The 144,179-nt window shown below is 34.6% G+C and overlaps 13 protein-coding genes, 1 long non-coding RNA gene and 1 pseudogene across 19 annotated transcripts; 6 read left to right on the forward strand and 9 right to left on the reverse strand.

Annotated features, from left to right (window-relative positions):
- Positions 1-7,806: 7,806 nt before the first annotated feature.
- LOC112326530 (uncharacterized) lies at positions 7,807-9,295 on the forward strand. The gene is made up of 2 exons (XR_002980213.2): positions 7,807-8,088; positions 8,593-9,295. It is a non-coding gene; the product is annotated as an uncharacterized LOC112326530 (long non-coding RNA).
- A 3,562-nt stretch (positions 9,296-12,857) lies between these two features.
- Positions 12,858-15,980, reverse strand: LOC112328229 (cactin). 3 transcript variants are annotated; one of them, XM_052451218.1, is made up of 4 exons: positions 14,941-15,979; positions 14,010-14,134; positions 13,715-13,908; positions 12,858-13,608 (listed from the first exon to the last, which is right to left on the reverse strand). In XM_052451218.1, exons 1-2 carry the CDS (start codon positions 15,876-15,878, stop codon positions 14,128-14,130), a joined length of 945 nt encoding a protein of 314 aa, XP_052307178.1. In that variant the 5' UTR covers positions 15,879-15,979; the 3' UTR covers positions 12,858-13,608; positions 13,715-13,908; positions 14,010-14,127. The 3 variants fall into 3 exon arrangements, with proteins under 3 accessions (XP_052307178.1, XP_024461444.1, XP_024461448.1); XM_024605676.2 differs by lacking the exon at positions 14,010-14,134 and having other exon boundaries at positions 14,941-15,980; XM_024605680.2 differs by having other exon boundaries at positions 13,715-14,134.
- LOC7485694 (small polypeptide DEVIL 13) lies at positions 13,136-13,717 on the forward strand. The gene has a single exon (XM_024605684.2). It carries the CDS (start codon positions 13,136-13,138, stop codon positions 13,409-13,411), a length of 276 nt encoding a protein of 91 aa, XP_024461452.1. The 3' UTR covers positions 13,412-13,717.
- A 6,616-nt stretch (positions 15,981-22,596) lies between the features above and the next one.
- On the reverse strand, positions 22,597-25,558 carry LOC7485692 (increased DNA methylation 3). The gene is made up of 3 exons (XM_002298309.3): positions 25,410-25,558; positions 23,326-23,511; positions 22,597-23,128 (listed from the first exon to the last, which is right to left on the reverse strand). The coding sequence occupies exons 2-3, from the start codon at positions 23,492-23,494 to the stop codon at positions 22,854-22,856; spliced, it is 444 nt and encodes a 147-aa protein (XP_002298345.1). The 5' UTR covers positions 23,495-23,511; positions 25,410-25,558; the 3' UTR covers positions 22,597-22,853.
- Positions 25,559-26,718: 1,160 nt separating this feature from the next.
- Positions 26,719-29,477, reverse strand: LOC18095047 (laccase-2-like; annotated as a pseudogene).
- A 20,923-nt stretch (positions 29,478-50,400) lies between these two features.
- On the reverse strand, positions 50,401-51,255 carry LOC18095048 (uncharacterized). Its single transcript, XM_024611612.1, has 2 exons — positions 51,199-51,255; positions 50,401-51,030 (listed from the first exon to the last, which is right to left on the reverse strand). The coding sequence occupies exons 1-2, from the start codon at positions 51,253-51,255 to the stop codon at positions 50,401-50,403; spliced, it is 687 nt and encodes a 228-aa protein (XP_024467380.1).
- A 6,833-nt stretch (positions 51,256-58,088) lies between these two features.
- Positions 58,089-59,708, reverse strand: LOC7485690 (E3 ubiquitin-protein ligase RDUF1). Its single transcript, XM_024597483.2, has one exon. It carries the CDS (start codon positions 59,554-59,556, stop codon positions 58,462-58,464), a length of 1,095 nt encoding a protein of 364 aa, XP_024453251.1. The 5' UTR covers positions 59,557-59,708; the 3' UTR covers positions 58,089-58,461.
- Positions 59,709-72,562: 12,854 nt separating this feature from the next.
- LOC7485689 (pumilio homolog 2) lies at positions 72,563-80,069 on the forward strand. Its single transcript, XM_002299823.4, has 9 exons — positions 72,563-73,899; positions 74,559-76,141; positions 76,230-76,371; positions 76,462-76,569; positions 77,007-77,219; positions 77,307-77,417; positions 78,312-78,506; positions 78,701-78,875; positions 79,618-80,069. The coding sequence occupies exons 1-9, from the start codon at positions 73,267-73,269 to the stop codon at positions 79,653-79,655; spliced, it is 3,198 nt and encodes a 1,065-aa protein (XP_002299859.3). The 5' UTR covers positions 72,563-73,266; the 3' UTR covers positions 79,656-80,069.
- Positions 80,070-80,983: 914 nt separating this feature from the next.
- On the reverse strand, positions 80,984-82,036 carry LOC7465097 (uncharacterized). The gene is made up of 2 exons (XM_002298306.4): positions 81,511-82,036; positions 80,984-81,260 (listed from the first exon to the last, which is right to left on the reverse strand). The coding sequence occupies exons 1-2, from the start codon at positions 81,871-81,873 to the stop codon at positions 81,090-81,092; spliced, it is 534 nt and encodes a 177-aa protein (XP_002298342.2). The 5' UTR covers positions 81,874-82,036; the 3' UTR covers positions 80,984-81,089.
- A 10,354-nt stretch (positions 82,037-92,390) lies between these two features.
- LOC7465095 (transcription factor BOA) lies at positions 92,391-95,982 on the forward strand. Of its 2 annotated transcripts, none has more exons than XR_002980302.2 (2): positions 92,391-95,309; positions 95,662-95,982. XR_002980302.2 is itself a non-coding variant. In XM_024595097.2 (2 exons), exon 1 carries the CDS (start codon positions 92,581-92,583, stop codon positions 93,751-93,753), a length of 1,173 nt encoding a protein of 390 aa, XP_024450865.1. In that variant the 5' UTR covers positions 92,391-92,580; the 3' UTR covers positions 93,754-93,796; positions 95,662-95,982. The 2 variants fall into 2 exon arrangements, 1 of the variants encoding a protein (XP_024450865.1); XM_024595097.2 differs by having other exon boundaries at positions 92,391-93,796.
- Positions 95,983-105,721: 9,739 nt separating this feature from the next.
- LOC7465094 (pentatricopeptide repeat-containing protein At5g59600) lies at positions 105,722-107,714 on the reverse strand. Its single transcript, XM_002298305.4, has one exon. The coding sequence runs from the start codon at positions 107,566-107,568 to the stop codon at positions 105,895-105,897; it is 1,674 nt and encodes a 557-aa protein (XP_002298341.2). The 5' UTR covers positions 107,569-107,714; the 3' UTR covers positions 105,722-105,894.
- A 532-nt stretch (positions 107,715-108,246) lies between these two features.
- LOC7465092 (uncharacterized) lies at positions 108,247-112,350 on the forward strand. Its single transcript, XM_002299818.4, has 5 exons — positions 108,247-109,280; positions 109,379-109,640; positions 109,963-110,208; positions 110,340-111,260; positions 111,819-112,350. Exons 2-5 carry the CDS (start codon positions 109,529-109,531, stop codon positions 111,869-111,871), a joined length of 1,332 nt encoding a protein of 443 aa, XP_002299854.4. The 5' UTR covers positions 108,247-109,280; positions 109,379-109,528; the 3' UTR covers positions 111,872-112,350.
- Positions 112,351-112,860: 510 nt separating this feature from the next.
- On the forward strand, positions 112,861-115,397 carry LOC7485687 (L-type lectin-domain containing receptor kinase IV.1). Its single transcript, XM_052448384.1, has one exon. The coding sequence runs from the start codon at positions 113,261-113,263 to the stop codon at positions 115,277-115,279; it is 2,019 nt and encodes a 672-aa protein (XP_052304344.1). The 5' UTR covers positions 112,861-113,260; the 3' UTR covers positions 115,280-115,397.
- An 8,276-nt stretch (positions 115,398-123,673) lies between these two features.
- On the reverse strand, positions 123,674-127,453 carry LOC7495801 (D-xylose-proton symporter-like 3, chloroplastic). Of its 2 annotated transcripts, none has more exons than XM_024593990.2 (14): positions 127,125-127,453; positions 126,968-127,050; positions 126,584-126,662; positions 126,387-126,446; positions 126,190-126,256; positions 125,977-126,101; positions 125,784-125,885; positions 125,326-125,703; positions 125,155-125,202; positions 124,991-125,053; positions 124,784-124,864; positions 124,574-124,672; positions 124,166-124,303; positions 123,674-124,027 (listed from the first exon to the last, which is right to left on the reverse strand). In XM_024593990.2, the coding sequence occupies exons 1-14, from the start codon at positions 127,338-127,340 to the stop codon at positions 123,893-123,895; spliced, it is 1,674 nt and encodes a 557-aa protein (XP_024449758.1). In that variant the 5' UTR covers positions 127,341-127,453; the 3' UTR covers positions 123,674-123,892. The 2 variants fall into 2 exon arrangements, with proteins under 2 accessions (XP_024449758.1, XP_002300123.3); XM_002300087.4 differs by having other exon boundaries at positions 126,968-127,056; positions 127,125-127,452.
- A 9,679-nt stretch (positions 127,454-137,132) lies between these two features.
- On the reverse strand, positions 137,133-143,850 carry LOC7465090 (transcription initiation factor IIA large subunit). 2 transcript variants are annotated; one of them, XM_052455529.1, is made up of 11 exons: positions 143,537-143,850; positions 143,160-143,330; positions 142,598-142,828; positions 142,322-142,373; positions 142,180-142,238; positions 141,893-142,000; positions 139,318-139,470; positions 138,090-138,153; positions 137,808-137,971; positions 137,588-137,671; positions 137,133-137,471 (listed from the first exon to the last, which is right to left on the reverse strand). In XM_052455529.1, the coding sequence occupies exons 1-11, from the start codon at positions 143,657-143,659 to the stop codon at positions 137,448-137,450; spliced, it is 1,233 nt and encodes a 410-aa protein (XP_052311489.1). In that variant the 5' UTR covers positions 143,660-143,850; the 3' UTR covers positions 137,133-137,447. The 2 variants fall into 2 exon arrangements, with proteins under 2 accessions (XP_052311489.1, XP_052311487.1); XM_052455527.1 differs by having other exon boundaries at positions 141,884-142,000; positions 143,537-143,849.
- Between the last annotated feature and the right edge of the window lie 329 nt (positions 143,851-144,179).

The following is a 144,179-nucleotide window of genomic DNA, read 5'->3' on the forward strand; positions in this document are numbered from 1 at the left end:
ACTACTTGCAGCTAGCTTTGTGACAATATCCCTCTTGTATATACTATCAACAATAATATTTAAGACTAATTAGCGATACTTACATCAACACTATCATAATTCTATTTCAAATATCATTGTATTATTTTAAATTCAATTACCTTTTCTCTAATGTAACAATATATTTGTTAGAATATAGAGAAACGATTAATTGTTTCAAATTCATGTCTTTTGTTATAAGATTTAAGATCCAATGACTTGAGAAAAAAGTTGATGTGGTATAAGAGAAAAAATAAGAGAAGAAAAGAAAGAAAGAATAGGTTATTGGAGATACATTGAGGTCTTATTTTTTATACACCTAGTACTGTTAAAAAGATTTCAATGAGATGATTCTAACCATATATTGAAAGACCATCAAATGAGATCGTAATTGGTTTGGGGTTTGGCTTGGGGTTAATATAGATCAATCACGACTTCGTTTGGTGATCTTTCAATGTGCAGTTAGAATCGTCTCGTCAAGATTTTTCTAATGGTACTGAGTGTGTCAAAAACAAATCTCCAGTATGTTCTCGTTGACTTATTTTTTCTTTTTATTTTTTTCTTTTCCTGCCACATCATCTTATCTTACTCTTCTTTCTTACCTATTAGATATTACATTTTATCTTTTGACCATTAAATCTTCAAAAAATCTTGAGTGGATTTTGTTAAGGTTAATTAAATAGTAAAAGACATGCTATTTAAAATATAACTAAATGAGTGATATTTAAAAATATTAATTATATATAAATTTGATATTCAAAAATATAATTATATTTAAATTATATTATTTCCCAAATATTTTTTCAATAAATTTTAACCGAATTAAAAAAAAAATCGGAATATAGAACACATTAAGTGACGGGGTGATGATAGAATCTTTTCGATTTAAAAAAAAGTAGAATTTTTTTCACGAAGTTGACGTGTTTCGGTGTTTGCTTGGCAGAAGCTAACCACACGTGTGGTGGCGCAGGCCAAAAGAGGTACCGACCAGTTCACGTGGTTACACCGGCCTTGATGAGCATATCCTTAATCCACGTGCCCGCTTCCTCTCCTCTGTAATTTTCTCCCTCCCCACTAATGCTAGCCACCTATACACTCCAAGCTTGGACCTCGGAAAGAGCTCTTCCCTTGCTAGTATCTGGCCTTTCCTTTTCGACTTGCAATCTTCTTTCTCCGTGGAACCAGAAGCAGGCACCGTAAACGTGGCGATCACTTGCACTAAAAGAGCCCACAGATGATTGAATGTTCCGTCTATGATATTTATATATGCCTTTTGTATTATAAGTATTAAATTAAACGGTGACGTGCCGCATCGGATCATGAATTGATTTACTCCAATGCAGCAACATGGGTCCGATCGATGCATACAAGATAGACTTTGGTTTGCAATTGATGGAGAAAATATAAGAGAAGACTATTCGAATGACACATGTCAAACTGGGGAGTTTGCAGGACCTTCGTATCTTGCTCATTGTCGATCAACAGAGATTGTCGTCCATTATATATGATTAATATTCAACGAGGACGTCTGTGCTCTCATATTTGAGTCCTGTAATTGCTCATATGATAGTTATTGGAGGCCTATATGATCGTTAATTTTAAGATCTGTGGGATTAGTCGAGGTGCGCGCAAACTGACCCGGACACCCACGTTAAACTAAAAAATTAAACTAAAAAAAATATTCAACGATGATCTTGAAGATATATATTTGCTTTTAATTATCTGACATAAATTATTAATTAAAATTTAGTGGATTCCTAATTTCGCACTGAGAAAATCACATGCATGTGTTGTATTCATGAACAATATGATTATGCACCTCAACCTGCATTCAAAGCATAGTTTGTCAATTAATTATTTTTTTTATAACTTAATTAGATATTTAACTTCGTACGTATAGCATGGAAATGTGAATGAGAGTGACTGCAGGTGCATGGTTGATCTAGCCGAATCTTCTCAAGTGCAGTAAAATATGGATTAGCTGGGCAAGAAATTGCACTACAAGAAAACGTGAAAAAATTAAGTATCTTAGAAATTATTTCTTGTGGGTTTTTTTTATTGAATTCATTGCCATTTTTTTGTTTATTTGATTAAAGTTTTAGGTTTATTTACATTGCCATTTTCGTTCATCTAGCTTTAATTAGTGTTAGAAATTATCAAGTAAATGAATACTGAAATATAAGATTTGCAAGGGGTCTCAGAGTCTTCGACCACCTATAGAATTTTATTTTCTGGTGTTCCTTTTCTTAGGGTTCCTGCTATCCATGCATCATCTTCAACTTAACAGAGAAAGCCCGGGAACGTGTTCCAGGCATGGAAAAAGCCCACAACTCCTGCCAGCCAACTTACAGCATCAGTGCCATTCCCATCAACCCAAGACCAGGAACCTAAAGACCAGCAATTAAGTAATTTACCATCATAGTTTTTTATACGCAAAATGTCAAATTATATAAGTAACGTTGTTTTGTTGGGTAAGATTATGGAATAAATTAATGAGCATGTATGAAAATACTTTCGAGGAATATCTGATCCTGGACGAAATATTTTTAGCTTAATCATATATTTTAACTAAATTGACAGTTAATTTGACTATATATTGCACGGTTACGGTTCTTTTCTAGAAAAACCTTGAATCAACAAAACAATTTAGTTTATAAAGTTATTAAATTGATAGTTTAACAAATTAATTATTATTAACTAAATACGTTAATCAGCCCATTTAATTGCAAAAGAATTTAATTAATTTTTAGCTTTACCAGATAACAATTAATGTTGAGGTGTAAAGTTTGGACAAATATAAAATCCTTCCAAACAGCCCTGATTAATTCCATCCTAAAAAATGGATTCTAAGTCTTTCTGAGCTTATGATTCAAACATGATTTAGTAATATAAACGAAGTGATTATCGAGAATTATACTCTTCTTTTTCGTAAAAATATTAGACTCAACATGAAAACAGTTCGTAAAATATCCCACTAATTAATTTTATCCGTAAGAATTATTACAGCTCCAGATATAATGAATAATATTTACACCATATGTTAAAAGCATCCTTTATGAGAATTTGAGCACACGAACCATGATGGAGTAGTGTCTCGTCCAACCACAACGTTTCCCCCCCCGCCGCTACAAAATTGAACTTACCGATAAACTACCATTTACATGATCGAGCAACGATCGAGTGAACTTTTAAAGCTGAAAAAGAATAAAAAAATCTTCATCCAAATAACTAATAATTCAAGACGTGTTCCCATATAAATATTTGAATTGGATATATGCTTGCAACTAAGGAGAGGATGAGTGCAAGCAAATCATTGGATGCTTGCATCTTTAAAGCTGAAAACGCTAACAGGCGGCGCAACCGTGCCTTATTAAGATATATAACCATCATTAACAAAACCCTAAGTGCGTCAGTGGTATTTTTTACGTATAGAATATGTACAAATTGCTATTTAACTAGTATACACATGCATGTCACTAAAACCGAAGGAAGCACCATTATAATTGACATAACAGTCCCAGGCTATCGATATGACGAAGCTGATGCCCTCCCATTACGCCGGCTAAGCTGATTCCTCCCCGCTAAGATATTCATTATACAAGCAAAAGCATCCATGGCGTTTGTCTTTGCCTTTACACGTAGTGCATACGCTTCGTTACCTATAATTAGCAGCAAGGTTACCATGTCAACAATGTCACTTTTCCTCGTATGAAAGAAAGGCGCTTCCTTGAATATTGATACCTTTCTGATCTACAGACGCACCTTACCATTTTTCTGCAAAGATTTTTATGAATTCATACATCTTAATTCTTGTAAACAGTTCTGTGGTCCAAAAGGTCTGTCATAATAACCGGAGACTGAGGTCAGAATTCAAGATTGGTTAAATAAAAAGGGTCAATGAAGGGGGATCCAAGTCACATGGCATGGAGGGAAGAAATCGAACATTATCACCGGAAGAAAAAAAAATTCTTATAGCAGAGTTGATTATAACTTAATACTTCTAGTTTATAAAAAAATAATTAATTAAATTTGATTTTAAAGGTCGGTCCATGATTAATAAAATATGTTCTATTTTTTAATGTTTAAGTTCAAACCATTAAGATAAACTTATTAAATTCTTCTAATTAAAAACACTAAGCCGGTGTGTGAAGTGAGCTCTTAAAATCGCTTAAAGAGAAGACTTAATCTAAATTAATAACGTGCAGGTTGATACGAGAGTATCCTGTCGAATAAAAAAGCTCTTGTAGCATAAAAAAATAAAAAAGTAAAAATTATTAATTATTTAATTAGTGTTGACTATCCTTGATTTTGTAATTGTTTGTTCCAAAAAAATTCTTTCATTGTCAAATTTTCCCATTTTACTAATTTTTTTCTTTATTCTATTTCTCTAAGATTGGAAAAATAAATAAATTGAGTACTTGGCCAAAGGCAAAATTAATCATATTACCATAAAAATTATTAAATTTATGACCATAACAATTATTAAATTATTTTTTTCAAGAATGAAAAACAGAATGTTTGAGAACGCGGTTTTCCTAAAAATTTATTTATTTTTACTAAAATTTAATTTAATTTTTTATTTTAGATCGTTTTGATACGCTAATCTCAAAAATAATTTTTAAAAAATGAAAAAAAATATCATTTTAATGCATTTCGATGCAAAAAGCACTTTAAAAAACAACCACAGCCACACTTTCAAATCAGCAACCACTGTGAAATTGAGAAGATATTTTAGCCTAATCTTAATATGAGTAATTATAATTTTCCAGGATGAACTCACAGACTCTTATATGGTGGCATGAATGAGCCCCTCATTGTGATCATAGGAAGAACAGAGGTAAGCCCAAGCTCTGGCGATGCCACATTCAAATGAAATGATTAAATTGTTAATGTCTTTTTTCTTAACCTACACTCCAGTTATTTATTCTCGTACGTATAAATACTCAACAATGTATTATTTTTAATTGTGTAAATTCATACTGTTTATTGTCTTAAAAATACTCAACAACATATTAGTTTTAATTGTGTAAATCCATACTGCTAACTCTCAAGTGCTTCCCTTTTTATAATACTCTTATCTTCTTGCATTGTATCTATTTATTCTGATCAGTACAACAGAACCAGTTATGTTGGCAAAACTTTCTTTTTATTATTTTTATTTCAGGGTATCAGAGCCTTTCAAAGCTAACACTATAATTTTTACTTCGACACATTTCTCCATAATACCATCGTCATCTTCTTTCAATGATTTTGAAAGCCCTCTTCCACTCAATATTTCTTATAACTCTCTAATAGCATATTTGGAATTAAAGTGTTTTTTTAATTTAGAAATGGATCAAAATGATGTTTTTTTATTTTTTTAAAATCAGTACATCAAAATGATCTGAAAACATATAAAAATAATTTTTAGCAAAACAAATATTCAAAATTTAAAGAAACATGGTTTAGACTGTGCTTCCAAACGAACCCTAAATCATTCCTCCATGCCAACTTCTTTTAAACTTGATGGCCCAAATTACTAGTATGGTTGTCATAATTTCAGTCATTCCTTATTAAAAATGACCTCTTAGGATTCGTGGAAAAATTTAACCCAGTTCCTTAGAGATTTAACCCTGATAATTCTCTCAATCCTCTTTATACAAAGTGGTATTTATAAGAAAAATAAAGTTATATTAAGAATTATCTTATCATCCATCATCAATCCTGTCCATCATCAATTCAAATCAATCCAAATTTTATGGCTTCTGTATGTGGTTTAAACACTTCTACACAAATGTGGAATGCTCTTAAAACACGGTTTTCCAACTAAACTTGTTCTCTCATTGCTTATATAAAGTGCTAAGCATATCATTACTCAAGGGTCTCAAACTTGTTTTGCCTTATTAGACAGTGCAAAAACCATTGTTAATCAACTAGTTACTACAAGGAAACTTGTTGATGATCAGAAATTGATATCTTATTTTTTTTGGTGGTCTGAATCAGGAGTTTAATCCCTTCATTATATCTTATAACTTTGCTTTCAAGGATAATGACTTCACCATAGAAGATTTTCCCTTTGAGTTGTTGAGTCATGAAGCTCTCCTTAAGAGTCAGCGTAGCATAATAGTTTATAATACCACTTTTTTTTTTCTGCTTGTAAAAAATCATTGCCTCAAACACATTTTCCACAACTTAAAGGATTCCATTTATTATGATTTGCTTTACACTTCATTTTTCATTGTTTTAAATGCATTATGTGATTCTGACTGGACAGAAAGCCCTGATAATTACAAGTCAACTAGTGATTATTGGATGTTTATCCGCTAAAATCTTGTCTTACAGAGTGCAAAGAAAGAAGTTGTGGTATCCAAATCCAGTACCGAAGCAGAATATCATTTTATAGCATTGGCAACATCAAAATTGTACAAGATATGAATGTTATTTCATGACCTTGGTATCTTTGTACCTTCTCCTCCTACTCTATGGTATGTCAATGTTAATGTGATTGTTGTTGCCTTAAATCCAACTTTTCATACTCACACTAAGCATGTTAAAATTGATTATCATTTTATCACGTAAGTTGATTCAACGAAGATATTTTGGTTTGTCGTATATCAACTAAAGATCTAACCTCACTATGGCTTCACCGGGGGGGTGGGGGGCTCTAGCACCTGCCATTTAATCGTGTAAATCCATATTGCTAATCCTCAAGTGTTTCATTCCTTCTAATACTCTTATCTTGTTACATTGTATCTATTTATGATCTGATCAATACAACATAACCAATTGGCAAAACTTTCTTCTTCTTTTATTCTGATCAATACAACATAACCAATATGATTAGATTCATGTTTGAGGAGAAATGAGATATTCACTTGTGAGTGACATGTAATAAAAAATGAGGCATGTACATAAAAAAATGGATTCATGATTCATATATAGTTAAGATTTTAACTTAAATTAAATAATGTTCACCAATGTATATAAATTATCACGGTAAGCTAGTAAGAAAAAATAACAAGGCTTGGAAAAGAAGAAGAAGAAAAGGATGTAGCTTATATGTGGAATTGAAGTGCCATTGAACTTAAGATTCTTCAAATTCGAACCTTTTTATTTAAAAAAAAAAACAATTATGTCGTCAAGCACGTCTATTCATCTTTAAATGATCTTGCTAGGTCCACAATAAATTTAAAGTGATTGGGTCTAAATTGAAAAGCTAAAGCATTTGAAAAGCCAAGTACTGTGATAAGCAAGAATCCAAAAAATCATTGAAGGAAGCAACATTTGATATCTGGGGTCTGATCCCTCTGTGTTCGCCTCCAATCCACACACAACGCCTGTCTAATCCTGCGTGTCTTCGTATAAAGTATTTGCTCATCCTTAAACCCAGGGCATGTCGGCTTGTTCTTATTACCAATCCTGAAAGCCACCACTCCAGCATAACTTTTTTTTTATGCGTGTGTTTAATAATAATATTATGCATGATGTTTTTTAAAAATAATTTTTAATTAAAAATACAAGTATATAGGGAGAACAAACAGGTACAAGACTTCTGGCGGTCAGTTTGTGAGTTTTGCCTTTCATTCTTGCTTTTCCCCCCTCGGTTTAACCTATAGCCAGTGGGACTCTCCTATATAGCTTCACAATGATTTATTCCAGTGGGTATTTGCTTTAATTACTATGTCATTAATCATATTCGTTCCTTTTCCTTACTTTTGCTTCATACGTTATAATTTTCGCATAGGGTCAGGGTCGGTCCATTAATACTCATGGAAAGGTCGATCTGATCAAGACCATCAGTCTGCATTGGCGGATGCGGCATCATCAAGATTCACAAGCTTTAAGGCTTGAGTGAGAGGGGTGGCATACGGTCACCTCCTTTAGCAAGCTTTAAGGCTTGAGTGAGAGGGGTGGCATACGGTCACCTCCTTTAGTCCAAAGGGTCCTTTTTTATGGGAATCTTGATGATGCTGCATCGGCAAATACGTGACTATTAATCTTCTCTACTGTTGCATGCCAAATATGTCCAGCAAGCTCTTCGATTTGATCAAAGTTGGAGTGTAAGTTAATTTTCAAGCAAAAACCATCAAGGTAATATATATTTCCTTAACATATCTCAAGCTGCTTGTTGAATGAATAAATTGTGTAGATTTATCATGCCCTTAAGTGATTTTCACCTGCACAACCTGCTTGCTTATCGTTGCCATCTAAGCGAGACTTCATAAGCTGGTTTTGCTAGAGAAAAAAATTATTTTGGAACTGATGAAAGATAAAAAACATCATCAGAGCCAGGTCTCTTTCTTCAATTTCTTGGCATGGTTTACACTTTTAATTAGTTCTCAGAGAAATATCACTGAATATATAGAGATCATATGATTATCCAAAACTCTTGTAATGTTTAATGTTTTAATAGAATGATTACTCTCCACTTTTCTGGCATCAAAACTGCACCCAGAAACGTTATGTAGAAGGTTATCGAAAGACTTGATTTCGTGCTTATAATAAGCTCTTTCTTTCTTTCTTTCTTGGATTCAGAGGAGAGCGTATAGCTAGCTCGATGATCATTTTTTTTTCTTGTTAAAATATTGTTTTCAGGTTATGATTATCCAATCTAGTTTTTGCTCTGTTCTCATCTCCCATAATTTGGTGATTTACTCGAGTGTTTATCTGCTGCATTTCAACGGAAGTGTGCTGGTTCTCGTTCTTTGGCTGCTGGTCTGGGATTGTTCGGTGGTCTATCAGCTTCATTTGGCTGTGGCAACATTTTTTCAGTTTATTGTTCGTATCAGTATAGTGAAGAACAGAGGGGTGTAGCTTAATTGGTTAGATTTTAAATTTGTTTTCTAGAGGTCATCAGTTCGAGTCTCACAAACCTCGGGGTCATTGGAGGCTTACATGATCGTTAATTTCAGGATCTATGAGATTAATCAAGGTACGCGCAAGCTAGACCGGACATCCACATTAATAAAAAAAAATTTGAGTGACTGTCTTCTTAAACATAAAATTAAGAATAAAAGTAAGCATACAGGGAGGTAAGGATGTTTCCAATTCACTCCAATTAATGCAAACTGTGGACATTCCAACGCTAGTTGAACACATACAAGGAGCTTAATCAATATTGTTCACAAAAATGGAGGTGTTTATCGGATACAGTAAGGCCTGTCAATCCTGCATCAAATTCGGTGTAATAGAACTGCCAGGAAATTTTGCTTGACCTCATGTTTTGGGCTCATGCTGATATGAAAGCTGTACTCGCTAGAAGTATCAACGAGCCCATGTTGCGTGCCAAGTTTATTTATACCAATGATCAAGCACTTGATATGGAATCGTGCTCTAAGTTTTTATTTTAAAAAAAAAATTAGCTAAAAAAAATAGTGAAATAATACATTTTGAATTTTTTCTTACTTTTAAAACGCAAGATTTAAATAATATCAAAATTTAAATTGATATCGATAATAAAATTTTAATTAATATTATAGTATCAATTATATTTTGTGCATAGGTGTGTGTAAAATTTTCTTTTACACATATACGAGCCAAGACAGTTAAAACAGGGATGAACTAGAATTAAACTTGCTTGCTATTGTTATCCATAGATGAAGGGTTAATTGGTAGCTCTTCAAAACTTCTGATCATCCTTGATGGCAAGCATGGCGAGGATTGCAAAGTGACCAATTCACTATCAACTAGGTAAGTAATGGAACTTTGCTTCTCCTGCACTCTGCACTCTTCACTCCCTTGTAAAATCTAACATATCTACAATTACATGCAAGTAACATAGTTTAGCATATGATCAATAAGAGACACAAATCCTTCGATTACTTTTCACCTATTTTTATTCCCATAGAACATGAATTACCTGCTAAGAATCCCAGAATCATCAGCCAGGGCTCCAATCATCCAGTATATCTGCTAAATCAATTAAAATTTTGTCAGCTCCAGGGGCACCACCCATTTGTCTTGGTGCATCCATGGTATAAAGATTCACGACCCTATTCAAGTTCTAGTAATGAATTGGATAGGTTAAATCAAATCAAATTTTGAATTTTTAAAATAAGTAAAATGGTTTTGTTTTGAAAAAAATAAAAATCAAAATTTAACCAAGTTTTTTCCAAGTTATGAGTTAATTCTACGGATTATTTGGGTCAAATCAGATCAATTTTTAAAACTTTTTTTAAAACCCAACTCAAATCAAAAGTTTAATTAATCAGATTCTAAGTTGTTTTCTTTGGTTTAATAAATGCAGCACTCCCACCAGGTTGGTTTTTATAGGCAGGGGGTAAATTTCACAAGTTGACCCTTGCAAGTACTATATATGGTAAAGAGCTGTGTAGTATATTTTACCAGCCATTGATGACCTGCACAGTCAGTAAACTGTAGTTAACAAGAGATGAGCCAAGTTCAAGCGTCATCTTTCACTTTTGTGTTTCGATATATGAGGTAATTACGTAAATGGAGCCAACAAGATGAACTGTAAAGAGTCTCTCTGATGCTTTCGTTTAAAATAAATCAGTGGACCATTTGTAGACACAAAATTATGGAAAGTTTGACCTGCTGTTCTTATGGAGTGTAGCAGAGAGGGATCCATGGTTTCACAAGTCTTACCTTCCCCGTCCTGAGCCTGACCATCCCTTGTGCAGCTCACATGTCTCCATGTGGGTCTCCCAATACGTGCATATACTCAAGCCCCCATGATTCACCTAAGAATTTGCTAAGCCCAAAGAGTCTTAGAAGAAAAAAAAAATCAAACAAGATTAAAAAAAGAGATGCGTTGTGTACCCAGTCGAACATACCATGTGGCTAGATTTTGACTCCTCTGTTCAATCACTCTGACCAATATGGTGCCGAGTTTGAAATTGTAATATAAAATAATATTTTTTAAATAATTATTTTTGATATCAATACATTAAAATGATTTAAAAACATTAAAAATACATTAATTTCAAGTAAAAAAAATTAAAAAAATTTAAATTTTTTCTAAAATTATTTTAAAATACAAAAACAAACAAGAATTAATAGTGAAAATTAAATACACAACAAACAAGAATAGCCACTATATTTGTTCCTTGCAGTGAAACTGTAGGTTTGATTTCACATTGTGCAAAGAAATGTGCCATGGAGATTTATAGGTTTTTATAGCTTAGTTTATTTTTTGGAGTTGATTCGGTGACTTTGCATCAGAATAAACTATTCTTGACAGACATGTAACCTAATAATTTAAATTTTTAGAATAATATCACGCTCCAACAATTACATATTTTTTCTTTTTTCTTCTTGATCATTAAATGTGTGTAAAAGAAATATTTTTCTATTAAAAATATATTAATTTTTTTTTATTTTTAATATGAGAAAATCAAAATCTTTGAAAAGTATTAAAAAAACAACTTTTTTTAAATGAAACAAACTTAGAAGATACATAATTTATCACGAAGTTAATGAAACCAAAAGGTAATGAAGACCGCAACTCAATTTAAGTACAATGAATAAAGTGGAATATTTGACCGTTGTTTTGAGAGACTTTTATTAGTTTATAATTTCACATAGAATTTTTTCTAAGTACCATTTGATTATTGATTAAGAAAGCTTGAGATCATGGGCTGGTCTGGCTTTAAATAATCTCGAAAGTACACCACTTTTTTTTGTTTTTTGAAGTTTGTTGTCCAGCAACGGATGACGCAGAGCACAGACCAATTTCATCACATGGTGAGTTTCAGAAGAGCACCATTCAAGAACGTTGAGCTTCATTTCTACTGACCCAAAGGGTTGCAGTACAATCTCTTGTATTATTTAATGGTTAGGGGGTGACCTAGCTAGGACATTCAGGACGAAAGACACGATACATACATACATATATATATATATATATATATATATATAGCTTTGGTGATTCACGGATATCAAGCTAGCCTAATATGGCATCCTTCACAGGCACCGTAACTCTCTGCTCTAATGCAACCAAGAATCCCAGGAGAAGAAGAAGAAGAAGAAGAAGAAAGGAAGAAGTTTGAGCATCCAAGGCATTTTCCGAGACAACTTCCTTCTTCTTTTTCGAAGTGATTTTTCTATATATTTTTGCAACAAGTGTGTTTAAACAGAAGATTAAAACCATCATATGGGAATTATTAATTTTTTTTTAAAAAATTAAAACAATATCATTTTAATTTTCTTTTTAAAAATATCTTGAAGCGATGCTCCCGAGTCAGTTTAGATTAACTTACTCTATCCATGAATCATGTTTAGCCATATCATAAACCAGATTAAATTTAATTGAGATAAACTATCCACCACAGGAGTGCTTGAGAGTATAGAAAATGTTGTTTTTTAAAATGTTTAATTTGAAAATGAATTAAAATAATATTTTTTAATTTTTTAAAATTTATTTTTAATATCAACACATCAAAATAATATAAAAACAATAAAAAATTTAATTTAAAACAAATAAAATTTTTAAATTTTAATAAAAAAAAAACAGGTTGAAACTTGAAACTGCCAAAATATGACCTTAACTTTTACAAGCGAAGGAAGGAGCCCAACTTCGTCGCATATTGAACGTGCTCCAAGGCCAGGAGCAGTAAACGTTTCAATTATTAGACGGACCCCTGTCCTTCGTGGAACAATGAGCACAACCCTCTTCACATAACCAGCTCATACCTGTCGACTGAGTACGAACCTCTCTGTATGGTGACCCTTTTTTAAAAATAATAAAAAAAATTAACCATAACGGAGCACTGTACGGCAGCAGTGTCTACAAATTAAATGATGGATCTCCGAGAGGGAGGAAGGAGTTTCAAGAATCAGGAAGTCACACGGTAAGAATACAGGACCTTGAGACCTCAGAACCAGCCAATATCATGATGATGCCATGAGAGGTAAAAAAAAAAAACAAGCAAAGAATTTCAGCACCAAATGAAATACTGGTTCGCATCTTGAAACCCGAATCGCCATTACAATATATAATAAAAAGCCCACTCACTGAGCGAGTCCCATCCTTGATCTTATCTCCCTCTCTCTCTCTCCCTCTCTCACACACACACACACACCAACTCTTTCGCACTCTCACACGTATATAGTACATACAGAGAAGAATCATATCACTTGCTGTTACTAGCTAGTCACTTGTAGCTTCTAAGGTTCGTAGATGGATGAGAAGTGGAAGTTATCAAAGAAAGAAGGTTCATCTTCTTTCACAAGAAGTTTCTCGACTAAGAGTTCATCTTCCAAGGCTCCTCTCTTGAGGACCTCGTCCCTTAAGAGCTCTTCTCCAAAGTGCCCTCTTCCAAGGAGTTTCTCTCAAAAAAACTCTTCTATTTCACATAAATGTAGTAGCTTAGCCAAGGAACAGAAGGCAAGGTTTTATATCATGAGGCGCTGTGTTGCCATGCTTGTTTGTTGGCACAAACATGGTGATTCTTGAAGGAACATGCAAAGAGATCGAGTAAGGGATCAAGTGTACCTTCTTGGTTGTTTCTTCTTGCTTTTTTTTCTCCTCCCCTCCCCTTTCTTAAAGATGGATGCTGGGTTTGATTGAACTCGTAAATTTTCTGCCATCTGACCAAGAAGAGATTGGTATCATAGAGTTTTATTGTCTTTCCTCCATTTTTAGAATCAGCTCTGTAATTACAATTTGAAGAGAGCTAGAATCATGTACTTTGTAACAAGAGATCATCACATATCAATTATAATCCAATAAAATCTCAAATTAACTAGCTACATTTACTTTGATGATTCTTCTTTTTTTTCAATGTTCTGGGTAGATAGATTTTAGTCCCCTATTGGATCTCAACACTAGCAAGACTTGTTTTGCTCTATTATTGGAGTTGTCATAGCAGTCTTATCTCTTCTCTTTTCAGTTTCCGTTTTCCTCTCTGTTTTGTCTTTTGATGGAAGAGAGATTCCTTTTAGATGGTGGAACTGGCAGTAAGGTAGGGGACATTATTAGCAATTGGATCTGCATTGGGAGTGCCACTCATCTCTCTACCATTGATAAAAATGAGTTCTGTAAAAGGTAATACCAGCAAAACTGATGCTACTATAAATGACAACTTGCATACAGTTTGATTCTACAGTAGGAATCTGGATTCTTTCCAAGCATCTCTCCTCTTATCAGCACAAAACGTCTAATTTTGTCATTTAAGCACTGAAAAATATCAGAATCATCAAATGACACGACATGTCGTGTCGTGTCCCGCTTATTTCATCAACTGTAGGATAAGAACTTGTCATAAAATAAGGTACGGGAGTTTTTAGCTTCTCGATTTTCGTCAAATCTTTCAGCAGTCTCACTCTAGTTAGGAGGTATCAATACATCTCCATCTATAATCCTATCAAAAAAAAAAAAAAAAACCCCACATGTACAACTAGATGCGTCAATAAAACACCAGCCCCCCCGCCCTTGTGTCGAATGAAACATGTGATGCTTTACTCAACTACTTCCAAGCAAGAACGTGAATACAACAAGATTAGAGAAATCATCATGGTAATAGTGTCTTGTTAGAATCCATAATTGAACTGCATAATTGAATCATTGCATAAATGTGATAATGTGATAGACAACTGTATAAATGTGATAGACCCGTAGATATATACTATTAGTCACTGGTGAATCTGCTATAATTCTTTGTTTCCGTAGCAGAACACTGATACTTGGGGCAAAAAAAGGAAGGACGGATGTTGTTATAACTTTCCAAAGTCAGTGACAGTAAACACAAGAAAATGTATAGCAGCTTTTAAATCTGGCCAGAATCAATCATTACAATCCTTTCTGTAATTTGGTCTGATAATTAAAAGATAATGTTATAGTGATTTATTTACTGCAATTCGCAGGATTGAAATAGCATAAGATCAGGCATAACATGGAAAAGGACACTTCATGATCAAAATGTCATTAATCAACAGATACAAAATATTTTTTATAATTCCACCACAAGGTTGTTTACATGTCACCTGCGATAGGAGTGACGTCTGAAGTTGAAATGAAGCCGCAAAATTACCCCATCAAACGTGCTTTTGAATCCTTTTTTATGGCTCACATCCCAATCTTTCTTCACAATTCGGAATGCAATGTCCTCATAAGGTGGTCCTGCATGAAATCTTATAATGCAAGTCTCGCTATCATCCTCGCATGTATAAGTTGGAGTCTCTGTCCTGTTTATCATGTCTGGGTAGAAGATATTAAACTTGTATCCTCGCACAATCTTTGGAGGGGGATTTTCATGATCGTAGTGAGTCCTGTTATATTTGTTCCATTCATATCCAGTGTGAAAAGTATTGACATACTTAGGCTTTCTCGGTTGGTACTTGTCACACCACCATTCTACCTGTGAATCCAGGTTCACTTCAGCGACAGAGCCAATTACTCCATCACCTTCCTTCATAGCTCCCATAGCTTTATTCAGATTGAACTTCTCCAATAATGTAGGCGGTTCTGGTTCCACAGGTTCTTGAATCTGATTTTTTCGTTCATCATCATTAGCAACAAATTGTGGAATAGCACAATCCTCTTTCTTCTGCCAATCCTGAAACTCAGCACGGGCACGTTCTCTAGCTAACAACTCCCTTTCTTCCTCGTGCTGTCGTTTCTCAAATGCCCTTTGCTCTCTTCTTTTCTTAACCTTTTCAATATCTTCCATTCTCTCTCTCTGTCTCCTTCTTTCGGTTTTAAGAGAAAAGAAAGTCAGCCCTTGCGCAATATCACGCTCAATCTTTTTGCGCCACACAAATTTCTCATCGAGATTGGAATCACCAAAGGGATTGGACTGATTAGAATAAAAGGACGAGAATGATGATGATGATCTCGACGTCAACTTGTTTGCTTTTTTGATCGCCTTCTTCACCAAATACTCTTCTATATCTTCTTCACTTACCTTCCTGTTCACGTCCATGTTTAATTCTTTATCAGCAAACAATTCTCGCTGCCCTCCTCTGCCTCCGCCCCTTTTGCTTTAGGGTAAATAAATCATCTAAAAGAAACCTAATTATATAGGGAAAGTAAGAAACCCTGGAACCGACCTTCATTTTTTTTTTCCTTTAAAAAGGAGAACCGACCTTCAACCGACCTTTATTGTGAATGTATATATAACATAACATTTTTTTTATATAACAAAAAGGTTATTTTTTATTTTAGGATATATGACATAAATTAATTTATGTTAGAAAGATTTTTATTATTTTTCAGCTTGTCACGTGAATTTTAGAATAACTAAAATGCATATATCTTAAACCCATTGAGCTAAATTGCTTACAGGCACGTGAAAATCAATATGTAATTTTATTCATATTAATTATATGCTTGATGAACAGAACAGGCAAGTTAATCCGAATGGATACCTGGAAGGATCTCCATGAGCAGCCAACCAAGGCTTGACCATGGAAGCATCGAAGCTATAGAAAATGTGGCTTTGAGCATCTACTATTCCACAAGCAGCCAAATTAGACTGTTTTGCTAACCAATTCAAAACCTTGAACCCATCTTCAAAAGCCCCCGGATTCCTGGTCTCCGGTGCCAATCTATACCCAACAACCACGACAATAATATCATGACACTGTTAATCATCTAGTAGGTAGTTCAATGGTAAGAATTTAGGACTAAAAAATTTATTTTTTATGTGATCTCAAGTTTGAGCCATGTAGTTGTTAATATGATGATTACTAGAAACTTACATGGTCGTTAACTTCAGGGCCCGTAGGATTAGTCGAGGTGCCCGTAAGCTGACCCGGACACCCACGTTAATAAAAAAAAATATCATCACATTGTTTCGTGATTATCCTGCAAAACGCGTCGTTCCCTACCGATTCATTGCTGCCTTTCACAAACCCGCCACCGTGAAACTGCAGCATCACCCGTGAAAGTTACTTGGGGGAGGCATATAGCCGCCGTGATCATGGGTTGAAGGGAAACGAGGAGGTGACAGCTGTGTCAGGTAGGCAAACGCGGAGAGAAAGAGAAGAGGAGTCAACATGGATGTTCTTGGTGGCTACACCCAAGGTTTTCGAAAACCTCTTCTTCTTTTTTTACTTGTCACGAAATACAATATAAATTTAGATTGTAAACTCGAATAATAAAATTATAAGTAATGTTTTTAACTAATTATATATTGATAATTCTAGTTAAGAAATTAATTTACATTAAAATCTGATAAAATGAGTTAATAATATTATAATCAATGAGTGATGTAAATAAAATGAGAGAGATAGATAGTATGAATCAATAAATTAATGACATGGAGAAATAAAAAGTTTCAGAACAAAATTTTTCAATATAGAGGAATCATTGAAAGGTAGGAAGCACACATAAACTTAGTGACAATCTGGTTGTTCCCGTCACAATAAATCTTGATAGACCTCTTTTGGGTTGCAAGCTAATGAGTTTAAATTAGTAATTAACTAACATAAATTTAATAATGAAATAAACCCCTAAACAATGTATAATGCGCTAGAAAAAATTCAAATTAAAATTAATTAAATAAAATTAATTAAATAAATAAAATAGAATAATAAAAAAAGTCTTCATGTTAAAATTCCTCCATGTAGCCTGAATCTCCAATTTTTGTATATTCTTGGCAGATTTGAGTCCTGATTTCAAACATGTCGTTCTCTCTTGTTTGGATGAATTATTAGACCTACGATATATAATTGGAAAGTTTTAAATGTCTAGTTTTTATTCCAACTTTAATCGAAGCAAAATTTCACCAGTAGCTCTAAACATGTCCCAAACAGTACACGAATGTCTTGTTTGATATATTTGACAGTATTAATTTACTAACTTTAACCCTCTAAAATATTATGTTCCCTAACTCCATTTGACCTGAAAATTTATCACAATATATTTTTATATATCTAATATACTACTTTTTGTAATGGATCTTATACCTTGCATGTTAAGGTAATGGTTTCTTACACAATTTAATGTGTTTAAGATGTGTTATTGAACATGAGTTCGAACCTTGGGATGTTCAAAGAAGAAAAAAATTAATTTCGATAGATTCATAAGGAAACAAATTAGTGATGGTATTATAAAAAACTACAAGGAGGTTAAAAAAAACATGTTCGAAATAAATTATTTTAATACCAAGTTATATTGTATAGAAAAATCTTGACAACAACATAAATATTGAAAATTCTTTCAAATAATCGATGTCTACATTTAGACTGCAAACTAAACTTCCTGAAATTATCATCCTTATTAAGATCTGACAACTAATCAAAATACTACGAGGAAACATTGTTAAAAAAAAAATCCCAACGTGAAAAGAAGCCAACTTAAAAAAAAAAAATAAAAAATAAAAACTCAATAGAAGGGAAACCGAACAAAAACATCTCTTAGGGCATCTTCAAGAGAAAAAAAAAATATTCATTTGGCTTTTTAATCATGGCTGGGAATGCTAAAGAAAATGTTAAAATATCTTTTTTTTTTTTATAAAAAATTATTCTTACAAATCTTGTAAAAATAACAAAATTTTATAAAATACTATTTATTGCAGTAGTGTTTTCTTTTCATTAGTTTTTTTTCTCTTTGATTTTTATTTTATTTTATATGAGATGATAATGGTCTCATGACCTACGTTATGATTTTGCAAGTTCACCCGAGTTGAATCAAATTATTTTTTTTTATTATTTTAATTGATTTTTTTTAATTTTATCATTTAATATTGAGTTGATTATGAATTGTTTTAGTTGTTTTTAGACCTGCCAAATCAACCAGATCATATTAAATTTTTAAAATAATTGTTTATTAAATATATTAAAAATACAATTGACTATTCTAAAACGCATTTTACCATTGGAATGTACATAAAAAAAACATATATTTATACTATTTAAAAAATCATATTATTGAATTATTAAAAAATCTTAAGAGGGTGGTGAATTCATTCTTCACCTATACACATTTCATTAAGGACGGAACAGTAAAATTACTATTTTACCCATAAAAAAGTGTAGGGTAATTGTTAGACGTGGGATCGTCTTTGCAATAGGATTATTTTTTTGGTATTTTGAAATTGATTAGGGACAAGACATAAATTTTACTTTCTTTTTGCACAATAAAATTATTTTGATGCTCTCAAAAGAAAGAATATGTTTGTTTGCTATAAAAGAGTATTTTTGTCCTTTATTTTATTGTGCACGGTAAAATTATTATTTTACCTTTAGAATTAGGAAAAATTTGAATTGTCAATGGGGGCTTCTTTTGTCTTTTTATTTTTTAAGCACAATTAAAAGATCTACTTGCCTTTAGATTTTATTTTTTTAAGCCTAGGGCCAGGGAGTATTTTAGTCATTGTGCAACAAATCTTTTTGTTGTTATTGGGATGTGGTAGGGGTAGTTCAGTCTTTAAAAAAAAAGAAGATATATAAAAAAAATTCTCTGTGTTAGTGCATCAATCTCTCTACCGTTTTTCAAACAACATGCATGGCTGATTCCAGCGGCCAAAAAGATCATTCCAGGGTGGCGTCAACTTCATTTTAGTGTCTCCTGCATATGATATGTGGCGCGCGCACCTAGAATACTTTGTTTTGGCATTGACATTTGTTTTTTCTTCTTCTTTCTTTCCTTTTTTTTCTTGGTGTTTGCGCTCTTCTCGATTTTTCAAGTAAGCCCCTAAACTTTTTTTTTTATTTATTTAGTCCATGTTCTTTTGGTTATGATTTTTTTTTTGAAATAATTCATTGAATTAGATTTTGGTTTCAATTTCATCCTCATTTATTTTTTTTTGTTTTGTCAAATATGGTCCTCATTTTTTTAATTGATATTTTTTGTAATCTAAGATCATTTTTAGAGTTGTATTTTTTTTTTCGATTCCACCCTCCATAAATTTATTTCCTTTTAGATTCCATCTTCATTTTTTTTATTGTTTTTTTTTTTTGCTTTGCAAGTTTTTCAAAACTGGTATATTTTTACTCGATGTTATTCTTTGATATTTAATTGGTTTGGATTTGAGTTTATTGGTTAAGCTCGCGTTTAAGATTTTATGGGTTGCAAGCTTTGAAAATTAACCCAACTTCTTGAGGCTTGTCCAGGATTGCTTTTTTTTTTTTTTAAGCTAATGTTTTTTTTATTTCATCCTTCAATATTTATTTAATTGGAGATTGAGTCTTTTTTTTTCTCATCCTTTCTATGACCTTGCTTTTATCATTCTTTTTTTATTTAATTGGGTTATTTCAAGTCCTTTTAATTGTTGTTTTTTCTTAAATTTATTTTTTAAAATAAATTTTATTCTTGAATTAAATAAAATTGATTTATTGAATATAATCGAATGCTCACTTCATTTTGTTTTGTTCGGTTTCCTTTTTCGAGATGTTACTCTAGCGATCCATGCAACTTCTTCTAATATCGCCGTCTAGACTTTTACAATCAGGTTTGAACTATTTCAATAAACTCCTTTTGTAATTGACAATATCCATAACATGGGTGACAATGAATTTTCAAAAAAAAATAAATTCCGGGTATGATATTGATAACTCATTTATTTTAATTGATTATTACCATATATTTTTTTACAATTTTTTTATTATCATTATTTTATAATTTAAATCATATTATTAAATTATCCAATTTAGCCGAGTTAATTAATAGAGTATAAAGGGTTTTTTTTTTTTCTTCTTTTCAATTACTTTCGTCATCTAAGCATTCTTTTATGTATTCAAATTTTTTTGACCCCCGGCTACAAAGCGCGGGTCACGAACAACCTCTTCTAAAAAGCATTTGTCCCTTGGAGATGCTTCTAGAATCCCTTTCTCCAATTTCTCTCACTGATCAGAAATCTACCAACTCATTTGGGGTAACTTCTCGACCCCACGAATCCATTGCCGCTAACAATCCTTCTTTTACTGACGGTGCAGTCAAGTTGTTAAAATTGCAAGTTATCTCGTAAAATTTTATAATTTTACGAGTGAACATGTATCTAACGTTCTAAATCAGACTAAAAACTTTAAATAGTAAAATCAGACTTAATTTGTTCAAAATCAGTAAACTCGTTCTGATTTTACGAGTTTACTAAATTTATGATATGAACCAAATCAGGTCCAAATTTAGCTTTAAAATGTCTGCTGACTAGTTTTTCAAAATTGACCATATCTTTCAAACCATATATTGGATGAAGCTGAAATTTTACCGGGAAATATTAGATATATGAAAATATATTGTGATAAATTTTCAGGTCAAATGGAGTTAGAGAACATAATATTTCAGAGGATCAAAGTTAATAAACTAATATTGTCAAATATATTAAACAAGACCTCCGTGTACTGTTTGGGACATATCTAGAGCTACCGGTGGAATTTGGCTTTGATTAAAGTTGGGATAGAAACTAGACATTTGAAACTTTCCAACTATATATCGTAGTAGGCCTAATAATTCATCCAAACGAGAGAGAACAACATGTTTGAAATCAGGACTCAAATCTGTCAAGAATATGCAAAAATTGAAGATTCAGGCTACATGGAGAAATTTTAACATGAAGACTTTTTTTATTATTCTATTTTATTTATTTATTTAATTTTTAATTTGAATTTTTTCTAGCGCATTAGACATTGTTTAGGGGTTTATTTCATTATTGAATTTATGTTAGTTCATTACTAATTTAAACTCATTAGCTTGCAACCCAAAAGAGATCTATCAAGACTTATTGTGACGGGAACAACCAGATTGTCATTAAGTTTATGTGTGCTTCCTACCTTTCAGTGATTTCTCTATATTGAGAAATTTTGTTCTGAAAGTTTTTATTTCTCCATGTCATTAATTTATTGATTCATACTATTTATCTCTCTCATTTTATTATTTTATTTACATCACTAATATTATTGACTCATTTTATCAGATTTTAATGTAATTTAATTTCGACTAAAATTATCAAAAATTACTTACAATTTTACAATTCAAGTTTATATTGTATTTTCATGTCACATCATAATCATTTTCATTTCAAGTTTTTAAGGTGTTTGATTTTGTTTTTCATTCATAAATACATTAAAATAATATATATATATTTTTTAAAAATATTTTTAATATCAAAATAATCTAAAAACACTAAAAAAAAAAATTCATAACAAAAATAATTAAATTTTAATAAAAAACAAATTGAGTCTCAATGTCAAACACCCCCTCGTACAAACACCACAAGTCTGCTATGGAAACCAAAAGGACCACTGGTGTCATATTTTATGCTAATATGGTTTATTATTAGTCAGAATGGCTACAAAACAGGACTACAGCCATTCAAGTTTGCCCAGCTCAACCTGAGCGAGGCTGGATGAGAAACAAATCTGAATTTGAAGTTATAAATCCAATATACTGGTATATTACCCAGCAGATAACAGCAAATCAACTGAAATTAACTCATCACTAGTCAATGCATTTCTACTAGCTTTTCTTCTGAGGAATTCTTTATATAACAGGAAATGTCAACTGAAAGCTTGCATGTGCTAGCAGTGATGCATTGACTGGTGATGAGTTAACTATCTATAATGAAGTTATAAATCGATAATGCCCTTTCGGGAGAAAAAAAATCTGACGTAGATTGAGGTTAATTAACTATACATAAAAAAAAAAAAAACCCATAATCAAAACACGCAAACAATGGTAGAGCCCAAAGATAAGATGTGTTGAAAGAAAAGAAAGAACTAATTTCGGCCATCAATGAAAATGTAATGATCTGTTCAATAAATATAAACAATACAAAAACTTCGTCAGATTAGCCATGCATTCTGCAGAAAATCTGGCAGGACATGCGAAGATGTCCCCACTTCAGGATGGTTTTCTCTTTTAGTTTTCAGTTAGTCTACTGTTTACAGCATGCTTTGTATGTTTCTGTGTTCAGAAATAACACAATTAAGCTCCTGAATAAAAAAAATAAAAAAACTCACAAAGGCGGAACCCCATTTGTTGGAGCACTTGGTGGTCTGTATTTCATTACCGCCACTTCCAGGACACCATCATTCCGGAAATTAGGACAGAAGAGTCGAGGGTCAACAGGACCAGGCAATTTAAAAGAAATGGTGAATGGTCCAGGAGGGCAGAGTTGCTGGACCCTCATCTGGAAGACACTAGATGAATCTTTCAGCATCCCAGCATCAACGGTTACCACACCTTTTATGTGAACAGTCCCATTATGCTGGATATCACATTTTAAATTACCTGGAAAAAAAAAGGTGGAATACGTAATTTCCTATATCACAAAACAACATGCCACCGCCATTCCTCAAAGCTTCGGCCTTAGAATTTAATACTGCTTACTGCATTGCTAAATTCTTTTTAATGGACTAAATGTGGCTTAAGGAGCATGATGCTCAGCATAAGCCACCGCAATTTAACATTTGAGGTAAGAAGCTTACTTTCATTTCTCCGAATGCCAGGCAGTGCAACACGGAAAAGATATGCATTTTCACTGACGCCAATGTCAACAAGACCAATTGGTGGTCCTGCACTACCTTCCTTTGCAGTTCCACTTAAAATCACTAATGGTTTCAATTTTGGTTGGTTAGCAGAATCACAAGCATCCATGCTACCCCCCTAGATTCCTGTGACGCTCAAGTTCTCAGTATCCACATATTAACTCCACAATCATGGTGAACAGTGATGAAGGAGGAGTGCAAATTCCAATTGTGCATGCAGTTGTTTTCTATTCAGACAGATAAATGTACAATAAAAACACCCATTGAAAATTTAAAGAACTTGCATTGTTTAGATGTAACTGATAGTACTTTTGGTAGCATCTAATAACAGGCCAAGTAACTTATAATGAAGCTAAAATTTGTTGCAACTTTTGCTTAAAGGGGGAGCGATAAAGGCAAAGGATCAGCAAAACAATTCAATTCGCAAGTGTTGCCAAGACTCAAAAAAACAGAGCATAGGGATCCAAAAAAGGAAATTCAGAAATGTGCGAGGATATACTTGTCTGAAATTTCTGAGTTAAGAAAATTAGTGAAAGATAAACAACAAATAGGTAAAAAGATTTACAATTCAGTCTCTAAAGGAAACCTTAAATCCATAAGAGTAATCTAGCTCCAGAATGGCTGTTCCCAATCTGGACAGCTAGCACGCCAACCTTTACTTATTAAGACTAAAATATAAACCACTGGAACAAATATGCAAAGACACAGTATAGAGTAATTAAGTATTTTCATTTTTCAAAAGATAGCCAAACAATATTTCCAAGTTTCATGCTAAAAGAGGAATGGCAAGGGCCCAGACTCTGCATCATAATGGTTCAGCTAGTGCTGTCTAACGATGCAACTTGGAACAAGCATGAAATAAAAGACACTAGTATGAAAGCATGGCTGATCGGGGCATCTCATAAACCAAAGTAATAATATTTTCAAATCCATTTGTTGTTCTATGAGAGTATGGTATTCAGATGACAATATCATTGAAGATGACCAACGGAGAGCTTGCCATAGACACTCAATGACAATCACCAGATCACCAGAAAGCTTTAGGCCTGAAGATTACAATGAAGCTTGCAGAAATGTACATGACACAGGTTGCTTATGTTTCCTACAGGCCACCTAAGAGATATTGATTTCCGAGAAAGAATGGAAGAGAAGATAAAAGACTCCTCCCCTAAAAACAATCCAATTTCAAAACTATATCTGAAATATCTTACCCATGTCAATGACACCTAGAACAAGAATCCTTTATTCATGTTGCGTAGGTAATGGATTTTCAATTGATAGCTCATTTTGATAAAATAATCCGTGTTGCTTCTCAGTCATGCTTCCAATAAACACAAAGAATGAATAGAGACAGGAAAAAAAAAAACATGTTCGTTAAAGAATCTTAATTTAGATGGCATCTGAATAAGTAACCCTAACATCTTAATTTCGAAGTGCCAGTAATTTAAAGAACCAAAAAGACTAAGCTGACATGCAGCATCTTTAAGAAGAGACACAAAAATAGCAGTTATTTTTTTATGGTTAGGTGAAAGAACAAAACTGAAAACCCAAGATAAAACGCGAAAGAAACCCTAATTTGATTCGGAAGAGACATAATTAAGAAATGGATAACCACATGAGTTCCATTTCTTTCTTCCATTAATCACGTTCTAGAAAACTAAAGCTTAAATTTCATGGAACTAACTAAGCAATAATTCCACTTCTAAACAAACTACTTCATAATCACAAATTCACTCTTTTTCTGAATATATTCTTTTCATGTTCTAATTTTATCCATTGATTAGAACAAACCCTCATACCAATAAGACCGCGGCGCTTCACACCCATCATATCTTCTTCTAGATCAATCGAGCCAAGAAAAATAAGCACAAACCCATTCAGCTTATATAAATAAAAAGCTTCAATGCACTTATTATACTACAAGATAAACACAAATGATTGTGCAACACGGAAAATTTCATGCGTGCGTGTCTGTGAAAATGGAAGATCTAGATGTATTCGTTGTTATAGCCGGGAGACTTTACCGTTAATACTCCGGTAGGTCGTCGACGGCGGTGGACAGCAGAGCTTTCTCTGTGACTATTGAGTTGGTGCGGTCACTGTGCAGCTAGGAGTATTTTGGTCGTCTTCTTCAATTCCAACATGGCATCAACTATATATGGCCCAGAACCGATTAGAGGGTGCCGCGTCGAAATGTGGGCTCCACTGTGTATATATGTACTTGTTTCCAATACGTTTTTAGAAATTTTTGATTTTTTGATTACTTTGAATTAATTTTTTTATATATTTTTATATTAATGATGTTAAAAATAAAATAAAAAATTTAATAAATTTTTAAATAAAACATATTTTAAAAAATAATCATTACCAGTCTACCATGATATCATGTCAAGGATGAAAGCACTTCTAAGATTGATTTTGGTATAATTTAGAAATGTAGTTGTGTTGTATTTTTAAAATTTTTTAATAATTTTAAAATAATTTTTTTATATTTTTAACTATTAATATAAAAAATAAAAAATATTATTTTGATGTTTTTTAAAATAAAAATTATTTTAAAAAATAACATATAAAACACTTTTTATATTATTATTTTCAAAAGAAAATAGAATCAGGTTACATAATTATGAGATTAATCTACATGTTGAATAATAATGATAAAATGGAGGTTTATCACATCACAAGTATTGTATAATGTACAAGACTCAATAAACAAAATAAAAATTAAAGAGACTAAATAAAAATTTAGAAGAGGATAGCAAGGAATTATGGATAAAACCCTTTTTAAATTCATACAAAAAGAAAATGCATTAAATACATGTCCTCTATACGGGCCCGAGGCCTTGTACAATTGAGTGAGGTGAGGCCTGCGAGCAAATGGACTTCTTCGAAAAGAGAAATCTGCCCTGATGCAAGCCCGTCACACTTTGATGAGTTCATCTAGCAAATCTTCAGCTGTTTAATTTACAATCGTAAATACAGAGAAAGAGAGAGAGAGAGAGTTACATTATGAAATGAATTGGAGAAAAAGCTGTAAGGAAAGCAACAACTCAAGCAAAAAAATGCTGCAGTTGTTGAGAAAATGTGGACAGCAGCAGAGATGCTCGGGGACATGATCTGCATTCTGCTTCTTAGCGAATAATATGGTAGCTAATCTTTGCACGCAGGCATGTCCTGAGAACAGAACGAGCTTCCTTGTAGTTGGTTGCTCAAAAACATAGATGGGACAAATTAGCAGACCACTGATTTGAGGGGCAACACCGCAACAGAAAGACATACAAAAATACTTCTGCACACCAGGAAGAGAAACTTCGAAAAAATATGCACCTTTTCTCAATGCCTATGTCGAAAATTCCGATTGGCGGTCAAAGTGTCTTCCGGCCCTGCTTGCGCTGGCCAGTCAATAGTCATAATGACAGATTCATCTGTGATAGGAAATTCCACATGAGGCAACGGCCTCATCCAATTTGCAGCTCCTCCCGATTCCAGAGATGCCTTCTTGATTGTGTTCTTTTGAATTACAAACACCATAGGAAAATCCTGGCACTGGCAGGTCGCAAAGGCGACGCCTCCTTCTGTATGTCTGTCCAACCATTGCTGATGAGGGATGGTTTCTCATTTCTAGAAGAATTAGTTCCAGCAGTTTTTTCATAGCTATTTAGCAATGCCAATTTGCACGGTTTCTTCTCCATACTGCTGCTGATCTGCAGAGATGAATGTTCATGGATATAATTCTCAATTATGATTGTTACAGATATTTTGTTTATCTGATCCAAGTACATTGTTGTAGTAGTCATCATCATCAATATTTTTTATTTATTCGATTTGAATTTTTTCATTAGCCCTTTTATTAAAACAAAATTTTCTAGTTATCCTATGTTAAATTTCAAACATGTGGACATGTGCATCAACCGCACTCCTGCATCACACATTACAATATAATATCCACTTTAAATCTAATATTCTACTACAAATAGTTTGAATAAATGAAATGAATTGAGTTAATTAATCCCGTCAAAAAATATTTTTCTCCGATTTACTTAAATTATTTCAACCACTGAATTTATGGGAGTCACAAGTAAAATCTACTCTAGAATCAGTGAAAAATGTTCAAATAACAGCATGGAAAAGGAAAATGTGTGCTATGTTAAATATTATTAAGAACCTGGATTGTCTGCACGAAATCGAATTGCCACCCAACCACCAGAAGGCACACACACCAACAGTGTTCCTCTCAACAGGATCAACAAGGTTAAAATTTTTGGGATCATTCTTAGGATTAAAATTTCCAAACCCTTCTCCAACAACAAAGAAATTGAGGCCATGAAGATGGAGAGTGTGACTCTCAGTACCCAAAATGCTAGTGTTCTGCATCACTACCTATGCACTTATGTTAAATGAATGGATGGAGAGGAAAGCTTGGAAAATCAGTGGTGAAAACCCCATTTGATTTTTTGAAAAAATAGGATTGGAGGCGTGCTGCTGAAGGGAGAGCCATGGAGATATTGTTAACAGACGCTGCAAATTTTGTGCCATTAGGCCCGTGACATGTCTGATTTTTTGTGCATGGGCTATTTCTTAGACCAACTGTGAAGAAGGATTTCTTGTCTGCTTTTGTTTGAGGCACATCAACTGGGAATTGAGAATTAGCCGAACTGCGAAATTTTCTTGTGAAATTCGCAACGACATTTGTAGCGTTAATAAGAGGCAGGATTGGTTTAATGCTGTCGACTTTGAAGAACTTTCATACTCAAGTATCCCTGCAACAGTCGTGTTATCAAACGTGCCTTGCCAGTAAAATATGGTCTTGCTAACATTTAGAATGATGCATTGGGGGCAATGGGTTCGGTCTTCAGAAGAATATTCGTGGTCTGTCCTGGTGTGATAGCCAAAAGGTTAGTCTCAAAAGGCTTCACATAAGTTGCATCCGCTTCAACAGCGTTGAATATGTGGTTCGCAATGCTGAAAAAGAGCTCATCGTTGAGTGCAGCATTGATCAATCAGAGAAGATATGTCTTTCCACACTCCGGAACACGTTTTAAAGGTGTAAGCTTCGGAGTTATTTGGCCACCCTCCAGTCTGTAAAGCTTGGTTAATCACTGCCTCAGGATCAGCACTAAACCACTCTCCCGTGGTTTATTCAATCAGATTGTTTTATTCTTAATTAGCTTGTTTAACGAAGATACAAATTAAAAAGGTCACAGGAAGATTAAATAGAAAAAGGAGGTCATGGGTGGCTAATTAGCTACCCAACATGATGGTCACTTCCTTGCAGGGTTCGGCAAATCGTTAAGAAACATTTTGCTTAGGGAAGATGATGAGGGGTCCATAGACAGTAGCTCTAAGCCATGAAAAGTGAGTATGCCAGAAGAGAGTTCCTCTTTTTCCTGTAATAGTGAAGTTGTACACATATGTCTGGTTTGTTTGAATAGGGCATTGTGTGATGCATGATGGCCCATCTGCCCATCCACTTTGAAGCTGTCGAATTCCATGCCTGTTTCCAATAATTTCATCACCAAAAACACGTCAACCATGAAGACCAATCACGTAGATATGATTTAACCACTTGTCATTGTTAATTAATCGATAAATACAGTACCATAAGACAAAAACTTAGTAAAAGAAACAATCATATATAATAGAAGTACATGATCGATACATACAGAGTTCAATTCATACCGATGGATGCTGATATTATTTGGAACATGATTGACCACCTACACCACTAGACGGTCACCTTCTCTAGCAACTACGCGGGGCCCCGGGAACATCCCATTAACTGTCTCCATGCTCTTGGTGTGGCACAACTGGGTCACATTTTTCAGTTTTATCAGAAAGAAGATGAAAACAAATGTCCATTATATTAATTATAAGCAAGTTAGCCAGACAAAAGCATATAGTTAAAAGTGCCACAAGTTTAGATAAGTGTAAAATGCAAAGTATATATATGTACGTACTTACGTTGAACTTGTAGTGCCTCGTAATGCCTGCATGCTTTGCACTGGCAACCTCAGGAAAGGCCCAGAGGCAGCTTATAGCAAAGAGTAATATTGCAGAAGAATTGTTGGTGATGCAGAAGCTGAAGCACCCATGCTTTACGTGCCAACCAAATTAAACTAAAATATTCTACTTGGTAAGAAATCAAAGGAGATAGGAGTTATAGGTACTTTTGGTGAAACTTAAACTTTGCTTCTCATGTGCATATCATTAAACTCAGTTGGGAGTGTTAAGTTATACAGGCAAATAGTTTATAGATAGAGTATTACTGGCTGGTTGATTAGGTAATCAGAGGTTTCAGACATGACGGAAGGAAGAGAATTACCTACTGCATGCGATCCATGTTTGATTTTGCAGTGTAATCATCAAAGTCAATTGATTAGTTAATTTTATTTGTGCTTTAGCTTTTGGTTTGAATATGCTTATCTCGTCCTCCTAATTACATAGACAAGTAGCATTATTTCGAAAGAAATGTCAGCATGCTAATTTCAATATCCCTTCCTCATAAGTTACCCCTTTCATTGAAAATTCTTCTCTCGTAGAATCAATTTTTTCCTTGAAAAACAAGTAACATGTTTGTAAGGAAATTTGACTTGATATTCCTAATTAAAGTAATGAAAGGTATCTTCCACCAAACAGGTTGGAGAATATCAAGGATAGAGAAATATCAGTCATGCCAAAATCTATGTTCCATGATAGCGCGAGTGACTCCTTGAGGGACTTGGTGAGCGAGGCAAAATATGTTTCTAAATATCATTCTTTCTATACTCCTCAAAGCAATGCACTACACTATTAAACAGTTTTACCGACAGATTAATTTTATTGGTGTAAGGCATGAAATCTGTCGGTAATAATGTTACCAACGACCTCAGTCCGTCGAAATACGGATCGTCGGTACTTCCCCATTTCATCGCTGATTCTGTCAGAAATAAAAAAAACCAACCACCGACGGTCTTACAAGCGGCAACGCGTGGCAAAATTTTTTTTTTCCCGCGAGAACATTACCAACGGAATCCATCCGTCTGCATTTTCAATGGTAATCACCGGCGGACTATCCGTCGGTGATGGTGGCATGACGGTAAATGTTTCAGAACTCTATCAAATACCGACAGATATATTTCGTCGGTAATAGTAATGGTAAACATCGACGGAATATGTCCGTCGGTAATTGTGGCATGGGTGGTAATTGTTTGGCAACTCTCGGTAAAATACCAACGGCCGGTTTCTATCTGGAAAGCCGTCGGTATGTATTTAAAATATATAAAAAAAATAATTTATTAATAGTTAAAAAGCTTAATAAACAAATAAAATTGTATTAAACATTAAAAATATAAAAATAATGTTAAATAATATTCATCCAAATATTCATTACAAATTCAATGTGTTTAAAAAACAAAATTAAACTAGAATAGTGGCGGAGCTGGAGGAGGAGGAGGAGGATGGTTGTTCCCGGGACCGTACGGCCAAAAAGGAGCTGCACATGTATCATCAGCCATCCTTGATCTAATCTCCATGACCATTTGACAGAGCTGATCATAATTCGTCGAGAGTTGTTCATATTGTTGTTTCAAGGCCATGAACTCCTCAGATTGTGTGCTCGATACTGATGGAGAGCTCTCAATGGTTGAGACACTACGAGCCGACCACAAGTTTTCGGCCATAGTGTTGGAGAGCCCGTAGACCCGATTTTTTTTAGGTCCACCAGACGATCCCACCTCCATTCACAAATCCGAATCGAAATCCGGATGGATCGAAGGATCGTTCTTATATCTCTCCCTCAACCGGCTATTATAGGTCTTCTGAAATTTTTTTTAAAAAATTCTCATATTCAATTTAAGAAAATAATAACTTACAAAATAAAATGATTGAACAAACATACCATGAAATGCTGAGCACGGTTGTCCACGAACTGCTGCACTCTTTTTTTGCGGTCTTGACTCCACACATGCGTCTCTACAAACAACTCCATTGGACTCGGCTCGCGTCCAAGAGACGCAGCCTGTAAGGAAAAAAAGGTTGTAAGTTAAATATATTTATAAGCAACAACAAATTAATTAATGATAAATTTCATTAAAATTAATCTTACCATCCGCTTTGCATGTACGCTGAACGGGACGGAGCCGCCGGTGTGCGTGGTCACCGAACCATGAATTTGCTGGTTCTGGTCGTCGGCGCCGAACTGTGAGCGCCGTGAGAACCACTCTAAGGTCACGTGCTCAATATATGTCGTCCATATATCTCCCGAGATGAATGGCGGTTTGAATTCCTGCTAAATCGCCACCTCATTCCATCCTTCAAGACCATTATCCCTTACATGTCTTTTTGATTTGTTTTGGGTGTCATACCAAAAATCACACAACCTACTTCCATAGTAACAAATTAGAATTTAGAACATAAAATTATAAAACAAAAATAAATATTATTTTCGATGTTACCTAGTTGCCGCGTGATTCTCCCATACCCTCCTCACAACATTGTTGTTTGCGCTATCCCACTCAAATTTATGCTGTGTATATAAATAATTCATTTAAAATAAAAAATAGTACAAGATATAAAATTATAAAAATAATTTATTAAAAATAAGATGGAAATTAAAAGTTAACACTAACCTGAAATCGCTGAAACCATGCATTGATATTAGGTCTCCACTCAGGATGTCAGGAAACCTGACTCTATTGAAACAATGGAATCTCCATCAACGATTTAAACGCTGATGTTATTGTCCTGGCAGCCTCAATGTTCGTGAACCTGAAATTAAATAAAATTAATAAAATATTAATTAGTTGTTCATAAATTATGTTATAAGTATATATAAAAAAAACTAAAACTTAAACAAACTTACATTGAGAGGTCATCCTTCCATTGTGCCTGGTACTTGTGAGTCAATTGACCCCGCTGTGAAGGCACACCGTCTCTGCGCTGTGAAACCGCGTTAGAAGAGGTAGCATCACAAGTTGGCGTAGATGCTTCGCAGTGATCAGCACCTAAGGATACATTCTCCTCACTACTAGAAGAACTAGCTGCAACCGTCTGTTGACGACGTGCCGTAGATTTCATTCTACGCATCTACACAAATTTATACGAATAATTACATAATTAACTTCGATTATTTTAAAAAAAATTGGTAGCACCTCCCCTATACTGGAGACTACCCACAGTTTTCAAACCTGCAAATCTTTACAATAGCCACAAACCAATTGACTCCATTGGAATATCTTATATACAACCTAACATCTATAGAAATTCAACATCTATATATTTTCAACTAACATCTATAAAAATGCATAAATGACAATTAAAATTGATGGAAATAATAAAAAACATAACAATCAATAATAGAATAAAATTGAGATAAAATAATGAAATTTAATTCTTCATTTCCAATTATCATTTCAATGGAAAATTCAACAATAAAATTATATTAGAGACTACATCTACACAAATAAAAAGACTAAATTATCAAATAATTATTACAATACAAAAAATAAAATAATTAAATTTCCATTCAATATATCTACACAAATTTATACGAATAATAAAATAATTAAATTCAATTATTTAAAAAAATTTGCCAACACATCTCCTATATGAGAGACTACCCACAGTTTTCATACCAACAAATATTGATAATTACACAAATATTGCAAAATCAACTCTATACAACCTAACATCTATAGAAATTCAACATCTATATATTTTCAACTAACATCAATATAAATTCATAAATAACAATTAAAATTAATCAAAATAATAAAAAACATCACAAACAATAATATCATAAAATTAAGATAAACTAATTAAATATAATTCTATATTTCAATTAACATTTTAAAGGTAAATTCAATAATAACAATTCAAATTTAACAAAATTTTCAAGATATTATGGCAATACAAACAATCAAATAAATTTAACAAATTAAAAGAAAAAACTAAAGAACACTACACAAAACAAACAATACACAAAATTAAAGAACAATACATAAATTCAAAATAAATTTATGAATGAAAAATGTTACCTTAATAGTATTTGATTTCAAGATTTTATCTATAAACAATACACAAAACAAAGAAAACCACACAAATAACCATAATTAAAGAAAGAAAAATGCATAACTTTTAATATGTTGAAAACTATCAACACAACAATAAAAACTCTTGCAAAAACTTAATACAAAAGGAGAGGAGAAGAGGAGATGAAATGAGGAGCGGAGCAAAAATGAATCACGGAGGGGGGGTTTATACAACAATTTTTCCGACGGAAAATATAATAATAATTTTTTAGGCGATAGTATTAAAGCCCATCAGTAATTTTTGTCAGTATTTAATTGATTCTTGCACCAAAATTTTTGAAAATCCCTCCATATTTTTCGAAGTCCATCGGCAAATTCGTCGGAAATTGTGCTCCAAAGCACACACGTATTGGTTTTGCCATGTCCGTCGGCAAATCCATCGGTAACTTCTGACAGGCGTGCACTTTGGAATGTGTGCCATCCGTTGGTGAACGCGTTGGTATATACGTCGATAATTATGGCAGGTCTGTCGGTAATTGTGGCAAAATACCGTAATTGTTTTGCAACTCTCTGTGAAATACCGAAGGGTATACGGCCGCCGGTATACCTGTCGGTAATTGTGGCAAAATGCCGTAATTTTTTTGCAACTCTCTGTGAAATACCGACGGGTATAAGTCCGTTGGTAAAACTGGCAATCTTTTTGCAAGTGTTGTTTGTATTGCGTGTCTATCCTCCTGCACAAAAGCTTGAGTTGCAAACTCACAGCACGCACAACACAATAACAAGAGCTGACAATTATAAAATAAATATTTCATGTTTCAAAATATCATCTTTAATATTACATTATAAAAATAAGGCTTTACAACATATTTAGTCAGAATTTTCATCTTCGTCCTCAATTGAATTGTTATCAGCTTCATCGCACTCTTTAATGTGGTTATCATCTTCTTCATCAACATTCTCTAGTCCACTAGAGCTCAAAACAACATTCAACTCCTCTGCGTCAACATCATCAAGACTATCATCGAAAAAGCATGAAAATTCGAATTTTGTTTTAAGTCAATCGAAGGAGCAACTCGGTATGGTTCAACAACCTCACTAGCTTGAAAGACTTCATCTATCACACTTGTGTCTTCGTTCTCATGCTGATCAACCTCGACATGACCCCTTGGTTTGGTTTTTAAAACGGATAACCAATGAACTCTTGATCGGTTCTTTCTAAAGGAAGGAGTGTATGTGTAATAAACTTGTTGGCATTGCTTTGCGAAAACAAAGACATCATTTATGTTGCGGTGTCTAGCTTTTGAGTTGATTTCAACGAGACCATAGTGAGGATCTACTCTGATTCCTTTGTCAGGTGTGTCATACCAATAGCATTTGAATAAAAACACTCTATTCTATTCGCTATGATATTGTAATTTGATGACCTCTTTTAATCTATCGTAGTAGTCAACTTCAAACTCACTAGAAGTCGATCCCTTAATACAAACACCGTTGTTGTATGTCTTTCTTCCATGCCCGTATTCTTCAGCATGAAAGACATATCCATTGACAAAATACCCGTTATAACACTTGACTTTTCTTTCAAGGCCCAGGCTTAGTAAAGACAGTGAAATAACAACACTACCTCCCATTTGATAAACCTTGTATATCAAATACAACAATAATCAATAAACAAATATTCTGTAATATTGACGTACAGTTAATTACATTGCAAGAGATAATGAGTTTGTGATAGGACTTACATGTGTTCTAAACCACGTGGCAATTTGTTCATCTTGTAATTGAAAGATCTAGGATTTGGTCAGCTGTGAGTTATTGGACAGTAAGTATCGTCGATGTTGCCTGCAAGGTTGTTCTAAATTATATGAGTTTATGGTATCACAATATATAAATAGTACACTGTTGACAAAGTTTAAGTCGAACATCTACTTACTTAATAAAAGGTCTCAGCTCATCGCAGTTAAATATGACATAATTGTGTGCTTGTATGAACTCTATTTCAGACAAATATCTTCCCCTCACGATATTTTTAGGTGTGGGTCGTCCAGGATTGGAGAATATTGACAAGTTCCCACTTGAAGGCACTTCACCACCATCATCATGCCGTGGAACATGGTTAATCCTCGTTCTAAAATGAGGTTCGAAATAGTATGAGATAAATATTGAGATCTCCTAAAAAATATAGGCCTCACATATTGACGCCTCAACATGCGCCTTGTTCTTAACCTTTTTTTAAGATTGAACAAGTACCTGTATAAATAGAATTAATAAAAAATTATCAATTAAAAAAATTAAGAAACGTTTAATTATGAATTACATAGCAACTGTAATATCTAACCTCTCGAATGGATACATCCATCTGTACTGGACCGATCCTCCAACTTTTACCTCAAACGGTAAATGTACATGTAGATGCTCCATTGAGTCAAAAAATGATGGAGGGAATATCATCTCAAGTTTGCATATTGTCTCCACGATATTTATTTCAAACCTTTCAATGTGATCAACATTCAACTTGCCGGAGCATATATCTCTGAAGAAATGACTGATCTCTGTGAGTTCATCCCATATCCCCTTTGGCAACAAATCACGAAAGCTAATAGGATGAGTGTTTGCATAAACACATGGAAGTCATGACTCTTCATTCCAAATAATCTGCATTCCTCCGTATTAACCAGCCTTAATATGTTCGAGGCATGTCTATCGGGGAAACGCAGACTCTTAAGCCATTTGTAAACTAGTATTTGTGCGTTTTTCTCTAACATGAAGCTTGCTCTTGGTTTTGCGACCCGTGACCATCACAAACCAACTCCATATTTTTACGGTTACAGAACAATGCTACATCCAATCTAGCCTTGATGTTGTCCTTTGTCTTCCCCTTCACATCCATGATGGTGTTGAAAATGTTCTCAAACACGTTCTTTTCAATGTGCATAAAGTCAAGGTTATGGCGGAGAAGATTGATCTTCCAATAAGGAAGCTCCCAAAAAATACTTCGCTTCACCCAATTATGGGTCAAACCATAACCAGGAAACTTATGCTTACCTGATTGGAGACCAAACACAATGTCACCGTACTTTGACACAACATCATGCAATTCTTCACCAGAATGACGCGGGGGTGCAACATCCTTTTCAACTCTGCCAACAAAGAAATCCTTTTTGTTCTTTCTGTACCTGTGATTCGGTGGCACGAAACGACGATGATAGTAAAAAAAAGAAGCTTTACCCCCGTTTGTTTTCGTGAATGCCTTGTTGTTGTCCATACAGTATGGACATGCTAGTTTTCCATGCATGCTCCAATCAAAAACCATTCCATAAGCTGAAAAATCATTGATAGTCCACATCAAAGCCGCTCTCATAACAAAATTCTGTTTCCTCGAGATATCATAAGTCAAAGCTCCAGAGGACCACAGCTGCGTCAACTCATCAATCAACAGTCAAAGACAAACATCTATAATCCGCCCCGGACTGCTCGGACCTAGTATGACCATAGATAAAAACATGAACTCTGGCCTTATACATATCCCCGAATGGGTTGAATCCGTATGTACACAACCCAAGACACACGTTCTTTGATTCAGCTGAAAAGTGAGGATGCACACTATTAAAGTGTTTCCATGCTTCGTCGTCAGAAGGATGCACCATCACTCCATCAACCGCATGATGTGATTGGTGTCATGTCATGTGCTCAGCGGTCTTTGGTGACATGAATACCTTTATAGTCTAGGTGTGATTGGGAAGTATCTAAGTTTTTTATATGCCACGAGAGTCTTTCCTCTGCCAGTTCTGGGTTTATAACGGGAATGCCCACATGTTATGCACTTGGCCAACTCAACATTTTTAAGGTAATATAACATGCAGAAGTTAGGGCACATGTTAATTTTCTGGTATCCTAATCCGAGGGGTTTCATCATGGACTTGGCAGCATAGAAGTTTTCTTTCAGCTTGATCCCTTCAGGTAAAATGCTTCTTGCCCATTCAATAATCTGTCATAACCGGCCTCACTCAACCCGTGATCTGACTTGATGGTGAACACCTGTGCAACGGCCGATAATTTACTGTGGTTCGTGCAGCAATCACATAATAGTTCGTCAGAATCTTTCAATAGATCAAAAAACCTTGCTGCATTTGCATTAGGTTCTTCTTCTACGATTGGACATTCACTGACATTACCTTCACTCATTCTCATTGCATCTATAACCATATTCCTATAAGGATTACTGTTCTCATTTCTAACTTCATGCATGTTGCTAGCACTAGAAATTGACCTAACCACCCTTTCTATCATGCTCTCATTAGGAACAAATAGTTCTCCGTGTGCATACCAACACAGGTAATCCTCCATGAACCCTTTGGTTAGAAGATGCATCGTTATAACATCTTGATACAAAAACTGTAAATTTTTACACTTCCTGCATGGACACCTAATACCGCCATCAATAAAATTCATCGAGATAGATGTTGCAAAATTAATAAAACCCTGAACCCCGTTACAATAATCCATCCTCCGCAATCCTTGGGGAGAGTCCCGATACATCCATGAACGATCATCCATGACTTCTATCGAACCTCTATAAAATTATGACGACAACATGTATTAATTAACTACGTTACATAAATAAACATAACAAAAATATTAGTTTTTCCCGACATTATCCAACAAACTAAAAAAATACTTATGTTAAATATTCATTATCAATTATCAACTGTCAACGTCCATATAAATTTATACATATATAAATTTACGAAAATCACAACTTCGCAATAGAATTGAAAACAATTAAAACGAACTCGTTAAACAAGCTATTATTTATTTCATCACAACACATCTAATTCGGTGTAATTCAAATAAAGTTTCAACAATTTACAAACAAATATAATTTGACAAAATCTAAAACAAACTATAACAACTATAAAATTATACATTCATACTACAAGTTTCTTTAACAAATAACAATCAAATAAGTACATACGTTAACAAAATACATATACTAAAAAACAATAAAATTCTCATTTAAATGTTAAAACTAAAAAGGATAGATTTACTTACAAAAAATGATAAAATCCACGAAAACGGATGTTGTGACCATGTACAAAGGTATAAGAAACTTGAGTGCTTGTGTTGAGAAGAGGGGAGAGTTGGGATGGGTGGTTGGTTGTAATTTGAGAGGGGAAAGGTGGGATGGGGAAGAAAAAGGAGAAATAGAGGAAGAGAGTGTTGGCAGAGTGGGTATATAATGGCTTTTACCGATGGAATCATCGACGAAACGTTTTTATCGGTATACCCGTAGGTAATTCCACCGATGAAAGTGCCACATCACTGTACAGATATCCTGGTTTGAATCCCTCGGTCATTCTGTCGGTAAAATCGTCTGAAAAAAATCCATGTCATCACACCGTTGCAACTTTCCAAACAAACTGTATAGTCCGTCAGCGATACGGTCAGTATATACTGACGGATGTATTTCATCGGTATATACCAACTGTATTGCCGACGGATGTTCTCTGTCGGTATATTCTGACAAATTTTGAGACAGAATTATTTTCATCGGTAAAAATTACCAACAAAAAAATTTTATCGGTAAGTCCGTTGGTTTTCGCTGATTTTCTGGTAATGATGCAATTTGCTGCTGGCATTGGGAGTAGCTGTTTGGTGATGGCGTTGGAGTGTTGTGTGTTGCTAAAGGTCTTAAAACTTGTTGGGGTGGCAATGTGTTGCACTTAAGTCCATGATGGCAGTAAAGGCTAGATCTGTCACACGTCCTAGCCTAAGTGTCTTAATTTTTTGTCATGAAATGACCTGAAAATATCAAAAATAAGTTTTTAGAAAGAAACTGATGTTTTTATATTAGTTTCCTATAGACAACATCAATTGATAATGTTTCAAAATCCAAGACATTTAGGAATAAGGCTTAACTAGTTAGATAAAAGGTCAATCACTTAGTTCTTGCAATCTAATTCATTCTATTTAGCCATGATAGGTGGTAGCTTAATGTGGTAAACCAATGTGCATGGTAGCTTGATGTGGGAAGAAAAGTACTTGCAAAAGGTTCATTTAGATAGATGTGAGGATTCTCATATGCTTCAGTAAATGTATTTGTAGAGAGAGTATAATAATATTATAGATAGAGGTGCTCTGAAAATATGTATCCAAATATATAGAGAATAAAGATATTATGAACCTTTTACTTAGGTGATTCATGGGGTATTTATAGCTCATGAATCTTGTTCTTTTATTTAGATGGAGGGGATGAAGAGTAATTTCATCCTTATAAATTATTATTGTTAGTCATGAGTTGTATTCCACCAAAATGTATTAATGAGATGGAGAGGTGGTAGGTCATAAGAGATTTTTGTACATCTAGGGTTGAATGAGAGTTAGATCCAAAATAAAATGCATTGGGTCAGTAAAAATCTTGAAGGACTCATGTGGGGTCTAAAAAATGAGGTTTAGAGGGTTAGGCTCAGGTCGTCTGGTTGAAGGATAGGCACTCAAATGGGCTTTTATGTGCTGTTTAGGCCTATGGAAGTTAGGCTCAAGCATGACACCTGAGCCCATGGGCATTAGGCACTGGGCTTTGTCTTCATGCTAAGCCCATGGGAAATTAGGCCCGAGCAGTTTTTTTAGTCTTTAAGGTTTTTGGGCTCGTAAATAAAAATAATTATCTTGAAAACTATTAATAAATCTCGATCCATCACTTGTAGAGGCTAACATGAATATGAAGGGGTACTTTTTAGTAGTGAGATCATTAAAACTCTCGTTCCATTGATAGAAGTATGGAGATACACCATATGTGAAGGTTACTAGTAATATGATCAAACATCATGTTTTCACCTAAATCAAATTTCTCGAAGACAAAGGTATGTTATCCTCGTTGGTGTTGCTTCTGTCATTTATGATCATAAACACCGTGGTCGTTGATTAAAATGAAATGCAGGATTAATAGAGACATTAATAAAGAGGTTGACTTGAGAGTTTTCACACAAACATGTAATTAGCCATGAATTAAATGTACTATGGATATATGTCATCAAGTTTTTTTATTTCTGGTTTTGATTAGTTGCATTTTTCTCCTATAAATAATATATTACATAGCCCTTTTTTCATAAATTAAGTGAAAAATATCATATGTTAATGTTATGCTAGTTGTGTATATACACTACACAATGAGATTGAATATATAAAATGGAGTGATTAAATACAAGCCGACAGAGCATTCTGTTGTCTCTGCTCCTTCATTTTGTATTACAACTTTGACATTACAAGATTATATTAAGGTTGTACTACACACCAAATAAATCAAAGGCTACATCGTAGTATTAGTACATCTAATCTCAAATATTTATGTGTGTATGTCTATGGTCCATCATTTTTTATTAGAATTTAAGGCATGTATGATATGTCATGACTTAGTTACCAACAACAAATAATGTTAATTATTTTTAATTAGTACTTAGTTATAATGAATTGGATGATAGATGCAATTGTTAGGTTTTTTGTCATTAATATGAATACATCGGCTCACATATGCAATAACCATGAATGGACGACATCGTCCATTGATAAAGATATTGTAGCACTGTCCATAGTCAAGAGGTTGGCAAGTTTGACAACTATTAATGTTAAGAATGAGCTGGAGTTGATGGCTATTAAATCTTATAAATAGACTCAAGCAAGGAGAGTAAAGTATAAGCTTGTAGACAGCCAAATGTAAGGAAATAGAGAGATTGAGTGAACCGGCAAGGGTAGTAGTGATGACATCCATTACAGTACTACTAAGATAGAGAAAGAGTGAGACTGAGAGTTGAGTAGAGTGAATGATTCCTCCTCCTTCATTGTTGTGGTTTTATTGTTCTCTTTTTAAATAATAAGATTAGCTTTTCTGTGGACGTAAACAAGTTGTCAAACCATGTTAAATTTTGTGTGTGTTTTGCCTTTAAAGAGCAATGATTAGAACATTTATAGTCCTAACAAGTGGTATCAAAGCTTTGGTGAAGAATAATGGTGTTTGATCTTTGTCTAAAAATAAAGTGCTTAAAATATATTTTTGGATATACCACCGTAAATAGGAGGCTAAGAGGATCACAACGATGAAAATAACGTGCAAATCAGAGCCAAAACAAAGTTCCACAGGCTAGTCAACGTTTGCACAGAAAAGTCAGTGTGCCACGTCAGCATACATTGACATCAAGTCAATGTCTAGTCATCTGTCACATCATTAAATAGGTCTCATAAAACGCATAAGCAAGCTACAAATCGAGTTGAGTGAACTGAGCAAGCTAAGTTGGATCAAGCCGCAAACTGGAGAATACGATCCAGTGTAGTTGATCCTATGTGCAACTAGATTTGTTGATTGAATCTAGGCCATCCATCAAGCTAGAATTGTTTTGATCAAATCTTAACTATCTCAAATGTGATTTGGATGATTTTAGACTTGTTTCCAGCTAATAATATTTGTTTTGAATGCAATGGTACAATTCAATTATTGAGATTTGGACAAAAAGTGGTGATGGTGATTTAATAATACATGTTGCCCAATAAAGGGTTATTTGAAGGTCATTGTGGTGGTCGATGAAGATGTTGAAGAAGAAGAAAAAGATATACACGTTAGCCAAATTACATGTGCTGAATTGCTAAGTGGGGAATTCAGAAGCCTTTAAGTAAAGATAAAATTGGGTACTATGGACACCCGATCACGTGGAATGCAAAAGATGAGGGTATAAAGTGAAAAAAAATATGAATCTTGAAATTTTTTTTACACTAGTAGTCTCGCTAAATGTTAAGAAATCAAGTAGATAACCAAGATATTCCATATCACTTATAAAAAATATCTGCAACATAACTAGCATACAATGAAATATACAAAAGACATTATAGTGAATTGATACAAACCTAAGAAGTTATTGAATAGATACAAACCTAAGAAGTTATATCTAACGAGGTTGGATTTTAAGTAGGATTGTTGTAACCCCTCCAATATTTCCTAGGAAATTGCTTAGTAGAAGTATTATTCACACGATACTTTTCTCATACATGAGTAAATTGACAACTTAAAAGAACAATTGGGTTCTACATGTTCAAGGATCTAATAAAGAGGTGATTTCTCCAAATTGTTAGATTCGCTGACTGTGATTTATTAAAGGTATAACTGAGAAAGTTCCTGATGAAGGAAGAGAAATACAACAAAAGGAAAAAGATTAACATCCTATTTTAACTCGCACAAGCGTTATGACAGGATGAGCTATTGTCAAACATAAGTGAAGAATAGGAAAATTTGGTGAACAAAAATTGCATGAGAGCATATGGATATTATACATGAGTACCTGTAAAACCTAATGAGGTACTAAAATACATTAAAATGCAATGACAGGATATGTTCCCAGATGAAGCATAGAGAAGAGATTATAATATGGATATGTACAACAAAAGGTCTTTTATGCTTTTATTAAAGACAATAGCATATGCATTTCCAATGCATGCAATAATGAAAAAAGAAGTTATTACATAAGCACCTAATTGAGGGGTTTGATCACCTGTGATAAAAGACAATCGCCTATAACAAAAGGCGAAGACAACTTGGTTTGAAGGTGTGGATGGAGTATTGAGCATCCTAGGTGAGAGGGTGTAAAAGCTATATCAGAATATGCATAAACTCTATGTGATTAGTGGCAGTAATTTCTCTTATAATGCACACGGTGGTAGAGAGTGTTGGGGCCCCTTCAAGACATCCTAAAAAGAGGATATGATCGCCCTATGACAACAAGCAAAAACACCTTAGAGAGAAGGTGTGAAGGTCAAGGTATAAGCCCAAGTTAAGATCACCCTAGAGTCGATATTACAACTAGATATAAGTGAGCAGATGTATGGATAACCAATGGAATGGCTAAGATGAGTATTGAGACAATTATCGAATTGACTTTCATAGATATTTTCCTCATGGTAAAGATCAATGAGTTAGAAAAACATTTACTTTTGCAATAGGTGGATGGCTTATAAAGCATTAAGATAAGATTGTTAGGTATGAGTAAGTAAAGGGAATGCGTAGGCTCCCATAATGAATTGACTTTTGTTAGGGTGGTGAGCTCAGTTATGGAATTGTAACATTCAGAGTATAAAGACAAATATGGATCAACCTTTAATAGGCCACCCTCATGGTTAAAGGTGGAGAGCTAATTGGACTCTTATACTAAAGAGCGTGAGACTCGTGGAGAAGTAAGACGTGGTTCCTAGGGTTGAACAGAGAGCAGGTGCACCTCTTGGATAAGTAGACTCTTGAAAGAGTAGTGAGCTCGTGATAGCGTTATAACACTCAGTTAATGATTGTTGCACTCAAAAATAAATATTTTCGCTTGAAAGGGCTATTGAAAGCCTTAGTGGAAGGCTTGGTAAATCATTTTGGACCAAGCATGGTTAAGAAACTTGATAGGGGAATGTAGTGTATGTCAAAGACTAGCGTTGACACCCTTCGAATGTAGCTTGATATGTCATCTGGTTATAGTGATTCTTTGGTGTGAGTAAAGATATGCTTTGGTGACTCTAATGATTGAAAGGTTTGGCAAGTACTTGTAAACTTGGACGAGACGCTCGTAGAATAGGCTAAATCAGATAAGAAGGTGATGACCCCTATATAATGGTGAATGGGGTGATTATTAGGTTTGTTGTTATTAATATGAATACATCAGCCTAATGTACAACAACCAAGAATAGACAACATCATCCATTCACAAAAAAATCACAACATTGTTCATGGTCAAGAGGTTAACAAGTTTGCTAGCCTCTAATGTTGAAGATGAGCTGGAGTTGGTGGTCATTGAAACCTATAAATAGACCCAAGTAAGGAGACCAAAGTAGAAGCTTGAAGAAAGCCAAAATGTAAGGAAAGAGAGAAAGTAAGTGAGCCGCCAAGGGTATTAGTAGCGGCTTCCATTGTAGCACTACTAAAAGAGAAAAAGAGTGAGATTAGGAGTTGATTAGAGTGGATGATTCTTCCTCCAAGTTTTCTTGTTCTCTCCTTAAATAATAAGATTGGTTTCTCTATGTACGTTGACAAGTTACCAAACAACATTAAATTTTATGTGTGCTCCACCTTCAAAAAGCAACGATTAGAACACCCGCAGTTATAACGATGAAACACTCCACGAGGGATATGATAGCATCCGACGAAAGAAACCATTGCGTTGATAAATAACGTAACGACCATCTCTTATTTCAATTGATGGAAGGTTAATCGTTGGATATACCACTCCCTTTTCTTTTTCTTTGATTATTTTTATCCAATTTCCTTTCAGATCAATCCATAATATGCAAAGCTAAGATTGGTTTAAGGTTAGATAAAAGCCCATCCTAGAAATTATTTACATATATAATGTACAGTGGATTTGTTTTCATGCAATCACAAAATGTGACATGAGAAATATTTCTTGCACGGATGTCTGACCCGGCTGATTCACTCTCTCTCTCTCTACTTTCCTGCCATCCAGAAGCAATCAGAAATTTACACACAGGGCATGTGCCTTGCTGCCGCAACCATAGATCTATACAGTTCGTATGAAACTGCAAACGAAGAATCACCAACATAGATTTTTTGTCTTCAATACAACATATAAATTAAATGTAATGCTTGTTAATGACTTAATATGCCAAGCATTTATCACCAAAAAGACATTTAAAATAGCTGATTCAAGACTAGTAAACCATCCAGCAAGCACAAAAGTTAAAATTTGAGACTAGGTGAGAGAATACAAGTCAAATTGTCCATTAAAAGTAGTCATTTGATTTTCACTGTGGTCCATTTGATTATTTATGATGTTGATCCAGAGACCAAGATAGCTTATCATAATTTTAGATCAAGTTCTTTTAGAAATTCTTATATTCTCTGCTGAAAAGCAAATTTAATGTGGTAGTCATGATTTAGTTTCCAACCATTAAACCTCGGTGACTAATTCGTCATCCCACCATGTCAACATATAACTAGCATTTAGAGATAAAATTATTTTCTTTTATATGAACCATTTGTCCTTACAAGATTGAATATTGGTAAAATAGTCTTTAAATCTTTTATTTACACAATTTAATATCTAAAATACTCTTAAAAATTTTAAAAAAATTAACTCTTTAGACAAGGGCATTTTTTTGTTTTTAAACTTTCTTAACACAATGTAATTACTAAGGCACCCTTAGAATAAAAAAAACAATAGCTTAGATCAAGGGGCTTTTTGGTCCTTTTGTTATGGTGTTTCAATTAATATCATGTGGGGTCAAGGGCGTTTAGGTCTTTTATAAATTAAATAAAAAGAAAAGAAGAAACGTTAGGTGGCAGTGCCTCATGACGGTTAAAAAAGACAATCGTCATCTCTGTCGATGATTCGCTTAGAGGTGCATATACGGGGGCGGCACGTGTAATGCTTCTCTCAGTGGTTAGGTGGTGGTTAGATTTTTTTTTCTCCCCCTCCTTTTCTCTCTCTTCCCCTTAGAAAACATGTAAGCCTAGCCAAAATTAAAAGTTGTCCCCTATTTTCTTTTTATTTCAATTATGGTCCTTATTCTTTTTATTGTTCTTTATTTGTTTTGAATCCTTTTTTATTAATTATTTTTTCAATTCTATCCCTTAGCATTTTACCCTTTTTGAATTTATACCAAATTTGGTCCCCATTATTTTATTGATATTTTTTTAAATTTGTTTTTCAATTACATCCCTTATTGTTTGATTAATTTTTATGTCAGATTTTACCCTTATGTTTTTAATAATTATTTTTTTTGCCTCGGTTCCTTTCCTTTTTTGAAATTAGTTTTCTTTTTTCAATTTCATCCTTTAATATTTGTTTTATTTAGAATTGGGCTTCATTAATTTTTTCGATGAAGTGATCCTGGTCTCAAGACACAGGTCATGAGTATGAAATTTTAACCCGGATCGATATTGAACTTTTTTTATCATATTTTCACCGATTGTTTTTTAATTTCATCATTAAACTTTGAGTTTATTGAATATTAAACATTTTTATTTTTTTGTTTTGCTTTCTATAACGATAACCCAGCCTCGTGGCCTAGGTCATACATTTGTCATGCTAGCCCAGATTGACTCAGAATTTTTACATCATTTTATTCTTATATCGAATTTGTTCTTCATTCTTTTAATTTTTTTTTGTTCTTTTTCAAAATTAATTTTTATTTATTTTCAACCTTCATCATTGGGTTGTTGAGAATTGGGATTCGTTATTTTTTTATATGGTCTGCCTTGTCTTATGACCAGGATCACATGTATAAGATGTTAACTCGGGTTAACATCAGTCTTTTTTAATCTTTTTTACACCTATTTTTTTCTAGATTTCAGCCTTCGACTACAAGTTTATTAAATATTTAGTTTCTTTATTTTTTTTTTCTATGAGAATGTTTTAGCCCCACAATCCAGGTCATAAACTTGTCATGCTAACTCGGATTGGGCCGGAGATTTTTTTTTTCATTTTTCAATTTCTTTTCGTCTTCAACCTTTAGCATTAGGATCTATAACTCAATCATAAATTTCTTTTTCATTTTAAAACACATTTGCATTGTTATCTTAGGTTATGAAAGAAATCAACTCGACCAACAAAACAAAGGAGACCCCTCCGGTGATCATTCTATAACACAATGCTCAATAAAGCATAATGTCGGACGATCTAAGAAAAAGCCAGGTCCACAATGCCCATTTGTGTTGCTCAATTGGGTGTGTTTGGTATTGTAGTAGCTGTTGTGGTTGTGGTTTGAAAAAAGTTGTTTTATAAAAAGCACTTTTAGTTGAGGTTGATTTGGAAAAATATATGTTTGGTTAAAACTGTAGTTGAAATTAAGGTTGAACAAAAGGTTGTTTAATGTGTTTGGTAACCATTTGGGAACGCGGTGCAAACCGTGTTCCTAAAAATTTTAAAATGTTTTTTCCTAAAAATAATTTTTTATGTTTTTATATCGTTTTCGTGTCCGATGTCAAAATAATATTTTTTTTCAAAATGAAAAAATATTATTTTGATGCATTTCTAAGTGAAAATCACTATGAACCACAATCGCTACCATAATCCCAAACAGGCAAGCTTTTCAAATTGAGATAATAAAATAACTAGAAAAGACATATATTAATATTGATAGTTTTTAATTGAAATATTGTAGATTTAACAACTGCTATTACATCATGAAACAAACAATACTTTATATAAAGTATTTTTTATTGTTCCATTAAACTATCTATAATTCCATCACGTATGAAATTCATCCTGCCTTGACTACAGTTTCCATTGATTTCAGAGTGTGCAACAACATCAGGTAAAATCTCATCAGGAACATAATTGGGATTGCGATCAAATTCTGCAAATGCAACATCATCATGCGATCTACTTCTAATGTAATTATGTAGTGCCATTGATGCCACTACAATTTCAACTTGCGTTTTGTATGGATAAGCAAGCCTATTTTGTAAAATCCTCCACCTTTGTTTCCATACTCCAAAAGAACGTTCTATGACATTACGTAGTGATGAGTGTGCTCGATTAAAAACTTTTTTCCAATTTATTGGTTGCCCACAACACCTAAAATCTTATAAGTGATATCTCTCACCTTTATATGGACCTAAATAACCATACTCATTAGGATATCCAACATCAACCAAATAGTATTTACCTATAATTACAAACAACATTCAAATTTGTCATGTAATTAGTAAATAATAAACAAATTATTACATAACAAGTTCTATTGTATAACTACCTTCTGGTGGTTTAGAAAATTTTATATTTCTATTCTCAATAGCCTAAAAAAAAATACGTGTATTGTGGGCACTGTTTTCCCATCCTACCCACACAAACATGAACTGCATGTCAAAACTACAAGCAGCCATTATGTTTTGAGTTAGTACACATTTTTCTTCCGATAAATGGAATTTGATTTTCAGTTGATATGCAAGCTCGCACAAGTGTTCCATCAATTGCACCAATACAATTCTACATGAAAACCATTGATAATACAATGTCATTACTTACTAACATGCATAAAACAATTTAATGTTGAATACTGACAACACTAACAAACATTTTTCTTACCTTGAAATGAGGCATATATCTTGGATTCATTGCAATTTCTCGTGGAGTGTTTGTAAAATTCAGGTCCTCTGGTTTTATGACATCTACTGCAAACAAACATACTGTTGCGAGGACTTCTTTAATGCATCTACTAACAGTTTCACCCGAATGTTAAAATCGCTCTTGAACCTCCCTATTTGATGCTCATAGTGCTATTGTATATAGAAATATAGCCACTTTTTCAATCACACTCATCCTTCTCGAAGGCTTTAACCCATACTTTGTTTCTAAATCACTGCACAGGCTCAACAAAGTTGATGTGTCCATTCTAAACATGTTGACACATCGTTTCCAATATCCTCGTAAAACTTCAGTTAACCAACACATGCATGTATGAAACCATGCACGATTCTTTATGCATACAATTAATATAATACATGTTTATTGCCCCAGCTGTGCACACAACTAACTTTTTCATATCAGAATCTCGCTTCCAAAATGATTCATCATCCTCATCACTATCATTGTCGTCGTCGTCATCATTTTCCCCATCATCATCATCCCCTCCCGAGCCACCGTTGTGATCATTACCACAGTAATTAATGTGATCAACAACACGATCCATTATGCTTTTATAATCATCATCAAGATCTTCATTGAATATTGCATTAAAACGAGCATCTTCCATACGTATAATGCTAAATAAATAATTTAAACATTAGTTTTTGAAATAAAACACAATATCTGAAGGTATATTTTATCGTTTAATTTTACATCACACAAATATTAAAGTCTACGTCTCCACACTAGAAAAAATATTAGAAAACAATGTTTTTGGAAAGTATTTTTTACGATAATTTTTTTGATTTTTTTTTACTGGGCTGGACCCGGTAAAAAATGTTGGTTTGGATCGGGAACAATGGAGACGCACTCCACTGTTCACATGCAACGTGAACAGTGGAGTCGGGCAAATGAAACAGAAGAAGGAGAAGGAGAAAGGGAAGAGCAGGCTACCCTGTGCGGCGGCGAAGTTTGGTTGGCGGAGGCCGCTGGTGAACTGAGGTACGGTTTTCCTTTGTTTCTGCTCTTCTTCCTTCTTTTTGTCTCTGCTATGATCTTTTACTGTTTCGGACTGTTTTCTCCCCGCTAATGGTGGTGCTGCTGTTGTCGACAATGACTCCAGACGGTTGTTGTGGCGGCGACGAGGAAGGTAGGCGGTGGTGGCCCTATTTTTTCCCGTGGTTGCCTCTATTTTTTTCTGTTTCTGCTCTTCTTCCTTCTCTTTGTCCTTGCTACGTTCTTTTTCTATTTCGGATAGTTTTCTCCCTGCTGATGGTGGTGGTGCTGTTGTCGACAATGACACCAGACAGTTGTTGTGGCGGCGACGAGGAAGGTAGGCGGTGGTGGCCTTGTTTTTTTTTCCCGTATTTGCCTCTTTTTTTTTCCTGTTTTTGCTCTTCTTCCTTCTCTTTGTCTCTGCCACTTTCCTTTTCTGTTTCGGACTTCTCCCCACCTTACTCTCTGTTTTTATGATCAAACTCTTTTTTTTTACTTCTTTTTTTCCCATCCTTTTGGTTCGTCTCTTTTCTCTACCCGTATGTTTTTTATTCTATAAGGTTGTAACCCATGTGAAATCTAAAAGCATTGTCCACATCATATGTTATTATTATTACATAGTATTTTCTCATATCACAATTCATAATACTCGGTAATTATCGAATAACACTACAACTTTTAACTACATTAATATACAATCCATAACATGAATATAATAAAGATTAATGCTAACATAAATGAATTTATTACTCCATATCATCTTGAGATATCTGCAAATTTAAATAAATGACAAGAAATTTAAAAACATGTTAAATAACAGTTTAAATAATAATATTACCAACGAATAAATGAAAGCATGCATTTGGGATCAATAAATACCTCTCGGTCTAAGGTGTTTTATGTCATGTATACACTCTCTGCAACCATTTCATCTTGTTTTCAAGATTACCCATAGTTGACCACATTTCTCTATTCCTTCTCAAACCTAAAAACTCAGTAGCAAACCCATGAAAATCATCACCGATACGAACTCCTTCAATTGAGTAAAGCTCGGTCATAACCTCAGGAATACTACACCCTTTCCTATCTCTACTGATAGATGTTGAATCACTATTGTTTGACATGCTGTCAACCATTTGATCCCACCGTGACAATAGTTGCAACCCAATTCCAGAACTTCTTTTTTTTTTCCCATCTTGAACCTCAGAATGTTCTCTTTCTTTTCTCTTCCCACTGCTGCGTGTGTTGCTAATGTTGGACATATTAACCTCTCTAACCATGTTGCAAACATCATCGGTGAAATTTAGAATTTCATCCTCTTCTGAATCACCACTTCCTTCTTCCAAATCAGGTTGTTCCTCATTGGCATTTGGATCCTCATCAACACCAACATTATCATCACAGAGGACTCCAGACGATGGTGCCCATACATACTCTCCAGTAGCAATAATGTTCGAGAACATTCTGTCGAACTTCATACGTAAAGATGGTTCGATACCAGCTTGCCTAAACTTTTTTGCTCCTCTTATTTCCTACACAGAACAAATAAAATTATTTAATGCAACTTCAAATAATTTAGTAATTACTAAACTGAGATTTAAACAAATTAAAGATTAAGGATCATGACAAATAACCTAAATTTTTTCTTTCCACCACTCATCACTTGCAGAAATTGTTCCTAATTTATTACTCCAGCCTACACTAGTTTCGGAATGAGCTTCGTCTATATCCTCCAATCCTTTTTGCAACCATCCCATTTGTTCTTCAGTTGTGTCTTGGTGAATGCATGACCAGTTTGTTCTTTGAAAATTGTCAACAAATATTTCCAACCAGCTTTGTCAAAATGAGTATTCTGTCTCATTCCCATGTCGATGGCCTTGATACAAAGATCACAAAAGACATGCAACCTTTCTTTATTCTAAACAGCTTTTTCCATAGTTTAAGGACCTTCCATTCCTAGTTAGATAACATATTTGAAAGCAAACATAATGAATTATAACATGCTAATGATTTGACTAATCTTGGATGGAAGTGTAGTTAACATACAAGTATGTAAAACAACCAACAACATACACACCATTAAAATTCAAAGCGGAAGACTTGTAGTCCCAAAAATAAACTTAAACCATCAATATATATATATATATATATATAGTAGTTAGATCAAACATGTTAATGCAATATATAATGACATCAGCTAAAATTAATTACCATTCTATCAAAATTCTAGCCTTTTTATAAAACATGTTTGTGTGGCAAAAACATTACACATCAATTCTATAAATCTTCATGAAAAATTGGTACAAAAATAAGAGACAAAGCATACTATGTATAATTGTTGATAAAAAAAAAAGGCACTAGTCTTATGGAAAGATTAGAATTTTAATCTAATATAACATGAGGTAATTGAAGTGGTCCTTCACTAAGGTAATTAAAAAAAAATAAACAGACAGCTCAGTTTCTTCATCCAAAATCCTTCATAGACCAAATATCGAACAACTAATAAGAGACAAAGCATACTATGTATAATTGTTGATAAAAAAAAAGGCACTAGTCTTATGGAAAGATTAGAATTTTAATCTAATATAACATGAGGTAATTGAAGTGGTCCTTCACTAAGGTAATTAAAAAAAAATAAACAGACAGCTCAGTTTCTTCATCCAAAATCCTTCATAGACCAAATATCGAACAACTTGACTATAATTACTCTTTCAGACCAAGAAAATGTGGATTGTTTCTCATAAACATTCGCCTCCCAATTCTCAAATCTCAAAAGAAACCAATAATTAGAGCATTGTACAGCATCAAGTCCTAAAATAAATATAAAATGAAGCAGCACAATTTTGAACTAAAATGGCAACAGCAAAATCCGACTTAACATAACAATGAAAAAAGTTTCAGTATTGTCGAGACAGAAATGCAAATGACCAAAAAATACAGATGGTTAATTAACCTAATTCATAACACCCATTTTTTTTCATATCAGCATTCGAGCAAGAAATGGTTGTGGTTAATTAACTTACCTCACAACACCATATATTCAGAATATTGTAACCCAGAATAATACACAACACCTAAACATTAATTCATGTATTATTAAAAACAAGTAATTAGTTAAATATTTTTAAAAACAGAAACACATACTTAATTTTACAGCACCTTCTCTTTTTGTTCCCAAATAATTTCTCAGGATCTCCTTGTTCTTTTGCCTCTAACACCAACTCAGATCTACAAATAAATTCATCAGATCTACAAGATCAAGAGCTTGGAAAGGCGTATCGGGCAGAAAAAAGAAAGGGAAATTATTTTTAACAGTAGAGGAGAGAATAGTCGCAGGAGACAAAGATCTCAAATTTTTTTGTAAGAGAGAGGAGGGATCTGCTAGGTGAAGAAACGATTAAAATGTATTTTTGCTGTGATTTTTTAAGGTGAATCGTTGAGTTGGGAAGTTTGATATTCCAACGGCTTTTTCTTTCTCTCAGTCTAGATTAGCTTTGTCACACCCGGACATCGTGGCGACCGATTAAAAAACATAATCTCAATTAGAACAGGAACATATATCTGGAATCTTGTTCTTTTAGGGGAAAAAGTCTTGTTTAAGGAGTCGCCACCTAGTATTATGGTCACTAGGAACCCTAACTGGTCAACAGAGATTCTATGGTACGGGACTGGTTACGTAAAAGGGAAGATGCTATCACCCCTTAAGTGTCCTACCTAAGGCAGGCTACATTGCTGGTTTTGTTTAAAATTGCTAAGAATTCGTTCTCCTTTTTCCCTTTTTGTATTCTTCCCTTCATGTTCCTGACTCTGGCGTCAGTGAACAATTCCTACGAATATTTCCAACTCTGGCATTGGTAAATATCACACAAATCCAAAAAATACGATACTCCTGACTATGGCGTCAGTGAATATTTTCGCAAAAAATGAATTTGAAGAATAAATTTTCTATGCCATTTTTTTTGTTGTTTATCCTTTATTATTATTTGCCCTTTTTAAATGGAAGTAAAAAAAAAAATTGCACGACATATTTGCATTTAACAGTAATAGTCCACAGATTGAGCACATCTACAAAAAATACAAACACAAAAAAAAAAAACAAAGTGCGAGGGGCTCACAAATAAATCAACGAAGGCCCCAAATATTTTTAGAATTTTCTGTCATCGAAAAGGGGTTCGTTTGGTCAAATATCAAATTAGAATGGACATAAAAATTATGGCCAAGGCATAAGGGTGTTTTGCCAAGCACACCCTTAGCAAACACAATTTGGGTTGGCTAGGCCTAAAGCCCAGACCCGGCCCACTCTTTTTTTTTCTTTTTGGGCTGTATCTAGCCCAGCCATGCGTGAAAGGTTCACGCGTGCATGCAACAGTAACTAGTTAATTATTTTAGCAAGGAAGGAAGGAAACTTACCTAGACGTGCAGCTGCTGGAGGCGAAGTCGAGGGAGACTAGGCTAACAAAAAGGGGTTGAGGGGGGCGGCGGCTAGTATAGGGTTCGCCGCTCCCTTCTTTTTTTTTTAATGTTTCTCTCTTTTAGGGTTTCTAGTAATGGCCTCCTCTTGGGGTCTCTTCTTTTAAGGTTTCTCTCTAATCGTCCTCGTCTTTTGCATCACTGAGGTCTGTATTTATAGTGTCAGAGTCCCTTCGCATGTGAGAAACAAAGTTTCAATCAAACTCATTCTCTTTTTTGAAGTTTGAATTTGATTAAAAATTAAATTTGAAAGCGGATAACTATCATTATCTTGAAGATAAGGATAGAATGACAAAAGTACATTGTAGTCCCTAGTTTTCACGCAAGTTGACAAATCACACTTTTCATTGAAATAAATCTCTGATCTTTTAATTTTACATTTTAAACCCTGTAAAATTAAATTAAAAAACTAATAGGCCAAAATTGAATTACAACAAACTTGTTGGTGGATCTTGAGGTTACTGCTGTTACAAAGCATAATTTTCCAATTTTTGTTCAACCACAGGTGCGGCCACAATTGTTGATGGGTCTCACCAAAATAAAACCCGGTTTTTGCATAACCAAGCACATGAGAACTATAATTTACTTTAACTTCAGGTACAGCCGCATTACCAAACGGCAGCTAAAATCATATACTTGGCAGCATTCATGGTCAAAGATGATTAAGTAGAATAACAACATTAATCAAATCACCTTAAAGGTAAACAGCTGTTTGATCGCAGGTCAGGCCCAAGGATCATGTCAATAACTGAAGACCATTGGATACGTGGCTAAACGATTGACTTTTAAGTTTTTAAGCTATCATTGCCATCCATCTTGTCTGAGCGCGTGACTTATAAGACCACTGCATACGTAGAATATTTAAGGTACTCTAGTAATTATTCACATAATTACCACATATAAACACCTTCATGCAAAGTTATTTTTTTCTGAGCATTAAAGATATAAGTGTTATTTTACTGTATAAATTTAAAAAACTAATTTAAAAAATCATTAATAGAAGACCATTTTTTATCAGATTTCAAGGGTAAAAAAATATTTTATTATGCATTATGAATTTTAACAACAACTTTATCCCTAATTAATTTTCAAATAACATTTAAATCTTATGAAAATATGATTTTGCTTTTTGCATCAAAATAATTAATCACTGAAGCCATTAATTATTTTTTTATATAATTCACATAATAATCTTTGCGTAACTGAGAAACTATATAAATGTAATTTTTATTATTAAAATAAAGGGGAAAGGCATCATGTGATTTTTTTTAGTTAATTACAACCTACTCCCATTAATTTATGAAATTAATCAATTAATCTTTGTGGTTTTAGCAACTATATGTAATCCCCTTACAAGTTGGTCCTTCATTAGTTCCACCTTATTTTCTGATTTTTTTATCTTTTGAAAAACAAAATAGAGAAAGGAGAAGTAGATAGAGTTATCAAACCTGATTTAGAATCAATTCGGGACGAGACTTGAGTTTCATATCAAAAATATTAACTCAAATGGATCTATTTTTTTAGAAAAAAAACATAAAACTTAACAGGAAAAAAAAAATCATTTGGTTTATTATGAAGTTTGGACTTATTTTCATTGGGTTAACCTTTCCTTATTTATTTTCAACTCAAACCGATCTTGGCTTTGAGTTGGTTGAGTTTGGGTAGAGTTCTCAAGCCAATCTAGATTCTATAACTATAAAAATAAATACGCTTGAAAATTTTAATTAGAAAAGAAGGTAATTTTGAAAAAGAAAAAAAACTTACTATGCTATACCGCTTCTCCATGGACATTCGCTTTTTGTTACAAATTCCGTGTTTAATGCTACTAATTAATCGAGATACACGTAAACTGCCCTGAATAATTACATTAATAAAAAAAAATTATGAAATTTTCTCATAAGATCACGATAGTGAATAACACCAATCACTCCTTCCCTCTGATTCTATTATCTATTAGCAAAATGAACTTGAATAATAATAATAATAATAATAATAATCGTGCATACTTCAAAGAGCACATTGAAATTGCCTTTATTTAAAGAGATTTTATTAGAAATTGAGAGACCACTGTTAGGTTTGACTTTGGTTGGTGCTGGTTAGGTGAACGGGGCAAAGTAAATTGCTGGTAGCCGATGCAGATCCAGCTGGCCCGTATTTAATTACTCAACCTGCCCATTTTTGGAAGCAATAGTGGATTTGAGGACGACGATGTTAATATATCTATTTTATATTATAACGTTATTTTTTAAAATATTATTTATTTATAAATATATTTAAATAATTTTTTATTTTTTAAAATTTATTTTTAATATCAACAATTAAAATAATCTGAATATATTAAAAAAATATTTTTAAAAAATAATAAAATTTTTTATTTTAACTTATTTTTGAGCGAAAAACACTTTAAAAATTAATTGTTGCATTTTTAAATATCTTTTAAACAATATTAACACAGCGTGTTGGAAAACAAGATACTCAAATCAAACTAGACAGATACCCGTCATTACATGGATATTTTTTTTATTTAATAACCTTGTGTAATTTTAATTTATTATAATTTATGAATAACGCAATGTAGAAAAGAATTGTATGGATTGTGGGGAAAAAAATTAAAACTTATGATAAAGATGTAGAGCAACTATTTCAAAGAAGAATATTTAAAATTTTAAATTAAAGTTAGTTAACATCTATAGCCTTTTTTGGACCATGACTAAGAATCAAAAGTTCATGTTTCTTCGCTTCCAAAATTGAAACAATGAAGCAAGCACAGCATTCCAAACTACGAGTCTTCTTTTATCAAGCTAAAGAATCATAAAAGTTATTGTTTACTTTTCTTTTCTTTCAAGATTGAGACAATAAAAAGAAGCATATTATTCCATACATACTGTAATTGATTGCAGACCTCTCTAGTTGAGAAATACTTTTTTATATATATATATATATATATCCGGACCAGTTTACGTGCACTTCAATTAATTCTTTAAAACCCTGAAGTTAATAACCAGATAAATTTTTAGTGGTCATGAGATTTATAAAACTCGACATGATAACTTCTAAAAAATAAACTCAGAATCTAATTACCTCTCAACATTCTTGTTAAAAAATACTTGATATGATTGATATAATTTGTCATGAAATAATACAATAAAGATATGTTAATGAAATTTCTTTCCACTAAAAACAGAAGATTTGGAGTATGTTTAAAAGTGTTGTGGAATTGCATTCTAAAAGATTTTATTTTATTTTATTATGTTTTTAAATTGGCATTCTAAAAGATTTTATTTTATTTTTTAAAATTATTTATTTTATTTTTGAATTATTTTAATATGTTAATATAAAAAATAAATTTTAAAAAATAAAAAATATATTATTTAATATATTTCTAAATAAAAAAAACACAACTTGAGTTTCTTATAAAATTGGATAGAGGCGTTGGGTTTGATATTTAAAGAGTAAGTTGCCGTCTTTGACTTTTTGAATCCAAATCCTGAATCGATCAAAAGAATTTATTAAATGATTCTAAATTCACCATATCCATATCAATATAAAGAATGTATTGTTAAGATAATCTCTAACTTGAAACCAGATCATTGTAGCAAATGGAAAAACAGACGGGAGTTTCACTCCACCTCTACTCTTACAACCATGGTAAAGACCTCTACCACAAACATACAAACGTTTTGGCAGATTATACTTGGATTTAACTTCCATTATCATTGCTCAAAGCTCCACAAATAGACCACTCACAATACTGTAAAGCGGAACACAAGGCAAAAGAAGACCGAAAACTGGAAAGCACGAGCACGCAAAGGTAGGTGCTTTTTCATTAATAAGGCCAAAAATTCCAGTCACGCATCATTTTACTAAGAAATGGATGGATCAGACAGTCCCCCGTGGAAGCATTAAAAAGATCATGATTTGACCAGAAAAAATGAGTGATCTGATCTCATGCTGCTTTTAAGCTCTGTGGAATAACTTAATGTTTTTGTGCAAGATGAGCTAAATTCAGTCATCCTCCGCTTAATCCCCAAGAACCCAATCCCATCTAGATACACGGCAAAGCACACCCAATCAGCTATACTGTGACTTGCAAGAGAAAGTAAGCAACAAACAAACTCAATAGACTGCCAAAAGTAGAAATTTAATTCATAGAATGATGTTTCCAGTGATACTGCAAATAACAAGGAAATTGCTAGTAAAAGTTTTTTTTAAGACGAGGCATTTTGCTCTTCTACGCTGTGGATTATCACCTATTTCAGTTCATCTATCTTCAAAATTTCAGAACCAACAAAACTGAATCATTTATCCTTCTGCGGCAAATACAAAGAATTTTTCCATTTGAAGAGACGAGAAATCTCTACTCATTACAAATACACTCTCTTTCAGTAAATGAAAAATAAATAAATTCTTAACCTGTTTAAGTGCTACGTATATACATACATTTATCAGAAGAAGCAGTCCGTCTCTTCACCTCTCCATATCCCCAGATGATATCACCACCTATCAGCCCCCTCCTCAACTCCCAAATCCAATCCTCTTCTCCTCCTTGTTACATGACTCGAATAACTTCTCTCAATCGATTCAGTTCCAGATACATCATGCATTCTTGACGATGAATTAGGCCTAATCCTCCTAAAAAACGACCCCAAACCACGAAAAACTCTCCTAAAACCCCCACTGCCATTACTGTCCCCCCTTCCCCTACTCCTAGTTACCCAAGAATCCCAATCTCGAGGCCTCCTGTTCCCACTAAGCCCACCATTCCCACCGCCATCCATCTCCGTAAAAACACCCGGAAACTCCCTCTCTCCACCTCTCCTCCCCCCACTAAACCTCCCAACAGCAAACCCACCTCCAGGCAACCTCCATATAGTCAACCCCACAACCTCCCCTTCCGCCTCCTCCTCGTCAGAATTATCCACGGGCAACTCGTGCCTACAAACCGGACAAGAATTTCGCATCGCAAGCCAGGGCAAGATGCAATCAGAGTGGTAAATATGCTTGCAAGGCATCTCGCGAGCTTCGTCTCCAATCTCAAATGCCTCTTTACACACTGCACAGTACGTCTCCGAAACCACGTGCGTTTCGTTTATTTCTACACTAGGCATTGATTCAACCACGGCTTTCGACGCCGGCGGGTTAGGGGCCGACCGGCCTAAGCTGTTTATCTCAATCTGTGATAATTGGTCCAGTAAGCGATCAAAACCAGAAACCATTAAAAACTCCGACATCGTCTCAGGTACGGGTCGAAGACCCGACCCAGTTCCATCGTCGTAGTAGAACTCGTAGGCGCTTCCTTCATCGTTGTCATCGGCGGCGACGGCGGGGCTTGTTCCGCGGAGGACGATCACGGGGTTGTACGGAGACCGGTCGCCAGCGTTGCGGCGGTTTCGGATGAAGTTGGAAACCCGACTACGGTTCCGACGGTTGTCGTTGTTGGATTGGATCTCTTCGACAAACCCACCGTCGCAGTGAGGACACGTGATGTAGTTGGCGTGGTTTTGTTCTTCGTCGTCGTTGCGAGGTGAAACGGTGACGAAGCGTGCACATCTGTAACACCAATACGACGTGGCCGTCGTTGAAGCCATGGTCAGATCGGAAAGTAGCTAGAGAGAGAAAGAGAATGATGATTGTAGTGTGCGAAAGAAATGAGAAGAGAGAAAGAGGCGCCGGGCTTTTAAAGAGACGCGTGAAAGAAACTTGGGATGGCGGGCTATGAGTGCGAAAACAAAATGAGAGGGCGAAGGAGCGTTCCCGGTGGATCAAATACAGGATGTTACGCGTGAGCGTCACGTGGTTACGCGCTTTCATTGTTTTATTTTATTTTATTTTTTGAGAAAAAGGCGCTTTTCAATAATTGGGTAAGCTACAAGAAAAGCCCTAAAGCACCCCCTGATGTATTCTGTTTTCAATGTCATCCCTCTCTCTTGCGGGTGGAAATTGCCTAGGTTGCCTTTTGCAACTAGTTGTGCAACCTCGCAAGTGGTGGAGTAATTTTTATGTCAAAAAATTGGTTTAAGTTAGTGATAATAAAGTTTTATATCTTTATTTGATGCTTAAATAGTTTAAGATTTCCTTTTAATAAAAGTTTTACTATATTTACACTCAAATCAATTATTATTTTTATTAATATAAGTGTTCGGGTCAACTTATGCATAACTTCTGCATATCTCGACTAATCCCACAAACCCTGAAGTTAATGATCATGTAAGTCTCCAGTGACCATCATATTAACAACCACAGGACTCGAACCTGAGATCACAAGGGAGCAAACCCCTTAATCCAAAACTCTTACCACTGGACCCACTACTAAATAATTAACTAATATTTTTTAAAAACATCTTATATACAGTATAGAATGATTAACATTTTAAGTTTTTTTTTATCTTTTATGAGAATTTTTTTATGTATTTTACATGATAATTTTATTTATTTAATGTTATACAGATACAACTCATGTATATTTTTATAATAATTCATTAATCATAGATAATTATAGTATTAACAACAAACCAAAATCAGTATTCTTTACAATAATGATCATATTTTTTAAAATCATTGAAATAAAACACAAGCAACCTTTTTTTTTTTTTTTACTCTCTCGCAAATCTAAAAATCATAAATAAAAATTAAATAAGCGCATCTAACACATACACCTTCTAAAAATAATTAAAAACCCTTAATGCCGAGCATTCGTTCTTGACTTGTCAATTCAATTGCCTTCAAAACAAGACTGGTATGAATGAAACTAAGACCTCGAGGGGATTTAATAATAAATATTATATATTCAAGAGGCAAATTGACATAAAATACAAATCGCAGGAGGGGTTTTGTGATCCGAGTATTGACCGGAGACCTTGTCAGTGCCCTACGAGTTAAGGTAGACTTGACAGCTAGGACTATAAGGGCTTAGAATTCTGATGTGTACAGTATTACTAGACAAGTGGCACATAGCTTGGATTGGGTTTGACTGAGGAGAGAACGCCCACTTTGAAAATTCAAGCAAAGTCACCTGTCGATTCGAGGCATCTTGCGAGGAATCCGAACGACTAGTCTCTCTACTCCTTTGCGTTGGAGTGGATTGGCCTGCCTGTCCAAAACCACTGACTCCAATTTTAATCCTGCAATTAGATTTTATTTTTTGTTTTTATAGAAGGACTTCAATTTCGATCCTGCCCTATCGATGCGGCCGGTAAAAAGAAATTGTTCAGATTTTGACCGTCGATCCATTGAAAGTATAACCTGAGTAGGTATCCCAGGTGTGAAGAATAGTTTGTTTTTATATTTTGAAAGTATTTTAAAAAAATTAAAAATATTTATTTTTTTAATTTAAATTATTTTTTTTTATTGTTTTAGATTATTTTGATGTGTTAATGTCAAAAATAATTTTTAAAATAAAAAATATTATTTTAATACATTTCTAAGTAAAAAATACTTTAAAAATAATCAATACAATACTACCAAACACCTTTTTTATAGGGCTGAGCATTTTCGGTTCGGTCCGGTTTTGGACCAAAATAAACAACCAAACCGTTTATTTTTTTTTTAGTTTTTGAACTGAATCGAACCGAAAACCGGTTCAAACCGATTAATTTCGGTTCGGTTCGGTTCGGTTTGTTTCCCTTCCAAACCGGTTCAAACCGAACTGCAATGCCAAGATGTCATCCTGTAAGAATCAACAACGTTGTTCTCGTTGTTACAACTTCTTGCAAAGAAAAAAATAATTGCAAAAAAACAGTATCAATTCTTAGCAATCACTGCTTTTATTTTTCTGGACACTCTTCAGCTTCTAGACCCGAAATAATCCCTCTCTGGCAATCAAGGTGGGATTTGTTAAAAGCCGTGACCCATGAAGGAGAATCAAGTAAATCAATGGAAGAATCATCAGCAATTCATCTCTGACATGGCAAGTTTGAGAGATGAGATATGAGAGACAGAAAGCATGGAAGATTGGAAGAGAAGAAGACAAATTTTACTCAAATGTTGAAAGGAAATATTAAAGCTTTACCTGTAATCTTTACTTTTCCTTCACGTTGAGAGATGAGAGACAAAGAGAGCATTGGGGCTGTGAATGAAGGGACCCTTCAATGTGAAAGCATTCAAAGACTTAAACAAGGGAGAGGGCGGCTGTGTGCAAGGGAAAGAAATGATAAAGTTCTGCTAGGGTTGGCTAATGGAAGGGAGGGGTGGCCGGTTCAGGCACACCAAAACCGGAAACCAGACCGGACCGAACATTTTCCTTAATATTTTAACCGGTTCAATCGGTTTTTTGTACCGGTTCGGTTTTTTTGGTTAATTTTTTTCGGTTTTTTCGGTTAAATCGGTTTTTTGATTTTTTTGCTCACCCCTACTTTTTTAAATATAACGTAAAGAGGTGTCTTTCGGATTTGAATGTGAATTTTGGAACATTATTTATGGAAATGAAGTGTGTTTTACAAATTAATTATGAATTAAAAGACATCAATCTTTTACCGTGGATTGCACAGTAAAAGAAATATTCTTTTTAGATTTTTTAATTAATTTTTCTTGTTTAATTTAATTCGTTAATATTAATTTTTTTTCTATTTAGTTATCACATTCTCATGACATGGATTCCTAGTTTGACCAGTTTAATCTAGTTAATTCAGATTTTTTTTAATTAGTTTTTTTTTTTAAATTTCATCTTTTAATATCGATTTGATTAAGAGTTAAACTTCATAATTTATTTTATTTACTTTTCATTAGATTATCGTGATCTCAAGAGGAGATTTTACTTTTCATTAAAATAATGTTTTGCTTTGTTTTTTTTTTTTTTTTTATTATTTAATATTAAATTTTTTGTTATTTAGTGAATGATTAATTTCTTTACAGTAGGGATGGATTGCGCCCCGTTAATAAAAAAAAATGTGGACCTCATGGTTATGAATGCTTAAGTGCTTAAATGTGAGTAATCTGACATCCTAATGTACAGTGATTACATCCGGCTGGAATTTCATGTAGTTTAAGGTTTGACTGGCGAGTTTATTGGGTCAATACTAAAATAATATTGTTTTATTTTTAAAATTAAATGACTTTCTTATAGATAAAAAATATTAATAAAAAAATCATTGAAATTGATCAAGTCCAGTCCTGCTCGGGTTAAAACAGGTTTTTAATCGAGTTATTTATGTTAGATCGAATCAATCTCCAGATCAATTTGGAATGAACTCGAGCCCAAGATTATGAATGGATCATTCCGGCAGGCAAATTTAATAATTATGACCGAGAGGGTTTTCGTGTAGCGCTCCAGAAAAGAAAAGGAAAAGGGATTGGTGAGCACTTATTACTCGGCATATCTTTTCTTGGATTTCATGTTTACCAAAGGCTCAAGGGTGCCTATATTTCTGGCAAGGAGCATGCGTTTAAAGCGAGTAATTATTGGGGCCGCTGTGTGATGGGAACTATTAATTATTGCGAGACACGAATTGGGGAAAAAAATGAAACAGTGCTGCGTACAGTAAATTGAGATCTGGATATCAAGGGAACAAGATTGATGCCGAATCGGAGCCTTTCCTTGGACCCCGTTTTATCTTTGACCGGTGGAGCTGCCTTTCCTCGCATCTTCTCCCGCACCATCATCTTCGCAGGTGAAATTTAAATTTTATTTATTTTTATATTTTAAAAGTATTTTAAAAAAAATTAATTTTTTTATTTTTTCTTTACTTTAAATTAATATTTTTTAAAAGTTTTTAAATCATTTTGATGTATTGATATTAAAAATAATTTTTAAAAAATAAAAAAACAATCATCTTAACATTTCTAAGTAAAAAACACTTTAAAAAGCAACTACAACTACATTCTTAATTTCTTGTACTATTGTTATAAAATAAAAAATAAAATGCTTTATAATGATACGGAAGGTTCAACTTAAAATCGCTTTTAGGAAATTTAATCGCAATTGAACATAAATTAATCTTAGCTTAATAGGGAAAACAAAAAACATTTTTGAAGTTGCATCATTAATCAACATAATCTAAACTTTGTGGGAAATTTCTATGATACAATAGAGAAATCACTATTCATTAAAATAGTGGAGAGACACGTTTGTTTTTCAAACCAAAAAGCATAAGGGTTTTTATAAAATGTAATCGGATCTTTCTAGGGGTTTATATGTCATTATTGATTTAATAAAAAAACTCAAGGTTTGCTTAAGTTTACTTGGTTTTTTATATTATTAAATTACAATTTTTTTTTTCTATATTATTAAAACAATTGAGCTTATTAAACCTGTTGATTTAATAACCCGAGTCTAGAATTTTGTTTTTTGATGTTATTCTTCATTATTGTATTGGTTGGAAATTAGGTTTCTTTATTGAACATAAATCTAAGATTTAATGAGCTTTGAATTTGAGAAATTAACACATGCTTGGAAGATTTGTTTATATCTACTTGATTTTTCATATAATTAAATCATGGTTGCCTTATTTTCATACTATTATATTAAAAGATCTTTATGGAACTCATGCGACTTAATGACTAGTCTTTGATTTTTTTACTTCTTTGTAAACACTTGCATCACCTTAACTCTTTTTTAATATATATTTTAAATTTTCTCAGCACTTGGTGTGTCGCCGACCATCGATTTAGATTTACTCAAGTTGCTTTTTTTTATTATTTTTTAGATTTTTTTTTACCTTTAATATTTGGTACAGGTTACATGGAGTTATCATGTTCTCATGCTCCAAATCATGAATTTTGCAATTTAACTAGCTTGAATTGATTCAATATGTTGTTATCTTAATATTTTATTAAAAAACAATATACTATCCATGTCAATATTTCAGTATTTTAAAAGTTTTTTTTCTAGTATGTATAAAAAAATTTATTTTATAATGTTTTTATATTTTTTTAATTTTTTTTTAAAAAATATTTTACCTGGAACGAAATACAGGTAAAAAAACTAATATGATATTACCTCGTGTCATTTCCCACCGGGTCCATCTCATGTACAGTTTCCCGTGGAACCCTTTGTTCTTGTGTACCAAGATGCTGTTTGTTATTGTGGCTGCGGGTGAGGTTCACCGGCAGCCACACATTTTTATGTTTGGTAAAGGAAACAAACCTGATTTTGCTTGGTAGGGCCCACTGATTTTTGCTGCCCAGCCGCAGGATTGGAGAAGCAGCAAAATGCTGCTTCTCGTGGTTATTTTTAGGAACAGTGGAGCATGGCTCCACTGTCGCAATGTTCAGTTAGTTTTTTTTTTTTTGAAAAACCAATGAGAAAAGTTTAGTTTTTTTTTCTTGAACACCAGTGCAGTTAATCGTGAACAATATTTTTTTTTTGTTTTTTTAAAAAAATTAGTTTAATGTGAATTAAATTTACTCGTACTGTAATGAAATTGTAAATTTTTTTAAAAAAATTGTGTTGTACTTGAAAAACTAGTATTTAATATTATTTAATAACACTACATAAATTAAAAAGATATCGCATGATGACGTAGCATTTGTGGAATTTGATCGCAATTCCAATAATAAAGATATCACAATCTTTATTATTTAATAACAATACATAAATTAAAAAATTCATTTTTTGTTGTTGCGCGCTTAAGAAACCATGGAAAATATAGTCCTTGTTGGATAGATTTCGTATGTAATGACATTGCACATAGATTGTGTTTGGTATTGCGTTAGCTGTTGTGGTTGTGGCTTAAAAAAGTTGTTTTATAAAAAGTACTTTTAGTTGAGGTTGATTTGAAAAAATAGGTGTTTGGTTAAAACTGTGGTTGAAATTGAGGTTGAAGAAAAAGTAGTTTTAATGTGTTTGGTTAAAAAAATGCTTTTCAAATTGAGGTTATAAAATGATATATATATATATATATATATATATATATTAATGATTTTTAACTTAAATATTGTAGATTTAACTACTGTTATTATATCATGAAATAAATAATATTGAAATCAAATATTTTTTATTATTCCATTAAACTATGTGCAGTGCCATTACATACGAAATATATCCAACAAGAACTATATTTTTCATGGTTTCTTAAGCGCGCAACAACAAAAACTGAATTTTTTAATTTATGTAGTGTTATTAAATAATAAAGATTGTGAAATCTTTATTATTGGAATTGCGATCAAATTCCATAAATGCTACGTCATCATGTGATATCTTTTTAATTTATGTAGTGTTATTAAATAATATTAAATACTAGTTTTTCAAGTACAACACAATTTTTTTAAAAAAATTTACAATTTCATTACAGTACGAGTAAACTTAATTTACATTAAACTAATTTTTTTAAAAAAACAAAAAAAAATATTGTTCACGATTAACTGCACTGGTGTTCGGGAAAAAAAAACTAAACTTTTCTCATTGGTTTTTCAAAAAAAAAAAAAAAAACTAACTAAACATTGCGACAGTGGAGCATGGCTCCACTGTTCACTGAACAGTGTGCTCCACTGTTCCTAAAAATAACCACGAGAAGCAGCATTTTGCTGCTTCTCCAATCTTGCGGCTGGGCAGCAAAAATCAGTGGGCCCTACCAAGCAAAATCAGGTTTGTTTCCTTTACCAAACATAAAAATGTGTGGCTGTGGGTGAACCTCACCCGCAGCCACAATAACAAACAGCATTATAGTTTAATGGAATAATAAAAAATATTTGATTTTAATATTATTTATTTCATGATGTAATAACAGTAGTTAAATTTATAATATTTAAGTTAAAAATCATTAATATATATATATATATATATATATAACCTCAATTTGAAAAGCATTTTTTTAACCAAACACATTAAAACTACTTTTTCTTCAACCTCAATTTCAACCACAGTTTTAACCAAACATCTATTTTTTTAAACCAACCTCAACCAAAAGTATTTTTTATAAAATAATTTTTTTAAACTACAACCACAACAGCTATCGCAATATCAAATACTCCAAGTCGGGTATGAAAAGTCGCTATGAAAAATTAAACATTGACTCGGTTTCGTTCGTCATAGGTAACGTGATTTTTATAAACCTCGAGGATGGTCACGTTGGCCTCGTTTACAAGTCAAAAAGGCATTCCCCCGTATTCGAGAGTTCACTGTTGCCTCAAAAATGGTGAAGGTGGCGCGGCGGCGGAGGTGATGAGGGTGCAGCAATGCTGGCAACGATGATGGTGCTGCTGATGACATTATGGGTTAGGATTTGAAGCGCCAGGGCTATATAAATTCTCTAGATAAAGGAGATTATGAAGCTTGTCTGACCTGGTTGCCGGAGAAATTTGCATTGGTTGGTTTGAAAACCCTATAATTTAAGGCAGGATTGACCATTTATTTTGGTTCAAAAGATTATTTTTTTTTATTAACCTGGGTGTCTGGACCAGTTTGCATGCACCTCGACTAATCACACGACTCTAAAGTTAACGACTATATAAGTCTCCAGTGGCCGGTCATGAGGTTTGTGAGACTCGAACTAGTAACTTTTAGGGAGTAAACTTAGAGCCTGACCAGTGAGTTACACTCTAAGATTAAAAGACTATTTTGTTAATTAATTTAGAGTTGGATTTAAAAGACTATTTTTTGATTCAAATATTTATCTTATTAAAGTTACGCGCGATATTGATTTAACTCAAGGAGAGATTTATATATAAAAAATAAAGGTAAGAAGAAGATGATAGAATACGTTGATATAAAGTGTCATTAGCATAGATTACGTGATTAGCCTTCATTAAATACAATGATTATATTGTATACTTGATCATTTAATACTCAGTCAAGAGAGGTTGATAGTGGGATTAACAGCCAGAACAATCATAATACAAATACACGTGAATTTTGACTTATGTTGGGTTTATGTGTTTGACAGAGGGTCTATGTTCGATCATACAATTACACTCGTTGGTAACCATTTTTTTTTTTTACTAATTTTATATTTTAGAAAGATCATTCTATATAGTTAATTAGTGGCCCGGGCCCATATTTTGAATCAAAATTCAATCACTACATTAAAAAAAAGAAGTAAGCATCACAATTTTTTTTTTTATGAATACAATAAAATATTTGAAATGAGAATTAAAAAATCAACTAGTATATTAGATCAAATTAATAGACCACCATATATATTGATAAATGTGAAACAAAAGTTGAAGTGACCTACTCAACTTAACGGGTCAAGAGGGAATTTGTCACCCTGCCCAAATGATGATCTGGTTAAAAATATTTTTATGTTGCCGTCGTTTTAACCTATGGATAACCCTAGCTTAAATGTGAAACAATAAAATCTCAAATGATTAAATTGTAAATAAAAAAATATATACGAAGTGCAATAAAAATAAGGCGACACATTATATTGACATGTGTTAACCTATGAAATTGACGACTCGGGTAATGGACATGACCACAATGACTTACCCGATCAAACAACCTACCTCTTTCGTTTTCCTTCCCATATCCTCCTCCTGTCTGGGTCTTGATCGGATATTAATTGACCTCGGGTTCAATTAAAGAATGAAGATAAAATCTAAGAGATAAATAAATGATGAAGGATGAAACTAAAAAAAAAATATCTTAAAAAAAACAATCAAACCTAATTGAATCCTTTAAACCTGGGTTAATCTTCTAAACCAACAGCCTGTTGAATCCTAAACCCGGGTTCAATAAAGTTGGAGGAGGAAATCGCAAAAACAATTTATATTAAAAAAAGTTACAAGAGCAAAAGGAGTTGCAATAAAAAGAATAAGATTCTTATCAATTTTACCGATTTCATCCGATTTTACTCGATTTTAACCCGATTTTATCAATTTTCGAGTTTTTAAGGCAATTCTGCACATTAAGCATGTATTGACTCGTAATACGAGTTGAATCGCGATTTTAACAACCTTGAAAAAGAATCTAATCACATAGGGGGGGAAGTTGAAGGATGATGAAATTGCAAAAAAAATCTTCAATTATAAAAATTATCTAAAATAAAATATATAACAATCAAAACAATGAAGACCAAATTTAACATATAAAAAATTGAAGAAGAATGAAATTGAAAAACAAATAAATATTGAAGGATGAAACTAAAAAAACCATCAGTTTTTTTTTTTTAAAAAAGCAAACCAGGGAAAATCCCCTAAAACTAGGCTAATATTCCAAACCTGTAACCTGTTGAATCTTAGACCCGAGTTCAATAAAAAATTCAATTCCCATCTAATTTAATATTGGAGGATGAAATCACCAAAAAACGTTGTCAGATAAAAAAGAAATGCAATAAAAATAAGGAGGATCAAATCACATATGAAGATATTTGAAGGAGGATAAAATTGTAAAAAAAATTCAAATCTAAAAATTATCTAAAATAAAACAAATAACAATTAAAAGAATAAGGACCAAATATGATAAATAAAAAACTGAAGGAGGATGAAATTGAAAAAAAAAATTTAGAAACTATTTCAAATAAAAAATAGCAATCAAAAGAACATGGATCAAATATGAAAAGAAAAAAAAATTGAGGGGTTGTTTTAAAAATCTAGAGTGACACGCGTGAAAATCAAGGTGGAGATAGGAAAAAGAAAAAAAAAAGTCAATCAACACCAAACCAGAGGTCAAAACACCACACGTGTTGTTGTGAAAGAGAGGCGTGCCCCATACGCTATTGACCACCAGAAGTCATCAAATGCGCTATCTAGAAGTGATAGGATGCCTCATACGCTAACGCTTTCAATGTACGCGTCAATCAATTTTTTTTTAATAATATTTATATTTATTAAATTACAGAATTGTCTTTAAGTCAACATAAGTATATAAAAAAAAAAAAACCAAGGTTAAAGACAAAATAACCCTTAGAAGGCAATTTATTAATTTTATCTTTCTAAGGGTTTTTTTTTGTAAGTGCACAATGCTAACTATACAGAAAAGGAGAAAATGACTTTTAACGATAGTTTATTATTTTTAAGGGTAATTTAGTAATTTTAATATGCTAAAAAACAAAAAGATTGAACTGTCCCAATTGAATTTTATAATGACTAACGAACATGTGAAAAGTTCGAGTTGCCCTAGAAATGAGTTCATTGATTTTACTGGGAAGTGCAAAAAAGTAATTATATTATAATAGCAAATAGAGACTATAACCATTGTGTTTTTACCTTATGTTTTAGCACTTTTTTTTTTTTTTATCATGTCACCCATAATACCTCAATCCAATATTACTAGAACCATGCAAGTGCCAAGCAAATTAGCAAACTACAATATAAGAAAAAAAAACCAAAGAGTTATTTGATATATTTTTTATGCTATTTTTTTTTAAAAATAAAAATAATTTTGGTTGAATACTATTTATTTTTGTTGTTTTTATTTTCATAAAATTTGCACCTAATATTTGGCCAAGAGTTGAGTTATTAAAATTAATATTCACTATCCAAACATTCTAAAAAAATCAAGGTTTTTTTAAGAAAGTTTTATTGTTCATATGAACAATAAAACATATTAATATGATTTTCTAATCTTTTTTTAACGATTCATTGTCGTAGCATAATTGGCTAGCACGAGAGTCACAACCATGAGGATGCAAGTTCGAGTGACATCACCACTATTATTTTCAAACAGATGATCTACACAAACACACACACACACGGACTTGCCCTACTACCACTAGGCTAGGTGCTAGGCATGGCCTTTTTTTTTTTTTTTGGTTTCTTGACGCTCTAAATTTTTTTATTAGATTTACTTACTTTTTAGTCTTGTGATCCTCAAATACTATTATAAATTTGTTACATGGTTTGTAAATAATATTATAATTTTTTTTTAAATTTGTTTTTTCAATTAATAAGACACGAACCCAACTCTTAGAAGCCCTAAGCACATTCCTAGTTGATATACAACACCTCAAACACAATCTCAACCCTACTTGACTCTCGAGTGTATAATTATAAGATCCGACCTAGAAGTTGATCTAGCCAGGGAGTCGGGTCTTGAGGTCAACCCGAAAAAATTAAAAGAATTAATGTTAAATCTGTGTCCAGCTTCCCTCCAATCCTTCCCTTTTGTTTCCATGCAAATCATAGGCAGGAATTAATTGAAGGAAAGCTCTTCAAAATATAGAAATGCCAGTTATATGTTGCATGCCTTTTCTTCAACTCCTTTCCTACACGCGCATAAACATACAAAAACATGATATAAATTAAAGAAAAGCAAGGAAGTTGGTAGAACTTGAAGAGCAACTTCAGACTGGTTGAAAGCACCTTCTCTACCCCAGTCTCAAAGCATTAGAAAGGAAAGTGTCCTATCAGTTTTTGCAGGTTGTTCAAACTTTCGAAGCTCTGCACGTGTCGAGACCAAACACAAACCAAAACTACTAATCATCAAAACAAGGCATAAAGCAATGTATTCGTTATTGTCATGTCTCTCTAGCTAGAGCTGATCCGAGAAAAAAACTCAGATAGAAATGAAATGGAATTATGAAAGCTGCAGGAGTTGTGACATTTTAAAAAAAAATAGATCTCAAACGAGTTTTGCTAGATTTTTATTTATCTAGATTTTTTGCCTTACTCAGACCGGTTCAACCATCGAATCAACCAGATTTCAAGTTAATTTGTCAGACTGATCTAATTATGCTCGAGTTCTTAGACTCCATCCTTGCCCCCACTCGACTCTGGAAGGCCTCGGACTCCATCCTTATCTCCCAACATCTTGCCCTCATCTTATTACAACAACCGCTCACTGAAGCTCTCATGTGCTGGACTTGTGCTTGATCCAACTTGTAAACAACCTAAACCTGAATCTAGTCCCTGGACCCAGATCCAATATTGGCATGTTCGTGGACTTGATCCTAGCCCAGTCACTACATCCTGGAGCCTTTCGAAATGTACAATGATAGTGTTGTCGAACCTTTATTTTTTGGTTTGTGAAGGTTTGAAAATACGTAGCCAAATTTTTTTTTTGAAATCCATTAACAGAAACAAATAAGTTTTCACATTTTGTTTTTAAAATTTTAAAAACCATAACAAAAAATAAAAATAAAATGATACAGAAAAAACCTCTAAACAAAAAGAAGAAAATAGAAGCAAAACTCTGTCACAGCATCATTTATCAAACTAGGAAAAAGCTCATAAATAAAGAGGGAAACCTTGAAAAAAAGAAGATTAAAACCCCATGAACAATTGCTTGTAGCTCCGCCCCCTCCCCCTGGCCCCTGTTCCTCCCAATAAACCAAGGAGAGCTAAGAGCTGCTTGTTAGTGAAGATTTCCCACAAAACCTGCCCACACGTCAACATTAAATTCTGGCTTGCATTGACATTAGTATAGCACTCATTATGGCAAAGTAAGTTAATTACTCAACCAAATAGCTGAAAAAGGAAAAGAGGAGAGAGTTCTTGGTATATTGTTTTCTTAACACAACAATGGCGATGAATTCAGGAAGATAAAAACAAAAACCGATGGTTGAAATACATTGCTACTTTAACAGATTCTTCAACTCAAGTTTTAATGCCTAAAATGTATTTTTTTAATTTAAATAAAAAAAGAGAGGCAAAGAGGGTAAAAACCGACTCTAAGCTGACGTGCAAGACCATGGAATTCTGTTGTTGTTTAGCAGTTTAGGGACACACGGGACGAGGAAAAACCAAACATCATTATCTTCTTTCTACCACCGATTTCTCTACATCAGTCGGTTATCACTTCGTCAATTACCCATGTTCTTTTAGGATTGGACTTAATAAATAAAGTATTTTATTTATTTTTATTTTTCCTTTTCTTCGTAGGATTCGTACCAATAAAAGAAATTTCTTTTCTTTTTTAATATATAAATATCTCACTGCTTCTAATTAAAGTCTTTCTTTTGATAGTTGATGCTCATCACTCCGCATTAGAACAAAACCCTAAGGGTTCTTGTAAGGACCAATCGCCGCCAGATTGATCTCAGCCCACTATAAAACCCTCTTCTTCCATGTTTTTCTTGTTTCTTCAATGAAAATTGCTCTCTTTCTTTATCTATCTATTTCTCACACAATCTTTGCTGCATGAAAACATGGTGCGCAAAGTTGTGTGCTTTGTTTCATAAAATTGATTTAGAAGATAAGAGAGGAAAGCCCCATCTTTTTTAACATGTTTTATGATTGAAAATTGAAGTTTTTGCAGTTTAGGAGTGGGCAATTGATGTTCATCAATTTAGTAGGTGTACAAGTTTTGATCTTTTCTAGTTAAAAAGTTAACATCTTGAAGCTGTAAGTAGGGTTTTGGCTATTTCTAACGTAGACAAGTTTTGATTTTGGAGACGGTTTAGGTTTTAGGGTTTGATTATAACTGGTGGGTGTTGATCAGTTATTGAGTTGTTATAGGGGGTAATGATCAAATTGGGGTTTTGAATATGCTATCTGAATTGGGAAGGAGACCGATGATAGGAGCTAATGATGGATCATTCGGTGATGATTTAGAGAAGGAGATAGGGTTATTGTTGCGTGAGCAACGTAGGCAAGAAGCTGATGATCGTGAGAAAGAGCTCAATTTGTATAGGAGTGGTTCTGCTCCTCCAACCGTGGAGGGTTCATTGAATGCAGTCGGGGGCTTGTTTGGCGGCGGAGGTAACGGTGGTGCCTCTTTCTCAGACTTTATTGGTGGAAAAAATGGGAATGGTTTCACGTCCGAGAAGGAGCTTAGGTCTGATCCAGCTTACTTATCTTATTACTATTCAAATGTGAATTTGAACCCTAGGCTTCCTCCTCCTTTGCTGTCGAAGGAGGATTGGAGGTCTGCGCAGAGATTGAAGGGTGGAAGTTCAGTCTTAGGTGGGATTGGAGATAGGAGGAAAGGTAGTAGAGCTGATAGTGGTAATGGTAGATCAATGTTTTCAATGCCGCCAGGGTTTGAATCGAGGAATCAAGACAGCGAGGTTGAGTCAGAGAAGGTTTCTGGCTCACTTGAATGGGGTGGTGACGGGCTGATTGGTTTACCAGGATTAGGACTTGCCAGCAAACAGAAGAGCTTTGCTGAAATATTTCAGGTGCATTTCTATGATTTTGCTCAAGTCACGTTTCTGTTTGTTTGTAAATTTCTGGCTTTTGCGTAGCATCTTCTTTATTGCTTTCTGGCATCAAGAATATCATTGGATTATTTTCCTTGAATTCCCCGTTGTGGTATTCGGTGCTTCCTATTAAGGATTGGCACAATCTTATTTGTGCATGGATGAAATAAACAAGTTTTTTGCTGTCCTTTTCTAATTTTCTACTTCGAATGTTACAGAAAATCAGTTTTTTTTACCTGGGTTATTTTTTTTTGTATCATTCTCTATGCCTTGCTATTATTTTGGTTTCAGTTTGTTTGTGTACAAATGGTATTGGAGGTGTATTAAGAATGCGATCATGACAAATTGATGCAATATTTAGTTATTTTTATTCTCGAATACACAGTAAAGAAGTCTATGAACTGGTCGGTATGTTTAACTTGTGAACTCTGAACTCTGAGGAGCTTTTAGTTGTGTGGGATTTAGTTCTGTGTGAATGACGAGATCATTACGAGGCCCCATGCTAGACACACACTTTGAACTCAAGCTTTGGATTGGGATACCAATTTCAAGGGCATTGTCTATGGCCTAAAAGTTGCCTTCTTTAGATTGTCCACTCCACTGTTATATTTATGATTTGGTATCTTATATCCATGCAGGATGATTTGGGGCGTGCAACTCCTGTGACAGGGCCCCCATCTCGCCCGGCTAGTCGTAATGCATTTAATGAAAACGTTGAGACCTTAGGTTCAGCTGAAGCGGAGTTGGCTCATTTGCGCCGTGAATTATCATCTGCAGATACTTTACGATCTGGTGCAAATGGCCAGGGCTCCTCTCCTGTCCAAAATATAGGCCAACCTTCTTATAGTTATGCCGCTGCTCTTGGTGCCTCCTTGTCTAGGAGTACTACTCCTGATCCTCAACACGTTGCCAGGGCCCCTAGTCCATGTCCTACACCCATTGGACAAGGGAGAGTGAGTACATCTGAAAAGAGAGGCACTGCTAGTTCAAACTCATTCATTGGTGTCTCATCTGGTATCAGGGAGCCTTCAGAGTTGGTAGCTGCGTTTTCTGGCATTAACTTGGCAACAAATGGTGGAGTTGATGAAGAAAGCCATTTGCCATCACAGGCTGAACAGGATGTTGACAGCCATCAGAATTATCTCTTTGGCCTCCAAGGCGGCCAGAATCATCTGAAGCAAAATACATACATAAACAAGTCTGAATCTGGGCATTTACATATGTCTTCTGTTCCTCAATCTGCCAATTTATCATATTCTGATTTGGCTAGGAGTAATGGTGGTGGATCGAACCTCAACAGCCCATCCTTGATGGCTGACAGGCAGGTTGAACTACAAAAATTGGCTTTTCCTTCTGGCAATTCTTACATGAAAGGATCACCTACCTCGGCTCTTGGTGGTGGAGGTGGCTTACCTGCACAGTATCAGCATCTAGATGGTATCAATTCATCACTTCCAAACTATGGACTGAGTGGGTATTCCATGAATCCAGCATTGGCTTCCATGATTGCCCAGCAGCTTGGCACTGGTAATCTGCCACCATTATTTGAAAATGTTGCTGCCGCATCTGCTATGGCCATCCCTGGAATGGACTCAAGAGTGCTCGGAAGTGGTTTGGGGTCTGGAACAAATCTAACTGCTGCTTCGTTGGAGTCTTATAATCTTGGGAGAGGGGGGAGTCCAATAGCAGGTAGTGCTCTTCAGGCACCTTTTGTTGATCCTATGTATCTCCAGTACTTGAGGACTCCTGACTATGCTGCTACCCAGCTCTCTGCTATTAATGATCCCTCACTAGATAGGAACTACTTGGGTAATTCATACTTGAATTTCCTTGAAATTCAAAAGGCTTATGGTCTTCTATCATCTCAGAAATCACAGTATGGTGTCCCATTAGGTGGTAAATCTGGCAGTTCTACTCATCATGGTTATTTTGGGAATCCTGCCTTTGGTGTTGGTATGCCATATCCTGGAAGTCCCCTGGCAAGCCCTGTCATTCCAAACTCCCCAGTTGGACCTGCCAGTCCCTTAAGACACAATGAACTGAATATGCGTTTTCCTTCTGGAATGAGGAACTTAGCTGGGGGCATCATGGGACACTGGCCCTTGGATGCAGGATGTAACATGGATGAAAACTATGCGCCATCCCTATTGGAAGAGTTCAAGAGCAATAAAACCAAGTGTCTTGAACTCTCAGAAATTGTTGGTCATGTTGTTGAGTTCAGGTATCTCTTGAACAAAAAAATCTTATGTTCATTCATTGTCATAATTTTTTTTTATATAATTCAATGATTTGAGATCCCTTATGAGCAGTGCGGATCAGTATGGGAGCCGATTCATTCAACAAAAACTTGAGACTGCCACAATGGATGAGAAAAATGTGGTTTATGAGGAAATCATGCCCCAGGCTCTTCCTCTGATGACTGATGTGTTTGGTAATTATGTAATTCAGAAGGTACCAGATATCTATGCTTTGTTACGGTGCACTTTGTTACGTTTTTATGGATTCCGCATATGAAAGTAGTAACTATGTATTTGTATGTAGTTTTTCGAGCATGGCCTTCCATCACAGAGAAGAGAATTGGCTGGCAATCTTTTTGGTCATGTTTTGACACTTAGTCTTCAAATGTATGGCTGTCGAGTGATCCAGAAGGTACCATTAGTTTTGCTACCATTTTGCAATTTAATGTTACGTGATACACCCTGTTACATCTTTGTTTGTGGATTATGGTACTATGGTGCCAGAAAGTATGCTTCTGAGAACAAAAATGTTTACTCCTGGTTCGTGTAAAAACAAAATGTTTTGGTCAAACAGCTCAAAGAATTCTTTGTTAGGGTTGTCCTCACCAATTTGCATAATGAAGTGTCTTGTATTCTCGATTAGGGTAACAAGTTACCTATTTTGGAGGGGCAGCACTGCTTATGTATTTGTTTCTTGCCTTCATCATTACACAATAGAAGCGTGATTATGCACAAATTTTTGGAGATCCCTAAAAACTCACCAATCAAATTAAGATGAATATGATTATCAGGGGCAGCTACTGAAGTTGTTGATAGCAAGTAACATGTTCTTTTGTTTATATTGTTTAGGCCATTGAGGTTGTTGACCTAGACCAGAAAATAAAAATGGTTGAAGAGCTCGATGGTCATGTAATGCGGTGTGTACGTGACCAGAATGGGAACCATGTCATCCAAAAGTGCATCGAGTGTATTCCTGAAGATAACATTCAGTTTATTGTCTCAACATTCTTTGATCAAGTTGTGAATCTCTCCACCCATCCATATGGGTGTCGTGTGATACAGGTTTGGAACTGTTCTTTGCTTATTTCAAATCTACGTGGACCTTTCTGGAAGAAAAGAAAATTACGTAACTGTTTCTGTATTTTGCAGAGGATATTGGAACACTGCAAGGACGCAAAAACAGAGAGTAAAGTTATGGATGAGATTTTAGGTGCTGTTAGTATGTTGGCGCAAGATCAATATGGAAATTATGTAGTGCAGGTTGGTTTTGCATTTCAATGACTCCCACTTTGGATGCATATAAGTTGCTACCATTCTTGTTGAGTGTTATAACTTTTGTGTCATCTAGATACTGGGTATGGGATATAAAGCTCTCTGCTTTTTATAAAAAAAGTTGGTCATGATGTTTTGTTTAATCTATAAAAAGCAGTCCAGGTATTCTTGAGATGATAGGGAGTGTATTTTCTACAATCCTGGCTGAATCTCCAGCACTATCACCTTCATGTCTCATCCTTTATATCTGTCAACATTTTAGGGATATACATTCCTGCGTTGCAAACTCTATTATGTGAACGAGTTTCTTGTCATTATTCCCCTTTGAGATATGGTTCTATTGTACTTGAGCTTACTTCATTCACTTATTAAATAAATACCAGTCATCATTAAAGTGTAATCCACTGCTTCCCTCTCATTTCTCTTGCAAAAGAGTTATGTGCACCCGTGTATTTGTTTGAACTGCTGACTAATAACATTTATACATATGCAAGCATACTAATAACATTTAATCGATCCATATAGAAGCATCCTAATAGTATTCAAGACGCATCCTGATAGTATTCAAGACTTAGATCGCTTCTTATGGAATCTTAAATTGGGAGTAAACTCTAATTTCCAAGATACAGATCTTTATTCCTTTTTGCTTATGTCTCTCACCCAGACAAAGCGCGAGATGATGGAGAAATGGCACTGCTTTCATTTCTTTTCTTAGTGTTCAATATGGCAGTTGGAATTCCTTCTTCCGATGCCAGTTATTTCCCTGTGCTATGTATTTTTTAAAATGCACTTCCCAAATATTGTTACTTAACAGCCCTTCTCATGTTGTCTCTTAATATTAATCTCTATTGATTGATTAAGCATTGGCTTCTGTTTTAACAGCATGTGCTGGAACATGGAAAATCTCATGAACGATCTGCTATTATCAAGGAGTTAGCTGGGAAGATTGTTCAGATGAGTCAGCAGAAGTTTGCCTCCAATGTTGTGGAGAAGTGTTTAACTTTTAGTGGTCCTGCTGAACGCCAAATACTGGTCAATGAGATGCTTGGCACTACTGATGAAAATGAGCCTCTTCAGGTTTGCAACTTCTGTGCACTTTTGCAAGCTACAATTGAAGAATTTTCCAAGTTTCCACTATTTATGCATGTTTGTGCGTGCATACGTGTTTCAAATTTGTTTCTTCCTGTTCCAAATTTTGTATCTTTCTGTTGCACGATTAAGCATAATCATTTCCCGATCTCTTCTGCTAATGTTTTCCCTTGTCTGTTCAGGCAATGATGAAGGATCAGTTTGCCAACTATGTTGTGCAAAAAGTGCTGGAGACATGTGATGACCAACAGCGTGAGCTGATCCTTACAAGAATAAAAGTCCATTTAAATGCACTGAAGAAGTACACCTATGGAAAGCATATTGTTGCACGTGTAGAGAAACTTGTTGCTGCTGGGGGTAAGCATTTTAATACTTATGATTTAATGTAAGCTTGATTTGTGGATATGCTTGTCTGTAATTGAAGTAAATAACACTAGTACCTTGTAACCTTAGTTGTGGATCTTGACATGGCATATGCTAGTAGAGCTTCTAACTGTTGTCACGCAAAATCCTTGTGAACCCTCGGCAGATTATAAGCTTTTGGATGAAAGATTGGTGTGCTATAATAGCTGCCCCATGTGGTTTGAAGACACATGCTACCTACCTGTTTCATATGCATCTTCAATTGCATCTCAAAGTTAGCTGCCAGTTTTTTTATTCATAAATTTCACCAAACCAATAGTTGATGAGTTATTTTGCATCATTGTGCATGTGCATTCATTTGCATTTGTTTATAAACATATGTTTTGCTTTGGAAAGTTGTCATACAGTATTCACCTTGCAGTTTCCGATCTTTAATCCACTTAAAAAAAATATGAGCCTATATTTAAATGTTTCATGAACAGGCTGTTGATTGGCAATATAAATGTAAAACTGGGACATGTTTTATGTAAACAAATTATGCTTTCTTTACCGTTTACTCTTCTGATGAAAACAAAACCTACCTAATGCTTGCAAGATGAAGGTGGTACTGCTTTTTATAGCTAGTTGTTCTGAGCAACATCTTGTGTGTGCATGCATGCCATGCCAATTTAGCTAGTAAGACCATACAATTCCTTCCATGTCAATTTAGCTCACATTAATTCTGAATTGCTTGCAGAAAGGAGAAGTGCTGCACAGTCCCTGCACCCTGCTTAGTTGTGATAGGAAAAAAAGTTGTTTGTACAGCTAACCGAGGCTAGTGTGAGCTTCCTCTCTTTATTCCTTCCTGTTTGATGGCTACGCTTCTACCCATCTCTTTAGACAGGTATGGGCTGTTTGAAAATAAAGTTGTTGCTTGTATCGGAAACTGTACATTCTGTAGTTTAAGGTTTATACAGAGTTGAACAAGCTGAGGTTCAGATGTTGAATGCACACCTGATGCCCCCTGCAGAGGAGGTAAATGACATACGAGTTTTTAAGGGTGTAAAAATGTCGGGGTAGTCTAAACGTGATATGTACAAAATGTTGGTATGTGAAGAGCTGTTATTGTTTAGGTGAGGGCAGAGTTTTCTTCTATGTATCCGGATTCGACTTTTTTCTCTATTAAAAGTACATTTCTCTTCCGTTCAAGTATGGTTTTTGTCTGCGACAATATTAGCCGTGGTTCTCTTCTTTCCCAGCCACTTCCCATACTGGAGAAAGTGAACCTTCATTTTTTATTTTTCGTCTTTTATTGGTCTTCTGCGCTTGTTATGGCCGATCGAAGTTTGATTGTTAGTTGTTAGACAGGGAAATCAATTTCCATCGTCTTCTTTAAAGTCGTATGCATCCTTTGAATAACTATATATATAAAAAAATGAAGAAGGATTCTCACACCAAAAGCAAAAGCAAGAGTGCAAAACGTATATGAACAGTTGTTTGATAGGCCTATGGGCTCAGTCATCCTCGTCATTATGCATCATTGCGTCATTTTTTTGTTGGTATTCTTTATATTCTCTCTACTTGCGAACTGCAACAGTTTTGAAAGGGTTGGAGACATGCTCAATTGCCATAAGCACTACTACACCGGGCTTCAATTTGCAAAGTTTACAGCAGTTGTATCATATCTGCGTTGGTGAGTACAGCTCTGAACTTGAGTTTTGTAGTTCTGAAACCTGCAGTGTGAGTGAATTCACGAAACTGCAGCACTCCAGATTGGCTTTAGTTGCCAGTTTGAATCCTGTGAGCTATGTGCAGTGCTGCTGCTTCGCTGAATTTACAAACAACCCAACAACTCACTCCCTTCCCCTATGATATTTGGTTAAGCACCGTTACTAAAAAGGTCCAAAAAATTTCAATGGTGAACAATCTAATCCAATTTCAAAGAAACTAACCAGTGACTGTTTCTTCTACGTACAGTTGTAGGACTATGAAAAAACCCATGTCCTGTTGCAATTTCCATTTCTTGAGTTAAAGTGAATTAGTCTCCTTAACAATGGTAACATAGAATCAACTCTCACAACACATGAATGGTAGACAATAAGACATTTTCAACATTGTACGTGTGGCATAAGTCACCGTGTATAGAAAGAATCAAGAAAAGCTCCAATATCTTCAATGTTGCAAAATTGGAGTTTACAAAAGACTAGTCAAGCTTACATTATACATGTGCTAATCATCAAATTCATCATCTTCATTGATCTTCTGCCCAAATCCTCTTGGCCCAGACCTTGCTCTCACCTTTCTTTTCTTCACTCTCTTCTTCTTCTTAGATTCCTCTTCCTTCTGAAGCTTATCTGTCTCCCTCTTCTGCAAGAAATCTGTTACTCCTAAGTAGATTATCTGCAACCGAAGAAGCCACCTCAATTTAGCAACAGCCCACGTTCGAAAATCACAACTTTTATCAACCACAATAAAAGCCCATTATTTTTATTTGCCTTGGAAAGCTAACCATTTGAATTTTGATTATAGATGGAGCAATGCTATAGACAACCATAACCACAATTTCAAGATTGCAACTTTGACCATACAGAAAGCACCACCACCACCACCGTTATTATTATGTGAATCTTGAAAAGTAATTAGAATATACCCCAATAGTGAGAATGGATAGAGCAGCAAAGGCAACGAAAAGAAGGGCTGATATGATAGTGCCAACTCCATCATCATTAGTGGTGGACAACATCTGCTGGGTACTCTCCAGTGGGGTTGTATCTGAAGGCAAGACCTCTTCAGGGGTTGCTTTAATTTTCCAAATTTGGGTGCTCCTGCGATGAATTTCTTGTTTATAAAGAACAGTTCTTTTTGATGGTAGAGGATTGGATAAGGAGAGAGGGGAGGTGAGAGTTAAAGCTTTGTTGTGGTTGTGAATACAAGAGTGAGGGGGTTTGGTCTTGGTAACGGAGAGAAGATGTGGTGGAGGTAGTGAGATCATAGGATATGATGTTATCGCCATGGGGCATCTGCTACTGCTTTGCCACTTGCTGCTCTCTGCCTCTCTCTGCGACACCCTGGCAAAAGAAGTCAGTGCCTACGAAGGATAGATAGAAGAAGAAGAAGAAGAAGAGAAATGATGGGTTGATGTCATCTGTGTTCTCCCTCGAATGGGCGATGGGCTCAAAACGCTGCAAAATCCTTTATTAGTCCTAACCAAGATTGGGTCATTGGGCTTCATATTTCGATAAATGAAGTTTTCATTTCTCTATGTTTTAATTATTATATATATTTTTAATAATGATATTCATTTTCTTTATAGTTTTAGAAAAGCTCACTTATTCGATAATAAAATTTCTTCTTATATTTTTATACGAATCATTCTTTGGTTAATTAACTTTATTTAGTTCATAAAAAATCAATTTATTTAAAGTAATTGTTACAAATTATTAAATTGTATAAAATACTTTTTTGTTTATTTTTTTCATATTATTTTGATGAAATAAAAAAATAATTTTTTTAAAAATATATTATTAAAAAATATTTTTAAGAATTAAAATATTGACATGTATTAAATTAAAAAAACATAAAATATTGGAGACAAGCTTAATTACTAACGGGCTTGGAGAAAAAGCTTAATTTTAGCAGTTTCTCTAACGAACTGAGAGTTAACACGCAAAAACCCAAAACTTGGTTATAGAGAGAGAAAGAAACCACGTAATAAAAGAAAATACAGGCACCCATACAATAAAAAGCAAACATGGGTGCGCGCAATCTTAGCTCACGAGTCAATCTTAGCTTGCGAGTCAACACTTAGCTATCCCTGCTTATAATTCCTTCTCCTAATATGGTTGTATTGTCCTCGAATTGTTTGCACGCAACATGTAGCTAAAATATTCAGATTAATACATTTATACGAGATTTATTTCTTATAACCATTTTTTTTTGTATTTGAGTTAAAAAAAAATAAAGTTTGGTATGTATATTTTGGTTATTGGGTTAAGCTTGATTTGCTTATGAGGGATGGGTATGGTTCAAATGTCTAAAATAGCTATTAAAAAAAATAGTCGTTTCCTCTAGATATATATAGGGACATAACCCATATTAAGAGGAAGTTTTTATTTTGAAAGATAATGGTTGTCTTTTTCTCTTCTTCCATATTTGACTCTCTAAATTAACTTAACAAGATTTACAAAGACGTTCGTATTGTGAAATATCTTTTTTTTTGTTCTAGTAATCAAATTAGCATTGAAGCAATTGATCCAGGGACATGAATGCGAATTCTTAAATCACCAGTAAGTTTCCTTTAAATCTACAATGGTACCAGGGTATGGTTTTAAGATGTGCCTTTTGTTCGATTTTATGAAATATATTTGTTACAGTACAAACGTTTTTTTCCTGATACATATAAATACATGCTAGTTCTTTGTTTGCATCAATGACTGCACCATGTATTATTTAAAAGAAGGATTCTAAAAACGTTTGCCAAATTTGTATTTCTGAAGATAAAGAGTGTATTCTATGGTATTTGTCTGGTTTTCATATGGCAAACCATGTGTATGCTTTGTAACAAAGTATGATACAAAAAAATTTGGGAACAAAGACAATGAAACTATATTTTTTAAAATTCATATGGACGATGGATAATCAATGTAGGGATAGTAGTTCCAGTAGTGTAATTTGTTTTTTTTAAAAAGGCTATGATGGCATTTGACATTATGTAACATAAATGCTTTTTATTATTATTTTTGAAATTCATTAATTTAAGATAATTAATTAATTTAATAATTATGCATGACACCTTTTGCCAAATTGTTCAAATAATTTGAATGAAGAGTTGTCTTTTAAACTCTATAGACATATTGGTCTGAAGATGTGTCTTTAAACTCTATAGACACTTTGGTATGAAAAGATGTTATTTTATTTATAAATACCAGTTTGATGTTGACAGAAAAATAAAGAAATAATCTTTTTCTCTCCCTAATTTTTCTCTACAAACTCTATGTTTACGTTTATAAAAAACAAAATAGAATTTTTTAATAAACTTATAGAAGTTGTTGTCTATAAGTTTTAAGATTTTGCTTTTCTCCTGAAGGTATATTGCTTTAACCCTATAACAAATATAGTGGGGACAATTAATACTTTAAAGATAGTGATCTTCATGCCTCAAAGCCTATTTATTATACATTTGATTATTATATTTATATGCTTTTAGAATACTTTTTGTTGTAGTGGATAAACAACAACAAATTGATCATTTATTGGGTTATACCATTAATCATGTTCATAAAATTAAAGAGCACATTGATTATATATACCATTGGATGAGTAAATTGACTATGAGTGGTGTTTACGAGTTCTATATGGAACATCAAATGTTAATCTTTCTTAATTCTTTGCTTGAGAAATGAATGTCAGTGCAACTATCGTCGGAATATAGGCTGTAATCATTATATTTCAACAATCTCGATGATGAAATGTTGCTTGATAGTGAATATCAATATACCGAAAAGGGTATATGACACACTGGAAGAAGCACATGTTATTTGGATGCTGCTGCTAAACTTATTCAATGATTCGAGCAGAATAAACTTGGAGGAGATGACTTTGATGAAGTAGATGTAATTGAAGACCTTAATTATGTACCTGCAATATAAAATAATTCTAAAATTTATTATTCTTATTTTTGTATTTTTTTATTATTTTAGTATTTTTTTTGTTAAGATGATTGGTTGATTTTTTTGTTGAACTGCATATTTTTTGTAATTTAAGTTTTAATTACATTATATTCATATATATGAAAATATCTATAATTTGATTAGTGAGAGTTGTCAGTTGAAACTAAAAAGTATAATTTTTGCACTTATTTAAATTTCCAATAATAATTAGACCATACAAATAGAAATTGATTAAGTGTTTAATATTAGTTTCATTTATATTGTATGTGTTAGATTACTATTTGTTTAATTTAGAATTAAGAGGCAATAAATGTCATTTAAATTGTATTACATACTAATATCTATAATTGGTGTCAATATCGCTTGATATGATCGCATATAAGAGTGTTATTGCTAATTTAAACCATGAAGACAAATTAAGTGAAAAGAATTATGAGGTTTGTCATCATAAGATTGAGTATTTCTTGGAAGAGCAATAAATGCTAAAAACAATCACACAACCGATGGCTAAACCTGAATAAAGAAACACTGCTCAACACATGCTTGATATGGAAACATATCAAACCTATAAGTGCAAGGATTATGAAGCTCGGATTCTGATGTTGAGCAGCATGAGAAATGATATAATGCTGCATTTTGAAAGGCATCGTTCAATCCAAGCAGCTTGGGATGCGATAAAGATTCAGTATGGGGAAACCTCAACTACTAGACTTCGTCAGCTAATTCTCAAATTTGATGGTTACAAGAAGCATCAAAATCAGACAATGAGGCAATATTTTATAATCATGTCTAACTTGATAAATGAATTAAGGGGTGCTAAGCATGAGATGACCGATGAACAACAAGTCCAAGTTGTAATCCATTCTTTGCCAAGCAATTGGGAGCACATACGTGTTAACCTTACCCACAATGACAACATCAAGATATTTGATGATGTTGCTCGTCATGTTGAGCTTGAAGAAGATCGACTTCTCGCTGAGAAGCCTATAAACAAGGCTTTCATATCTGAAACTAAGATGCAAGGATCATATGGCTCTAAACATAAGAAGGGTAAATGTAAGAGTCCTAAATATGGCAAGAGAGGAATAGAAGTAAATAGTAACATAAATGCAAACATGGAAAACATGGCGATAAAAAAGACAAGAATATGAATTGTTTTAATTATGGTAAACTTGGTCACTTTGCTTGCGATTGCATTAAGCCAAAAACTTAGGAGCAACCGACCACATAACAAGGGATCAAACAACCTTTATGGAATTTCATTGAATTTTAAAGGAAAGTAGATGCATATACATGGGGAATAATGCTTCTGCTGTTGTGTTTGGGACCGGTACCTGCAAACTAGATTTGCAAGGTGGTCGCACACTTTATCTTCATGATGTACTCTACATTCTAAAAGTTCAATGAAATCTTGTGTCTGTTCTTATTATACTACAATTGGGCTTTTATATTGTGTTTGTTGGTTGTTGTGTGAAAATATATCTGGATATTATTTTTTTATGGTGTTAGATATCATTAATATATCTATTAAGGATGATGCTTCTATTTATGTTGTTCAAAGTTCGAGCACTACTAATAATAATGATATCATGTTATTCATTATTTGTTTTATAGAATATATTGTGAGTATCGTATAATATAATTTGTTAAAGTATAACGATAGACTTAGATTGACTCACTTATATGAGTAATTACCTCTAACACTTATAAGGTGAGTAAAGATGAGATTATTTGAGTTTTAATTCTCAATAAGCAACTTGGGCATAGTGAGAGCAATTTTAAATCAAAGTAATTATTAAAAAGTTACATTGGTTGAGACCAAGATGAGGTTCTTAAATAAAAGAATCAACATGAATGAATTCCTATAATTCATATATCTATTATGATTAAAGTCGAGTATGAAATTATTCATCTGCCACTAATAATAGTGAGTAAATGAGAATTTCTGGTTTGAACTCTATGTTTCTGGTGATAAAACTAGGACTCGTATGATGCATTTCCTCTAACAAGAAGAGCAACAACATGCACTCTTTGTCTTCAGATAAGAAAAGAGTAAGCTCCACTATAACATGTATTTCATATTACATGTACTGATGACCACTGCAAGAATAAAGAATGAATCCCTGTTTTTTTATTAAGTGAGTCCTGGAGATCATATATAAAATCTCAATACATTACCATTTGTGACTTTTGATTATATAATAAGGTGATGTGTAAATGATCTCTACTTTAAGAGTATATCCTATGTCATGTAATGATTCAACTTAAATGAATGCTCATAGGAAAACGAGTTAATTTAGATCTGATTGATATGAGAGTGAAAGAAAAAGTAATTTTAGTTCTATACATGTTACCTGTATTCATTAATCGAGATCATATCACTCGAATAAATTTGATATGATTTAGAATACTTGTAATTGTATAGATGGATTGAGTATGAAATTCTTGGGGGATTGAGTCTTGGAGATCATATATAAGATCTCAAAACCTTACCCTTTATGACTTTTGACTATATCATGAGGTGATGTGTAAATGATCGCTACTTTAGGAGTATATACTATAGTCATGAAATGATTTGACTTAAAGGAATACTCCTAGGAAAACGAGTTAATTCAGATGTGATTGATATGAGGGAGAAAAAAAAATTAATTTTAGTTGTATAAATATTACTTATATTCATTGACCAGGATCATATCACTCGAATAAATTTGATATGATTTAGAATACTTGTAATTGTAAGGATGAATTGAGTATGAAATTCTTGGGGGATTAAATTATATTCAATCATGTGTAACTAAAAATGCTTGGGGTATAGTAGTACATTTTGAGGAGTAACTAATTATGAGGTTGATGTCTCCTATATGACCTGTATTAGGTTGTTGGAGCTCCTTTCACTGTGTGCTTCAGTTGTATAGTCTGTTTGTCTAGTATGAAATTCCTCTGCAAGTTTGAAATATAATGTATTAGATAGATCAAATCCTTCATGGGCGAGTGAGAGATGTTGGTTATTGGGTTAGGCTTGGTCCGTCCATGAGGGATGAGCTTGGTCCAAATATTTAGAGGAGTTACTAAAAGAAATAGTTGCTTCCTCTCTCTCTCTCTCTCTATATATATATATGGGGATATAACCCATCTTAAGAGGAAGTTTTTACTTTGAAAGATAATGGTTCTCTCTTTCTATTCTCTTATCTTTAACTCTCTGAATTAACTTGACAAGATTTACAAAGACGTTCATACTATGAAATATCTTTTTGGTTCTAGGAATCGAAATAACACTAAAACAATTGATCTAGGAACAAGAAAACGAATTCTCAAATCACTAATAAGTTTCCTTTAAATTCTCAAATCATTCGGGGGAGGAATCACCCTGTCCAACTTTTTTCTCTTTAAAATTTTTTATTTTACTTTTGTTTTAAATTTAATTCTTATGTTATTTAATTTCATGAGATAAAATTTTAAATTATAGTTGAAATTTCAAATTAAAAGAGAAATAACTACAATGTACAACATATGAAAAGCACACAGTCAATCGCGAAGTTGCTAAACTCTTTTTACTAATTTAATTCTTTTTGTTACTTAATTATAAGAGATAAAGTCTTAAATTATAATTGAAAAATTAAAATAAAAAATAAGAGGATCACTTTGCGAAATTCAAGGAAAACATGCAACCAATTTCAAAGCTAGTAAAAAAAGCTTTCCAGCCCATATATTTTCCTTTCGCATCCCACTTAGTCCTTTTAGCTTTTGAAATTTAAATTTTAGCCTAAAAATTCATTTTTCAATCTCAATCTTTTGGAGAAGAGGGAGAAACTCATTGAAAAATAGTGATGGAGAGAGAAAATTATCGTTTGGTCACATAACGGTAACAAAAAAGTGGATCTTAATGTCAAAAAGTTTCATTCGATGAGAAAAAGTCCATATTTGAGGTGTTTTGAGGCCTTTATCTTATTGAAAAAAGTAGATTGAGGTTAAGAGATATTTTTTCCTCATATTGATTTTGTGTTTTTGGTTTGATTTAAAGGTGTTTTGAGTTGAAAGATTGGTTTATTGACATAATAAAAATTTTTATCATGTAGTTTTAGGTAAAAATACGTTGAAAAAATATTAAATAAAAAAATATCAGCCTGATTCTTTGACCACTTATTCGATATTCTTTGACCACTTATTCGATAGTCAGAAACTAGGTAGGTAGATGACATGCTATCTAACTTTTTTTCTATAAAAAAAGTGGACAACATGATGTACACTCCTTTTACAAAAAAAAAAAGGTCAAGTGCACATAGCCTTTCTTTAAATAGGTTAGGGGCGCTGAGACACTTAGGCCCAGGTGTTTGACCTTTATATTGTGGGTTTATTACATATTTTTTATTTATTTTATTAAAATTTTGAAAAATAAATAGCTTTAAGATACATTAAAAATACCATCTCATTAATATAAATGTAGTTTTTTTTTTTTTGTAAAATTATCTAGCATTTTCTATATGATCCTTTATGATTTTTTGGTGTTTTTTATTTTTTTCTGGTTTTTCCGTGTAAAGTTTGTTTATTATTATCAATTTACTTGATCAAACAAACAATGCTAAATTCTCTGTTTATAATAATAATAAAAAATTAAACTAAAACATATATTGACAACGCTTGTATTTTTTTAACAATAAAAAATTAACAGAGTGTGGATAAAGTTGAGTAGTATATAATAATGCATGAAATAGCATAAAAGTAGTTTTTTGACCCGCTCTACATTGCGGGTTAGATCAATTTTTTATAACCTTATAAAAAATATAAAAATGTTAGGAAGTTAAAAGTTTGATGTATAATGGACGAAGAATTTTTAAAATATTAAGATGGTGACATATTCGATGACACATTTTTTTTTTAAAAAAAATATTGTGATGCTAACATATTGAATTAACTAGAGCCAATCATGTTTAATCTGCGGAACTCTCGATCTGGGATATGAGCCTGTGACAACACCAAGAAATCCAAATCGAAACAAATTAGGACCAATTCCAATTAACCAAAAATTAAAGGCCTAAAATGAAAAAAAAAAGTTAAATTAAAAAAAAAATAAAACAAATGACTCGAGCAAACCTAGAACAGTGGCTCGCGCCATGTTGCGGTTCGAACCAGTGTTTTTAAAGAAGAAAGAAAAATTCAAGATTCTGATAATTGACCTGAACGGATCTATAAGCCATACTAACTTCATAATATGATTAAAAAAATAACAATGAATGATAAAATAAAAAAAACCCGAGATAACCCATGTCATTTTAAAAATGAGTGAAAAATCATATATAAACAAAAAAGAAAAGCCTAATCTCCAAATAAATCAAATGTTAAAGGATTAAAAAAATACATGCGTAGGCTTAAGAAAAAAAAAACAAATGATTTTTACCTTACACTACGCTGCGAGTTAAATATTTGTCCTCTAACATTTAAAAAATATTAAAGTAAATGGAGATGATGGCATGCTGGATGATATATTTTTAAAGATAAATACTGAGCAATTAATTTAATTTAATTAAAAAATTCTTTTAAAATAAGTTAAATCCAATAAAGAATAAAATATAAAAAGACCCGAGATAAACTAGGTTATTTTTAAAGCAATGAAAATCCTATACAATGAAAATTATAAAATCACGAAACCCAATATCTAATTAAATCAAATGACAAATAATAAAATTAAAAAACATGAGTTAAAAAAAAAATTAACCTGGGGGAATATCCTAAACATGAGTTAAGCTCTCAAATTCACAATCCGTTAAATCCTAGATATAGAGTAAATCAAGAAGCTTAATTTAATGTTGAAAGGATAAAATAAAAAAAAAACAATTTTAAAAACTTGCCAAGGTTAAAAAATAACAATTAAAACAATGAAGGTAAAATCTGATATGTAAATATAATGAAGACGGATAAGATTATAAAAAAAATCAATTCTAAAAACTAATCTAAATAAAATAAATAACAATCAAAATAATAAGGATTGAATCTAAAATGCAAAAAAAAAAAAAAATGATTGAGGATAAAATAAAATAAAACTCAATTCTATAAATTAATTCAAATAAAAAAATCAATTAAAAGAACAAAAACCAAATCTCAAGGAAAAAAAAAATTAAAGGGTTGCCGGGAAGGCACAAAAACCAAGGAAGAAAAAAAAAGCTAGCTGCTATTATACATGCCGCTTAGAAAGGTAACCTCCGCTGTTGCGAATAGAAAAACACTAAGAAAGCTGTTTTTTCACAGTTGTGAGCCACCATATACCCTGTCTAGAGATGGTGGGGTGACTCACTTGCTGGTATGTTCTACGAACACGCTAATAACTTTTTTTATTAGTTAAATTACTAAATCATCCCTATCTTTTATGACATGATTATTAAAAAAAAATATTAAATCATGAATATTCCTTTTAAGCCAAGCCTAAGATTTTAATTTCAAAAAACCTCCTAGACGCTAGTTATTTTTTTTTAGGTGTGACCTAGTAGTTACACTGTGCAAAAAACAATTATGTAAAAATTGAGACACCAAGAAATCTTAAATAACAAATGAATCTAGATAAAAAATTATTTTTCCCTGTCTTGAATGATTTTTTTTTTATGGATAAAATCACCAATTTACTGTTACAGTCCAAGTGAATTAAAGTATACCTATCATAGTTTTAAGATCCGGCCCGGTTCAAGGCTCGTGTTCTGGGTTTTGACCGGGTCATAGGGTTGGCCGGATCAATTCTTTTTTTTAAAAAAAAAATCAAAACACCGTTGTTTTAGTAAAAAAAATAATAAAATAATAAAAGTCAACGGGTTTGCAACCGGGTCTTGACCGGGTCGCCTGGTTAGCTGGTCACGCCGGGTTTTTTCTTCCCTTATTTTTTCTTCAACCCGACCCAGTTTCAGTTCCGGATCAACCGGGTCTCAAACCAACCTACTAGACCGGGTCGGGTTTCAAAACTTTAATACCTACCCTGTTTTTTCCACACCATGTAGATTTGTTAATGCTAGTGTGATGTAGGTTTTTTGTTTTTATAATTAAAATAGATACACTTTATATTCGATAATCGAGAAAAAGATAAGGTGTTTCTTAATAGTGCAGCACTCCAGCTGTCCTCCAACCCTCTACTGTCTCATTGGTCCCAACCCTAAAGAATAGACGAAAAAGGAAAGTCGGTTCTAAATTAAAGTGACTCCTGAAATTACCAATACAACCTCAAAAGTGCACTCCCTTTGCCTATCTGGCATCCAACAACCCGCTTTTCAATCCAGTAAAAGAAGAGCCTTTTCCACTTCCCAATCTACCACGACTAGTCCACCTCCACTGCTTACGTGCCTGATCTTCACTGGACACATTATACATCTGTCGAGTAGATTGAGCGAGTATCCATCTGATTCCTTGAGCTAGAAAGTGAGAAAGTGACACGTAGAGTGTAGATATTTAGAGAATCAAAAATATCTGGCTAAGTCGTCCACGCTGGCACCTATGCAAGATCCATCCATCTGAATTATGTATAAGATATTAGTCAATTTTACATTTTATTAACATAGTCCATATACTTTTATGTTTTTCAAAATCCACCCAAACTCTTGGGTTATTAAGAATGCAGTCCTTCCGTCCCTAATATTATAATTTCACATTGTTAAATTAACATTTATTTTTTTAGCCTGGATTTTATGTTTTTACGAAACTTGTCTTCCATTTAGAGACAAAATAACGGTGTTAGAGATGGAGGGATCACATCCCTAACAAGCCCAGAATAGAGGGATAGATTTAAAAAAAATAGAAGTATAAGGATTGCTTTAAAACATATTAAAAGTAGAGGGGTGAAATAAAACCACGATTAACTCATGAGATATTTGCACTTTTTCTCTCCCAAGAAGACACCCTCAAAAACTAATTTTCCTTTCCTTTCCTTCGAACCAAACAAACCCAACCCCTTCCCGTAATCATCTCCAATTTCTTCTCTGAATCCGATCCAATTCCTTTTTCGATTTCTAAAAAAATAAAAATAAAAATAAAAATCCAAAAATTCTCCAATTTCAATATTTTTTTTTCCAACTATCATGGGAGAAGAAGTGAAAATGAGTGAATACGAAATCAACGATGAAGATAACATCAACAGGGACGATGAAAGAATTGATGTGTGGGAGATGGGATTACCTACACCTTATGATCTCACTCCTTTATCACAACTGTTGATCCCACCTGAACTTGCTTCCGCCTTCAACATCTCCCCTGAGCCTCACCGTACTCCGCTCGATGTCAACCGAGCTTCCCAGAACACTCTCTCCAATCTCCACGGTCATTTAAACGCCCTATCGTCTAACAATTTCAAGTCCTTCAACGAAACGACAGGTCAAACGCACGACCCTATGGTAGTCGAGTTAGAGGAGGAGGAGGAGGAGGAGGAGGAGGATGTGACCGAGGCGATGGATCGGGACGGGTCCGGATCCGAAGCAAGGAAGTTGAGGAGGATTGATTCTGAAGAGGCGGATTCAGCCTTGAGGACTGAGAACTGGGTGGATGACCCGTCATCTGCTGCGGCGAGGACTTTGAAACGGCCACGGCTGGTGTGGACCCCGCAGTTGCATAAGAGATTTGTTGATGTGGTGGGCCACTTAGGGATGAAAAACGCGGTCCCGAAAACAATTATGCAGTGGATGAATGTCGAGGGTTTGACTCGCGAAAATGTAGCTAGTCATTTGCAAAAGTACCGGCTTTATTTGAAGAGGAAACAGGGGTTGTCGAGTGAAGGACCCTCTGCTTCTGATCAGTTGTTTGCGTCCACTCCAGTGCCGCAGAGTTTGCACGAGAGCGGCGGCGGAAGCTGTGGGGGTGGGAATTTCGGAATGCCAATTCCAATGCCTTATCATCATCCCGCCACCACGGCTGGTGGGATGATGCCAATGCCGGTTTATGGACATATGGGGATCCAAATGGTGAATGATCATGTTCATAATAATAATAATAGCAATAATTATCAGCATCAGCAAGTTAGTATGAATAGTCATCAAAATGGGTATAATGGAAATGTTGCTTTGCTAATGGGGAATAAGCATGTTCATAATAGTAGTAATAAGCATCAGCATCAGCAAGTTAGTACGAATAGTCATCAAAATGGGTATAATGGAAATGTTGCTTATGGACATATGTTTCAGCAGAGGGATTGGAATGGGACTAATTATGGTCCATACTCGCATCATCCTCATCATGCAGTATCTAATGATAATATGTGATGTTGGGAGGAGATATTTTTTTTGGAATTCTATAGGAGAAGAGGTCAGTGCTGCTTTCAGTTGGATTTGTTGGATATAAATTAGTTGTCAATTTCTGTTATTATCTGTCTGAAAGTGTATTCATGAATTAGAAATGAAGCTCTGTAGCTTTAAATTAAAGTATGACTTGGGAAAAATTCTAATTTTGAATTAGCCCTTGTTAGTATTTGATTTTGATGAGTGTGCATATATAGAATCGGCGGAGCTTGCTTTTCATTGCTTAAAGTCACTTGTAGAACAGGTGCCTTCCACTGCAAATGCATTGCACCAGGGACCAGTGCTTTAAACTGGTTCTTCGTCAATTGCAATATTTCTTCAAGGTCACAATTGATGCTATTCCTAGGTTTGAGATACTCCCTGCAAATGTATTCCTCAACATGCCTTTGTGTTTTACTTGTTTGCTTTACAATTGATTTTATGAACACCAATTTATCAAATGTATCAATTGTCTGTATCAATGGCAATTAACATGTACCATTCACCTGAAGCCTTAAAACATTTGATGGATGTATTTGAGCACTCATTTTCCTCCAAACAGACATCTAGAAGACCAAGTTAACTATACACTCATCTTCTTCCAAATCCTCAATCCCAAGCTAGTTGGGGTCAGCTATATATTTATTTTCACATTTTATTGGAGCCTCTAATTTTTTTGGTGGAAAACAACTAAGTTCAATTTATGAGCTTTTTAGCTTGCACTTTTGTCTGCGTGCAACGAGAATTTGTGTTTAAATTCTGTTGTGAAAACTGAAGAGGGTAAAAAATATGTACACTGTTACAGGTTCTAATTGACAGGGAAGGAATCCCCCTCTCCTTTAACTCCTAAATGTGCACACAAACAATCACCTAGAATATCTAGAAATCTCAAATTTTAAGATACCATCACATCAGGTAGGGAGATGGACATACAATGTCATCCTCTATCAAGCCTGCACAAATACTTCAAGATGATAATACCACAACATTATGCTTACACTCTGTGCACTTGCAAACTGTTGGCTGATAATAATTGTTGTAATTGGGGGAGTGAAGGAGTCGTATATTTAGGGTTAATGTGCATGGCAGCATCGCTTTTAACCTGAAAAATTAAACCTGTTCTTGAATACTTAATACTTGCATGGCCATGATCTGTAAAGAGTTTGAATGCGAAACAAAAAAATACAACTTAACTAGATGAAAGCTTGTAGATATCTGTCAATTTGAATACAACTTAACTAGATGAAAGCTTGTAGATATCTGTCAATTTGCACCCTTGAACTGAAGTAGGCTCTTCTATATATACCGGAAGGTGCATGCTGTTGCATCTGTCATCTTCCCACTTTTATCTCGAACTTTTTTGGTTTGCCTGTATGTATTTTATATGATGTTCTGTATTGATCTGTATGTAAGGTACTTTTGGGTTGACAATTTTTTCTTTCTCGTTTTTCATTTTCATGATGTTATTATGTGATAGTTTATGTGCAGAATGATTTAGTGCGCTTAGAAGTTTGCTTTTCTTTCTCTATGACACAAGTCAGGTACTAAACTTTTTCCAGCAAAAAAATTGGTATTTTAATTTCCAAGTTTTGATCAGTACTTGTGCTAGAGTGGTCTTTATTCATTTTCTTTTATTTTTCTTGTATTGAGAATGAATTCTAGAGCCTAATTTGCTGACTAGTGTGATCTCTTTTGAGATGGTTTTGATGCCCTTTGATTTTTAGACTTGTAGTGATGTCGAACTTACAGGTTTGCAGTCCACCTATGTTTCGATAAGGTCCCCTTTATTTGTTCTAAGATTTACATCCCTGGTAGTTGCACACTTTCTGTTATGGTGCTTTTAGCTGATTGGCTAGAGAGGTGTTGCAATTAACATTATTTCTTTTTCCATAGATTCTGGAGATTGAGTAACCTGGCATAACTGTTGGAAGTTGCAGAAATTTAAGCACTTCACAAAATTTAGAGGGTTTGCAGGAAGAATTGTGTGGAGACATATCCGAGGCATATTTCCAGAGATTGTTACTGTTCTGCAGGGGTCAGGAAAACTTGCAATCCTTTTTTGAATATATATCTCATTGTACTTACCTGATGGTAGCAGGAACCTCAAGATATTACTTATCATTGCTTCCATGATGATAAGTAATAGCTCACATTCTTTACTTGTTCTTCAATTGATATATGCTGAATAAAGTGTGTATTATTGGATGTGGCAAACAGTTTTCCAGGGCAACATAGCAAATCTATAAAGGAACACTAAGCAAATTCAACCTAACATGTGATAATGTTTCAAAATCCAATACACTCGTGTTTGGACAATGAATAATTATATGTTCATATCAAAATTTTATTTTTCAAAGCTTATGTGGTTGATGATTGGTGATAGAAGACTTAATACCTGTAAAACAGTCTCTTATAACAGGGTTTGAGGACTTTCAGATAATGAAGTTAGTAACTTTTAAGAAAAAGATTGCAATGAGCGAATGAACTTTAAATTTTAAGAACAAGAGTGGTTGTTCTTGTTTTGGTATGATAAATGCTCTAGGATTTTAAAGTATTACTGTCTAGAAAATAAAAATTATGAACCTTTTATCTGGGTGGTTCAGGAGGTATTTATAACCCTTAAACCTTGTCGTTTTATTGGAGTGGAGGGACTGAAGAGTCATTTTTTTTCTTATAGCATTAATGAGGGATGCACATTCCTTACACAATATTAATAAGGGATAAATATCTCTTACACTATTAATGAGATGAAAATATGGTAGGCTATTGAGAGATTTTTTTATACACTTAAAGTGTAGGGAGATGAATATCCTTGATATTAACATTTCATGTTAAAAGTCATAAGAATAAACAAACTGAGCTCTATGGTCGGACATGAGAGTTATGATGATCTCAAGACCTTTAGCTTTTTGTGCTTAGCACACTGTCATGCCCACAATTAATTGGTATGGTAATGAGCCAAATCCATGCCCAATTAGGCTTAGCATATAGCAAAGCCCAAGGTCGACGAGTTTACATGCCCATGCACAAATGGGCTTGGCATGCGACCAAGCCTAAAGGCGACAAGTCTAGATACCTACGCCCAAATAGGCTTGGCATGTAGCCAAGCCTAAGGGTAATAAGTCTGGCAGTTCACCAGACCCATGCTTAATAGAGCTTGACGTACAACCAAACCTAAAGGTACTAGGTCTGGCACTCATTAGATCCATACACATTTGGGAATGATATGGTGCCAAGCCTATAAATGGTAGGTCTGACAACTCGCTTAATTCATGTCCACATGGGTTCGATAAATAACTGAGTCTAAAGGTGTTGGGCTTGGTAACTTGTGAGACTTATGGCCATTTTGGCTCAGTAAATAGCTGAACCCAATGATGTTTAGGTTTGACAGCTCGCCACACCCATGTCCGCTTAAGCTCACCACGTAGCTGAACCTAAAAACATTGAGTTTGACAGCTCATTAGACCCATGTCCGCTTGGGCTCAGCACGTGGTTGAGCTGAAGAATGTTGGGTCTGATAGCTCGCTAGACCCATGTCTGTTTGGGCTTAACATGTAGCTAAACCCAAAGATATTGGGTTTGGTAGCTCGCTAAACTCTTGTCCGTTTGGGCTGAGCACGTAACTGAACCCAAAGATGTTGGGTCTGACAGCTCAATAGACTCGCATCTGCTCGAGCTCAGCTACGTGTGAAGCCCCAACAGACATGGGTTTGGAAAGCTGACATACCCAACATCATTAAGGTTAACATGTGGTTGAACTTATAGATGTTGGGTCTGGCAGCTTGTCAGACTCATGTTAGCTCGGGCTCGGCAAGTGGTTGAACCTAAGAATGTTGAGTCTAACATCTCATTAGACCTATGCCCGCTTAGGCTTAGCAAATGGCTGAACTCAGGATTGGGTCTGGCAGCTTGTTAGATCCATGTCTGCTTGGGCTCATTACATGATTGAACCCAATATACTGGGTCTAGCAGCTCGCAAGATCCATGTCTGCTTAGGCTCAGCAGGTGGCTGAATCCAGGTTGTTGAGTCTAGTAACTCACCAAACCTATGTCCGTTGGGGCTCAACCTGTGGCTAAACCTAGGATATTAGGTCTGACAACTCGTCAGACCCATATTTGCCCGGGCTCAACACTTAGTTGAACCTAAAGATGTTAAGTCTGACAACTTATTAGACCTATGTCTACTTAGGTTCAATATTTAGTTGAACCCAAGGACGTTGGGTCTGGCAACTTGCGAGACCCATGTTTGTTTAGGCTCAACACTTAACTACATCCAAGGATGTTGGGTCTGACAACTCGCTAGACCTATAACCACTTGAGCTTGGCTCATAGTAAAAAATATGGGGCCTGGAAGTGACATTGACCCATGTCTTTCAGGCCTGACATTTTGCAAAGCTTAGGGATATTGGATATGGATGCAAGCTTTACTCATTTATCATTGGGTTATCACCCTGCCTTTGTATCTTCTAAATAAGGACTTAAGCTTAACATAATTTTTCAAAATATATTGAATCGGTAGCCTCCTAACTCTTTGTGTATTGAAAACATAAAGATTTGAAAGGTTTTTAGCTTTTAATGATAAACTTTTTACCTTTTCCATGTGATAAGGATTCTTGTGGCTATGTGACTTTTCTTAATTGAAAAGGAGTCTATTGGGAAGAGAAACGATGACGTGCTTTTAATATAGTAATTGGTTAGGTTTTTGAAGATATCCGGTGACATCAAGGATTATTCATTCAACGACGAGGATGAAATGTTATTTCTTTTATAACCCTGGTCACTCTCACCTCCATTCTTTTCTTTTATCTCCACTCTTGTAACTTCTTTGTAAAAACAAATTGTTAAAGAAGCTTTGAATGAAATTTGTTTTTATTTACAAAAACAAACTCTATTGTTTTAGGTATTCCTCACATTAAACTTTGTTATTCTTCATTCTAGTTATTTAGTCAGAAAAAATGGATTCTATAAGAGTTAGGTCCAATCTTAAGAGTAGAGATGTTATTTCTTCCAGCGGTGAATTTAGCTTCCATCTAGAAACTGAAGGAAGTAGTAGAGGATAAGGGCTCATTAGACTAGACCCTAAGACTAGAGGGGATGAAACTTTAACATTCATCTCTGGAAGAGGGAAGGTAATTCCTAACCCTAGAAAAGTCCCTCCTCTATTGCCTTTAAAGAATCCTAGAAGAAAGAGAGACTGTCTCAAACCCTTGAAGACACTGAGCCTAACACCTTAACAATAAAGCATGTGACCTATGTAAATGGTCAGCATCTAGGAGAACATGTGGCTAAATTGCCTTCAAAGACTAAAAGGATTAGCCAAACGACTATGACCATCTCTTAAGAGCGTTGTGAGATAATTGTCGCCTTCTGTATGTATGAGTTAGGGTATTCTCTCTTTAAGGGTTCATAAGGGAAGTCTTTTGTTATTACAGGTTGGATCTAGGCTAGTTACATTCTAATGGATGAATTATCATATCTGCTTTTGAAAAGTTTCTTAGGCTCGTTAGACTCGAGCCTACTATAAATATCTTCAAGATTTGTTACAATTTGATTGGTGGTGCTGATGGTGGTAACGACATACGCTGGTTTTAATTGGTATAATTTGATTGGTGCCACTACTTTTGTGGAGTTGGAGGCCAGAGCTAGTGGGGGAAGGCATTCTCTCTTGGTTAGGGGTCAAACAAAGTTTATCCCTTCTAAAGTGATTGCGAGTACTATTGCCCGTTTCAAGAGAAGGAGGGTCTTACCCCCGTGGAGTTTACTGTTGTAGCCTTAGCCTTTCATATTACCTCATTGCTAATGCCCTCACCATCGCTTTCAACCGCAGAGACCTTTTTGGCTGCTAGGATTTCTGCCCATGGGGCTTTACTAGAAGTTGGACAGCTTGGGCTTGAGATGTTTTTGTTGACCTTGTCCTCAATCGAGCCCTTTCTTACCTTGAATGGGGATGAAAAGTATGGCATGAAGTTTATTCTTGATGAGAAGTCCAACTTTAAGGTTGAAGACTTAGAGGTGTTGAAGAGCTTGAAGAGGCTTTTAACCATTCCTTCAGACGTTCAAGTGATGTTTGATGAGAGCTATAACCATTATTTCACCTTTACTGGATAAATTACTCTCTACATAAGAACCAACTATTGTCTGCTGTACTTATTTTATTTTTAATAATCATCTTTTTATCTTTGGTAGACTTTTATGACATGTGCCCACTCTAAAAGACATTGGATGGTTGAAAGGTGCCAAATGAGAGAGGCCATTACCAAGCATAAGGCAAACCAGACTACTTTTCAAAGGCTGAGGGTTGAGAAAGCTGCAACGGAGGTTGAACCGCGAGAGCTTAAGATAATAGCGCTAAAGAAAGACATGAGAGGTTAGGTCCTTCAATTGAACTCCACTGAAAGGGAGCTTTGCCTGGCTCGTGATGAAATGGCCTCCTTAAAATAGAGGATGATTGAGATAAGGGCATCATAGGAGACTTTGAAGGCCTAGCTCCTTATAGCTAAAGAAAAAGTCCATAACTCTCGTAAGCGGATGAAGGCTTTGAGGAGTTCTAGGAGATATTTGAAGGGTCTCCAGCGCTGAAGGAGATGGTTGGAGACAAGATTTTCCTTGCCATGTCTATCCTATATTTCTTTAACATGTAAAGGGGAATTCAAGTGGAGAATGTGTCAGTCCGAAACTGCACTCGAGAGTAGGAGATCTGAGATCAACCCCTGACGAATTGATAAGAGGCCTCTAGACATCACCTAGAGAAAACAAAAATGTATTTTTGTCATTTTGAATAAGTCATACATATATTAAAAACTTATATTCTTATTCTCATTGACTATGATACTTTTTCAAATAATCAGAGTGTCAAGCGTGAAAGAGACTCTTTCATATCTTGTAAATAGAAGGTGTTTGGCTTTACCACCCTTGTAAATTTGAATGTACCATCCCATTTTGAGGCCAACTTGCTCTTACTTTCTCTATTATTCGTAACTTCTAATTTCCTCAACACCAAATCCCCAAACATGAATATTTTATTCTTGACTCTAATATTATGGTACTGAGCTATTTTACGTCGATAAACTTCATTTTTGATCATCGCAGTCAAATGAGATTCTTCTAAGAAATCTAGATTAACCCTAAGGCCTTGTTAATTGCTAGCTAAGGTATAATGGATGACTCAATGACCTAGGCACCAATCTTAGTTGGGATTATGGTCTCAATTTCAGAGGTTAGGAGAAATGAAGTTTTTCTAGTAGACGTCCTCTAGGTAGTATAAAATCTCATTTAGCAGTTCTACCCACTTTAATCTAGCTTATGTTATCTTCTTTTTAAGCCCATTGAGAAGGACCTTGTTGGTGAGTTCAACTTGACCATTTGTCTGGGGGTGAGAAATTGAGGATAATTGATGTTCAATGTGAAGCCTTTGACATTGCTCTTTCATCTTGTAACTATCAAACGGTGTCCTATTATTAGTGATCAAGATTTTGGTAATTCCAAATCTATAAATGATGTTCTTCCACAAGAAAAAGATGACATTATTAGTGGTGATATTTGCCAAGGTTGGCATTTCATGAAAATTCATTTTTTTTTCTTAATTTTTTTTTTTATGTTTTTGGATCGTTTTGATGTCAAAAATAATTTTTTTAAAATAAAAGATACCATTTTGATGCATTTCCAAACGAAAAGCACTTTGAAAAGCAACTACTATCACACTCCCAAATACCCCCAAAGTAGTCTACGACTACCAAAATGAACTGTCTATTCCATGTGGCCTTTGAAAAAGGACCCGATATGTCCATCCACCACGGGGCAAAAAGTCACGAGGAAGATATTGTTGTCAACTATGTAGAGGGTTGTTCAGAGACTAATGTAAACTTATGACATTGATCACATCTTTTCAGCAAGTTATCAGCATCACCTAGGATGACTAACCAGTAAAATCCTGCATTGGTGACCCGAGCAACAAGAGTTCTAGAACAAGTGTGAAAACCATAAATTTCTCTATGGATTTACCTTAAAACATAAGTGCTTTCTCTAAGGGACAAGCAGTTTAACAAAAGAGCCAGAGCAAATCGTCTATATAAGAATGCTTCAACCAAACAATACCTTGTTGATCGTCTAATTAAACAAATGATCTCATTTCTGTCCAGGAGAAACTCCTAGTTAGCAGATAATCTTTGAAGGGAGTTCTCCAATTGTTCTCTGTGTTAATTGGGTTGGCCACTAAGCCTTCCTCTATGCTTAGTTTTTCTAAAATTTTAATTCATACATCCAGATAGAGTTCAATTGAATTGGAGCTTGCTAGTTTGGACAATATATCTGCCTTGCCATTCTTATTTCTTGGAATTCTACAATTGAAATTTATTAGCCTTTGTATTTTTGCGAGAACGACCTTTAGAGGGACTAGAAAATCATCAGGGTTGATAACTCTGTGTCATTTTTCCCAGCATTCTCTGAATAATGTAATTGTCTCCTGGTTAAAGAGACAACTTGTGGTTGAGAAACTAAGATTAAGGGTGTTATCTCATGTGTCAAGACTCGCTAGGCTTGATTTTTCCCTTGAGTGGCCATCCCTACCTCCGTAAAGAGCCAAACCTAATTAAAGAATTGTTGAAGCTCTGATGGAGCAGATATGACAACAATTATAGGGAGGTATATGATATGTCCCATCCCAGATGTGTCTTGATTGTCTGCCATGAAGTGACTTAGAAAGGTTAATAACCAAACTCATAAAAGAGTTGATGACTCTTTGATCAAGTCTCCTACATACAGTGCCAAATGATAATGTTCTAAAATCCAGTATGCTTAGGAATGATGGTTTTTGGTGTTTGGACAATGGGTAATCATATGTTTATGTCAATATTCCATTCTACAGAGCTTATAAGGTGGGTGATTGGTGGTAGAAGGCCTAATACCTGCAAAACAATATTTTTTTTATGGGGTTTAGGGACTCTCAAATGATAAAGTCAGTAACTTTTAAGAAATAGATTGCAATAAATGGGAGAATGAACTTTAAATTTCAAGAACAAGAGTATGTATTCTTGTTTTGGTATGATAAATACTCTAGGATTTAAAGGTATTAGTGTTTAGAGAATAGAAATTGTGAACCTTTTCTTGGGTGGTTCAAGTGGGTATTGATAACCCATGAACCTTGTTATTTTACTGGAGTGGAGGGGATGAAGAGTCATTTCCTCCTTATAGCATTAACGAGGGATAAATATCTCTTATACAACATTAATGAGATGAAAATATGGTTGGCCGTTGAGAGATTTTTTTTATACACCTAGAAGTGTACGGAGATGAATATCCATAACATTAGCATTTCATGTGAAAAGTTATAAGCATAAACAAACAGAGCCTTATGGCCAAACATGGAGACTATAATGATCTCTAGACCTTTAGCCTTTCGCTCTTGACACACTATCAAACCCAAGGTTAATGGGTATGGAAGCGAGCCAAATTCATTTCCAATTGGGCTTGGTATACAATTAAGTCCAAGGTTAACAGGTCGAGAGGGTAGCCAAACTCATGCTCAAACGGGCTTGGCGCATAGCCAATCTAAGAGCGATATGTCTGGTAGTTTGCTAGATCCATGCACATTTGGGCTTGGTGCACATCCAAGTCCGAAAGCGCTAGGTCTATCACCTCACCATGCTTGCATTTGAATACCTCTTTTACTTCTCTATCTTTACTTCTAATCCTTCATTCATTTCTAGTTGTCTTGAAACTTCATCAACTATCTTAATTAGCTTCGTTTACTTGTATTTATCCTAAAAGTTGATCTTTCATTTGAATTATTTATAAATCTTGTTGGAAATATTCGTCATGGAAGATTCTAGAGTTAGTTTGATGTTCTGTTATCGCACATCTTGCATCTTTTATATATATATAAAGAGTGACATGTTTAAATTGAAGTTTACTGTGATGAGGGCAATAATAGATTTGATTTTCCTGTCGTGAAGTTGAGTTGTAGGAATTAAATATCTAGCTTGAAATAAAGGCACTACGTATTAGGTGGGATTATCAACTTAGAGGCCTGTCAGAAATATTTGAATAGGCTTGATTTAATGATGGTTGCTGCATGCACGAAGTTAAATGTATGAAAATATATAGTAATCATTGATCTAATATGCATATTTAAGCCGTGGGAATTTTCATAATATGCATGAAATACCGCTGCTCAAGGATTTTACAGGGTTGAACTTCCTACTTTGACAGAAGAAACCACTTGTCTGATGTGGATGATTGATATACAATGGCATCAAAATGACAGTGCAGGATCACCCATCTCTTTTGATTCTGAAGACTTTTTTAAGTCGTGGGGGATGGCTCTACTATGTAATTGCTCAATTGCTGATTTCTATTGAGATGTTTTATGTAATTCTATTTTAATGAAAGGCCGGGCATTCTGAAAGTTATCTGTCACTGGTTTCCTTTTCTTTTTCATGATAATGCTAAGTGCAATATAGTTCTTCTAGGCGTCTCTGCTAGCTGTTGTTTTTTGTTTTTCTTTTGGAATGTTGATTTGGCATTGCAGCTGCTGAGAGTGCTAAAATAAATCTCATCTAAGTGAGATGTAATTTAATTATAGCAAGGCTCCTCTCGTCTTCCTTTTGCACCACTAAGAACTATGCATGCCTAACGAATAGACAGTGTTCTACGAGTTTGTTTGGCAACGTGGTTGGGCGTGTTTTTATCAGTATTTAAATTTTTTTCAAATTAATTTTATTTTTAATATATTTAGATGTTTGCTGATGTTAAAAATATTTTTTTTTAAAAATAAAAAATATTATTTTGATATATTTCTAAACAAAAATAATTTTAAAAATAACTATCATTATATATAATATTAAACATTAAATATATCAGACTGTGCTTCACCAATCTTTTTCGGTGTCAATCAAAAGTCAAAATAATCATTAGCAAGAACTGGATTGTCAAATTTTTGTTCTAAATGTTGGCAGTTCGCAATGACATGGGATGATGAAAAGGGAGGGTGCTTTTAACCAGAAATTCTAATTTTTTGCCTGAACAAAATATTAAAATCTAGGTGTTTCCACTTGGTGGTTTCTATTTCAAACCCAAATGAAAGAAAGGGAAGAAAAGCTGCTTCCATGCAATAGTACTTACGTGGATTGTGTTTATAGATTGGCAACGCAATTCTTAAGACGGAATGGTTGAAATATATCAAAAAACATACATGAAACATATAACTTCAATTATCTTTGGTGTCAATTAATAAAAGAATGTGTGATTCTTAACCAAGAATTTGGAAATTTTTATTTTTTGGGGGATGAAAATGACGTGTTTTATTTTTGACGAGCTTTTAGATACAAGCAAGAATACCTTGTTTAATTAAAAAATTAAAAATATATATTATTTTGATGTATTTTTAAATAAAAAATATTTTAAAAATTAATTATTATTACATTTTTAAACATCCCAATATTAGCCGATGGCAACCACTTAGCTAAGAAAAGAAAGGTGGATGGTTTTAACTTCTAATCCAAGTTTTTTTTCTGAACAGCAAAAATTTTTAAAGTTGATGGGAGGAGAATCTGGTAAAGGATTTGGAGAATAAAGAGAGAAACGTGCCCACTAAAATTTGGTGAAGGATAACGAATGAAGAGTCACTTTATGCCTATTCTTTTGTTTTTCAATACAAGACTGGAATGGTGTCGGAGCAAATTGCTTTCGACAAAGAAAACTCCCTTTCTTAACTTACTTGTACGGAACCACTGGGGCAAATACGCGGGTCATGATTTTGTTTTCCTGGATAGCAAAAGAGGTAAATGGTTTAGATCATCTCCTTGCATTCTCTGCCGCAACAGCAGCAATATAGCGAAGAGCTCTTGCATGAATATCCGTCAACTAAAGAAGCATTTAATTGGCAGGACTATCAAAGGTTGGCCAATAATAAAATATAAACAAAAACATACTAACAGGATGAGGGTATTAAGATCAATTAAAGGAAAATAGAGGCAAGCATTGATGATCATGCAATTGCCTTTGGCAAGATTTAATTGCACAGCATAACTACAAGCTACCAAGAGAAAAAATTGGAAAAAAAAGAAGAGGGACCACTCTGCATGAATATTATACATATATCAGCAATAGCTGTCTAATCATGCTTATATATCAGGTGGCTTCCTCTATCCAACTGCACCCCGGAAAGTTTTTCAGCCTTTTACGTTTCATCATCTTCTTAGACCTTGATACGTTTTCCCAGCTACCAGCATCAGCATACAAATTTGACATAAGCATATTATTCCCAGCATTCTCAGGCTCAAGCTCAGCCAAATGCCTAGCTGCTACCTCAGCAAGACCTATATCCCCATGATTCCTACATGCCCCTAATAATGCTCCCCATACGAATAAATCAGGCTTAACAGGCATTTTCTTAATCATATCATAAGCCTCATTAAGATTTCCAGCCCTACCAAGAAGATCCACCATGCATGCATAATGCTCTAATCTTGGAACAATCTTGTACTTCTGTTGCATCAAGAGAAACAAACTTTGTCCATGTTCAACCATTCCAGCATGACTACAAGCAGTAAGGACAGCCGTGAAAGTCAAGTGATCGAGCTTATTTCCCTCTGATTTCTCCATTTGATCAAAAAGCTCAATTGCTTCATCACAGTAGCCATGATTTGCATACCCAAAAATCATCGAATTCCAAGTAACCGTATTCCTCTCAGGCATCATATAAAATAGCACACTCGCTTCTGATATAAAACCACATTTGGCATACATGTCAACAAGAGCACTTCTTACATATATATCATCTTCAACTCTAATCACCACTGCATAGCCGTGTATCTCCCTCCCTCTCCTTACATTAGCCATGGTCGCGCAAGCAGCCAAAACAGTACTAATTGTAGCAGAAGTTGGAAGAAATCCCCGGCCCAACATCTGTTTAAATGCATCAAAAGCTGCCTCGTTACGAAAATTTTGCACCAACCCTGATATAACCGAAGTCCAAGAAATCACATCAGGCTCTACTCCATTGCTGATCATCAATTCAAACATCTTTGAAACCATTGCATCATCACCCTTTTGTGCAAACCCCGAAATCAAGCTATTCCAAGTTATTACATTAGGCTTGATACCCAATTTTTCCATTTTATCCATCAAAGCAAATCCTTCTTTAGCAAAACCATGTTGACCATAACCCGAAAGCATGGCATTCAAAGCCACCAAGTCTTTCTCCACCATCCTATCAAACACTCGCCGTGCCTTTTCAACTTCTCCACATTTAGAGTACATATCGATCAATGAACTAATAACATAAACATCCGATTCAATCGAATACTTCAAAATCACAGAGTGCAAAATCCTCCCAGTTTGCACATCATACACATGACCACAACATTTGAGTACGCTAGGAATAACAAACTTGTTGGCCCCTAAACCCTGCTTTTGCATTTCATAGAAAACACTCAAAGCTTCTTGAATAAGCCCACGACGAGAATAGGCCCCAATGAGCACAATCCAACGGCGGATATTTGACTCGGGAATTTTGTCGAACAACTTGCGAGCGTCAGATAACTGCTTAGTTTCTACATAGAAAGAGATGAGTTTGGAGGCAAAATGGGTCAAACGAGCTAAACCGTTAATGATGAGATGAGCATGAAGTTTTTTCCCTTGCTGTAATGCTCGATCACGACCGTATGTTTCGATGAGATGAAAATAAGTTTCCGATGATGATCGAAATGAACGGCGTGATATGATTAGGATGGGAAGCTTATGGTGGGATTTAAAAAATGCTAAAGTTCCCTTGAATTGGTAACGGGAAAGAAGCAGGCACATTTCAGATTTCTCCTCAGCTTATCAAATCCCAGTTCCAGTGCATTTCTTTCTTTCCTGGGCCTCGAGGCAATAGAGGATTCTTGTTGCCCAACAAGCGACCTGTCGTTCCTTGTCAAACTTATAAAAGTTATTTAAAGGAAGCTGCAAGGGAGAGCTTGGTGTGTGGACTTGCTAGTATTTTTGTATGAAATAATTTTGAGATTTTAAAGATATTTGTATTTATCTATTTATAGAATGTTAAATGTAAGAAAATTTAACATTTCTTGGGACATTAAACTTTTGAAACTTTAGGGTATGGTTTTGAATATGGCCAAATCACTTGCATTTCCTCTTCCACTTTGGACAGAAAGGAGGAGCAAAAGGTTTTACAAGAACAAATGACTCGAGGAGGTATCTTGGGGTGGCTCTGAATCATGGAAGGATAAAAAATGCGCTTATAAGATATATTGTTGATGAAGCACAGCAGAGATTGGCTGGTTGGAAGGTGGACAAGCTTTCATTGGCTGGAAGAGTTGCTCTTTGTCAATCGGTCATTCAAGCCCTGCCTTTGTATACAATGCAATCTGCAAAGTCTTCCAAAATCTACTTGTGAGGATATTGAGAGGATATGTAAGCGTTTCATTTGGGGAGATCAGGAGCACGCTGGACGGTTCATTTGGTAGGGTGGGATAAAATCTGTAAGCCTAAGAGTAACGGTGGTTTGGGTCTTAAAAATCTTGAAGCCATGAACGAAGCTTTGTTAACGAAGTTTGTTTTGGGGTTTGATGAAAGGGAATGATCAGTCCTGGGTTCATGTGCTGAGGGATAAATACATGAGAAAGGATGGTTCTGATTTGGGGTGGTTAGCAAAGCCTGATTCGTCTCCTCTATGGAAGACTATTTGTAGACTTCATCCAAAGGTGCCAGAAGGTGTTTCTGGCAGCATTGCAGGGTTGCTAAATGTGATCCTAGGCTTCTTGAGTTTGCTATTGATTTGGTTCCTGAGGAGCAACTTCAACGGACTGTCTGTCAGTTTGTTAGTGATGCTAGCCAGTGGGAGTGGTCAGTCTTTGATAGATTCCTACCTATGGAATTAATTCTGAAAATTGCAGCGACGTTTCCTCCTCACGGTTCTGCTGGCCGCGAGGACATATTTATATGGAAATTTACTTTGAATGGAGAGTTCTCTACAAACACAGCTTATGGTATGTTAGAGGATCATAAATGGATAACAATTTACATGGAAATATAGATTCTTTTTTTTTTTCCTAGAGAGGCTTGTGGTTATTTGAAGTGAATTTGATATGAGAGAGGTCGTTAATGTGAAGAATTTACTTGTTCATAAATGTGACTTAGATGATCTTCATGCTTTGGTTACTGTTTTTGGATTTGATGCTCATGCCCTCAGGGTTCACTTGTAATAAAAGTTGTGTGGAGACAACGTAGTCTGTTCGTTCTAAACAGTTCATTAGTTTTCCCTGTCAGAACAGAGACAAAGCAGGCTGCAGGTAAATTGATGGCGATGATCAGGGTTAGGATGGGTGTCACAACCTGTATATGAACTGAGAAAAAGGGGGATTTCTAAGTGTGATATATGAAGCTGAGTTTTTTACTCTGGACCATGATGGCTAGTATTTTGAGAAAGGGGAAACAGAGGAAATACCTCTTTGAAGCCATATGACTAAAAATGGGGAAACAGTTATGCAGACTTAGTCAACTTGGTATTTCAGGAGGTAACCTTCTGTGACTAACAATTGCAATCAATTAAACTGCATTGATCTTATTGCCACATGTTAAAACAGAGCCCACAAGTCTCTCTATCTTTTACCAGGTGACATGCGGCTCTCTGTTGTTCACTGCCTGTGCAAGAACTCCGGAAAGAGATACTTTGGCCACCCCCCTCCTTAAATTTCCCTCTCTGTGATCAAAGATACAGACCAAAGGAGGACATTAGGAGAGAAACTCAAGGCTGAAGGAATTTATGGCACACTCTCAATCACGTACTGGAGCAATTGCTCCATTTGATGTCAAGCACGGACATGGTAAAAGGCCTGGAAATCCAACAACCCCAACTGTGGAAGAACTTCTACAAGGTAATTCCATAAACCATAATGTAACCTCCATCGTAGAAGAACAGGTTAATGATTCTGTTTTCCCTAGGAGGCTTGAACTTGAATACGATAGGCAACGGGAATAACAACAAGATGGTCGAGCTATAGCTTATCAGCAGCTGAAGAAAATTTTAGGATTTTCAGTTCATTCATCAACTCTTTCTTCAGATATTGAAAATTGAAAATAAATGTGTTTTAATTTATTTTACAACGTAAATTATTAAAAAAAATGGCTGTATTTGATTCCAAAGTCATGGAAATTCATGTCTCTATCACTACTGACCTATGAGTTTTGCATGTGCAGCTGAGGAAGTTACAAGGTGGTCGCCACACACCACACCAACTTTTTGTAAGGATCATGAGCTGGAGTATGATCAGTCCCCCAATCAAAAGAAATCAGTTATTACAAAAGTGAAGGAGAAGGCCAGGAAATGGCGAAGCACCCTCAGGAAGAAGAAACATAATGACGACGGTTACACCACTCCTTCATGGGGTGTCAGCCTGGATTATGTTGAAGATGAAGAAGATCCTGAATATCTAGGAGCCCCAAGTAACTTCAGTCATAGTCTCATTCTTCATATATAGTAGAAAAAATATAAAATCTTATGTGAAGTAAAAGTTCTTGGGAATGCTTGCCTGAATGAATGTGTATTTAATTAACTCGTCTATGTGATCTCTCAGTGTATGAATCAGAGATGGCTCCTGAGGGGTATAAAGAGACCGCTAGACAACATCCAAGAGCAGTTCCTGTGATATCGGAGACTCATCTTTTGCCAAGTAGTGAGACCTGTGCTGCTGAAGTCAAGCCAATAACTGAAACTGTGAGCGGGAAACAAGAAAATGAGAAGTCTCCCAAAACACCAACTCAAACCGTGGCAGAGAAGCTGGCACCAGCATGCAACACAGTATCCGTTGCTACCCATGCCATTGCTTCCAAGATTCAAAGCCTCGCTGTTTCAACCCCTGAAACTGTGATATCGGAGACGCATGTTTTGCCGAGTAGTGTGACCTGTGCTGCTGAAGACAAGCCAATAACTGAAACTGTGAGCGGGAAACAAGAAAATGAAAAGTCTCCTAAAACACTAACTGAAACTGTGGCAGAGAAGCTGGCACCAGCATACAACACAGTATCCATTGCTACCCATGCCATTTCTTCCAAGATTCAAAGCCTCGCTATTTCAACCCCTGAAGCACCAGGTGCAGCGGGATTAGACCCTGTGGAGGAAGGTAGAGCAGCATCATCTGTAGCAGGACCAACCAAAGTAGCTCTAGACCAAGTTACATCAGATCCATCCCGAGATCCAGTAGCTGCAGCATCTGGTTACCATTTCTGTGCCGGAGAGAAAAAATGGGATAAAGGAGTTTCAATGAAGGAGTATTTAATGCACATGTCTGGGCCAGGAGAAGATGATAGAGCCCTTTCTCAAGTGACATTACAAGCAACAAGTCCAAGGAAAACTGCTGGCGATGTGAGTGTGGTGGACAAGGTGAGAGATGCTGTAAATTCTCTTCTTCAGGTCCAGGAGTCCTCCCAACCTACAGTTTTCCATTCAGCTAAGAACTCATCCTCAGATATTACCATATCAACCGATGCTCATGAAGGTGACTTAATTTTTTTCCCCTTCATTCTCTAGCAGCGCAATCGATTGGAATTATTGGTGGATATTGTAATTTGTTAAATAAATGCTGAATCAAAATCAGAATGGATTGTAGGTTGTGACATGATTTATCATATTTACTGTTGTAACAAGATTATCCTGACCTGCCAGGGCTAAGATTGGCAGTATGATTTGTGTCATGTACATTAGGAATAGTTCCTTTTCTCACTGTACATCTTGTGGTTGCAGTTACCGAAGAAGAAAATCATGGAAGAATACATAAAGCCAACTGAAAGGTGATTTCAATAGATATCAAAGAAAAATTTTGGTATTCAGTGTACCAAATTCTCTATGTGTTAATAAATAGCTGCCAATGAAGGTGGCAATAATTGCTTAGAATTAGCGATAACTATCTAGAGATTGCATTTTGTGGATCCCTGCACTGAATGTAACATTTCTTCCTATTCCTCTTCTGAAATTTAATCATCAGAGTGGTCATTTAATTAGAAATGTTATATCACCTGATAGGCTTTAGCTCAAATGGTTCACTTTTGATCAGCAGGTGAGCTTAAAATCAGTGGCAAAGCGGCTGAAATGGAATTCTGGAGATTATGATGGATAGTTGTTTTCTCTTACTACAGTTTTATGAGCATCTATCAACTGATATCAGGTGATCGTGACCGTGACAAAATGTTTATTACATCACACTGTTAAATTAAGAATGACAGTTCATGAATGCTGCCAAGTACTTGTTATAAACTACACAGCAGATATTCAAACGAGAACATCATAGCGATGGCCATGATTCGATCATCCTTGCAGGATGATTAGTGCCTTGTACTTCCTTTTCGTTTTACACACAGAAAAACTAACAGTAGTAGTTGATGATGGACAGACATGGTAAGTACCTAAAATGACCACAGAAACCAGAACCACAATCACTGTAAAATGCCCTTCCCAAAATTTAGTTTCTCAACTTCTATTACAGTAGTGTGGATAGGGGGCATTTGGACTGCGATCAATTATCACAGATCTGTTTCCATGGTTTTGTAATGCCTCAATATTAAATAAAGCAGTTCCTACTTTCCAATCAACGAGTCCTGACGATGCTTTGAACAACATTCTTGTAAAGGAATTCATCAAACCCGACGGGTGACTGGACGCAGTATCCCTGGTAATCAGGCATGATTTCGGAAAAAAATATTATTTTATGCATGGTTTGAGCTTATATTTGGAACTTGGAAAGGAGCAACTGTCAGTATCATGTGGTCATTGCTATTTTATTTATTTATTTATTGTACATTTGGATAAGTCAAAGAAATACCAAAACTTCCATTGGTCTGCTATTATTGTTTATAAAAATTCAAAGCAGACCGCAATTCTGCTTTGAATTTTGGATTTCAGATGCCTGCGTTGTTAGGCACTTGGCCAAAAAGGCAGGAGCAGTAATAATAGATTTTTGGCATCAAGCTTGGACCGACCAAAACTATCATATTTTCATCCAGTTGCCAAAATCTATGTTCATATCACAATTTATTTGCTAAGAGAACACTGTTGTTTTACTTGTGTTCAAAATCGAGCAGCCTTGGCTACCTGGCTATGGTTGACAAATTGCAAATTCATCCTCAAACCTCTGTTCCTTAATACGGTAGAACATGCTAAAGTATTATATAGTTGAAGTTAGGTATCTGTGCTGAAGTATTATATAGTTGAAATATTCTTGTGCTTCTTCCTTGAATGATTTTTTTCGTTCTAGAATATTCTTTGCTTGGACCTCCACAGGAATTTAACAATTGCAACTTGATTCTAGCTTCACTCACCAAAAGTCTTATATTGTCATTACTTTTCTCCAGTCCAAGTTGTTGACATTGCATCTGATTAAAGCATGTCAATAATCCTGCCGAAGGGTCCGATTGCGAATGCAGCAAAGGCTAAAGGTTCATATCACCAAAGTTTTCAAAAAGCTGAACAAGCAAATATCATCCTTTCTCTCTTATTTTCTCTATGGCAGCATTACTTAGAGCACTCCATTTTGCACTAGCTCTTTTCATATCCTTAAAACACTTGGCCTTGGCTCAAGAGATGAACCAGTTCTTCTACAATGGCTTCAAGGGAGCCAACCTGAGCCTTGACGGCATTGCAAGTATCCACCCCAATGGCTTGTTGGAACTGACAAACGCTTCTAAGCAGCAAATTGGTCATGCTTTCTTCCCGTTTCCCTTCCATTTCAGTACATCCTCCAACAATTCTAGGTCCCTTTCATTTTCTACCAACTTTGTCTTTGCCATGGTTCCAGAGTCACCTATGCGTGGCGGACATGGCATTGCATTCACTATCTCTCCATCTACAGATTTCAATGGTGCCACTGCTACTCAATATCTTGGACTTTTTAATTCTACCACAATTGGTTTGTCTTCCAACCATTTGCTTGCCATTGAGCTTGATGCTATAAGAAGCCCTGAATTTGGAGATATCAATGACAATCATGTTGGGATAGATGTCAACAATTTGACATCCATTCAATCTGCTCCAGCATCATACTTTTCTGAACATGGAGGAAATGAGATCTTGCAGCTCATAAGTGGAGATCCAATGCAGGTGTGGATAGACTATGATGAAATGGATAAGCTACTTGATGTAACACTAGCTCCTGTAAGCGTCACGAAACCTCGAAAGCCTCTCTTGTCTACAACTATTGATCTTTCTCAAGTTCTTTTGGATTCTATGTATGTTGGTTTCTCTTCATCCACTGGCTCTGTATCCAGTCACCATTATATTCTCGGGTGGAGCTTCAACAAAAGTGGGCAGGCACAGAGTCTTGGCACTTCAAAGCTTCCTTCACTTCCTCCTGAAAGAAATTCAAGTAACAAACCAGATTTACGAATCGTGATCCCATTGATAACGGTATCTGTTTTGCTCATAGCAAGTTTTGCAACTATGTGTATTATGAGGAATAAATATGAAGAAGTACGTGAAGATTGGGAGCAGCAATATGGTCCTCAAAGGTTTCGCTACAAGGATCTTTATAAAGCAACTAAAGGTTTCAAAGACAAAGAGCTCCTTGGAACTGGAGGTTTTGGAAGGGTTTACAGAGGAGAATTACGTTCTTCCAAGGTGGAAATCGCAGTTAAGAAAATCTCTCATGGTTCAAACCAAGGAATGAAAGAATTTGTGGCTGAGATTGCCAGCATGGGGAGGCTAAGGCATAGGAACTTGGTACAGCTCTTAGGCTACTGCCGGCGGAAAGGAGAGCTTCTCTTAGTGTATGATTATATGCCTAATGGAAGTCTCGACAAGTTCCTATTTTGCAATGAAAAGCCTAACCTTGATTGGCCTCGGCGATATCAAATCCTCAGGGGAGTAGGATCTGCTCTTCTCTACCTCCATGAAGAGTGGCAACAAGTTGTTCTGCATAGAGATGTGAAAGCAAGCAATGTCCTATTAGATGGCGATCTTAACGGAAGGCTAGGAGATTTCGGGCTCGCTAAGTTTCATGACCATGGATCTACTCCTCAAACAACCAATGTGGTTGGAACTGTTGGATATCTTGCACCAGAGATTACTAGAACAGGAAAGGCCACAACAAGCAGTGATGTATTCGCTTTTGGGACTTTTATGCTTGAAGTAGTTTGTGGAAGGAGGCCTGTAGAGTCAGAAAGACCACCTGAGGAGGTTGTTCTGGTTGACTGGGTACTTGAATGCTGGAAAAGAGGGGCCATTCTTGGGACAGTTGATCCTAGATTGAACGTTAACTATGAGGTGAAAGAAGTGGAGTTGGTTTTGAAGCTAGGTCTGCTATGTACCCATCGCACTCCAGCAGCTAGACCTAGCATGAGGCAAGTGGTACAATTTTTGGAAGGAGATGCTACTTTGCCTGACATACCACTACATGGTGCAGGAATTGGTTTAGTTCCAGTTAGCAATCAATCATCTAGGAATCACGTTTTAACAATCCCTATATCATCAGATGATGTTTCTTCATGTTGCTTGTCTGACTGTGAATCCATCCTCAGTGGTCGTTGAACAAGCGATGCTTCATGGCTTGATGAGGTCAACATGATGATGGACAAAAGAGATTTGAAGAAGAAAAAAGAAGCTAAAGAAAGTAGAAGAAGCGAAAGAAAAGAAAGAATAGGGGTTGGAAAAGTTTACAATTTTTATTCAGTTCATCAATAATTGTTTAGCATTTAGAAAAATAAGATATAAATACTAAAATCTTAACTGGAATAAGCAATTGGGCTTATAATCTACTAAATAAATACTCAACAATAATTAAATTAAATCCAACAAATAAAACTTAATTAATAAAACTCAACTAAAAGTTCAAATTAATTAAACCAAAACAAAGCTAAAGCCCAATCTTTCAATGGTTTGGGCTATTATTCATCGTTTATGATCATACGAGTGCGTAAACAAGGTCTCTGGTCCAGTGTCCCCACCAATTCTCTCGGGGTTGGAAAAACTCGACCCCATCAAGTGTAATTCAAGGCGGCTCCAATAATGCTCTCAAAGATCATGATCAAGTTGTTGTGATCAAGGTTATAAATTCCGTTTCGGTAGGTGTTTCGTTTTTTCAATTGGAATGGAATGTTTCAGTTTCGGAGTGTTTCGACGTGCCGTTTCGGGGTTGTACTGTTTATATATATATATATATATATATATATATATATATATATATATATATATATATATATATAACAAACATAATTCAAATTCAAGATAAATTAATTATAAATTATGCAATACAAACACAATGCCAAACAAATATAATTTTAAAATATTTCTAAATAGTCAAGATTAAATAGATCTTTAACTTAAAGTAATTCAACTTAAACAAAATATCAAAATATTATGAAAGTAAAATGTTTTAACACAAATATTTTAAATATAAAGTTAGGTCAATGTTATCAAGGCTAATGGAATTCAAAGCATCCCTTGTTTTGCTCAAATTCCTACAAAGTATAAACATGAAAAAAAACAACATGAATATAAACCACATATATTAGTGATAAATCTAATTTTAAAGTTAATGAAAATAGTAATAATAATTTTTAATATTATTATTAATATCATTGTTATTGAAAATAGTAATGAAAAAAAGCTTTTTATACTTGGGTGGTTTAATTAATTAATTAAATTAAACAAGGTTCAATTTAATTCAATGGCTTTTCAAGAGCGGAACGGAACATGTGGAATGAAACCAGAACATTCCGGCCGAAATTTCGCCGAAAAATCCGGAACGGGCCGAGATTTAAAATGAGATGAAAATTGTTCCATTTTGTTTTGTTTTTTGAAGTGGTATGGAATGTTTTGGCTATTCCAGGCGAAACAGAATGGAATTGACAACCTTGGTTGTGATGTCTCTCTGATAATTCAGGTATAGTCTGAATCTGGTCGTCTAGCTTATATATTGTGATTCGCTAAAGTTCAACATTCCTAGTAAAAACAACTTGTGCATCCAAAGTAACATTAATATGTTTCTTTTGTGCCAAATATAAGGATAATGGGGCAAGAGTTTCAAAAAAATCATATGTTTTGAAATAAAAAGAGAGAGAATTAATAAGAAAAGACAACAATGCCCTTGGAGGCTTAGATAATAGGTATAAATGAATGAGGGGTATCGTGGTAACTGAACAAATAGCTTGATAAGTATAAGTAGAAAGATAAAAATAAAATAAAAAAGAGAAGTCTGAAATTGAGAGAGAGAACTGGCAATGGAAGAAGAAGAAGAAAAGAGAGGGAAAGATTGAGGAAAATGATCGGAGAAACTAATTGTTTAAGGTAAGACTTGTTCTTTAATGTGTAATTGAGGTAATTAGTTTGATTTTGGTTTGTTAAGGTTTAGGGTTTTGAAGTTTATGTTTTAGGGTGTCATGACCCGATTCCCGGATCCATGACCGGCACATAGATAAGGTTCCTCTCCAAGGTTTCATACCTATATGAACCCAAACTTACATACAAACTTATCCTAACTCAATCAAAGTTCAACGCAATATTAATAAAAAAAAATTAACTTCATAATATATAATTTGATTGTCTTAATACAAGAGTTAATACAATTTATAGTTGTGGAGCACTAACCAGACATAAAGGAAAAATACTAATTTCAACAAAAGAGCAGGTTCTGAAGGTCCAACAAAGTGACCCGCTAACAAGCTATAAGCCTAAAAAGATAAATAATGAGAGGGTGAGTTCAACAACTCAGTGAGTAGATAACATTCAATATACACACACGAGGTAATACAAGAATGATGAATATATATACAATTATGGCTCAAGGTTCTTATAGGAAGGTTTCTCAAATAGGTCATAACAACAATATCATAAGGTAAAGCTCGTCAGAAAATCAAAATGCAATGAGCATGAGGCTCCATACTGTGGGATGATCAGTCCATACAGGTTGGTGACTCCTCCGACCAACTAGGATTCAGATACGATGTGCACAAAGACTAACACTATCCTATTAGCATGAGTATTCTGACTGGCATACCATAGGTTCATAATCATAATCAAATAGACATATTCATATCTCAAGGCTCAACTCATGACATCAATCAAATGAGAAACTATTAATTCAGAAGTCAATTCAAAATATATATTGGTTTATATCAAGAATTCAGATTCAACAATTGATCATGCTTTATCGTAACAAGGATAATAATCAACATGTATATATTATCAAGAAGCATGATTCAATTCATATTAACAACTCAAATATTTATAATATTTCTCATGCATATGAAAAATTATCCACTCACCTGACTCGAAAGCAAATAGCACTCAAAAGTAGATACCGAAGGAAATCCTACTGATGTTCCGCCGGTAGAATATCAGGATTATCTGAATACAAAGGAGACATATTCAAGAATGACTCAAAAGAACATATAACCTATTTAATACATTTATCTAAGGGTATATTCCATGACCCTATATGTTTTTAAACTAAACTAGTTATTTTCCCAAAAACCCAAAATTAAACGGTTTTCCCGAAATCTAATCCATAATAAAACAAATAATAAAATTGATAATAATTCACTAAATAACCCTCAATTATTAATCAAACTAATCTACAAAAGCTAATATTACAGCTAGGGACCAATCTGAATTTTATCATATTTTTAAAGGTCAAATTGTAACTTTGTCAAATTGGACGGTCAAACTAAAAATATCATAAATTCATGACTATAGTGGAATTCTGTCCATAATTCATCCTCATTCCTGTCCAGAATCTCAAATTATGCTCTAGGGACCATTCTGGAGTTTTATCAAATTTTTAGGGTCAAATTGTAATTTTTGTCAAATAGGAGGACCAAATTGAAAGTGTCATAAATTCATAACTATACTAGAATTCTGCCCATAATTCATCTTTAATTCTGTTCAGAATCTCGAATTATGTTCCAGGGACCAATATGTAATTTTTTCAAAGTTTGGGGACTAAACCGTAATTTTCACAAATAGAGAGACCAAACTGAAATTTCATCATTTTCAACCTCAAACCCAGAATTTTCACAGATTACCTACTATTATCTCATGATTTCTAACACAAATTCACCATTAAAAAAAAATCACAACTCAAAATCATCATCTTTACCTACAATCTCTCAAAATCAACTAATTAACTTATTACCCACAACAATCAACCCATAAAATTTAAATCAATTCATCAATCAACCCAAAACACAATCTTTAAAACCCTAACATTCATCAAAACAGAAATTTAAAGCTTAAAGAACACACATTTAAACATTTTAAAACCTAAATCTTACCTTTAAACTTATTTTCTCCAACTCCCTTCTATTTCCCTTATCTTTCCCTCTTTTCTCTTCTTTTTCTTTCTCCCTTCTCTCCTGTCGGTTCTCTCTTTCAATTTTCAGATCCCTCTTTCCTTTTTTTCTTCTATTTATATTATTAAGTTTTGTTGAATTACCACAATACCCCTTATTCATTTATACATACTTCTAAGCCTTCAAGGGCCCCTACTCATTTATTTTCAAAACATCACATAGGGTTAGATTGATAAATTAATTGATGAATTGATTATATGTGATGAATTAGTTGATTATATTGACGGGTTGAATTGTAATAGGTTGGTTATATTGGTTTTTTTAGGTTTTTGGGTTAAGGATTAGAATATGCCATTTTAGGAAAACTAGTATGAAATTCTTAACTAACTGGTCGATCAGTTGGGGTTGAACTGGTAGACCGATTGGCCTACTAGATTTCAATCCTCTAGTTGGGATGAACCAGTAGACCTGTTAGGTGTTGGATTTTGGTCGACTAGTTGACCTCATAATAAGGGAAGAATGATTCTTTTAGATTCAATCAGTTTAGGTTATGTTTGGGATTGATTGAGTGGATCGATTCCGGTTTATAATTTCATTTTGGTTCCTAACATATAGGGTTATAGGTTAGACCTTAAGTTAAATGTATTAAATTGATTGTAAGTTCTTTTCAGGTTGTTTTTTAGTATGTCTTCTTTTATATCCAAATACTCTTAATACTCTACCTGTTGGGCATCAGTAAAATCTCCTTGGACATCTGTTTTCGAGTTCTTTTTGTTTTTGAGTCAAGTGAGTGGATAATTTTTTATATACAAGATGAATAGTGCAAATACTTAAATTGTTAATATGAAATTGATCATACTTCTTGGTAATTCTTATATTGTTTATTATCTTGTTATGATTAAGCATGATCTCTTGTTGAGACTAAATTCTTGATTAATCCATTATGCACTTCTAAATTGATAACTTCTCATTTGATTGATATCATGAGTTAAGTCTTGAGATATGATTTATGTTTGTTTGATTATAATATGACCATTTGGTATGCCAGTCAGAATACCTATGCTAACATATATTTTGTTATGCCATGTTTGTGAAACTTCTTGTAAAAACTTAAAGCCAAAATTGTATATGTTTCTCTTTTCCGTATTATCTCGTATGTGTATATTGAATGTTATTTACTCACTAGTTGTTGAACTCGTATGTGTATATTGAATGTTATTTACTCACTAGTTGTTGAACTCACCTTTTTGTTATTTATTCTTTTCAAGTGTATAGTTTTGCTAATAGGTCACTTTTGTTAGATTTCAGAACCTGCTCTTTTGTTGTAATTAATGTTATTCTATTATGTCTAGTTAGAGCTTCATAATTACGATATTTGTATTAACACTTGTAATAAGATATTGATTTATATTATGGACTTCAATTATGGTATCAAAAGCCACGTAGAACTCTAGTTTGTTTAAATGAGAAAAATTTATATTATGGACATTATCTATGTGCTGGTCATGGATCCGAAAATCGATATATGACAAATAGATTGTTGTGTTTTATATATAATGAGGTTCTTCATATGAAAAGTAAAGCTAATATCAAAGTTTAGTGGCATTTTAATAACATAACTATTTGATTCAATAATTTGCAACACTTTGAATGGTTTGGCACTACTCACTTGTAATTTATGACCGGTTTACAAAGAACATCGTTCAGGTCTAATCTATATCATGAAATAATTTCCAATGTTAAGTACATCATGATACTTATATAAATCAACTCAAAATTTGTATTGTTCATTACTTGCTTGAATATGTTTTATGATCTTAACATGCAAATTATAAACTCTACATGCAAGACTTAGCTGAATCAAATATTTTAGAGTAAGGAGACAAGAGAGGAAGATATACTTGCATCCTGGGTTTGTGACCTTGAACCTTATATGATTGGAAGTGTGGAATGGAACACATACTTTTTGAGTCCTATATGGATATACATTGAACATAACATAGTGAGTCAGGGCCTTCCTTATCCTACATATCATGAATAAGGGTTAGATTTAAGGAGTTCAACAGACTGCTCAAAACTTATGACATGTTGGATGTTAAGCATAGAGGTCAGGAGATTAGGAGGTTGTTCAAAATCTATGACATGATAGATGTCAAGCATACGGGATGAAGAATAAGAAAGCTCAGAAGATTGCTCAAAATCTATGACAAGTTGGGTGTTAAGCATGTAGATCGAGGAATTAGGGAACTCATAATGAAAATTATCTTGAAACACTCCTAACATTGAACCTCATTTTCAAACTATTCTGGACACATTATATTAAGTCCTTATTTGTTCACATTCTCCTTTTTCTTGTTCTTATTGCTAGGTCTTGGTGGTAATCCAACGAGTTTGATATTTCTACCTTTAAAATTGAAAGAACATGAATTTGATTAACCAAAGATGGTGATGTCTAAATCATATATCCATGACCTATCCAAAATGACATGTCCTACATTCATTGGAATCACATCACACCAAATTTCATCATTATAGTCTAGGAATTTGATAGGGAACAAACATCTCTCATTGACTGTTATGGAATTATTATTAACCAATGACACATTATATGGCATAGGATGGGGAACAAGTTTTAGGCCTAAGCAAGCTACAGTATTTGAAGATATTGCATTGATACAACTTCAATTATTAATGATAATCTTGCAACATTTATCTCTCCACTTAATATAGGTGTGAAATATAGCAGTCCTTCTCTGATCTTCGTTTCCCTCGGGTTGTGTCAATGCATATCTAACTACACTCAACCTAATTGTCTCAAACTCTACGGTATTTTGTTCATGATTGGTTCTAAAAATATCACTTAAGGTTGAATCCATGATAGTTGTAAACTTAAAGTTGTATAGTAAATGACCATTCACAAATGCATGCAACACTAATTTAAAAATAGAATTAAGATCACATATGATTCATGCAAGTGAAATCACAATACAAAAATAAAGTTAATTCTATTTTTTTTTAATCAAGAACAAAATAAACCACAAAAAAAAAATTAAGCATGTTTTACTAGACCCTTAAGTATAAATAATTAACTAAATAAAAGGTCACAACTATCACTGGTTTTGGCAAGGTCGGCAATTAATAAGAAAAAGGATTGATTGCTAAATTTCAATGATGGGATAGGTCAATACGAAAGAATATAACAAATAAAAATGTCAAATGAGATTATTTTTTTAGGCACTTAAGATATTATCTACACAACTTTAAATAACAAGTGCAATACCAAAATAGTAAAACTCAACGTATCAAAAGGTAAAATAATTTATTAGTGAGATTGATTGACTATGATGATAGACAACTTGGATCGTTGTTGATGTAGTATCGTTGACATAAGCTAACATCTAAATGTCATATTTATTTATTTTAGTTTTGACTCTCTTTTCTATTTTTGACTTTCTTTACATTTGATTTTTTATCTTTTTTTTTCTCCAATCTTTTTTTTTAAATAAGATAAAAAAAAATACAAATAAAACAAATACTATCCAATTTGGCAGAAGTTAAAGCCCAGTGCCAACTCTTCACTTGGTGCGGAGGAATGCAGATTTTTGTCAAGACTTTGACTGGAAAGACCATCACCCTGGATGTCGAGAGCCCAGGCACCATTGACAAGGTGAAGGCTAAGATCCAGGACAAGGAAGTTATTCCCCATACCAACAAAGGTTGATTGACAATTGTGAAAAATCCATGTTACTAGCAAATCTTTGTGAAAACCCTCACTAACAACTGCAGTGAATGATTGGTAGACTGATCAGAACTGTGGTGGATCTCTAGCGTGACTGATGTGCTGCTGCTGTCCCTGGAAAATTGAGTATGTGCACCTTTTTTTTTTTTTTTGAACAACAATTAAAAATCATACTCTGATATCAAAGTTAATATAACATAAAAAATAATTGAAGATGAAGTAATAAGTTAAAGAAGGAAAAAAAAAACTAAGAAGAAAAATAAAAAGAAAAGGTTGAAGAAGAGAAAGAATAAGGGTTGAAAAAGTATATAATTTTGCAAAGATATAAATACCAAAAGAACAAATAATTAATCTTGTAGTCCACTAAATAAAATACTCAATAATAATTAAATCAAATTTAATAAATAAAATTTAACTAATAAACATTAACTAAAAATTCAAATACATTAAACCAAAACATAAGATAAAACCTAATCTTTCAATGATTCATGCTATCTTTTATTATCTAAGATCATATAACCATATAAACGCATAAACAATGTTTCGGTCCGGTCCGGTGTCCCCACCAAACATATACATCAAGGCTTGTTCATGTACATCAAGACTTGTTCGATGTCAAATATAGATTCTTCAATGTCATGTCCAGTGACCACAATATTGGGTACAGCGGGAAGTCGCTGGATTCTGGTTGCATATCTATGTTGCCTCGTTGAGTTAAATGCATCCAGGGCCATTTTAAGAAGACGATCAGCTGAAATGTCTCCTAACTGGAAAGCCATTGATTATTGTTTTCTTTTTGCAGCTTGCAACCTTTTGATTTTGCTGATGTCTGATATGGAGGGGGTATTTACCCTTTTTAACTTCATTTTATATTGGGAAGGTAAAGAAAAATCATAGAGAGAGCAATGAAATATTGTTCTTAATGACGAACCGTAATCAAGTTTTAGGAACTAACAGTTTTCTCAAATTATCTAATATTGCATACAGCATATATAGATATGCAAGCCATTCCATTGTAGAGGTTGGAAAAGGATGAGCTTCCAATACCACAATAACAGACTAACCATAACAATTTGCGCACTGGAAGCTTATGAGTTCTGACAGTTTCGAGTTTTACTTTAAGATTTTGGATTCAATTTCTTCCAAACTCAAACCTTTAGTCTCTGGGACGATGACCACTACAAACAAGAGAGACAACAAAGCTATAGCCCCGAAAAGGAGAAAAAGGTTCTCAGCTCCAAGCAGCTCCTACAGAATGGACAGATATTGATGTAATAATTCAACTACCAGTAGAGAAAAATGCCAATCATGAGCAATTAGGTCGAAGGAAAAAACAACAGATGTGAAAGGAAAAGGAGTAACAGAGATCAAATTCAGAACCCCTACCTTCAATGGTGAGAATGCGAAGGTTACAATGGCATTGGAGCCGAAGTTAGTCAGAACTGCAAGACTGATTCCCCTTCCTCTGGTGCGAAGTGGGAAAATCTCTGAAACCATCAGCCAACTAATAGGCCCAAATGATATCTGAGATTTTGAGAACAAAATTATCAGAACCAACCTAACCTTTTTCTTATGGACAAAGAGCATCTTATGGGGGCTGAGATGGCTATGTTTTAATTTCTTCTTTTTCTTCTTTTCCTTCTTTTGAAAGGAGCTGTAGGATAATGGCTACAGCATCTTATGCTATATTCTATTAGCTTTTGCAAACCAAATATGATACTATGCCAGTATTCCATCCGATAGTTACAGGAAAAATAGACTTGTGTAACCACAGCCAAAGGAAAATAGACTTGCCTGGTAGCAACCGACATATAGAAGCAGAGCTGCAACAGCAACAAGAGGGAAACCTCCAAGAAATTTGTAATAAGCAGAAAGCAAAAACAAGGAAAGAGCCTGTAACACAAAGATATGGAAAGCAGAATACGCATTCATAAACTTCCAAAAAAAAAATAACAGAGAGAGAGAAAGAGATAATAATGTTCTAGAGAGTAATAGCATGCATACAATCCCACTGACACCTCCAATTAGCAATGGTCTTCTTCCAAGATCATCAACTTTTAGGACAGCTATCCATGTCATTGCCAACTGTAGCAGACCAGTCAGCAACAAATAGGAATTGGCATCAGAAGTAGGAGAGTGGATGGCAGTTGGCACAAAGAACAAATACGAGTCATAATTTTAGAGGCTTCATGATAAGATCTTATGCAGTACCTTGAACAAACCAATTACAACAGAGACTCTCGTCGCATCAGCAGCTGCAGAGAATCCAGCACTCTTTGGAAACAATTGATCAAACATATCACATGATCAGAAAATGGCATGAAGGGTATCTTCCATTTCACAAACAGAAAGGTTTAATTTTTATTATTAATTACCTGAAGTATTGGACCTGCGTAATATAAAACACTTGGTTGCCCGGTTATCTACCACGATCACGACAAAAGTCAGCTCATAAAAATGATATTGTTGACATTCTCTTGTTTCAACACAAGAATAGAGATAAAAATAATTAAAGTATATCATTAACAGCAGAGAGGAAGAAGCACCTGTTGGAAAAGCACCAAACCCCCACCAATAACGAATGCTTTCAAACTCGGTCCTTGAAACACCTCCAAGAAACTCCCCTCAGTTTCATCTTCTTTATATGCAGACTTCAGTGAGACAAGAGATTCCTCTATTTGTTTCTCAGACACTTTGTCACCAGGAGGCCGGCCCCTAAGTTTGCTCAAGGCAGAAATGGCCTTCTCTTTATATTCCTGGAAAGATCCTTTACCTTGAACTGCTCTGAGGAGCAACCATCTCGGAGATGGTGGGAGACTCCACATGCCTAATCCCATAAGCAAAGAAATTGGGACACCAAATCCATACATGTAACGCCAGCCCCCAACTGCATTAATTTGGATGCTTCCAACTAAAAAGCCCATCTGTAGAAATGATATCAAATTTGTTATTCTCTTAAGAGATGGTGAATGAGAAGATAACAGTGTAAAGTCACTCAAATTACCAGAATTCCTAGAACTATGAAGAGTTCCTTCAGAGATATGAGAGTTCCACGAATCTGTGATGGGCAAGTTTCTGCAATATAGAGAGGAGCACCATGCATGGCCTGCAAACAACAAAATAAAGTGATTTGATAGATAAGGACATTGCAGTATCAGTTAAATCTTCAACAACAAGGTTGTCTGTGAGAATCTGACCAAGCCAATACCAAGACCATAGAGAAGACGTCCTAATAAAAGAACATTGAGACCTGGTGCATAGCCAGTGACCAGACCACCAAACAGATATAACAATGCTGCTGCGATTAGTTCCCGCCTCCTTCCTTTAAGCATGAATCCAAACAATTAGGTAAACAACAACCATCAAGATGCATTGAAACTCAAGGTAAAGTCTATAGCAAAGAGATGTACCCAGAAAATCTGCAATTGGATAGACAAGGAGGGAACCAAGAAGAGCTCCATAAAGAGAACCACTAACCTACATCCAATGCCAACCACTATAATGAGAGACCCAACACATTCCCACAACTAGCGAGTACGAAGTAATATTAAGATGCATAAAACACTGTTCTTAAGGGGAAAAAAAGTAGAAGAGATAAAATCTATACCACAAGACCAAGCTGAACAGCAGAAAGGTTGAACCATGATATCCCGCTAAGCTCAGCTGACTGATAAATTGAAAAAAAATAAAAAAAAAAATAGATACAATCATGGATTACAATTTTACTTGTCATCCAAATTTATGCTATAAAATAAAATGTAATTGTTGGGTAAAACTATGAGAAGGGACCAGTAAGCGACGCACCTGCAAGGATAGGGTAGCACCAGAAGTGGCCCCAATGTCATACCCAAATAGCAATCCTCCCAGTGCTGGGAAGAAAAATCTGAAATTTAGTGAACCAAACTACTTCAACATAGTTGTGGAACAAATGATCCAGTCCAATCCAAATTCAGTAACAAAAACAAAATCAAATCCAAAGTAAAAGACTTTTCATTGCGCCATCACTTAACATCTATCTTACTAATATTAGTAATATTGCTTAATAAAAGAAAGCCACAAAAAGCCCACAATAGATAAGATAATCCAGCCCTTATCCAACAAAATTTAGATCATGCCAAAAATCAAATCAGCAAAAAAAGTGAAACTAACACTCTCAAGAATATGAAAGAAACAACTACAATAACTCACGGTAAAATGACAGAAGACCAAGAAAAGTCTTCCTGATTTGTGGCGTCAGTTACAAGCGGCTCTGCTTCCTCTCCAGCAGAATACTGAACCTGCACAAACAATTGCATCAAAATGCAAACCCAAAGAAAGCAAAAGGGAGATCGTTTATGATTCTTACATTGAATCTCAGTTTGGGAGCAGAGAGCAAAGGCTGGTGTGAAAAAAAGGGAATATTCTTGTTGGGTTTGAAAAGGCATGAAGTTTTTGATGTTGGGTTCTTCTGGTCACCAAACGAGCAGAAGACGAGAGAGTGTGGTCTGGGTTTGGGTGGTTGGTGGTGAAAGGGAGAGTGAAATCGTAAGGGAGGTGGTGAGGTTATGGCGCTGTAAGCCATGATCACTGACCGACAATATCAGACAGTTGTTAGGCGTTAATTTCCCGCTTTTTTATATTATTACTATTATTACGACTGCGGAACATTATCGGAGTTAGACTATCATATTTAGATTGAGAAAAAAAAAAAAAGGAACGCATGTGGATACGGGTTTAAGTAAAAACCTTTGTCTTGATAAACAAATATCAACAACAGTAGTAAAACTTTAGTGCTGGGGCGACATGTCGCTCATGATATTCATGATCTTCTGCCTGACTCGCTAGGAAGGCAATTTAATTCGAACTAAATGTTTATTGACCCAACTCAAATAAGTTGGTATTTTTTTAACTTTATAAATAATAAGTTGGGTATAGATATTATCAACCTCATATATATATTTTAATATTGATATAAAACACATATATATATTTATCACTTTGTTATTTAATATATATATATATATATATATATATATATATATATATATTAACAAATATACTAAACCGTGTGGGGGATTCACTGTTCCCTCACACACAAAACACTGTGGATTACAACAGTAATCCACAGTGTTTTTCCTCTTTTTTTTTTTACTAACTTTTCCTTCTTCTTTTTTTCATTTTTTTTTTGCAAAATTATTTTTTTTAACTTTCTTATATTTTTCTTATTTTTTCTTTTATTTTTTTTTCAAAATTATTTTTGTTGATTTTACCTTTTAAATATTGATCTGGTTTAAATTTTTACTTTGTAATTTTTTTTAAAATACTGTTGATTGCTGCGATGTTTTTCCACTTAGTTTTTCTATTTTATTTATTTATTTTTCAAAATTATATTTGTCGATTTTTTTTAATGTTGAGCTGATTGAGAATTTGGTTTTGTCATTTTTTTTCTTTGAAACATTGTTGATTGCTACAGTGTTTCTCCGCATGGTTTTTTTCCCTCCAAAATTATCTTTATTTTATTTTATTTTTTAATATTGAGCTGGTTAAAAATTACAGTTACAATATGTGAGGAAAACACTATAACTTTTTTAAAAATTATTGTCCATTGCTACAGTGTTTTTTCCCATATGGTTTTTTTTATAATTTTTTTCAAATTATCCTTTTTTATTTTATTTTTTTAATATTGAGTTGTTTGTGAATTACAATTACAAATCATTACAAATAAGGCTAAATCATGTGGGGAAGCACTGTAGCTTTCATCACAAAACACTGTGAATTGCTACAGTATTTCCAACATGATTTTTCTTTTTTTCTTTTTTTGTTTGTTTTGTTATTTTTTTTTATAAAATTATCTCTATCGATTTTTTTTTAATATTGAGCTGATTAAGAATTTAACTTTGTAATTTTTCTTCTTTAAAACACTGTGAATTGTTGCAGTGTTTTCCCATGTGATTTTTTTATGATTTTTTCCAAAATTATCTTTGTCGATTTTTTTTTTTTAATATTGAGTTGGTTAAGAATTATAATTACAATAAAACTAAATCATATGAGGAAAGTGTTGTAGTTTTTCTCACAAAACACTGTGAATTGTTACAATGTTTCTCTAAATGTTTTTTATTTTATTTTACTGGGAAAAGTGTTATAGTTTTCCTCCCAAAACATTGTCAATTGCTACAACGTTTTTTCTCATGGGTTTTTTTCCTTCCAAAATTATCTTTGTTGGTTTTTTTTTTAATATTAAGTTGGTAGAGAATTTAGCTTCGTAATTTTTTCTTTTTATTAACTGAAAAGCTAAATCATGTGGCGAAAGCACTATATCTTTCATCACAAAACACTGTAAATTGTTATAAATCATTTTATTCAGTCTCTAAGTTTTGGATCGCCAACACAACTTTTTTTTCGTCATGAAATATTTGCTCCATCATACCTTTAATTGCTATTACTTATCTAGCGCTAGTTCACAATTATAACACTATCAAGTGCATTTGTTTTATAAGCCCGCGGCAGCACGCGGGCATGTCATCTCGTGTGTATATATATATATATATTAACTATTTTATTTTTTTAATTGATTAATAAATAATAGTAAATAATAGATACAAATACCTACAACTCGTTGTATAGTTTATAGAAAAAAAATTAATAAAAGCATTTTAATAAATAAAAAATTTCTTTGTCTTTTGCCAACCACCTAATTCTGTCATGTTAATTGTCATTTGTACTCTTATTGTGGAAGATGGCACTTGAAGATAAACCCTTTTAAATAATTAAAAAAAAAATTAATATTAGAGGTTTATCATCATATCTTGTAACGGTTACTGTTTTTATCATATAAACATTTAAACTTGTTATCCTTTAGGTCCAAGAATCAGATGCTCAACTACTACTGCACTATATTGTAGGAGCTCAATTTTATCTAAACTCTTGTATTAAATATTGTGAATGCTAATAGAAAAATACACGCCTAAGCATTTTTAGTTGTCATGGTATCAGAGTAGTAACCGATCCATTCCTTCTCCTTTTTTTTTTCTCTCTTCTCAATGTATCTTCACTGGTCTTCATCTGGCCATCGAAACCAATAGTCCATCTATTGTTAATACTAGTGAACCACACCAAACACATATCAGCATTAATGTTGTTGCACAAACTCCTCTCAAACTAACCTCCACCAATTATCTCTTCTGAAAACTTCAGTTCCAAACTCTCTTTATTGGTTACGACCTACTTGGCTATGTTGATGGTTCCAACCCATACCCCTCAGCCACCAATACACAATTTAATACAACCAAACGAAACCCAAGTTAAGTCCTTTGGACCGTCAGGATTAGTTGATCCTCAATGTAATCATTAGCTCCCTTTCACCAACCATCATTCCATTCATAGCTCAAGTCAATACCTTCAAACAAGCTTGGATCATCCTCGCCAATACATATGCCAAACCCTCTCGTGAACACATCAAACAAATCAAAACTTAACTCAAAAATACAATCAAAAGATCATCTACCATCACTAAATTCATACAAACAATCAAAACCAGAGTAGATAAACTAGCTCTTCTTGGCGCCCCATTAGATGAAGAAAAAATCACAGATAAAATTCTTGATAGCCTCAATGATGACTACAAAGAATTAGTTCATGTTGTATAAACACGGGATAACTCCATTACCTTTGAAGAACTCCATGAAAAACTTCTAAACTTTGAAGTCTTTCTTCAAACAAACATATCCGAGCAACATTAATTTCTAACCACTGCCAATCTCACATCTAAATATAACAGAAATTAGCGCCCCTTCAATCCTCAACACAATACCAACACCAACTGGCGTACACCATATTCTTCTGCCTACCACCCACCTACTGCTACCAACGCAGGGTTCCTCCACTCCACAAGGCCTTCGACCTCCTCCCAGACCATATCTTGGTCACTGTCAAATCTGTAGACTCCAAGGCCACACAGCCAAGCGATGCCTTTTTTTTTTCACTTAGTCCCAGTTCAAACATCTTCCACATCCAACACCACTCCATCGCAACCACAAGCTCATCTTGTCACCAATCCTTTCTTAAATTAATCATGGCTTCTGGACAGCGGTGCATCTCACCATGTCACTTCTGATCTCAATAACCTCTCACTACATACACCATACATAGGTTATGATGATATCATGATCGAAGATGGCGTCATTCTCCCATCACTCACACCGGTTTCACCTCTCTACATACTCCTCCTAATACATTTACATTAGACAATGTTCTCTGTGTCTATGCAAAAGAATCTAATCTATATATCTTAATTTTACCGTTCTAACAAAGTTTCCATAGAATTCTCACCAACTTCTTTTCTTTTTAAGGGCCTTCGTACAGGGACAATGCTACTAAGAGGATGCACTAAAGATGGTGTTTATGAGTGGCCAACTTCCTCTCCATCGATTGCCTTTTCCATAATAAAAACCACCTCCTTCGAATGGCATCATAGACTAGGACACCCTATCTTTTCAATTCTTAAACACATTGTTTCTAACAATCATTTCATATTATCTTCTTTATTGTCTCATAATTTTACTTGTAATGCTTATCTCTACAATAAAAACCATAAATTGTCTTTTTTTCCAACTCTACAATTGTCTCTACATAACCCCTTGACACCATATTTTCGGATATTTGGACCTCTCCAATTTTATCAACCAATAACTTTAAATACTATGTTATCTTCATTGATCATTTCACTAAATACATCTAGTTGTATCCACTTAAACAAAAATCCAAATTCAATGAAGTCTTTATTAGATTCAAAGCTATTACAGAAAATCATTTTAATTCATCCATTAAAATTCTTTATTCTGACAATGGTGAAAAGTATATTGCCCTTGTGAATTTCCTTTCATCCTCTAGTATCTCACATCTAATCACTCCACCCCCACACACCTGAACACAACGGATACTCTGAAAGAAGGCATCTCCATATCATTGAAACCGGACTTGCTTTACTCTCTCATGTTACCTTACCCCTTTCCTACTGGCCTTACGCCTTTTCCACAGTCGTATATCTCATAAACCGACTGCCCACACCCATATTAAATCTCTTCTCTCCTTTCCAAAAAATATTTAAAACTCCACCAAATTACACTAAATTAAAAAAAATTGGTTGCCTCTGATATCCTTGGCTCAGATCTTACACCTCCCATAAACTAGAGTCACGGTCCAAACCTTATGTTTTTCTTAGCTACTCTTACACTCAAAATGCGTACTATTGTTTAGATCCATTAAACTCCAAAATCTATGTCTCTAAGCATGTTAAATTTGTAGAGTCTCAATTTCCATATGCCTTCATGTCTAGTACGTTCTCACCTCCTCCAACCAGCCCCGTCAATACCTAGATACCTTCACCTTTTCAAGTTGTGTCCCCTAATCCCCACCCGCCACTCACACCATCATCTGAAAGTGTCATCGGTCAGCACCTCTCATGTACAGCTACAACACCATTTGTCATGCCAAACACTCCAATAGACACCTTCAGCCTGTCCCCGGCACCAACTCATACCCCATCTATCACCAACACATACACACAACAACCTGTACCCCTTGAACCTGTCCCAATTCCCACTCACTCTATGACCACATGATCAAAGAACCAGATACATAAGCCCATCTAAACACTGAATCTTAATACTTAACTCACAAAGTTCAATGACCTCGAACCAACCTCGGTGACTAAAGCACTTACTGATCCTAAATGGTGTCAGGCCATGTCTACTAAATATGATGTTTTGGTTCGAAATGGAACATGGGACATTGTACCACCTGCCTCCAACCAGAATATAGTGGGATGTAAATGGATTTTTCGTATTAAATGTCACTCTAATGGCTCTATTGACATGTTCAATGCATGTTTAGTAGCAAAGGGTTTTCACCAACACCCAAGCATTGATTATCTAAACACTTTCAGTCCAGTTATCAAACCAACCACAGTACGGGTTGTTCTTAGCCTTGCTACATCTCAAAGCTGGACCTTACGGTAACGTGACATGAATAATACATTTCTTCAAAGACACCTCTTTGAAACAATGTTCATACAACAACCACCTGGCTTTGTTGATCAAGATCATCCAACCTATGTCTGCAAGCTTCGAAAGGCAATTTATGGCCTCAAACAAGCACCTTGGTCCTGGTATCATAAACTTCGCACCTTTCTTCTTTAGTCAGGCTTCAAAAATTCTCATGTTAACACTTTTTTATTTTTTTCTCACTACTACTGGTCATATTATTTATCTCCTTGTATATATGGATGATTTAATCATCATTGGTGATAGTACCAAGTTGGTTGACTCCTGTGTTGCTACTCTTGCTCATCGATTTTCAATTAAAGATCTTGGTCAGTTAGCATATTTCTTGGGTGTGGAAATAGTATCTAATTAGCATGGCATCTTGCTCTCTCAAAGGCGATACATCTTGGATATATTGACTCAAACTAAGATGACTAAAGCCAAACCTGTGTTCACTCCAATTCCAACAAGCCCACCTCTAGTGTTAAAATCAGGTACTACCCTCGTTTATCCTACAGAGTACCGTGCCACTATTGGTAGCCTCCAATATCTCCTGATTACAAGGCCTGACCTTGCCTTTGCTGTTAACAAGCTATCTCAATATATGCACACAACGACAACTGAACACTGGACCTTTGTTAAATGTCTACTACGGTATCTCAGGGGAACTGTCAATGAAGGCCTACAAATACATCGTCAGTCACCAATGCAACTTCATGCCTTCTCGAATCATATTCATCGTGGCTTTCAATAGGATCTCTAAACCTTTTTCGATGCAGACTGGGTAGGAGACAAGGATGATTACTCTTTTACCGGTGCATATGTCATCTATCTTGGTTGCAATCTTGTCTCTTGGAGCTCTAAGAAGCAGAAAATTGTTGCTCGATCATCCACGAAAGCTAAATACAGGTCAGTGGCCAATGCAGTAGCGATTCGCTGTGTGTTAATTACTTCGTGAATTGTTTTTGAAATAATTAAACCTCGTTCCTTTAAAAATATATATAATTGAGGAGGGAGGGCCTAATATTCTAAATAATGGAAAGGAGAAGGCCGGGGGACAAGTTTTCTTCGCAATCTATAATTTCACTATTTACATAATAAAAACATGCGATATCTCTTTTCCTTGACCAAAATGTTAACAGTAAAAGAAAATTCAATAAAACACAAACGTGTTGGATGATAATCTTAATGCTAACGATATTTTTCAGAATTCTTTTTATATTTATACCAGTATATATTAAAATCATTAAAAAAACATTTAAAAATAAAAAACAATTTTAAAAAACAAAGAATACCGCAATATTGTATTTCGTAATGTTGCCCTGTCGCAATCGTAGCCAATAGCTACCCCTGTAAAGTAGCTGTTAGCAATGGTGAAGATATGTTAAAGGTTTTGGTGGGCTACAGCACACGTATTCTATCAATATTTTTTTTTATTAGTTTTATATAAAATAAATTTATAATTTTTGATTGAGTAATTAAAAAATTCTGAAAATTTATGTGAATTTTTCTAATATGGTATTTTAACTTGGGTTAAAATTTCAGAAATTTTAAAAAAAATCAGAAATTTGATGAAAAATCATAATTTGATCAGTTTTAATATTTTTGGTAGTGTATTTGAATTAAAATTTGACTATTAACTTTAAAAATTCATATATATAAATTAATAATAAATTTTAAAAAATATTTATATATTTATTTAATAGCTCAAGTAAAAAAAATTATTGGCTCCCTCCTTGGCTAGGTCTTGATAGATTGCAGCTAGCAAATACGTATAAAGCGATTGAAAAGGCTGGAAAACAATAATCTACTTTCTATTGATTAATCAACAAAACAATATTAAATCACCCCAAAAAGAAATAATTACATTAATAAATTAATTTGTAGGGATCGAGCTGGCATTATTATAATATCACGTTATAGTCTCGTGGCTATAATAAAATGGAGTGCTAACCCATGCATGGAACACATCAAAGTATTAATTTATCACACGTGAGACTAAAGGGTACGTAGTGATTTAATGGAGATCAGTGCTAAAAAGAGGAGCTTGGCGTTGATGGTGGCTATGGTGCTTTTAGCCGCCGGTGCACCGGCCTTCACTCTTGCTAGAATCCAATACCCAATATCCACCTTCGATGCCAGTAAGATCATCAAAACCATGAATACTGCAGATAAGCTGAGCTGCTCAGGTACATGCAGCGTCTTCTCTGTATGTTCTAGCGGGTGCACTTGCATCCCTCTTAGTATTATCTGGGGGGTTTGCGTTTGATCGTGACCGAATCTCTGGCAAGGCTGGTCAAATTACTAAATAAAGATGGATTATTTTAATTAGCATCCAGTAAAATATATAATTAATAATGTAAATTTTGTGTAATTAGTGTTCTATATGCATGTGTGTTGTTTTAAATCATATGTATTATATATTTCCCTGTGTTATGATCTCTTGTAATATTTCTTTGTATTGTGGTGGTTGGAATTTGAATATATATTAATTACTGGGACTCGGCCTTGCCATGCCCACACTACCTTTTTTTCTTTTGATGAGAATCCTTGCTTAATTATTAATTAATTAATTGTTAGCGTGCTTTTCTTTGTTAATCAGTGCAATTAAACTACAACAAATAGTTTTCCCGGGGTTAATTTAACTCAAATAACTATAATTAATTTGATTAGATGCCTTACCAGCTGAAATGGCACCAAATTGTGTTGCCACGCGTTCCCCTTCTTTCCTCCGTTAAAGAAGGAAAAATCAAGACAGAAAGGATAAATGGACGCATTTTACAGATGGAATTCCCATAACTTGTTATAGCAGTAAGACTGGGTCCAGCCTAGATTCTCATCACATGACCGTTTAGGGGTAACTGCCATCCAAAACATCACTGTTTTTCTTCTTTTTTTTAATCTTCACCTTCATAACTGACCCCCTTGTTCTGCGCTTCTTTATTGACCGCTCCTATTAAACCCCCTCCGCTATGAAAATTGACTCTCGGCAGAGCGAGAGAGGGAGGGGGCAGAGATAACAGAATCTGTTGCAGTATTATTGTGGTTGGCATCAGGTAGAGGACCATATTGTTTGCTCGTTTTTCTGATAGCAGCTAGCATCTTCAAGAATGGAGTTGTATGATGGCAACGTGTTTCGAAGACCGGCACGAGCACAAGCAATACCCGTAACCGATATCAAAGCATGGAAGCCACTCACAAGGCTACAGAAGCATGCCCCGGAAGCTCTGAGACTTGATCAGCTCTCCATCACTGCCTCAACCAACCATTCTCTGCCTGCTAGCCATACCTCTCCTCCTCTTACTCCAATTCCCCTTCTATCACCACTCTCTGTATCTCCTCCGCCATTGCCATCTGAGGCAGAAGAATTTACATTTCCTGTAATATGTGGTGATATTGACAAAGGGAGGGAAGCTGATGTTGGTGATGCATATTCGGAGGCAAGAGTTTGGCGGCATCCAGCAGTGGCCGGTGGATACACTGAGCCATCATCCTTGTTTGCCTTCTTCCGATCCAAATGCGTGCTCGTTAATCACGCACAGTCAAGATTCTGAACTGCATGTTCTGTTATTGTGATAAATTTCAACTCATTGCGGGTCTTTCTTCGTTATTGGATTTCTTTTTTGTTTTTCCTCCTATACGAGAAAGATGAGCTGAGAGCACTCCCCGATGATTGGGTTGATCTCAATATGGTAGTTCTCTTGTCACGCTTTTGGCAGAAGGATGGAAGCAACCGGGATTAAAAGTATAAACTTCTTGCTTTCTGTTGCTAATCTTTCGAACAAGGCAGGCATATCATATTGGCCGAACCACCACCTAGTACGCCACAGGAACGGTCCCCTTCCAACCTTGTGATGATAAATCAGCTCCACGAAAAAGAGCTGACAAGAATTGACGCGCGCACCCACTACCGAATCCACATGGGACAAAAAGGAAGACTAGAACCCCATAATCTTGACACCAGGACTCGAACTTGAGTGGGTAGTGGTGGGGGGCGAGGTGACAATTATCTGCCGGTCCCGTTACCTTTGCAATTTTTTCCAGATATACAACATAGACTAGGGAAGGGAAGCAGAATATCATAAACAACTGAGTTCTGCCTTTTTTAAAAAAAGAAAAAACAAATTATTTTTAATATTAATGCATCAAAATATCTAAAAATACAAAAAAAATATTAATTTAAAACAAAGAAAAAAAATTTTCAATTTTTTCAAAAAAAATTTTCGAACAAATTGAGCCTAAAGCAAGTTGAGGCAGGCACCAGCAGCATAGAGCATGATCTTTGTCGCGAACAAATTGAACAACCTGAAAAGAGTGCATAAACAAGAATGGGATGTAGCAATTTATCCAGTGCATTCATAAATAAAATTACAGATTGCATTGGAGAAGTGGTAAATCCCCAAGAAAATCCTCCTGCAGTCATACAATATAATGCCGAAAAAACTCTTCCATTATGTACACAATGGGCCAACCATCCAACCCAGTCTTCAAAAGGGTTTCAGTTCAAATAAATATCATCTCGCTCACTTCCCTTGAGCTCTCACTGGAGGACAATTTTAAGAAAACTTACAACACACCCAATGGCAACTCAGGATAAGCCCTTAAAAGTAAATGATACTTGCTGCCAAGCAGACATTTCACTAACAAAATCAGAACTCAAATTCCCCTGTTGCCTGCAAAAGAAAGCCGGAATTCCAACAATAATTTTTGGAATTTCAGTATAATACAGAACCAAATTGTAACATCGATCATGAAAGAAAAACCATCTATAATTCGGTGGAACACAGACCTTGTTAAAGAGAATGTCCCTGTTGTTTATATGCATAACGCCATCCTTGAGTGTGCATTTCCACCTGCTCTTGGTACGAGTCACCTATCCATGCAAGAAAAATTTTATTATCAGAAGACCAGCATCATTGATATGTACAACTAAAATCAGCTTGTTATGATGTACACTACTGATCAAACAAAAAAGGAAAGGGTGAAAAACAAGAAGAGCGGATGTTTACCTTGTCAAATTGAGCTAAAATCAAATGCTGTGTGTTCAGCTCCTCTCCTTGGTCCACACCATCCAGATCCTCATCGTCGTCGTCATCTTCATTCAGTGGTTCATCATCGTCATCATCTACATCATCATTTTGACTGACAACAGCTGGGGTACTTGCCTGTAAATCTGGGAAGGGAAAAAGAGGAAAACAAAAAACAAATACATTAATTATAACAGGCCTACTCACCAAGTTTATCGATTAGAAAAAGAATGACAACCTTCATCACATATTTCATAAACTTACCATTGGGAGCTGGTGTGTTTGCGATATTGTAATCTTCATTAGCAACTCCTTGATAATTGTATATCTTAAACAGAAAAATAAAATACAGAAAAATTAGAAAGAAACAGTAACTGTCGCACCCTAACCTCTGGAGAAAACATGATATCCCATACTCAGGTTCCAAAAAAGTCATTATAAGCAATGAAGTTATAATCTCAACAACATAGGACCCCTAATACGATTTCAGAGACAGTCATCCTGCAGTACATTAACTGGAAGAGGCTGCTCTCAAGACCTGAACATCACCCTTAAAGTTGCAAGTCGAGAGCATTTAATAGCGCTGACCAATTTTTAACCATCATTTTCCAAATACATGCTCAGAGAGCAATGCTATTTAGTATTTGATCCGCGTGAATCAGCTTGTGGGAGTTACAGTCATCCTCATACTTACCAGCAACCTTATAAACCAACCATGTATAGAAATAGTCAACTTGGTCCATCATCCCAGCCCCATAATAGCATAGATATAAACATGGAAGGGATTCTGGTTTAGCCCCATAATCTTTTAATAATATCTTACTAGGATCTAGCCACGTTCAGTTAAACATTCTGAGCCAACTGTATGCCTTGGCATGCATATTTCCAGGAATCATAGATACATAATCTAAACTACTGTAAAAACAAAAAGTTGCAGTGTCCAAATTTCATAAAATCACTGCAAACAATGACGCTCATTATCACTTACGATATTGCTATTTTTCTCCTCAAGACAGGGTTCTTCACAGACAATATATTTGTAGGTATCTAGAGGCATGATTTTACATGTGGGCACGCACAAACCATGTGAAAACCATCTTCAAATCACAGCTACTGATGCTAATTCAGATTAATGGTCTCCAAAATGAGGTGAGTGATGATAAGACAGATTGTACATCACATGATCCAGGAACCAGGAATGAGAGGGTTTTTCCATTTTTTTTCCTTTGCTGGGTAAAAACATTATATTTCTCATTACAAGATATAGGATCAGGAAATATATGATCCTATACTGACTGGGCAATACTGGTTACCCTTCGTAGGGCAAGAAACGCTGGAAATTAGATGAATAAAAAAACATCATTGGGATGAGGAGAGATGCACAGCAGCACTTCGCCAACACATGCATAATTCTAGAACATGAAAACTACATTGAACAGATACTTGATTGCATGTTTATATTTCAAGAAAATTACAAAAGCATCATACATACATTGGGAGTTGAAAGCATGTCATCATAAGGATCAGGAATTGGCCCATCCACTTGAGGAATCTTCACATATGACCTCGACACACGTGCTAAGATCTCTCTATTTTTAGTTGTGATAGTGTCACATCTGCCATGGGGATTGTTCCCTTGGCTTACCTGAAATTTACCATTACATAAGCTAAAGAAATAACAAGTTTACAAAATTATGCAGATCTTTTAATAGAGATGGGAAGTTAAAATGAACCATAAATAATCCACTCTTAGGCTAGCATACATCTGGTTTACAAACAAACTAAAGAGCGAGTACTTGAGATAAACTGCGGCTTCCAAGCATGCATATCAGCTCCTAGCTGCGTTGAATGATCAATTACCATATTTTCAAAAAGGCCAGAGTCCATGGAAGAACATGAACACTCACCCTCCACCAAAAGAAAACGAATTGCAACACCAAAATAGAACAGTCTTTGGTGTATTCTAAAGTTGCAAGTTTTAGCCAGGACATATGAAACAAAATAGCATAACTGCAGCAGTAAGACTTAATTTGGTTACAGAAAACCATGCTATGTCCTTAAGGTTAGAAATCATGAGACCCTCAGCATTTTGCATATATAATAGTTAATGATGCTGCTGGACAGTATTTATCCAGGGCAGTAGTTAATGATGTGATGGATAGTATCCATCCATTCTTCACTTGACCTAATTCAAATATGTAGTCAACAATGCCTATTTATTATATGGTCATCAAACTAATTTACAGAAGCTGGATAAGTCAAAAATATTTTGTTCAGCAATATCACATGAAGAGGAGGGAACAATTGTGGTGGCAGTGAAGCTAAAACTGGTGCAACTTAGAAGTGGTGGATCGCAATAGCATTTTAAGGACCAATAGAAGAAATATATTTTTCCATTTCGTTTTAAGAATAGGCAATAGATTCATGGTGGAAGATATATCAGCAGTTAATTTTTCTTTTCCACTTGAAATGGCATCATTGCAACAGCTGATAATTCTATTGGCAGCAAGGAAATACTTTGGAAATAAACTTTAAACTGGAGTAGCCAGAATGGAAAACATAAGCATGATCGCCAAGATGTAATTGGTCTTAGTTAATTGCTTGTCCAAAGGAAAAAGGAACTGTCATAGCTACATTAACATCCAGATCTTATGAAAAGCTAATGCAATGGTATATTTTCATGAGTAAGAAACCATTAGAATGCATTACATGCTAACATTTAAAAAGATCTTAGATCCCTTAATAACTATAAACACGTGACTTTTTCATTGACCATTTCAGTTAAGAAACCGAGAGTCAATGCCATGGGTTGAGCCACTATCCTATTCACCATACCTGCAATTAAATAGTTTCCTAGAAGTGATCCAACAAAAACTTTCCCCAGTTAAGCGAGGAAATGTTTCTCGAATGATAAAACTTTTTCATAAAACAGGAAAATCCATGGTTCTCACATGGCATACATGAATAAAGAAATGCAGAAAGAACAGTTATTACAACAGAAGCGCTCCACGAATAAAATTAAGAAAACCAAGCAATAACAGACCAGGAAACAGCAGTTTTAGACAGATATTCAGAAGTTTTGTAATAGGAAATTCTCTTCAATGAAAATATTGCTTCAATGCACCAAAAAAACGATGAGAATATGGTAAGACATAAACTCTCTTTCCTGTAATGGTTTTAGCTACCATATTCAAAAGGCACTCAACATTAACTGAGTCAACGAACAAGCAAAAAGAACAAGTGGACTTAAACCTCACAAATCATTGCAAAATGAAGGGCGGCAAAATTCTATGTATCTTATTATCCACCTCTGGCTTATCAAGTGGCTTGAAAACTCCAAAAGTTCTCCCCACAGAAGTCACACCTTAATATAACAATGATCTTCGGTTCAAGTTAGCAAAGAGAATAGAGCTTGTAGTATCCAAAATTAACACATCTTAGACAATGAGTACCTGTTTGTTATTTTCTACTTGCTGGAGGAGGGCAGCATAGTTTAATTACAGAACAAACTCATCGCAGATAGATGATCTAAATTCCAACTTATTAACTACAAATCTGAATTCAACCACATTAACTGAACATTGAGGTTAAATACATATGAAGCACTCAACTTTGTAGTCAACGCCTGACTACTCACAAAACTCAACTTTAAAGTTTAGGATGCATTTTGTTATTTTCTACTTGCTGGAGGAGGGCAGCATAGTTTAATTACAGAACAAACTCATCGCAGATAGATGATCTAAATTCCAACTTATTAACTACAAATCTGAATTCAACCACATTAACTGAACATTGAGGTTAAATACATATGAAGCACTCAACTTTGTAGTCAACGCCTGACTACTCACAAAACTCAACTTTAAAGTTTAGGATGCATAAATGCTCTGACACCTTTATGGAAAAGAAAGGTTTTCAAAATATGACAGTAGAACATCACTGAGTAAATTAAATACAGTAGGAAAAAGAGGTCAACATTTTGCATGCTAGGAAGAAGCCAATAATAACTACGAGTATTCAAGTTAACACGCAAACAAATAAGAATGCATATTCAACTCAACCTGTGAAACCTCAGATGCAGAATCCACAGCTCCATCTTGCTGGGGTATGAATCCACCATTGTTATATTTTGGAGCAAAATCCCCGCGCTTCCGTTTTCCAGAAGACATGAAGAAGTCCTGGAATTTTCTCCAAGATTAAAACTGATAAGCTACTTCAGTGGCAACCATATGTTATCATTTTGGATGATAAAGGAATCGTTATCAGTTTCTGAAAATTAGCCTTCAGCATCCAGAACCTTTTGTCCATGAACTCTCCTTGGAGCATAAAACTACACAATACAAGCAAAAAAAGATACCTGTGTCAAGGTTTGATGAGAGCCTCCTCTGTCCACCTCATCCCGCCCTTCCACATAAGCTACAAACGCACAACATTTATTAGTTAAAACCCTTCAAAGAAAAAAGTCACTAAACAAATTGCTCATGTGACATAAGACTTGCCAACATTGACATCAAGAGGTGGCCTTTGATGCATCAAAGGGGAAGGAGATTGCTGTTTGAAGACAACAAGGAAATGATCAGTGAGCACATCCATACCAAATAACAAATCTACATCAGTACAGCAAACTTCTGGTCACTAAGCTCCCATGAAAAAAAAATACAAAGAACACCCACACACATACCACATGTGCACTCATGCACACACAACATGCAAACCACACATTGAAATTAGTATCTGCTAGATGAAAAGGGCTGAAAGATCAAATCAGTGCTTACCATGAAATGGCTGGGTCTCCCAGCTTTTACATCAGTACTGCCCCCAGCATCGCTAACAGGGGTGGGATAATCACTACTAGATCCAGTAGAAATGTTATACATGGATGAATTGTCCACACTACCAGGTAAAGGTGTCGGCACATTCCCAGGTAAAGGTGTTTGCACATTCCCAGGTAAAGGTGTTTGTGCACTTCCTGGCAATGGTGTCTGCATGGGGGTTTGCAAAGGTGTCTGCAATTCCAAAAACCCACGTAAGAAATAGAAATTCCAACAGCCAAAATAACTGAACTCATGAATCGCTTCAAAAATCACATACAACTAACAGATATCAAAACTGCCACCGACAATTACTTAAGAATTCAAAAACTACTCAACTAAAATCACGATTTACCAGTACAAAGACTGGATAATGTGAAAGGAAAGTGTTTCCACTAGCTCGTTTCAATTTCAGGTTCAGAGAATTCAAAGAAGTGCTAAAAACGAGTATACCAGCGGAATCACTTGACGAAATTCAGTGTTAATGACAAGAAAATTGTTAAAAAAGCAAGTCGCAATTACTCACAGGAGGGAAGAGTATCTCAGCAGTGGGAGTCTCATATTCCTCAGTCCCTTCATACGGTACATTAAGATCGTGGACTGGAGTAAGACCACCAGGCACCAGTTGCTTATTAGCTGATGACCTCACTATTGGACCCGATAAAACACCCGCTTGCATCAATTTCTTCTCCCAAAGCTAAAAACAAACAAAATCAGCAACTTTACAGATCCCAGAACGCAAATAAATCACAAATCTGAAAACCCTAGAACTCACAATAACATCAGATCCAACAAATTCACCAGTCAGGAAAAAAGAGGTTTTGAGATTTGAAAAAACCCTAAAAGATTAACAGCGACATTATAGGGGGAAAAAGAAAGAAATGGATAGGGAATGTTGATTACTCCTTGGAGCTCACTAAGGACAGTCTCTCCGGGGCCACCGTTATTGATGAACTCATCGCGGACCTTGTCGATGACGTCTTCTATAACTTCGGTGTAAACGGTGCTTGTTGCCGATGACGCCATTCCTCACCTCACAATTTTTGTAATCAAAATTACAATTCCACTGATATTGATAAAACTGAAGCCCTAATTGAGAAGATTTAGGACATGAATCACATAAAATTTCGTTTTGGAAAGGGAAGGGGGTTTCTAGGGTTTGGGGAGGGAGAGAGGAGAGAGGAGGGAGATTAGACGGACGAGAAAGCAGAATAAAGGGTGGAATATAAATAGGTTTGCATCCGATTTTATGGAGTGGGTCCACGTGTTATGATCTGCATTGGCCTTGATTTGTTTTGCCCAGTAAAGAGATAACATTTGATTTTATTTTTCCCACTCACTCCCTCTCGGTCGCCTCCTTTCGTCACTGCCAGTTGTGTTGACCACTGATAGCCCAACTGTTTGTACTGTGATCGTAATAAGAGATATTTTTTAAAGTATTATTTATTTAAAAATATATTAAATAATATTTTTTATTTTTTAAATTTATTTATGATATAATATATTAAAACAATTTAAAATAAATTAATTTTTTAAAAAATATTTT

The sequence above is a fragment of the Populus trichocarpa genome, chromosome 1 (assembly GCF_000002775.5).
Source record: "Populus trichocarpa isolate Nisqually-1 chromosome 1, P.trichocarpa_v4.1, whole genome shotgun sequence".
Classification (NCBI taxonomy): Eukaryota; Viridiplantae; Streptophyta; class Magnoliopsida; order Malpighiales; family Salicaceae; genus Populus; species Populus trichocarpa.

Coding starts and splice junctions, on each gene's coding strand:
- LOC18095048 (XM_024611612.1), bottom strand. CDS start 51,255: ATGGGATGGTTGCAAAAAGGATTGGAGGATATAGACGAAGCTCATTCC. Junction 51,031..51,198: donor AAGCTCATTCCGAAACTAGT/GTAGGCTGGAGT, acceptor TGTTCTGTGTAG/GAAATAAGAGGAGCAAAAAA.
- LOC7465094 (XM_002298305.4), bottom strand. CDS start 107,568: ATGTGCCTGCTTCTTTCCCGTTACCAATTCAAGGGAACTTTAGCATTT.
- LOC112328229 (XM_024605676.2), bottom strand. CDS start 15,878: ATGGACGTGAACAGGAAGGTAAGTGAAGAAGATATAGAAGAGTATTTG.
- LOC7485690 (XM_024597483.2), bottom strand. CDS start 59,556: ATGGCTTCAACGACGGCCACGTCGTATTGGTGTTACAGATGTGCACGC.
- LOC7465092 (XM_002299818.4), top strand. CDS start 109,529: ATGGCACACTCTCAATCACGTACTGGAGCAATTGCTCCATTTGATGTC. Junction 109,641..109,962: donor TGTGGAAGAACTTCTACAAG/GTAATTCCATAA, acceptor TTGCATGTGCAG/CTGAGGAAGTTACAAGGTGG. Junction 110,209..110,339: donor TGAATATCTAGGAGCCCCAA/GTAACTTCAGTC, acceptor GTGATCTCTCAG/TGTATGAATCAGAGATGGCT.
- LOC7495801 (XM_002300087.4), bottom strand. CDS start 127,340: ATGGCTTACAGCGCCATAACCTCACCACCTCCCTTACGATTTCACTCT. Junction 126,663..126,967: donor TGGTCTTCTGTCATTTTACC/GTGAGTTATTGT, acceptor ACTAAATTTCAG/ATTTTTCTTCCCAGCACTGG. Junction 124,304..124,573: donor TATATGTCGGTTGCTACCAG/GCAAGTCTATTT, acceptor TCAAAATCTCAG/ATATCATTTGGGCCTATTAG.
- LOC7485687 (XM_052448384.1), top strand. CDS start 113,261: ATGGCAGCATTACTTAGAGCACTCCATTTTGCACTAGCTCTTTTCATA.
- LOC7465090 (XM_052455527.1), bottom strand. CDS start 143,659: ATGGCGTCATCGGCAACAAGCACCGTTTACACCGAAGTTATAGAAGAC. Junction 139,471..141,883: donor CTGCATCTGAGGTTTCACAG/GTTGAGTTGAAT, acceptor GGTAAATTTCAG/GTAAGCCAAGGGAACAATCC. Junction 137,672..137,807: donor TTTTAGCTCAATTTGACAAG/GTAAACATCCGC, acceptor TTGCATGGATAG/GTGACTCGTACCAAGAGCAG.
- LOC7485694 (XM_024605684.2), top strand. CDS start 13,136: ATGGATGAGAAGTGGAAGTTATCAAAGAAAGAAGGTTCATCTTCTTTC.
- LOC7465097 (XM_002298306.4), bottom strand. CDS start 81,873: ATGGCGATAACATCATATCCTATGATCTCACTACCTCCACCACATCTT. Junction 81,261..81,510: donor TATCCATTCTCACTATTGGG/GTATATTCTAAT, acceptor CTTCGGTTGCAG/ATAATCTACTTAGGAGTAAC.
- LOC7485689 (XM_002299823.4), top strand. CDS start 73,267: ATGCTATCTGAATTGGGAAGGAGACCGATGATAGGAGCTAATGATGGA. Junction 76,570..77,006: donor GCTGTCGAGTGATCCAGAAG/GTACCATTAGTT, acceptor TATATTGTTTAG/GCCATTGAGGTTGTTGACCT. Junction 78,507..78,700: donor ATGAAAATGAGCCTCTTCAG/GTTTGCAACTTC, acceptor TTGTCTGTTCAG/GCAATGATGAAGGATCAGTT.
- LOC7485692 (XM_002298309.3), bottom strand. CDS start 23,494: ATGGATGCTTGTGATTCTGCTAACCAACCAAAATTGAAACCATTAGTG. Junction 23,129..23,325: donor TGGCATTCGGAGAAATGAAA/GTAAGCTTCTTA, acceptor TTTTTTTTCCAG/GTAATTTAAAATGTGATATC.
- LOC7465095 (XM_024595097.2), top strand. CDS start 92,581: ATGGGAGAAGAAGTGAAAATGAGTGAATACGAAATCAACGATGAAGAT.